This window comes from Mytilus trossulus, chromosome 12, assembly GCF_036588685.1.
Source record: "Mytilus trossulus isolate FHL-02 chromosome 12, PNRI_Mtr1.1.1.hap1, whole genome shotgun sequence".
Taxonomy (NCBI): Eukaryota; Metazoa; Mollusca; class Bivalvia; order Mytilida; family Mytilidae; genus Mytilus; species Mytilus trossulus.
Genome location: NC_086384.1, coordinates 20,415,142 through 20,529,461, shown reverse-complemented (window position 1 = coordinate 20,529,461; position 114,320 = coordinate 20,415,142). Strand labels below are relative to the sequence as shown.

General features: G+C 32.4%; 5 protein-coding genes across 5 annotated transcripts; 4 read left to right on the top strand and 1 right to left on the bottom strand.

The window, feature by feature from the left end:
* The first annotated feature begins 4,216 nt into the window (after positions 1-4,216).
* LOC134692294 (uncharacterized) lies at positions 4,217-22,219 on the top strand. The gene is made up of 9 exons (XM_063552744.1): positions 4,217-4,319; positions 5,621-6,048; positions 6,576-6,744; positions 8,546-8,766; positions 12,534-12,582; positions 15,094-15,132; positions 16,443-20,713; positions 20,783-21,130; positions 21,287-22,219. The coding sequence occupies exons 1-9, from the start codon at positions 4,217-4,219 to the stop codon at positions 21,797-21,799; spliced, it is 6,141 nt and encodes a 2,046-aa protein (XP_063408814.1). The 3' UTR covers positions 21,800-22,219.
* A 25,618-nt stretch (positions 22,220-47,837) lies between these two features.
* LOC134692293 (sulfotransferase 1B1-like) lies at positions 47,838-53,276 on the top strand. The gene is made up of 3 exons (XM_063552743.1): positions 47,838-47,934; positions 50,634-50,803; positions 52,906-53,276. The coding sequence occupies exons 1-3, from the start codon at positions 47,921-47,923 to the stop codon at positions 53,274-53,276; spliced, it is 555 nt and encodes a 184-aa protein (XP_063408813.1). The 5' UTR covers positions 47,838-47,920.
* Positions 53,277-54,180: 904 nt separating this feature from the next.
* LOC134693201 (sulfotransferase 1B1-like) lies at positions 54,181-58,203 on the top strand. The gene is made up of 3 exons (XM_063553930.1): positions 54,181-54,315; positions 55,663-55,831; positions 57,679-58,203. Exons 1-3 carry the CDS (start codon positions 54,250-54,252, stop codon positions 57,795-57,797), a joined length of 354 nt encoding a protein of 117 aa, XP_063410000.1. The 5' UTR covers positions 54,181-54,249; the 3' UTR covers positions 57,798-58,203.
* Positions 58,204-60,869: 2,666 nt separating this feature from the next.
* On the top strand, positions 60,870-91,577 carry LOC134692292 (soluble guanylate cyclase gcy-33-like). The gene is made up of 6 exons (XM_063552741.1): positions 60,870-62,066; positions 83,348-83,479; positions 84,918-85,029; positions 89,324-89,422; positions 89,737-89,828; positions 90,882-91,577. The coding sequence occupies exons 1-6, from the start codon at positions 60,870-60,872 to the stop codon at positions 91,575-91,577; spliced, it is 2,328 nt and encodes a 775-aa protein (XP_063408811.1).
* A 9,723-nt stretch (positions 91,578-101,300) lies between these two features.
* On the bottom strand, positions 101,301-106,173 carry LOC134693747 (ctenidin-3-like). The gene is made up of 3 exons (XM_063554655.1): positions 106,105-106,173; positions 103,645-104,252; positions 101,301-101,406 (listed from the first exon to the last, which is right to left on the bottom strand). The coding sequence occupies exons 2-3, from the start codon at positions 104,249-104,251 to the stop codon at positions 101,399-101,401; spliced, it is 615 nt and encodes a 204-aa protein (XP_063410725.1). The 5' UTR covers position 104,252; positions 106,105-106,173; the 3' UTR covers positions 101,301-101,398.
* Positions 106,174-114,320: the final 8,147 nt, after the last annotated feature.

Here is a 114,320-nt window from a genome sequence, read left to right as displayed (position 1 = left end):
TAAAACCTTATTTTTCTGAGTTTGTACTTTGCTTGAAATTCATGTGTGCCGTTGACTGAGGTCGTTGATAATTGTCGTAAAGAAACACTTCCAATATCTAATTTTATCTCATAATTTGACCTTTCAATGTTAATTCTGATCCACTACAGGAATATTAATTCTTTAAACTTTTCAAATATCCCAAATTTGCAGGATAGTTGTTCATTTGTAGATATCTTCTGAATTTAGAAGGTTTTGCCAAACAGGTCTAATTTGGTATCGCTCGTCGATTTAATGATTTCATAGGTCCAAATAAGAGATTTCGTTCTTCCAATTAAAACATGTCAATCTGTACTGTGGGGTTCTTATTGCTTAGTCTTTAGATTTTATGTTGTGTCTCAAGTACTATTATTTTTCTTTTTGTCTTTTCCCTTTTTAGCCAATGCGTTTTCAGTTTATTTTCGATCTATAAGTTTGAATGTCCATCTGGTATCTTTTGCCCCTCTTGTGTGTGACAAGCTTAAGCTTAGTGTATTACAATTTATTATATGATGTGTAATACAGTACTACCTGTGACTTTATCTGATAAATGCTGGCTATGTCCACCATGATGACCCTATATATATCCATCATCATAACCCCTGTTGCTTATTGAAAACACAGGGTATTGATCAAAACTAGTAAATGACAAAGGGAAATAATGACTGCATTGATGTGTTGAAATTATGATTGTCTCATGACTGTTTGCTTTCGATGATTTACCATTTAAATATTTCTATTAATTTAAGTAATATTTTACATGTTCCTTTTGGCATGTGAAGAAAAATGAATATCATGTTCTAATATAATGCAAATTTTCACAATGTTTGCGGATTGTTTTCTTATTATTGAAAAGGACTTTCTCCAATATATTTTCTAAAATTAAAATTGTTAAAACTTAGAGAGACTGATCTTCATTCAACATTGTTTAAAAAATGTTTAAGATTATCGTTTGGACTTTTTCTAAATAAAATTTAGACAATTCATTATTTTTCTATTGAATAAATATATTCAAAAGTGTATTACAGTTAAACCATAACAAGCATTAATATGCAAAGAAATATCAATTCTATACGAAATCAAAACACATTCCATATAATAGAGGTTAATCGTTTGTTTAGTCTTGTGAAAGAGACTTTATGATGGGAATTAAGGTTAGCAATTTTATCAAACAGATTATCTCTTAGTTGTTTTGTTAATTCAAAAAATGAAGGAGGAAGTGTTTTTATCGCCCCGGAAGTAGCACTTTTTACATATTATTTCCTTTCTTTGAGTTTTATATTAACTAATATTTTCTATTCCTAAAATTTGACCACTAACTCTTTACTTAGTGAGGCATTTGAGTTTGCAGTTTCCTTCAATTTTTTTTTTAATCCAGTGAATTAAAGAGTCTTATTCATTCAAGTCCAATCAGTTAATAACTTTATCTAAAAGTCAACAGTTGGGTGAAATATTCCTGGCAAATATATACCAAGAATATGTATCATGCTAGTCAAGCAGTTTCGACAATATAATACACAGATCAAAAAGTTGTTTAACTAATAGAAAATAAAAATGTCACTATCTATAAAAGAAGAATTTATGTTTTCTTTGAGACACACTTTAGCTAAAATTGAGAATGGAAATGGGAAATGTGTCAAAGAGACAACTTTGCTGTTTACTGAAAAAAATTAAACAAACTGAAGATAAAAGTTCACAATTGTTTCGAGAGAGCAAGACGATTTTTCTTTAAATAAATTCTTTAAAAATATTCACTGTATTCAGAGATAAGAACATTGTACATTATTCTTAGCATTTTATTAAGCATTTATTAACATTTTCATTTGCAAAAAAAAAATGTCTCGTCAGTGATCTTTCATGGGGATACGGCAAACATGTATATATAATATATAAGACTAAAATAAACCAAGAATAAAAATACAGTGATAAATTTCAGTCTGTAATGAATAAGAAAATATATAAACATAATAAAAAAATCGTGTTTAAACATCAAAGAAACTCAATATTTAAAAGTATTTAAAAAAACACTGTGTGCAGAAGAATTTCTGGAAAACGATTAAGCAACCTATGTCAAATAACCGTTACGTATTGCATCAAAATTTCGGCACTCTGCATCTAGGAAAAGTTACAGTTAAAAATGTCACATAGTTACCAAAGATAAAAGGATGTTTGTTATTTTAATGATAACTTTGTGATTGCAGAACCTGCTGCATTGACTGGTATGTGTGAACGTTGTTCTAAATAACGTCAGGAACGATAACTCGTGGCGTTACGTCATTCGGTATTGTGTTACTTTAATTATCACAGTAACATTTCCGTCTCTTAGTACATATTAGTTTAAGTCATAAAACTCTCATTCTTCTAGAGAAATTTCAAACCATAATGAAATAAGGAGATGTCGTAAAATTGGTAATTAATCGATTTTCGCCAAAGAAGAAATGATGGAAATGTTAGCTTGCTCACATTGCTAAGTACTTCATTTAAGATCTCCAAATTACCATTCCATTATATGAATTGCATATTCAAAGATATGTATTGTCATTAAGTTCCTAAATGAGCACGTATAATCAGATAGTTTAACCCGTGTCCGTTCAACGGCCAATCCTGCACTTCGTATATATTTCGGGTTTATACGGCTAATTGATTAGGACTACAGTCGTTTAACTTTTAAATTATGTTCTTGCTGTTTCTACTCATAATAAAGGTGCGCGTATCGTCTGGATTTTCTTTTTTTTTCATTACAGTTTCCTGGATTAGTCATTTTGATAAAAATATAAAGGCACGCAAAGTAAAGACTCCGGCTTAATTTATTTTTTAGAATGTGTATTTTATCAGGATCATTATTTTCCCTCATAATTTTCACAACTACATGTAACAGAATGATTAACCTTTTTGGACTGGTGCATTAATGTTTCTTTTATAAACAACTGTTTTCAAAATGGTAGTATACCGGGCCAAACATGCAGGAACTATTTACCACTGGACAACAAAACAACCCATCGAACCGAGCAATTAAAAACGTGTTATCTGAATCAAATTTTTTAAGTACTCTATTTATGCATGGAAGCAGCGATGATACCACCATTATCTAATGTTATAGAGTTTAAACATCAGTAGTTCGAATGATACTCGAGTGAATCGTTTATGTTATTTTCACGTGATTTTTACAAATATATGAAGGTATATTTCATTATAATTTCAATTACATTTACAAAATAAAAGATATTATTTGAATAATAATAAATTGACAGGAATTTAACGCGTCGTGTACAAAATTCAGGCGATTAATGCATGAATTATAACCTAAGATTCACGTGGAACCAACCAATTTAGGCAAGTTTCTAGTATGTGAAAATCAGACGAGATTAATGTTAAATGATGTGAGTGAAATCTCGGCCATTTGTAGGGCGAAATAAAACTATATCAATAGAATTTTATATTGCAAAACTAGGAAATATATGAGCCCCAACAGGGGAAATGGAAAAAAACCACCATTCAGATCCCAACACATATTTTGTTTTCCATATCTCTGAGTTATAATAACGTTACATTCTGTATACTATAACGTCACACGTTTTCGGTCAAATTCTGGGCGTATCGATCAACTTTGCAGCCATTTATCTCAAAAACAAGGATGGTGACATATGAGTTTCTATACGTGTATGTTTTTAGTATGCAGTCCTGGATATTATGTTAGTTTTTTGTTCCAATGAAATTACAAAGAAAACATAAATGGTGACCCTCATTTTTTATTAGATATTCCGATGTAACTCGATTCAAAGAATACGTGTGCCAAGACAAAAATGGAAATCGGGAGATATGCCATTCGGTATCGTGTTACCTTATGAGGATGTTGCAAGTTGTATAGTATGTAAAAGTGATTTTTCTGTTTGACATATTTGACTTTTTAATTTACGAACATTCGATTGTTTTGATACTTTTTATAATTGTCTTGAAGTGTTTTCTTATTTTATGCAGATTAGCCTTTTTATGAAACATCTTTATTGTTATCCTTTAAAACGTTTATGATAACATTTTTATAAACCAAATAACAAACTGTATGATTCTTAATCATATTTTCCTAGAAGATATTGCCAATAAAGAAAACGCTGTTAAAGGATGTTAAAAAATCAAGAAATGGAAGACAATCTAGAAAAGTACATGTAGTGACAACAACCAGCTTTGTTACACACAGAGCATGGAAGAAGAACCTTCAACATCAAGTGGTATAAAACGTTCTATACCGCGAGAGTTACAAGATGAAATCGATGCGATTATTTCAAAACAACCACGAGCAACAGGTATTCCTACATCATATAATAAACATATTGTGACCATACTATAAAGTTAAAGTTTTGGGTTGAAGTAAAGGTACCTTTGTCTTAGGAGTAAGCAAACATGATAATTTATTGATATAGATTGGTTTATAATGTACATTCCTGCAGTATTCAAACTTGCTCATGCAACATAAATCAAAAGAATCAATACGTTTGCATATCTAACGAAACCGTATATAGTTTACTGTCTTTGCAAATAATCCCCGTCAAAATAATCGGATATCCATGCAGTTGCAATACGTTTTTTAGATATACAGTCAAACTTCGCAGCAACACTTTGTTTCTATGAAAGGATTACGTAAACGTAATTTGTAATAACTATCAACATAACTATATATAGGATGTATATGGTAGACGTAGATTACTTAAATTGAAAGCTAAAACGACATTTCAGTAACAATGAAAGAAATATGGAAAAATCGATGTTGGAAATATTTTGCTGAAAAAAGAATCAGAGTAACATCGCTGCCCAATAAGGAAAATCACCAATGAGGAATATAAGGTCGTCTTTTTTGTCATAATTTTCCTCAAATCATCTCCGTATTTAACTACAATAGGTATCCTCATCTAGAAAATTGTTGCTTTTACACATGAAATTTTTTTAAATGGTCATTGTGGAGAGTTGTCTCATTGGCAATAATCATACCACATCTTATTTTATAAAATCTATGATTTAGACTAAAACATAAAATATTATTCGTTTTTTTTTTTGAAAAACATTATAAAAAGAAGCGGAATATTATGATAAAATGTGGGTTTGTTATCAAACATTGTCAAAATATACTCAAAAGCATTTTTTTAGTATTATTGAGTTGCATTTAAAAGAAATCAAACTCATGCGTTTAAAGAGCGCAGTGAGTTTTATAGTAATACCTTCAAATTATCATATAATTTAAAACTGAAACGTACATTGAGGTTTTTTTATGAAGAAAATTCACAGTTTAATCATTATATCATAGTATCAGCAAGTACTATATCTGACCTCTTTAACTTTTTATTCAATAACGCTCTATCATGTTTATATAGATATAAACTCGCGAGATCCCGGAATTCAATCATTTGAACGATTTTAATTTGAACAACATCCCCGACGGATGACAGTACCAATCATTTGCCAAAGACGCAAGGAAAATGCAGTTATTCTGCAGGAAACAATGCTTATTCAACGACAATTATATATAAACTATAAAACTCAATCACTGTCCTTAATTGTCATGCTCTCTTTATTTTACAAAAAATAAAAACAATTCTTTTTTTTTCAACAGCAGCAAAAGCAGCAGATTTAGACGAGAATCAGAAAAGATGGTTGGTTGTTGGAATATGCCTACACAGCGTAATATCCCAAGCCTTGAGGAGTTATGTTGTTCCAATTTTAACAAAACTTTGTTATAAGTTATCTGTGTATCATAGACTCGAAACACAAACATTTCCAGCACATTTACAAAAACATCCACCACTAAACAAGACATTCCTGAATTACGAAGGAGTCAACAACAACAAAGTAAAATATGGTTATAATAAACAAAGGTACGACTACAAGATCAAGAATGTTGTGGATTTGTCCAAACTATTCCTACAAACACACATGGCACATTACACGGGATTTGATGACACATGTGACTCCTCAGCTTTGCTGGGATTGATCATCAACATTGACCAGTTCGATCCAGTCGTTAAATTTGTTGCCGATGATGTAAGTTAATTATCTGTCTAAATATTTACCTTTAAATTGGTAAATACAAGTTCAATAATGTTAATGTTTGCTCTTTGACCGGTGGATTATGCCAAAAAAGGGATGGGTCTAACATTTTACATCGATACATTTCTAAATGGTATACAAAAGTCATATGCTTTAAAACGGTTTTCTTTATAATAAACCCCATGCTATATTTTTTCCATCGGTCTATCTTTTGCAAGTAAATGTGTCATGATAATTCAAGAAGCATTCATATACTTATGACAAGTAAAGGTATACCTACATTTTTTAAAGATTAAACTGTAAAAAGTATCAGTATACCTGTATACATATCTAATTACTTTCAGCAATTAGTATTTTTTCAACATAATGATAATGAACATTTGAAAGAATACCGATATAAAATTACCCTCATAGAGCAACCCTTCTCAGCTTTTGATTTTGCTATTATTTTTTGGATTTTACTTTTGCAGACATGATCTGCCACTTATATTTTGATGTATTTCGATATTTTCTCATGACAGGTACGACGAAATATACGAAATTCTTGGGCTCATTGTGACTTTACTGAATGGGATGCTATCAAGTATTTTAATTCATTCCAACTGATGAAAAACCTAATCAAGGACCTTAAACTGAGTCTCAATGAAGAAACACATATCCTCGGAGAAATAGAAAAATGGGAGATGAATGGTAATGTTTACATACGTATTTTTTTATTATTTTTTTTTAATTTGCTGAACATATTTATAGGCCCAATAACTTATTTTGATAACATATTATCAATAAATCTAATATTCTATATTGTTAATAAATACTAGAAAAAAGATCTATCACATTTCATGAACAGTTTATTTTATTTTGATATTCATCCTTCAACATAGTCTAAACCGCAACATCAATGTTCGGTGTATATTGTCCATCAGTTGTTTAACCATGTCTTTATCATTCAAGATTACCTTCTTGTACTATATATACCTTTCAAAACGTTAAACTAGAAGACCATTTTCATATAATAGTTATCAAAGGTACCAAGATTATAATTTAGTACGCCAGAAGCGGGTTTTGTCTACATAAGACTCATCAGTGACGCTCAAATCTAAATATTCATAAAACCAAACAAGTACAAAGTTGAAGAGCATTGAGGATTCAAAATACTAAAAAGTTGTGCCAAATACGACTAAGGTAATCTATGCCTGGGATAAGAAAATCATTAGTTCAAATTTTGTACACAGGAAATAACCGTGTTTTGACTCCGGAATTTATATTTTTTTGACAGGTTACCTTCTCTATGGTTGATTATCCTGGTACTCTGACAAGCAAGAGTAATGTAAATAAGTAAATGCAAGACTTTTATCTGTACAATGTTGAGGGAAATTCTACTGTTTAATGCTTTTTATACATGAATGAATCATTAGAAAGCAGTTAAGTTTCCCCCTTAATTGCACAGTTTATATATTTGATTTTACCTATTTTGGTTCCTCGTAATTGACCGAGTACAAGGAGTTTCTTAACACAAAGTAAGTAACCTGTTGAAAAAATATACATTCTGGAGTCGAAATTCGAGAATATGAAAATATACTATTTTAACTGTTAAATTATTAGTATCAATATATGTCAAATTTCCCGACATATAGCCGATGTTCATAGATTTACTAAGGGGTTATAAACTCATCATAGATACCAGGACTAAATTTAGTATATACGCAAGACGCTCGTTTCGTCTACAAAAGACTCATCAGGGACGCTCGAATCCAAAAAAGTTAAAAAGGCCAAATAAAGTACGAAGTTGAAGAGCATTGAGGACCAAAATTTCTAAAAGTTTTGCCAAATACAGCTAATGTAATCTATGTCTGAGGTAGAAAAGCCTAAGTATTTCAACAACAAAAAACCATAACAGTTTTACAGTGTCGGCAGGCCAATTAAACTAGAAAACTTAGACTGCAGATATATTCAGGTAATAGCATAACTCCAAACAATTTAAATCCTAAAGATATGAAACACATACTTATTTAATACCAGACATAATGGAGCATGATCTACTTATCCTTCCGGAGCATCTGAGATCAACCTTAGTTTTTGGTGGAGTTTGTGTTGTTTATGCTTTAGTTTTCTATGTTGTGTCAAGTGTACTATTGTTTGTCTGCGTGTCTTTTTCATTTTGGTTGTCGCTTGTTGTTGTTGGTTTCCTTCATGTGTTATGTGTTGTGTACATTAATAAGGCTACTAGGTTTCTCATTGAATTATTTAACATTTGAAATTTCTGGGCCTTCAAATTGTAAATTTTTTTTTTTGGGGGGGGGGGGATTTGATTTTTTGTTGACGGCCGTACAGTGACATATAGTTGTTAATTTCTCTGTCATTTGGTTTATTGTGAAGAGTTGTGTCATTTGCAATCATACCTCATTTTCTCTTATTTTAGCATTATCTTTTTTTCATAACTGTAAAAGGATTCATCCATTAATATCAAAATTTACGTTTTTGTTTTGTTTAGGTCGACGTTTTCTTAGTGGAACAACTTATGGTCTTGAATTAGTTAACGAGTTTCGTCAACAAACACGTGCGCTTGCTGATTATTCACAACTGGTAACAACAGAAACAGATAGCAATTTTATAGGGATGCAGAAGGCACTGAAAAAAGTTGAAATTCTCCTCCTCCATAACATAGACCAGTTAAAGAAAGATATAGAGAAACGATTGTTTGAAATAGATAAAGTAAGTAAGACTGCAGATATATTTGGAAAGTCTCCATCATATCTATTAACTAGTAGAAGATTTTGGCTTTAGTTAGATTTATAAGTGCATATTTACATGATTTAGAAAATATCAAATAACCAAATCTTTCAAAGGCCCATTTTCTCGGAAGACAAAATAGGAAAGACATATATGCATCAAAGCTTAATTGGTCTATTTAACATTGAAAAGACCAGCGGCAATTGCTTTACTTCTGCAGAAAAAAAAAGACATGTATTAAAAAACGAAATATAAAAATGCACGAAGTAGTGTTACTTTGGAAAAACAACATCATATATGTAGAACACTAAAGTGCGATGGTACTCTAAAGTGCGGTGGTCACGCTCAAGTGCGATGGTCTACGATAAAGCACGATGGTGTCTCACGCTAAAGTGCGATGGTTGTTTGTTCGCTAAAGTACGTTGGTATATTACGCTAAAGTGCGATGGTCCAAAGGGTAAGATTCGAGGGCTTAACACATCGAGGTTAAAAAAGTTTGGCAAAAGCTAGTGTAATAAGGTATAATATATGTGATAGGCTTTATAATTATCCGGTAGGCTTAAGTGATTGTATCTAAAATAATCAAGTTCGACCAATTAATATTTGCTCTAAAGGTACTTATTTATGTGTAGCAAAATTAGCCAGGAGTTTTGGGATAAACTCATCAATGACAATGAAGTGTCCAGTTGTTCGTCATATATCATACACTCGGTTCTTTTGTTTATGCGTTTGGTGACACTGATAGGTGATTAGAATTTAATAATAATTATAATGGCAATCATCCTTATCACACACATCTTCCATAGATGACTGTCCATATGCAAATTAAAATATAAGCTACGCTCGATCAGTTGAAATAAGATTGGTAATACCATGATCAAAATTCCGTATATATGCCAGACGCACGTTTCGTCTACAAAGACTCAACAGTCCCGCTCGAAAATGTTAAAAAGACCACATAAAGTACGAAGTTTGAGGACCAAAAGTCCCTAATTATAGTTTCGCCAAATACAGCTAAGGTAATCTATTTCTGAGGTAGAAAAGCCTTAGTATTTCGAAAATTCAACATTTTGTAAACAGTTAATTTATAATTATTATGAACATACCAATGATAACTCATATCAACACGGAGGTGCTGACTACTGGGCTGGTGATACCTTCGGGGAATTAACTCTCCACCAGCAGTGGCATAAACCCAGTGGTTGTAAATAAACTCATCATGTTGAAAATGTTAAAAAAGCCAAATAAAGTACGAAGTGGAAGAGCATTAAAGACCAAAATTTCTAACAGTTTTACCAAATACAGCTAAGGTACGCTATTCCTGAAGAAGAAAATCCTAAGTATTCAAAAAATTCAAAATGTTGTTAACAGTTAGTTTATAAATATGAACATACCAATAATAACGCATGTCAACACAGAAGTGCTGACTACTGTGCTGGTGATACCCCGGGGAAATAAATCTCTAACAGCGGTGGCATCGACCCAGTGGTTGTAAATAAACTCATCATAGATACCAGTATTGAAATTTCGTATGTACGCCAGACGTGCGTTTCGTCTACAAAGACTCATCAATGACGCTCGAATTGTTAAAAAGGCAAAATAAAGTACGAAGTGGAAAAGCATTGAGAACCAAAATTTCTTAAAGTTTTGCCAAATACAGCTGAGGTAATCTATGCCCGTGGTAAAAAAAGCTTAGTATTTCAAAAATTCTAAGTTTTGTTAGCTGATAATATTATTATGGACATATAAATGATAAATCATTTCAAATGGTGTTTGCTTTTGGAGTATTCCATTCCCTAATGTCTGTTTGTATATTAATCATATAACACACTATTTGTATAAGTTGTTACTGTATTTCATTACATCAAGACAAATGATAATCAAACCAACGTTGTCATACATCACAATAGTTATCAAAGGTACCAAGGATATATTTTTGTACGCAAGACACGAGTTTCGTCTACATACGACTCATCAGTGACGCTCAAATCAAAATATTTATAAAGCCAAACAAGTACAAAGTTGAAGAGCATTGAGGATCCTAAATTCCAAAAAGTTGTGCCAAATGCAACTAAGGTAATCTATGCCTGGGATAAGAAAATCCTTAGTTTTTAGGAAATTCAAAGTTTGGTTAACAGGAAATTTATAAAAATGACCACATTATTGATATTCATGTCAACACAGAAGTGTTGACTAATTGTCAGGTGATACCCCTCGGGGACGAAACGTCCACCAGCAGTGACATCGACCCAGTGGTGTAAATAGTTATCAAAGGTACAAATATTAAAACTAAGTACGACAAACACGCGTTTCGTCAACATAAGACTCATCAGTGACGCTCAAATCAAAATATTTATAAAGCTAATCAAGTACAAAGTTGAAGAGCATTGAGGATCCAAAACTCCAAAAAGTTGTGCCAAATACCGCTAAGGTGATCTATGGCTGGGATAAGAAAATCCTTATAGTTTTTTTTTCGAAAATTCAAAGTTTTGTAAACAGGAAATTTATAAAAATGACCACATTATTGATATTCATGTCAACACAGAAGTGTTGACTACTGGTCTTGTGATACCCTCGGGGACGAAACGTAGTCCACCAGCAGTGACATCGACCCAGTGGTGTAAATAGTTATCAAAGATACCAAGATTATAACTTAGTACGACAGACGCGCGTTTCGTCTACATAAGACTCAACAGTGACGCTCAAATCAAAATATTTATTAAGCTTAACAAGTACAAAGTTGAAGAGCATTGAGGATCCAAAACTCCAAAAAGTTGTGCCAAATACCGCTAAGGTAATCTATGCCTTGGATAAGAAAATGCTTATAGTTTTTTTTTCGAAAATTCAAAGTTTTGCAAACAGGAAATTTATAAAAATGACCACATTATTGATATTCATGTCAACACAGAAGTGTTGACTACTGGTCGTGTGATACCCTCGGGGACGAAACGTCGTCCACCAGCAGTGACATCGACCCAGTGGTGTAAAAAGTTATCAAAGGTACCAAGATTATAACTTAGTACGACAGACGCGCGTTTCGTCTACATAAGACTCATCAGTGACACTCAAATCAAAATATTTATAAAGCCAAACAAGTACAGACTTTGGTCAGGAATATTATTTTAAAAATCATCGGTAGTATTGATAAAATATCTTTAAAAGCACAAACATGACTTTTGTCTCGCCTTGATAGAGTCAAAAAGCGAGACATAGGTATGCTGTTTCCGGCGTCGGCGACGGCGACGGCGTAAACAATGTATTAGTTTGTGATTAGCTCAGTTTTATGGGGAACCACTAGTGGTATGTCAAGGATAACTGGTATGCAGATGAAGTACCATTGCCACATCTCATTGCCATGGCGATTATTTGGCTCCGCCCCCTCAGTCATGGTCTATTGACTTTGAATGGTTTGCTTACTTTACATGTATTACTTTGTGATTAGGTCAGTTTATGGAGATCACTTGTGGTACATCAATGATAATTGGTATGCAGATGTGTTGGCATTGTCACATCTCATTGCCATGGAGATTATTTGGCTCCACCCCCTCAGTCATGGTCTATTGACTTCGATTGGTTTGCTTACATTACATGTATTAGTTTGTGAATCGGTCAATTTATGGGGATCCACTTGTGGTAGGTCATTGATATTTGGTTTGCAATTGTATTAGCATTAATTGGCACAATTCATTGCCAAAATTACAAAAAGGCGAGACACATCTCTGTGATAACAGTTTATTGTACATTTTCAGGTGCTGGTTGATCAAGATACAACGTTGAAAAATCACGATACACAATTAGGTAGGTAAGATTACTACTAGCAATAAAAAGTAAGGAGATTGTATCTTCATTGTATCCATTAGATTTCAAATGAAAAGTGAACGAAAGCAGTTATATGCATCCGTACTTCCATCAATTTTGAGAAGAACCCAAACCGTATAGTCAGCTATTTAAAAAAAAACTCTAAATTAAAATTTGTGAAACAATTCAACAGACCACTAACGAGTTAATTCTCTCATCTGGAAAGTTTAACAAATATGTAGTATATAATAACAAATACAGGGAATAAATTGTTTCCAAGCATTATTTAAATTCTAGCGTTCTACTGATCGTCTTTATACAGAATAAACTAGAAAAAGTGTGTTCGTATGTACTTAGTCACATTCTCTAATGCCAGCAGTGCCAATGTTCTACTTTAAGAGTCTAATATGCCGCATAATTCATGCATGATAGCATTTCATCACAGATGTATTGAGAAACGCTGGGTTTCGCATCTGTAATAAACACAAAATTTACCAATTCATATTGCTCTCCTGGGGTAACAAGTGGTTATTGTCAGTTGTGCCCCGATTTCAAATGATGTCATGTTGCTGCGTCCTTAACGATAATGGCGAACACTGACGGTGTTTGTATTGAAAATAATGAGAATGGTGCTAAAATGGCAACTAGTGAACAATATAAAACAACTTTTATATTTATATTTAGACCAAGTTATGTTTTTGTGTATTCCAAAATTATCAAAAATAAGTAGTAATGTAACAATATAGTAAGCAGTAAGTGAGTAAGTGAAAAGACAAATAATTGAAAATGTGAATAATGTTTTTAGATTTTACCTGTTGTGCACATTTTTGAAATATTTATAATTGAACATTTTTCTGCAGAACCTGTTTTTGTAATAAAAAAATACTAAACCTCGGGATGATATATGAGTCTTGGGGAATACCAGGGCTGATATTGAAAAGGCATGTTATTATTTATAAATATTTACTCGACTGCTCGTTTAACATGGGAAGGACAATGCCCCTAAGAGCACGAATAATGTTCACTAAAATAAAATTATTCGAAGATAATGCAAACCTACTTGGACATGGTCTTTTGAAAATACTAGTAATAAATGTGTAACTAATAACGATACTATTTTCTTTTAACAAATTTGTATAATCGTTTTGTGTTTGGTTCTTTTGTTCAAACATTGTTGCCACTTTAACTAGCTTTAAAACAAGGTTTAATCCTCTTTTTTCTACATAAGAACATGCCTATACCAAGTCAGAAATATGATAGTTTGTTCCATTTGTTAAATGTGTTAAGCTTTTGGTTTTGCCATTCGATTAGGGACTTTCCATTTTAAATTTCCTTGGTATTTTGTGATTTTTTTGTGTGTGTGCATCATACAATGCTCATGATTTTAAGCCATAGTACTAGCCGATCATTGAGTTACCTGAAGTTTTTAAATAAATAAAAAAAAAGAATGCATCACATATTTCATTATTCAACCGAATCCAACAGCTGACTTTAATCATTAAATCAAACTTATTTGAATGTAATACTTGACACAAATTATAATCCTAATACAAATTAAAAAAAAAACACAAAATACTTTTCAATTGTTACAATTCGAAGTAATCCTTTTTTTTGTCTCATCCGTTTACACTATTTCTCGCGACATGCTTTATGTGGTTATAATTACATTAGATGTGTGTTTCATTATAATACTTTATTTTGATTGGCTAACGGCACATCACTTGTTATTCCGTAAGCAATTGCATCACTCAATAAAACTTTTCATTCATGATAGCACGTGGTCCCAAAATAAAGTGCACAGGTGAATAATATACAAAATTTATAAAATTCGTGTTCTCATGATCAAAGCTAAAAAAGTAATTATAAGTATTGAATGCTTCTTTTTGTAACTTTATAGGGTTGTAAAAGCGTTGACCGTGCGCACATTTTTAGTATGAAGCGCTTCCGTCAACGCTTTTACACCCCAATAAATTTACAAAAAGGAGCATTCAATTCTTAAGTGGCTTAAAAATTAATTCAAAAAGAATTAAATACTTTCAAAAATAGATCCAACTATTTGAGTTATTGGTATGCTCATCCATCTATTGTAGAGGACATTATGTTTGCTGCTGCTTGCGCTCACAGCCCTGTGCCAGTTTAAAGTATTTGCAATGTACTATACCGTGAATGTTTTTTTCAAATAAGGTTCAAACTTAGAAAACACGTTCATTGTGCAGTTATCCTTTTGAATAATTTCAAAAACTAAGGGTTTTTCACCAATTTAATGTTTCAATTGAAAATATCAATGTATGACATGGTTTCTAAATGATACTTTCAACAATAAAATACACGTTAATTTGTGAATTCTATTCTTGAAAATTATCATTTAGAAACATTGTCAAACATTGACACATACAATTATTGATAGCACTTACCTTGTATTGCTGGTGTTTTAAGCACATTTCGAAATAAGAACTTCTGTAATGACATTTTAGTAGACTGTTATTGATATTAACCCTTTATTACTTTCAGAGATACTTAGAGAAAATATTAGCCAGTCCGCAAGCCATGGTAAGCCTTGATTTATATATAATAATTTATTGATGAATTTCACCAATGCATACAATTCCGATCAAAGGAATTCCATGATATTACATACATATCACACTGCTTAACCAGGATTGCGTGATAACCTGAACTCAAGCTACACATTCATTTGAGAAATTATTACAAGTAATGTGTGTGATATTGGAATGTTTAACCCACACACATACAAAAACCCAACAACAAACACACAAAAACAATGGACAATTTTTTTTTTATATATATTAAGATATTTGTGTGACCATCAGGACCTTCAGGTTCCTGATTATACAATTAGAATCAGGCAACGAAATTGGTTCATCAAATGTTCTTCTACAATATTTATTATGTCAACTGAGTAACTGAACTATTTTATAATTTCCGTCCTCACAAGCAGCTGTGAAAGGAGTTCCCCCATACCATCAAATCACCAAACATAAAAAAAAGTTTTTTAGGTAATGGAAGCTTGACTTTAACCAAACATATGAATAGATTTATCTGAATACATGTATCAAAAGAGTGCCATCCACAAGAAAAAAAATGCTTTAATATCAATGTTTTGTTACATTCAAATGAAACCATTTTATTTCATTTTTCTGTGTGATTTGTACATTTTCATTTACATTTTTTGCATGTGATTTCCTATCAATTAATCATCATTATTGCAATACAAACATGTTTTTCCTTAATACAAGTAATCGGAATTTATCAATTCGAAACCCAATCAATGATATACGTGGTAAATGAAACAAATATATCGTACAAAACAACATGACAATTAGGTCCGAGACCAACATTGTCGTCCCTAGAATTTCGTTGTTTACACATATAGTCCCTAGTGTTGACAGTGTGTTACTTGCCATTAATTTTTATACCCCTTCCAAATTTATTTCTCCATGTTTAATGCCTCAAATTGAAAGTAAGGGGGGGGGGGAATAATTACACTGTAAAAAAATTTGGGTCCAGAATTTTAAAGGAAAGTAGTGATTTGGTCCAGCTAAAAAAGGTTTAAAATTAGCACTTCGAAAGCTGTCAAAAGATTTCAAGACGCCCTAAACCTAAAATTGTCCATATTTTGAGTTAGAGACGATGAAGTTTTCTATAATTTTGATTTAATTTGTCCCAAAAGTAGTTCAACACACTGTAAAAGTTTCTTTGAGAAGGCGCAGGTGGGATTTTTTTTTTTTTTTTCATTTATGTTCTAAAAGAAATGCACTACGAAATAATTGTGTTCTCGGACCAATTAGGTCTTTTATGACAATTTTGAATACGTATCTTTATTCACTTTTGTTTTTCAGATTTCCACTTTGTTGAGATGGAATTTTGGAAAAAGCAAGAACTAGTGTTCGTTGAAACGCCTGCTGTTATAAAGGTTTTAAAGTGTCTTGAATCAGAACATACTGTTTTAATAGTAGGTGAACCTGGCATCGGGAAGAGCATGTTGATGCATCATGTCGCTTTAAAAATACATTCAACAACAAGTTATTGTATAGTATCATGTTTAGGAATTCAGGATATATTTAAGCATTATAATATGGACAAAAGGCAGATGTTTGTTATAGACGATATTTGTGGACGATTTACATCTAGTTTGTCGGACATTGAATACTTGATGAAAAATGAAGATACGTTTAAACGGATACTGGGAAAGGGGAAAACGAAAATTGTAGCAACATGCCGTTTAGATATTCATTTGGAGGACACGTTTAGTGAATCATGTACTCTTTTCCAAACAAATATCTTCAACTTATCTGATGAATATTCAAAAGATGACAAGTTAAAGATATGCATGAAGTATTTATCAAAAACGAGTTGTGAGTTGTTGGAAGATCAAAATGTAGAGTTTACACCTTTAATGTGTTATCTATACTCAAAAAATGAAGAATTCAATTTAACAGAATTTTTACATTGTCCTTACGTTACATACCAAAGAGAATGGGAAAAGTTTAAAGTAATGAATCCACACAAATATTGCTCCCTTTTTTTATGTGTAATTCACAATGGCATTATTAAGAAGTCATTGTTTGACACCTTTAATGAAAGTAATAACAAAAATAAAGATGTCTTGGACATTATTTATGAAATTTGCAGAGTGAATCGAGGGACATCTAGAAGTAAAATGGAATCAACTGTCGACAGCATGATTGGAACTTTCTTTGTGAAAACAAAAACTGAATACAGGGTAATACATGACAAAATGTTTGACTTTTTATGTTCTTATTTTGGGTCGAAGGATACGCTGGTCAGATGTATATTGCGTTATGCAAACATCCAAGTTTTCAATGAAAGAACACAACTAGAATCAATCAATGAAAAATATGACAAATTTACGATATTAATATTAAAGAGTAATGAACAGGAATACTTTGAGAGAATACAAAATGATTTACAACATGGAAAAATAAATCAATGTTTTTGCAATTCACAAATGAAACATGAAAAATATAGAGCTAAATTTCTCAAAGTATTACAAACAATAGACGACAACTTTCTTTTTGAACAAATGTTTTCGAGAAAATGTTTGCAATATACTTCCAAACTTAAAGAAAATGTTGATGCTGAACCAAATATAGAAGTCGATGTAGATTCTTCAGATGCTGATGATAATTGTGAGATGTCAGAACCTTTAATAACATCATGCTCTCGGGGATATCATGATATTGTTCAATTTTTTATGACCAAATATGTTGATCTTAAGAACTATTATTCATTTATAACACCTTTGACAGCTGCTTGTCGGGGAGGAAATGAGAATATAGTCCAGTTACTTATTGACAAAGGATGTGATGTTACCCAGGCTGATTGTACGAATCATACACCTTTGACATATGCTTGTTGGGGAGGAAATGATACAATAGTTCAGTTACTTATTGACCACGGATGTGATGTTACCCAGGCTGGTGGTATGCGGCAAACACCTTTGATAGCTGCTTGTGAGGGAGGAAATGATAAAATAGTTCAGTTACTTATTGACAAAGGATGTGATGTTACCCAGACTAATGTTATGGGGAAAACACCTTTGACAGCTGCTTGTGAGGGAGGAAAAGAGAAAATAGTCCAGTTACTTATTGACAATGGATGTGATGTTAACCTGGTTGATGATATGGGAGAAACACCTATGACAGCTGCGTGTTTTGGAAAAAATGAGAAGATAGTTCAGTTACTTATTGACAAAGGATGTGATGTTACCCAGGCTGATGGTATGGGGGGAAAAACACCTTTGACAGCTGCTTGTATGGGAGGAAATGATAAAATAGTTCAGTTACTTATTTACAAAGGATGTGATGTTACCCAGGCTGATGGTATGGGGGGAAAAACACCTTTGACAGCTGCTTGTAAGGGAGGACATGATAAAATAGTTCAGTTACTTATTGACAAAGGTTGTGATGTTAACCAGATTGATGGTAGGGGGTCAACACCTTTGACAGCTGCTTGTGATAACGGAAATGATAGAATAGTACAGTTATTTATTGACGAAGGATGTGATGTTACCCAGGATGATGGTCAGGACAGAACACCTTTGACAGCTGCTTGTGAGGGAGGAAATTATAAAATAGTTCAGTTACTTATTGACAAAGGATGTGATGTTACCCAGGCTGATGGTATGGGGGGAACACCTTTGAGAGCTGCTTGTATGGGAGAAAATGATAAAATAGTTCAGTTACTTATTGACAAAGGATGTGATGTTACCCAGGCTGATGGTATGGGGGGAACACCTTTGACAGCTGCTTGTATGGGAGAAAATGATAAAATAGTTCAGTTACTTATTTCCAAAGGATGTGATGTTACCCAGGCTGATGGTATGAGGGGAAACACACCTTTGACAGCTGCTTGTATGGGAGGAAATGATAAAATAGTTCAGTTACTTATTTACAAAGGATGTGATGTTACCCAGGCTGATGGTATGGGGGGAACACCTTTGACAGCTGCTTGTGAGGGAGGAAATGATAAAATAGTTCAGTTACTTATTGACAAAGGTTGTGATGTTACCCAGACTAATGGTAGAATGGGAACACCTTTGACAGCTGCTTGTGAGGGAGGAAATGATAAAATAGTTCAGTTACTTATTGACAAAGGATGTGATGTTACCCAGGCTGATAGTAGGGGGGAAACACCTTTGACAGCTGCTTGTGAGGGAGGAAATGATAAAATAGTTCAGTTACTTATTGACAAAGGATGTGATGTTACCCAGACTAATGGTAGAGGGGGAACACCTTTGACAGCTGCTTGTAAGGGAGGACATGATACAATAGTTCAGTTACTTATTAACAAAGGATGTGATGTTACCCAGGCTGATAGTAAGGGGGAAACACCTTTGACAGCTGCTTGTGAGAGAAGAAATGATAAAATAGTTCAGTTACTTATTGACAAAGGATGTGATGTTACCCAGACTAATGGTAGAGGGGGAACACCTTTGACAGCTGCTTGTAAAGGAGGAATTTATAAAATAGTTCAGTTACTTATTAACAAAGGATGTGATGTTACCCAGGCTGATAGTAGGGGGGAAACACCTTTGACAGCTGCTTGTGAGGGAGGAAATGATAAAATAGTTCAGTTACTTATTGACAAAGGATGTGATGTTACCCAGACTAATGGTAGAGGGGGAACACCTTTGACAGCTGCTTGTAAGGGAGGAAATGATAAAATAGTTCAGTTACTTATTGACAAAGGATGTGATGTTACCCAGGCTGAAAGTAGGGGGGAAACACTTTTGACAGCTGCTTGTCAGGGAGGAAATGATAAAATAGTTCAGTTACTTATTGACAAAGGATGTGATGTTACCCAGACTAATGGTAGAGGGGGAACACCTTTGACAGCTGCTTGTGAGGGACGACATGATAAAATAGTTCAGTTACTTATTAACAAAGGATGTGATGTTACCCAGGCTGATAGTAGGTGGAGGACACCTTTGACAGCTGCTTGTGAGGGAGGAAAAGGTAAAATAGTTCAGTTACTTATTGACAAAGGTTGTGATGTTAACCAGGCTGATGGTGGGGGGTCAACACCTTTGACAGCTGCTTGTGAGGACGGAAATGATAGAATAGTACAGTTACTTATTGACGAAGGATGTGATGTTACCCAGGATGATGGTATGGAGAGAACACCTTTGACAGTTGCTTGTTTGGGAGGAAATGATAAAATAGTTCAGTTACTTATTGACAAAGGATGTGATGTTGCCCAGACTAATGGTAGATGGGGAACACCTTTGACAGCTGCTTGTAATGGAGGACATGATAAAATAGTTCAGTTACTTATTAACAAAGGATGTGATGTTACCCAGGCTGATAGTATGGGGGAAACACCTTTGACAGCTGCTTGTGAGGGAGGAAATGATAAAATAGTTCAGTTTCTTATTGACAAAGGATGTGATGTTACCCAGACTAATGGTAGAGGGGGAACACCTTTGACAGCTGCTTGTAAGGGAGGACATGATAAAATAGTTCATTTACTTATTAACAAAGGATGTGATGTTACCCAGGCTGATAGTAGGGGGGAAACACCTTTGACAGCTGCTTGTGAGGGAGGAAATGATAAAATAGTTCAGTTACTTATTAACAAAGGATGTGATGTTACCCAGGCTGATAGTAGGGGGGAACACCTTTGACAGCTGCTTGTGAGGGAGAAAAAGATAAAATAGTTCGAGTTACTTATTGACAAAGGATGTGATGTTACCCAGACTTATGGTATGTTGATAACACCTTTGACAGCTGCTTGTGAGGGAGGAAATGATACAATAGTTCAGTTACTTATTGACAAAGGATGTGATGTTCACCGGGCTGATGTTAAGGGGTCAACACCTTTGACAGTGGCTTGTGAGGAAGGAAATGATACAATAGTTCAGTTACTTATTGACAAAGGATGTGATGTTAACCGGGCCGATGGTATGGGGTCAACACCTTTGACAGCTGCTTGTAAGGGTGGAAATGATAAAATAGTTCAGTTACTTATTAACAAAGGATGTGATGTTACCCAGGCTGATAGTAGGGGGGGACACCTTTGACAGCTGCTTGTAAGGGAGGAAATGATAAAATAGTTCATTAACTTATTAACAAAGGATGTGATGTTACCCAGACTAATGGTATGGGGAACACCTTTGACAGCTGCTTGTAAGGGAGAACATGATACAATAGTGCAGTAACTTTTTGACGAAGGATGTAATGTTACCCAGGCCATTGAAACGAATGATACACCTTTGACAGCTGCTTGTCTGCGAGGAAAAGAGAAAATAGTCCAGTTCCTTATTTACAAAGGATGTGATGTAACCCAGGCTGATGGTATGGGACAGACACCTATGACAGCTGCTTGTTGGAGAGGAAATGAGAAGATAGTACAGTTACTTATTGAAAAGGGATGTGATGTTAACCAAACTTGTGTTGCGGAATGTACACAAATGACAGTTGCTTGTATGGGAGGAAATGAGAAGATTGTACAGTTACTTATTGACAAAAGATGTGATTTTACCCAGGCTGATGGTATGGGACAGACACCTATTACAGCAGCTTGTCGGGGAGGCAATACGAAAGTATTACAAGTACTAATTGACAAAGGATGTGATTTTTACCAAATTGATAATATGGGACATACACCTTTAACAGCTGCTTGTGTGGAAAGTAGAAACAACTTAGTACAATTACTTATACAAAAAAGGATGTGATATCAACCAGGTAAATGGTAATGGAGATACACCATTGAAAGTAGCTTGTAAAGGAGGAAATAAAAAGTTTGTACAGTTTCTTCTCAACAAAGGATGTGATGTGGTAGAGGACCATTTAATGGCTGCTTATAACAGAGGAAATGATAAAATAGTACAGTTACTTAAAGATCGTGTACATGTTGAGGATATGATCAAACAATCCTGACAGCTGAAGACATGAAAAGAAATTGCTATAACGACAAAGGAAGTAATGCTAACCAGGCTAATGAAGAGGATGAATCATTTCTACAAATAAGAAGATAACGCAGATTAATGAAAAGCTTATATTATAAAAACTTAAAAGTAACCAAATACACAACAAAAATACCAAAGGTAAAACTTTCAAATTCTATTGAACTGTAACATAACACTGTGTAAAGTATATCTAATAAAAAGTTAACTTACTTTTTTACTTGAGCTATTGGTTGAATCGGTGAAAATTTGACGAACACTCTCCATCCAACTCGATTCTGTTTTGTTGCGCCAGGTGTTTCTTTGTCGCTTAAATGCCTACCTTGAGCAACACGATGGGTGCCACATGTGGTCAAGATCTGCGTACCCTACCGGAGCACATGATATCACCACCCCAAGCTTTTGGTGGGGTTCGTGTTGCTTAGACTTTAGTTTTTTGTTGTGTCTTGTGTACTATTATGTTGATGTTCCCGTTTGAATGGGTTTACACTAGTAATTTTTGGGACCCGCTATTAGCCCGTTGTTTGGAGTGAGCCAAGGCTCCGTGTTTAAGACCGTCCTTTGACCTATTACGGTTAACATTTATAAGCTGTGACTTGGATGGAGAGTTGTCTCATTGGCACTCATATGACATTTTTCTATATCTGTTATTTTTTTGTTTGTCTTTTTCTTTTTAAGCCATTTCATTGTCAATTTATTTTCGATCTATGCGTTTGACTGCTCCTCTGGTATCTTTCGTTCCTCTATTGTCATGATGCTGGTTGAGTTTTGCAGTAGCCTATCCTTATACCATTTACTTTTGTTGATAACAAACTCATTATAGATACCAGGAATAAATTTTGTATATCAAAAAAATATAAATTTTGTCTTCAAAAGACTCATCAGTCGAAAAGCCTTAGTATTTCAAAAATTTAAAATTTTGTAAACAGCTAATTTATAAATATAACAATATAAATGATAATTCATGTCAGCACAAAAAGTGCTGACTACTTGGCTGGTGATACCCTCGGGGAAATAAATCTTCACCAGCAGTGTCATCGACCCAGTGGTTGTGAATAAACTCATCATAGATACCATGACTTAATGTTGTATATACGCCAGATGCTCGTTTCGTCTACAAAAGACTCATCAGTGACTCTCGAATCTAAAAAAGTTTTAAAAAAAAATTTAAAAAAAAAGGCCAAATAATTAAAGTACGAAGTTTAGAGCATTGAGGAGCAAAATTCTTAAAGTTTTGCCAAATCCAGCTGAGGTAATCTATTCCTAATTGATTTGGGTGTCAATAGGTTCATGATCAGCTATTCTCCATAGGTTTTCGTTTCTTACTTTGTTAAACCATCTCATGTTGATGATTCTTCTTAGGCATAGTTGATGCGTATTTTGATTTTAACCCAGTTTTTTTTCTGTGTTTGTTATCCGTTCAAAAGCACTGATTTTACATTTGAGTTGAAATTTTCATTTTTCAACGCATTGGATTCAAGAATGTGTAAGTGCACATGTATTGATACAAATAGAATAATACATGGCGAAATCCGTATCGTATGATGTATCACCATGATATTGGTCGAGTGTTGATACACCATGTGATACGGATTTTGTCATGTATTATTCTGTTTATCGTATATTTTAACAGAACCAGATTCATGGAATAACTGAGCAAGAAAAGGAACTTATGATTTTCCTGTATTTTTTCACCTGACTTTTTTTTAATTTTTACAGACTTCTATATTTGATGAATATCCACATCGTTACGTCCCCTATAACCTTATTACATTATCAATACACTTTTAAGACCATGTATCTAAATTATTAACAAGTAAACGATACTGTGCTATCATTTCCACTACATGTTTTAATTTAAAAAAATCCAAAAAATATTACCAAGTACCAATCAGACTGATTTATATCAAACTAGTTGAAATGATAGGTTTTTATTTTACTCGGGTCACCACTGGACATCCCATTTATGACGCCACGCCAGGTATGCGAAACGGGTTTTACTATGCGATACGGGGTATGCGATACAGGTTTAGCTATGCGATATGGGGTTTACGATACAGGTTTAGCTATGCGATATGGGGTATGCGATACAGGTTTAGCTATGCGATATGGGGTATGCGATACATGGTAGGTGATACTGACTTGGAAAATGAAACTTTATTAGATATACAAATTTGCTGTATTTTGTACTAAATATATGATAAAAGTAAAGAAATGTCTGTCATATTTGAATTGTTTTTCGTAGATGACGCTTTAAATTTTCCAATTGAATTGCGTCATATTTTCATTTTATAGCCAACACATTATTGAAGGCCGTATGACTGCCTATCGTTGCTTTCGCCCGCTTCATTTGAACTTTTTTTTGTCTCATTGACAATTATACCAAATCTTTTTTTATACATGTTATATAATAGACCATACGACAAAATGTGACAACAGGGATGCAACATGACAAGTCCATTTGAATTTGATATAGAATAAATGACTATTTGGAGGCTGAAAAAAGGCGAAATATATTCTACATTCGCATCTATCTTGGATTTACTTACCATCCAAACATATTGAATAAAGTGCTAAATAATTGAACCTTATCAGAAAGGATTGAAATGTTTCATTTTAAAGTTTGTAAGAGAGCTTTCATATGTGCATTGGAGCAATATTATAAAAAAAAATACATTTGAATAGGAAACTCTATAACTATGTTGGGGGGTAAAAATAAACTGATAGGTACAACACACCTACACAATATAAGTTAGAACATATATTTCACATTATTACGTACTGTGCATATGTTTTTTTTCATACATTGTCAAACAACAATTGTTAAGGTGTACACATGTATTAATATACACCACATAAAATCATCACAAACCAATTAAAACCAAAATCAACCAGTATTTTATTGTGCTATTTTTTTTTATTATCACAAATTCAGAGTGAGGCATTGAATATTGTAGTTTTTGTTTTGCGTCACTGCACGTCGTTTGTCTTAAAAGTACAGGAACATAGCATTACAAGTAATAAATTGAATGTACCAAATGAAGGTTGTGTGTTTGTGCCTCCCGTTACTGTCTCGTATTGAGTGTTTATGTCGCAGTTTGTTCGTATTCGTTATCCTGTGTCATTTTAATTTTGTTCGACGTCCTATACAATAGACGTTGTTTATAGAAAGAAACTATGTTAACTTGTTGATTGAATTTTTTTAGGAGCAGTTTTAAGATCAAAAGTTGGAAATGCTTATATTCTTATATGAACAAGGTCTGAAACACATTTATCGGACTTTGATAACGATTAATTTCCAGTGATTGTCTGGTAGAAATGCACAGCAAAATTACTGTTTAATCGGATTAAGAGCTAAAAGTGCATCAGCCTTCATTTTCTAGATCACCGGTTATAACCTACATGTTTATACTCCTATTCTATGTATGATAAATCAAAAAAAAATAAACCCAAATAACAAAAACATTTCCACTAACGTTATAGTCGGACTGGTTCATATGCAAGACCTGCTGGATAGTTGTTGCATGTATAAAGTCATGAATCTGATGTTCATTAGTTGTCTTTTGGTCATATGGTTCTCCTGTTTTATGTAGATTAGACCATTGGTTTTTCCTTTTAAATGTTAAACCAGTAATTTTCAGGGCCCTTTATATAGCTTGCTGTTCGTTGTGAGGCAATGCTCCGTGTTGGAGACCGTTCTTTGACCATGAAACCCTAACTGACATTGATGTCTTGAAATGAAATAAAATGAATGCGGCGATATTTGTCTTAAAATTTCGACAATTTCAGGTTATATTATACGTCTAGTAACCAACATTTTCCTCTATAAACAAGAGTTTAGACACCGTATTCATGGTGTTAAAAACTGTACGTTTACTTATATTGGTTAACATTTACAATTTGTGACTTGGATGAAGATATGTCTCATTGGCACTCACATCCCATTTACTTTTATCTATTGTTACAACTTATTTTAATGTTTTAGTGAACTTCAATGCCGTCCTTTATATGGCCTTACAATGTATTGATTAGAGCGCAATTGAGGAAATCTTAAAACTTTCGCAGACAAAAGGCGCGTCTAGTGTACTAAATTAAACCAGATTTAGAACTTATTTTAATTTTATGTAATTGTCATGCATTTGATCAAGATTTGGAAAACGGATGGGTTGAGTTTAAAAGAAATTAAAATCCTAAATGAGCGCAACATAAGTGGTTGTATTGTCCATCTTACTGATTGTTGTTATTTAAAGTTAGGAATATTTTGTAGTTTTTACAATTTAGTTGAATGTCTATTGTTAAAATTTTATGCTACATTTTATATTTTACTCTTGAGAAGGTTTTCAGTTTGTTTTCTGTCTCACTAACGTAGAATATCACTGTTGTTTTTTTATGTACAAAATGATATATATGTGCAGCCAATCTAATACTAAATTGACTTTCAAATTGTCATTTGTTAACCCTTTTGACAAACGTATAATTGTGAATATATACTAATATAAAAAAGAAGATATGGTATGATTGCCAATGATACAACTATCCACAAAAGACCAAAATGACACAAGTTATAGCTAGGTCACCGTACGGTCGTAAGGCAAGTATCACGGTCAAAAGTTTCATTTCGTTTCACGAGATGTTGCCAGGAAAATTAATCCTGACCCCAGAAAAGTAAAACTGACCTGTTTGATATTGTTTATTGGCACTTTTGATAAATAATAATTCTTGAACTGACTAAGTAAGTCATCTTTTAGTAAATGTTAAATAGTATTAAGTCATGTTCTGTGGATGAAAATCAGAGGCGTCGGCTGCTAAAATATAAACTCACATTAAACTTCAAAAACATGTCCATAGTAAATGGTTGTCTCTCGCACTATTATTTTCTGTGTTTAGTGGACCGTGAAAAACTCATCAAAACTCAAATTTTGCATAAATTAGAATGATCATATCATTGGGAACATGTGTACTAAGTTTTAATTTGATTCGAATTCAACTTCATTAAAAACTTTATTAACCTAAATATTAAACTTGAAGCAGGACAAACAGACGGGGGGACTAAAAAATGGACGAACAAACAAACGGAAACAAACTAACGCATGGACGATCGCACGAACGCAGTGACCGAAACACGAAATTCTCCTAAGTGGAGATAAAGACTAGTTCCTTTAATCTTTAAATCAAAAAGCAACGGCTAAAAAGTTAGGTAACATAAATTATATTTCAACTGTCAAAAAAATAAATAATTCAATGACAAATATCAAGAAAATAGGGCATAATTGATAAACCGATAAATTATATATTTTGTCCCATGTTAGTTGAAAAAAGTGTTATTTATGCCATCTATACAAAGATATTGATAATAAATTGTTCACATTTTATCACAGAGAGAAAGAAAATTATAAATCAAAATTTTAAACGAAAGCCACATATTTTATTATTTATTGTATTTATGTCTACAAATATGACAGATATCTAATAAATTCGTCTTAGTTCTTACGAATAATAACTAGCGGTAGTGTCCTCCAAAATAAATTAAATTTGTTGTTGTTGTTTATATTGTTAATTGCATATTTATATTTATGTTACTTTTTGAAATATAATGTATTACATGTCTTCTATGTGCCCAGTACCTGGTGACGAGATTACAATAATGTATATGGTTGATCGTGACCTATATAATAAAGTAACTGTGACACTCCTGTCATTTGCAGAAAAATATATGCTTACATGATAATAAATAGGGTAATATCATATGAACAAGAATTTTTGAAAAGTAACCACCGATTAAAGTTCATGATATTTTAGTTCTTTTAATTAAAATTAATTTTAATTAATCAGACTGGAACAATATTTAAGGATATGAAGAAAAGGTTAGTTGTACTTTCATTCATCATCAGGTTTATGTCTTTAAAAGTCTATGGTTTTATTCTAACTAAAGTTGAATTTGATAAGATACGAGTATAAATATATTTGAATAAACATATATTTTAGATAGGTTGAAGTTATCCTTAAATTAAAATTACAGCTACACAATGTTATTGTTTTTTATTGTCGTTGTTACATCAACTGACAGTCAGCAGGGTTTAAGAACATCAGTTGTTCGACCTGTTAGTCTAATGCGTTTTGTTAAAATAAACTTTTTCTCTCTTTTGGTCCTATTGTAATGTTGTGTGTGCTGTATTTAGACCCTTACAACGAATGTTTTTGTACATGCACACGTATAAAAATTGCGGTTTTTATCCAAGGCATTCATGGGTTGGACGTTGTTTTCAATTTAGACATAGTCTATATTTTTTGGTTTGGGCTTGTATTACATTTCCTTAGGGTTTATATAATTAATTGATCCTATTTCGACTCTTCTAAAGCACAAGTCTGTCCTAAATTGATATAATCTTTATATAGTCTTTAAAGAACCGTAACTATGTCTAACTTCACCGAAGCTTCATTAATTGTCTAAATCCGTATATGATTTACACATGTTTTGCACCTTTCGGTTTGCGTAATTCCACATTTTCCGCAAGTTTATTGTTTATTGTAAAGTATCAAATTGATATTTAAGATCCATTTTGTGATATCTGGTGATCCGTTTATTTGGTAATCGCCAATTGAAGTCAGCAGGGTTAAAACCATCCGTTGTTCGACCTGCTAGTCAAATGCATTCTGTTGAAATATACTTTTCCACATTTCGGTTCTTTGGAAAATGTTGCTTGTGTTGTTTTTTATGACCCCTCTACCAAAATTAGTTTTTTTGGCAAGGACACGCAAATAAATTGCGATTACATCCAACGCAATCACAAGTTTAAACTTTGTTTTTAATTTAGATTTATATAACTATGTTTTAATATAAGTGCGTAATACATAATATTTACAGTACTTTTAAGACGACCAGACGGAGACCTAGAACTAGCCATAGATCCATTCATTGAGTATGAAGACTCAACATATTTTGCATGGGAAAATCCTGCAAAACAGTTCCAAGGTATACAGAATTTTGATTCCAGGGAGAATGATATCTTATTATGTACAACACCTAAAACGTGCAAGTCTAATTTCAATTGTCATATCAAATATGTGAAATGTGAGTTTGCATACACATATAAACCCTTCTATGACGATAATTTGCTATTCATTTGTTTTATATATACACTTTACTAGTCTTTCATTACCAAACTTGTAAATATATAGAAAACGATGTGGTGTGAATGCCTTTGAAACAACACTCCACAAAAGACCAAATGCCACAGGCATTGCAACATATAGTACCCATACGGACACCCATAAGCAGAAATATCGTTACCGTATAGTCAGCTATGAAACATCCCAAAACAACAATTAAACCGAGAAAACAAACGGTCTTCAAAAATTGATGTTCAAAATCATTTCGAAAAACTTATATGATAAACAGCAACAAACATCCATATTTACTTTTTATCATGGTACAATCTACGGTTTATCGTTTCAGAAATGAACATGTGATTGCTATTCACCATTATTCTTCCAGGTACACATTGGGTTCAAGAGATTATAACTATGCTAGTTGCCCATACGACAGAATATAACAGGATGGACGCGACAGTGAAAATACATTTAGACTTTATGACTGACTTTAGATTGTTGGAGTCCGAAACACGGAGGAGAATTCTTCATGCACACCTGCCTTGGAGCTTTTTATCATCAAAACGTAAAGAAAAAAAGGCTAAAGTTGTGTATGTAAACAGAAATCCAAAGGATAGACACGCTTCCCAGTACAATTAGTTGCAACAGATGAATGGTGTTAGATTTTACATGGAAGCAGTATTATGAAGATATGGTTATTAATGGTAACCTGTTTTCTTTTTAATAATGTACTTTTGGTATGTGTCGGGACCAACATGTGAAGCATGATCTGCTTACCCTTCCGGGGCACTTTAGATCATCCCTAGTTTTTGGTGGGTTCGTGTTGCTTATTCTTTAGTTTTCTATGATGTGTCGTGTGTACTATTGTTGCCTGTTTGTCTTTTTCATTTTTAGCCATAGCGTTGTCATTTTTGTTTTGTTTTGTGAGTTTGACTGTTCTTTTTGGTATAGTATATATACACCTGATCAATTGAAGGTTCGTGATTTAGGACATGTACATAAAGATAGGAGTGAGGTCAATAATGCGTGTGAGCTCTCATCCCTCTCAAAAAATGGGGCATTGGCATCCATAAACCCTTGTTTGAAAAAAAAGATGCTTATCATGTTCTAAAATTTATTCGTGCAGTTTCTTCAAATAAGCTTAGGTAATTGAAAATAACAATTAATTCCAAACTTATATCGAATATGGATATATAAAAAAGGCGATTTATGAAAATACGAATATGTATAAATGTGATGCCGTACTTAAAATAAATAAAATTGAATTCTGGAACCTAATCGGATATTCTGGTGATCGTGATGCACGGTAAAATGAAAAATTTCAAGTACTGAAACATTCCTGCCCTTTTCGCCAACCCATATCATAAGACAAGCGCATTTCTCGTCGCCTTGTTTCTTTTTTAACGGCCCTTGGAACATAAATTCGCAATGCTTTCCAAAGAGCTTGTATATTTACAAAATATACTTACTTAGTTTGACTATATTAAATGTTAATTTGTCACAATATGGTTTAATACGATTCATACTTGTTTTTATTATCTATTAAGTTTAGATAAACGTATTCGGGAATTTTGTGTTACATATTAGGCACAAAGTACTTACAGTTTACAAGTGGTTAGAATTTAAGTAGATTTCTAGTGTCCTTTCCTAACCATTAAACATTAATTATATAAAGCTGAGAAAATATGTCATGATTGCCGATGAAGCTACCATCAGATACAAAATTAATTGAAAAGCTAACAACTGAAGGTCATCGTACGTGTTTCAAAAATGCGCCTAACAGTACCGGATATCATGCCATGAAAGGCCCCAACTTGACAAATGTAAAACAATTGAAAAGAGAAACTTTCAAATCGATCTAAGTACATATTGTAAAACAACAGCAACATGCTTTCTTTTAGATTAAAGAAAGCAATTAACTTACTTATTACTTTTGTTTACAAAATTCAAAATTGGAGTGAGCAGGACTTCGAATTTTCACAAAATGTTCTAAAAGTGGGGGAGCATTTGAAATATAACAAGCAATTATGTTAATAATGTAGTTCTCCATACAAACCATGGGCGTATGAAACTGTGTTAATTAGTCCTTCTTATTGATGTATATGTACAATTCCATTTAAAACCTAAATAAATAACAATCAATTAATAAAATAAAGAAAGACGAATAAATAAACTGTTAAATAAACAACTACAAATTATCGAGTTGTTTCTTATCTGATGTAATAGGGAGAAAAGTAATTTTACGACGGAGAGATCTTGAACTTGTACAGATTATTATGAAGATGTGCGACGACGCTTCATATCTTGACTTGCATCTAGAAATTGACAATGTGGGTCGGTTGAAAACAAAACTTTACGACAAAAGAGATGATTTCAGCTTTCCAAATGTGAACTTTCCATTTCTAAGTAGCAACATTCCAGCAGCACCTGCTTCCCTTTATGTATGTAACCTACCGAATTAGCCTATTTACCGGATTTGATATCACATACATTGTAAGCAACACGACGGATGCCACATGTGGAGCAAGATCAAATTCTGCTTACCCTTCCGGAACGCCTGAGATCACCCCTAGGTTTTGGTGGGGTTCGTGTTGTTTACTCTTTGGTTTTCTATGTTGCGTCATGTGTACTATTGTTTGTCTGTTTGTCTTTTTCATTTTTAGCCATGGCGTTGTTAGTTTGTTTCAGATTTATGCGTTTGACTGTCCCGTTGGTATCTTTCGTTCCTCTTTTAAGGGAAAACGCCCAAGCGCAAGGAAAGATAACTTCCGAGATCATTTGCGATAAAAGATATATTTCTACTACGTTATTGTCATTTTAATTTTTTTCACTATCAATTAAATAAAGTGTAGCTTGCTGCTCTGTACAAAAGGTGAGAAAGATACCATAAGGAAATACAAACTAATATATAGAACATAAACTGACAACGCCATGGCTAAAAAATAAGGCGACAAACACAAAAAAAAAGTACACTTAATAAAAGAAGATGTGGTATAATTGCCAAATGAACCAACTGTCCACAAGAGACCAAAATGACACAGAAATTAAAACAACAATTATCTTATGATTTAAACACGTTACATGTAAATTGTTTATTACACTTTTGGTATGATATTTCCTCAATATTTAGCAAACCACGTTCATGCTGCACAAAATAAATTTGGCACAATTAAAATAAATATTTAGGAGATTCACTTGTAGTTGAAAGTGGTTGTGGAGTAGTCGCCCCTAAAGCTTAAATAATACAAATATCGATAAACGTACACAATTTATTATCACGAAAGTTATGTTCTTTGTTTTAAAGGTGTAAAACATGTTAAAATAAGATACAAAAGTTGTTGCTAGAACATTCATATTCTATCCCACTTGTTGGAGCCGTTACTGTATGCTATCTTCTCTTGACAAAGTAACTGTCCAAGTGTTCAAATACTTTGAAATCACATTAAATAAAAGCGAGAATTTCATTACTCTATTGTTTCTTTTTTTATTTCACCTTTTTTATTACTTGTTTTTACTAGTCTAGCCTTTTCAATCCCTGTACATCACCACCTAAATATGGTGTTACATGTGGTAGATGATAATTATATTTTGTCTGTACAATGTCAGGAATATGAATTGCGTACTATTCGTTTCATTAGTTCGTAAAGTCAACCGTTTGCTTTTTGTTATTACCCTTTTTTTATTTACCTAGGACAATGTTGGAGTTCGTTATTTTTATAAAAACATTTATCGGTACTTTTTGTATCTCTAACAAAATGTAAAATTCAAATAAAATAATAAACCATAAAGTGGAATGAAGTCTCATAGTAAAATTAAAATAGGTTGTATTTGTGAGAAGCCAGAGAGTGTTAAAATCGTCAGACCGCCAAAAAAGGGAACCATTTTGACTGAATTAATGAAATTATCACGCTCGTATTGCCCTAGCTTTTGAAATAGTTTAGAGATTTCCTGAGTTTGGATATATTTTTTGCAGCATTTCAGTTTTTGTTTAAGGGGCATTAGATACCAACTTTATACCCGTCTAATATATTTAAACACTCAAATTTGATTTACATTTTTCAAGATATATATTAAATCAAAGAGAGAGAATTGTATATAAAGCCTACTACAAGCTACGCAAGGACTTTCTGTCACTAAATCCAAGTTTTAAAAAACTGTCTTCATGTATTTGATCATACAATTAAACCTATTATTTTGTATTAGTCAGAAATAAGGGGATATTTTAACCCTTTCAAAACTAAATATAAATCTAAGACTACAAATGTAGGTCAGGCTTATCCTAAACTTCTTTCAGAAAGGCGACACTTTTAAAAATTTTGTCAACTTTTGCTTGGCGTTGGCAAAAGGGCTACATATTTTGCCACTCTTTCTGAATTAGGTAGATTCCGTCTGCATTTTGACATTGCAAAGTCTATGATCAGATACTGTCACAGACTTGAAAATTTGGGTTCATCTTTTCTAAAGGAGGCATATTTTGAGTCAAAATTACTGCAGGAGTAAAAAATCCATCATGGTAAGATCCTTAAACTTCTTTCTAAAGAATAAAAGCGGTTGGCAGTCTAGCTTCTGCAAGCAATAATTATTATAGCTTTGAATTTCTATACACAAAAAAATCTGTACCAGTACTATGAGGATCAGTGGAGACTCTAAATGCACAACTGTGCCAATGGAAAGCTCTGTAACTGTTATAGCACTCTCAAGACAAATTTTGATCTTGACGAATACCTTATTTTATTATGATCCCCTGAGCGGAGAGGAAATTTTACCCGATTGAGTATGTCGTCACAAAGACTCAGAATTGACAAAGGTAGATGGCAAGATATTTCTCGACAAAACAGAGTTTGTCTCAGGTACACCTCTAAACGGAGTATGTCTCAGGTGCACCTCTAAACGGAGTATGTCTCAGGTGCACCTCTAAACGGGGTATGTCTCAGGTGCACCTCTAAACAGAGCCTATGTCTCAGGTGCAAAAAAAAATGTTTTTCATCATCAATTTCATTTGAGGTGCACCTGAGACATACTCTGTTAAGAGGTGCGCCACCTATAAACATAGTATGTCTTAGGTGCACCTCAAATAAAATTGATGATGAAAAACATTTTTTTTATTTTCAATGCACATCATCTTTAACTAGGAGAAACTGCATGTACTACATGATTAACTCACTCTGTCCTAACTTTAAGCATTTGATTTCTAGCCAAAAACTAATTTCGCTACTTAATGTTGATATCTTAGTATCTGTCTGTGATTTGAAGATGAAGGCAAAATATAAATCTAGCTTCTCTGCATCAGGCACGATGATGGTATGGTGGTTACCTATAGACTTGCAAATAATAATAATGTACCTTCTTGTATTTATTTAATGATTGACAATCAGATTTATTCCAATATATATTAAACATCAGTATTTTTCTATTTAGTACTATGTATACTTCGGCATGTCACTTAGCATCGTTCCTTAATTGGTACCTTTTGCAGTCGGGTCACCTTACAAAATATGTATCAACCCCTCTTCATCAGGCACGAGGAGGACATACCAGTTTTGTGCATCTGCTCATAATATTAGCATAATCAAATTGTCTATTTGCATACATGTATACCAAGGGAGTCTATCTCCCACCTTGCCATGCAGTAACGTCACTTTTTGCATTTAAGTTACATATTCAATACATTGCCAATTTATGTAGAGAACTTTAAAATTTCATGTTGGGGTATGTCTGAGAAGGAGATACACCACTATATATATTTATGTGTGTGTAATTCATTCATGTTTAAACTGCTTTTCCTTTTTAGTTTACCTTGCCCTATAGGGGGTCCGTCGTCCGTCGTCGTCGTCCGCTAACATATACAGAAATCTTCTCCTCTGAAACAACTGGGCCAAATTTAACCAAGCATGGCCACAATCATCATTGGGGTATCTTATTTAAAAAATGTGTTCAATGACCCGGCGGGCCAACCAAGATGGCCGACATGCATAAAAACAGAACATAGAGGTAAAATGTAGATGTTGGTTTATATCGCTGAAACCAAAGCATTTAGACAAAATCTGACGTTGGGTAAAATTGTTCACCAGGGCGAAATCTATCTGCCCTAAAATTTTCAGACAAATCAGACAATCCATTAATGGGTTGCAATTGCTGCCCCTGAATTGGTAATTGTCAGGAAATTTTGCAGTTTTGGGTTATTATCTTGAATATTATTATAGATAGAAATAAACTGTAAGCAGCAATAATGTTCAGCAAAGTAAGATCTACAAATAAGTCAACATGACCAAAATGGTCAATTAAAGAGTTATATAGTCATTTATTTGTAAATTTTTGTAATCTTTTACAAAAATCTTTTCTTACAAAACTGTTGTGACAAATTAACCAAATTTGGCCACAATCATCATTAGGATATCTAGATTTAAAAATGTGTCCGGTGACCCCGCCTACCAACCAACATGGCCGACATGACTGAAAATAGAACATAGGGTTAAAATGCAAGTTCTGTCTTAATATTTTTTGAAACACTATAAATATAGAAAATCTGAAAGAAGCAAAAATGTTCAGAATAATGAGCTCTACGTCAAAACTGTGAGACAAATTCTTATAGCAGTTATTGCCCATAAATAATGACATGTTTTTAACCATTTTATTTCAGTTTTGCCTAACACCATGAAAATTTTGATATTGAAAGAGAAACATTTTTTTTCCGTAATGACTTATTTGATTTTAACAGACACATAAACACTATAAAACACAAATGAATCGGCAATGCATCACTGAACTAGTATATATTTGTTTAGTGGCCAGCTGAAGGATGCCTCCGAGTGCGGGAATTTCTCGTTACATTGAAGACCTGTTGGTGACCTTCTGATGTTGTTTTTTCTATGGTCTCGTTGTTGTCTCTGATACATTCCCCATTTCCATTCTCAATTTTAAGATCTATTAAAAAAATGTTCGATATACAGTTCGTAGACTGGTCACTTTTCATAGGAATGATTGCCCTTAAATGAGATTTTTCTTACCCTCTTTTGTATTTTGAGCAAAAACTAAAGAAGATAGAGAGAAACTAAACAGACTAAAAGATCAGTTAAACAAGATCAACAAAATAGAGATTTTTGTCATGAAGTCTATTCTCGTCTACAAAGTTGGAGAGTGACTGTCCTTTGTTTAATATGCACATATACATGTACATAAATCAAGGTGAGCGACGTTTACTCTTTAGAGCCTCTAGTTTTTTTTTGTATGTATACTTGTTATTTGTTGTTGTTGTCTTATTAATATCTTCTATTGTATTATGCTCTTTGTGAGCCCATTATTGGAAATAAAACATCTTCTTCTGTACAATGTATATACCATGTATACTAAAACATAATTCATTTGGATCCTCAATGCTCATCAACTTTTTACTTGTTTGGCTTTATAAATATTTTGGTATGAGCATCACTGATGAGTCTTATGTAGACGAAACGCGCGTCTGACGTACTAAATTGTAATCCTGGTACCTTTGATAACTAACTACAATCAGAACTACAAAGATTCTATTGCAGACAATGCACTATGTCTGGGTTCGTTAAAGAGTATCAACCTGTGTATTCTTGACTGGACGCCATCTCATTAACTATAATAGACAAGACCCGTGAAAATTGTTGATGGACATGTGACGCCGTTAAAATTACTGATTGATTGAATAATTTAATTGCTGTTCAACAACACTTTCAGGGCAGCAATCTTTTTGCGACAATTACTGTTTTTCAAAATGTATCAATTGCGCCAATATTCGAAACTCATTTGCGCCAATTTACCTGTACACATATCTATCATAAATGTTAGTGATGAAAAAGTATTCTTATTTTGGTTTAAAAAGTATCAAATGTTCGGAGATATTTCATCATGAAGATGAGCATCTCGAGAAAAATGACTCGAATTGCAATAGACAGTCCATGTACCGAGAGGGAAAAAACATATTGTCTTGCTGAAAATTTAAAATACAATATTTGCCAAAAGAGAATAAAAAAGAAGCTTTTAATGATTATGTTTTAGCCACATATGTTGATGACACAGTGCTCTGTTCTCATAAATTGGGAAATATAGCCATTCAGCAGCAGCCTAAAGAAAGTATCTCTTAGAAAAGGAAACATTAATTTGTCGTGTAAACTGTCGGTTCCAAGTCACAATAAAGAAGGAGTGAATTAATTGTTCTTCTAGTTGGTGCAATCGTATGTTTTTCTATTTTTATTGGTGCAAATGATATTATGTAATTTTAAAACAGGTGGCGCAAACGTAGAATTGGAGAAAAAAGTTATGGTGCAAAAGGACGCATATTTGGCGCAAACGGATCCCACTTTAAGCACTGTTGTGCTATTTTGTGGCGGTCAGAGTGCCCGGAAAGAACAACCGACCATCGACAGGAAAAATGAAAATCCTTGTCAATTAAGATTGGAGTCGAGCGCACAGGATAGTGAATATACAGTAGATGGACAACATAGACCACTCGGCCACCAAGGCCCTTATTTTAATAATGAATAGAAACAGACAGGTAAAGAAAACATACATATAGTAATGGTAACCATAGTAATTAGCACGTGTAAAAGTTTAAAGAATTTTTTCTTCTTTCTGTTTGATTTTATTTCTTAGATTTTGTAAATTATTACCCATAACCTATTTAAGACTGCTTTTTGGTGGGTCGAATCAATCAACGAAATCGGTCCTTCTGAAACTGCTGAAGTTGTGCTGCTAAAATTTGTGAGTGCCAGTTTTGTAGAAATTTGTTCAAACAGTTTGTACTAACCTACTATTTAGCAATGTTGTGAAAAGTCAGTCTGTACCGACCAGATATTATTATAACCACAAGGATATTTTTGAATCAAGATTTTTTTTTATGAAATCAAACTATTCAGACATATATTAATTATTCTGTGAATATTATAAAAAGATAAACTTATATATAATGTGTTAACAAGCGGACAAACTTGTTCTTCAACCCTCTTAAATTATAAACTGCATATACGAGGATGATGATCATGTATTCTTATTATCGGCCTACAGAGTCAGGAGAAAATCAAGATAGACGGTTTAAAACGAGATATTGTAGGTTTAAGTGTAATAATTATTTTATTTTTTTCTTCACTTGATCATTGCTGAATTATAAAATAGTTCAAAAAACATCAAATAATCAGATAATCACTGCACGGATTATAACTATTTGAGCTTGTAACTTGTCGTGTTTTGTTTGTTGTGTGGAATTGCTGTGTGAACTACTTGTGACTTTGCAGTTGTAATGTATGCGATAAATTTGTGTCTGACCAACACACTGAATGATAACCTCTGACTGGTTGATGATTCTGACGTATGATAACCTCTAACTGGTTGACTGGGAAAATACAGACAATTTGAAATATAGAACTTTATTCGTTGATGGTCGCTTTGCAATTGACCACAAAACTAAAGTCATGCGACTTTGTTTGCAAAGACAAGACAAAAGACAAAATATTTTATTTCCTCAGACACGAACGTGTACAAGAGGTCAAAACATAATAAAGTATACATATAAATCGACAGCAGAGTAGTGTACGATAATAGCACGTGATTTTCATGACATTGAGACGTATATACATTTTATATATTACCTATTGAGTTTAAAGGATTACATATGTACAAAATTCTTTCTTATTTATCAGTGATTGTGAGTACATAAATATATATAAATGTATAAAAATTGCATCTACAAAAAATAAGTAATCTTTCTAAGGAAGGTACATTTGTACATACTTTCCTATACACCTTTATGTTGCAAAATGAGAGTAAACCGATCAATTTTTCCCTTGAGGGATATTGTAGGTAATAATTAGGTACAAGATTTTGTCTAAGAAGTGATATACTAGGATGTGAACAAACACACAAATAGTGATATTCGTCGCCAATATTTTGATTACATAGATGACATATCCTATTTTCTTTTAAAATATTTTTCCATCTTCCCGTTTCAATTGGAAATTTAAGATTTGAGCATCTAAATTTAGCCATATACAATCTATCAGTATTTCCCAATCGAAGTAGATAGGGTTCTAATTCAAATATACTTTTGAATTTACCATAGAATTCTCCTCTAGAAGAATTGTTAATTACAGAAAACCATTGTTGTATAAACTGATCAACAAGTTTTTGTTTGACAAGAGATTTCAATATATCTCTATTCATAGGTATTTGATCATTCCATATAAAAGTAAGACCACATTCATCAAAAATGGATTTAATGTACGTAACCCATTTAAAATGTGTGGGTTTACTCTGGTGAAGTTTTATCATAAGTCTATATAATGTATTAGATAATTTATTCTCACTTGAGAGCATATCATTCCAAAACATAACCATACGTAGCTTAATAGTAATATCAATGGGATAACGACCCAGTTCCCCGTAAACCATAAAATTTTGCGTACTTTTCCTCACGTGCAGAATATTTTTACAAAACTGCAAGTGCATCCGTTCCAATCCCTGCTTATTTTCAAATCCCCATACTTCACTAGAGTAAATCATTATAGGTAAGATAAGACAATCAAAAAGCTTAAGCTGTATATCTACGGGTATTGCAATATTTCTTATCTTTCTATATAGTGCATACAATGCTTTATTGGACTGTTCCAATAATTTCTTTCTAGCTGAACAAAAAGAGCCGTTATAATTAAATACAATACCCAGATAAGTATATGAGTCTAATACATCAATATTTTTACCATAGATTTCAAAATATGCTTTAACCTTGAATTTCTTTTTGCTGAAAATTACAATTTTTGTTTTACTTGTATTAACTGTGAGTTTCCACTCATTACAATATTGCTCAAAAACTTTCAATGCATGTTGCAGATCCTCCTCTGACTCAGATAAAATAACTGTGTCATCTGCATATAATATTATAAATATTTTTACATAACATAATAAGGTTTCTTTGCATTTATCAGATATATTTTCAAGGTCTTTAACATCATTATCTAGTAAAAATTTCTCCAGATCATTCAAAAAGAGAGAAAACAGAAAGGGAGATAAATTCTCCCCTTGTTTCACTCCTATATTACAACTAAAAAATGCAGAAATATCCTTTCCCATTCTAATACATGTCTGGATATTCTGATACATATTATGTATAACTCTCAATATTTTGCCTTGAATATTATATTGTAGCATCTTTTGCCAAAGTCCAGCTCTCCAAACTGTATCAAATGCACTTTTGAAATCAATGAACGAGCAAAATAATTTTTTACCAAATGAAAAATATAGAGAAATAAGTGAATGTAAAATAAAAATATTATCCATAGTAGAAAACCCTTTTCTGAACCCAGCCTGTGCTCCTGTAATTAAGCCTATTTCATCTGACAATTTATTCAATCTGTTGTTGAGCACAGCAGTGAATGTTTTACTTAGACATGAATTGAGAGTAATACCTCTGTAAGAATTCGGGTCAGATTTGGAACCCTTGTTCTTGAAAATTGGAACCATTATTCCTTTGGTCCAACATTCTGGTATAATACCTGTATCTAACACAATGTTAAATAACATTACATACACATTAATCATATCATCTAATGTACATTTAATATATTCATTTAATATATTATCATATCCAGCAGATTTATTATTCTTTAATTTTTTTACAGCACATTTTATTTCTTCTACTGTTATTGGAGAATTTAACAATTCTTCTATATCTGGTGGTAAATTATTAACATCAATATCTATATCAATTTCATCATGTACATTATTTTCATTCATGGATTTAAAATAATCATGTAATGTTTCTACAGATATTTCAGATTTCTGATCTTTATTTTTAACAAATTTATTCAAAATTTTCCAAAACTCTTTCCCTTGTTTTTTTGATGTATTTCTCAATTTTTGTTCAAAGTCAAATTGATAGTTTTTGTATGCTTGGTTTGTAACCATCTTGTATGATTTACTTGTCTCTAGTAGTTGTTTGCGTGTTACTTCATTTTTATGAATGTTATAACGTTTTCGGGCTTTATGAAATTTTTTTCTCGAAGTGAGACATTTATTTGTGTACCAGGGTTTTGAGTTCGGTTTCTTTCTTGATTTGTAGTGCGGTTTTGAAAGTGTCGCCTTTGCAGTATTTTGGAAAAGCTCATTTATTTCTCCGGTGATGTTGTCTATGTCTTGTTGAGTGCATGTATCACGTGTGTGTATGTTTTCAAGGTCATTCATTATATTGGTCAGCTGATCTTGACTATTGTGAAATGTATTTACAAATTCGTTTCTGTTATTGTCGTTCCACTTGATTGAAGGTGAGTTTTGTGATGTATCATGTGTAATTTCATCATGTGGTAATACTGATTTAAAAACAATGTGTATTGCATTGTGAACATCAGAAAAAAGTGGTACAAAATCAAGTATCTCAAATTCATATACTAAAGAAAATAATTTGGATGATAAAAGCAAATAATCAATAACACTGATATCTTTACAAGTAGTACGTCCAATACCTATATCAGAACCAAGTCTGGAGTTAGCTATATAAACATTGAGTTTTTTACACATATCCAACAGTTTATGACCATAATTATTAATATTGCAATGACACTCTGACATTCGAGATAACGGTATATTTTGAAGCTTCAATTGTTCATAATCTAACATGTATGACAAAATTTCATCATCACTTTCTAACTCAAAAATACCAATCAATGACTCATCAGGAACAATAAAATCATCTCGTGTTCCCGTTTTTGCATTAAAATCTCCAATAAGAGAGACATATGAATCAAATTTATCAGCAAATGTCATTAATTCAATTTCAATTTCTTCAAATGCATCAGTATTTGCATATTTAGAATTTTCCGGTGGTATATGAACAGCACCAAATAAAACATCTTTTTCACAGTTTAGTAGACATTTTTGGAATTTAAACCACTGTACATATTGACTTTCACTTTCAATAAAACTGATGAACTGTTTCAAAATATTTTTGTATATAATTACAATTCCACCTGACTTTTTAGTTGCACCCTTTCTATTCTTTGTTACATATGAAAAACCATCAGGAAGATCAATTATATCTAAATCATCTAATTTAGTTTCAACAAAAACTAATACATCATATGTTTGAAATATGTTTGAAAATTCAGTAAATTTTAGTTTAGACTGTAAACCACATACATTAAGATAATAAACATTCAGTCCAGATAAGTGTTTATTTTGATTCAATACAATATTGTTTCGTTTCCTTTGTCCTCTTGTACGCCTGTCCTAGTGTCCTGTGGTGTTCTGTGGTGGTATAGACTCTATAGGATTCATCGGCATGGTCCTGTTGTTGTTCCCAGGTACAGACATCGGAGTGTGTTGGTCAGATGGTGGCTGTTGAGGTCCATGATCAGATGGTGGTTGTCGGGGTCCTTGTTGATGTTGTTGGTTTATCTGAGGCACACATTGACGTGGATCGAAACGCCTTTTATTGATAAACAATTTATCCTCTACCAATACTGCTTCATGTCCCTTTTCACGAGCATCTTTCAGAATTGGTATAAGTTCACGCCTCCTTTCTATTATTTCTACTGGAAATTGTTCATGAACATAATATTGGGGTTTTTGTTTAAGTTCTTTTTTTGCTGCTTCCAAAACTCTATTTCTGTCTTTTCTCCTTTCAAACTTTGCAAGTATATTGCGTGGACCTCTGTCCTGTCTGGGCCTAAGCCTGTGCACAACATGAAAATTTATATCTTTACTTTCAAGTCCCAGTTCTGTTTTAATAAAGTTTTTTACTGTTTCTTCTGTGTTTTCTGTTGGATCATGATCATCATAAATGCCTTTAAATATAAGATTGTCTCTCATAGACCTTTTTTGCTGATCAATGATTTTTTCCTGTAGTTTATAATTTTCATCAGTTAATGTTATATTTTGTGTTTCAATTTCTTGTAGTTTTGAATGTAGACCACCAAGACCCTTGTCTAATGACACAATATTTGATGTTTGTGCTTTTAAATCAGTTTTGATGCCACAAATTTCACTGTCCAGCTTATTACAATGTTCTTCCATATCTACTAGCCTTGATAGTATATCTTCCAAAATGTCAAGTTTTTGCAATTTTTCTCTAACTTCATGCATAAACATTACTAAATCAGGATGAGGTGGAGTTGATATAGGGTGCATCATAGGGATTGGCACTGACGGTGTCTGATGTCCCATCTGAGCTGGTGTTGTATGTGGGGCTTGTAAGTGATATGGGGTGAATGCATAGCCATTGTCTGCTCCATAAAGAATTTGTCTAGATGTGGAAATTACATTACTAGATAGCGGAGTATCATTTAAGTTCGGTGTTGAATATTGATTATTACATGCTTGCATTAGTGTTGGAGGTAAGGAGTACTGTTTTGAACCTGAGTCGTTCAGGTCGGCCATCTTGTTTGGTTTGTTTGGGGACGGAGTATCTGTTGTTTTTCGTTTATTATGATTCATACCAGATAAAGTTCTTCATAATATAGTTGGATCATTAGTTCGATCAATGTTTCACACAAAATAACTGATCATTGTGTTACAACACCACTTATAACTTCTTTATATTACTTTTAGTCTCTACACAATATTTCACAACTCCTACCCCTGCCGCCATCTTTATTATTTTTTTTATTATTATTTATCACAGAACGTGCTATTGCAATATTGTAATCAGTTTAAAACATGTATACAAGAAACTATTAACACTTCTCTACTGTGCCGTCAAAAGCATAAGTGCAGGTGAGGCACAAGAAAGTTTATTTCTTAATTTAACAAACAATTAACTGATTGAGACCCCTTGATGGTCCTCATGCCTCATTACATCATAATTATATATCGCTTGGGTTTTATACCGAATAAGCGCTAATTGAAAAGACTCTAGGATTAATTGTTCCTTACATAAGAAGTCTAGTCAGAGACTATGTAAAGCTGTGACTTTATCTATTATTTATCAAAAGTCTTATTTCCTTCTTTGTGAAAATCTATTTGACACTTACATGGCTTATTTTTCACTTATAACACAAAAAGCTTTGTAAACGAAAATCGCTACATTTTAATAAATTTGAGACATTTATTTCTTTTTCCAATTTTTACTTAAATAATTGAATTTATTTATTTATTTCATATAAAATTTAATAAGATAAATGTAACCGGGAAACTGGCTACTGATCTGAAGTTGATAACGAGCTGCAACCGGTCGGTTGCAGATGTTGGCGATGCCAACATCGACGATGACTAGGATCTAGTCACTTTACTGAGAATACTCGCTTTAACTCCACTTGTAGAATTAGATACAAGTCCTATGCAGTAGTTAACAATTTAATTATTCAGAATGGAATACATGTAGTTTTACAAAATTTTACAAATTGATGTACTTTTACACATTGACAAATTGAGCGGATGTTGTCAGTACAAATGCTCGATTCTCACTGAAGTTTAGAACTTCAGAAAACATATTTAAATCAAAAATTTACATGGTGACAATTTCATAATAGAAACGAGATAACTGAATGACAATGAAATAATACGATAAGAATTAACAAAAGATTATAACAAAAATTTGTCGATTGAGCTTTAGGCTAAATAGCGCCGTAATTGAAATGACTAAAGGATTAATGATTATTTACGTAAGAAAACGTAAGAACTATGTAAAGCTGTGACTTTATCTATTATTTACAAAAAGAATTGTCTTGAAACAAATTTCTGACTTTGTGAAAATATACTTGACACTTAGGCCGTGTTCACACCTAACGTCGAGTAGGGTAAACATGTTTACAATTAGTTTAGTGTGGTGTATACTGGTTTCACAATACATTTGTTCACATCTATAGACCTTGTTTAGCTACCTGTACATAAGATATGTTCCCACTTGTAAACTATATGTCATTTAAATGTTTATTAGTATACGTAGAACTGAATAAAAAAAAAAATGATAATTTTTCTAGCGGTAAGAGAACAACCATTTGACTTCAAAAGGGGGGTGGGGTGGGAATGGAAATATTCCGATCCCCAATTTTGATAAAAAAAAAAAAAATACAGATGATAAAAAAAATATCCTGAATCAAGGTTTCCCCCATACATTATAGTGTTAAATATCGAAAACAATTTATTTGATCACCAGCATCGAAAAAAAGGAATAAAAACGTACGCGCGAAAAAAAAATCTAACTGAGATAAAAATAAATAACCCTTCCCTTTTGTAAGTTAAGTGGTTGCTACTTTATGAAAGCCATTTTTGTAATTTGCAGTAGTTTGAATATACTAGAGATGTCTCAATTACGCATTTGAAAACGTTAGCTGCAGCGTGCTTACAGCCGAAAAAAAGGATTGAGATATTAGGGATCACTACATTTTTATCTTTTCTGTTTGTTTCAAATGGTATTTCTTCTCCAAGGAGTATTTGGTAAAACAATAGGGTAACGTTTTTTGTTGTTTTTTAAGTGTTATTTAACGGATCTGAGATACTAGACAAACATATCGTTTACCCCACACTTTTTTTAGTCATACATTTATGCGTGAATCGTTGTTTGAGTAAAGACCAGTGGCGAATATTTCTGTGTACGTAAAGTCGATTCGGGAAGACCTTTTCAAATGAATTAGGCAGCAACTATTTACTTAATTTGTTTGGGGTAGAGGGGCTATTGATTTTTTTTTAGGACAAATGTTGGTGACAAGTCGAAATCAATTTTAGCAGCATTATATATAGTAGCAGCTGAGGGTGAAACAAACAATTTTTTTTCAAGGCCAAAAACTGGAAACATTTTTTGTTTCCAAAACAAAATCCATAGCTCACCCCACCCCACCCCCTTGCCTTTATGTTTTATACTCAACTATAATAGCCCCCCCCCCCCCCCACCCCCGAAAATCAATTGGTTGCTGCCTTATGGGTTCGGCAATGGTGCTGCTTTGAGTCTTGATCAGGGATTAATAAAGTACGTTTTAACAAAAAAAATCTGTAAAATTTAGACAACAATTTCTGTAAAGAACTATACTAAATAATTATCAAAAATATCAATTTTATTCAAAAATAGTTTCCTCCTTAAATATATACACGGTAAAACTAATGTCCTAAATGCCTAGTTTTGTGTATTCTTAACCTACACAAGGCCTACATTTACTATCGACTGTGTGTAGATAAAACATGATTTAAACTACATGTACACATTGAGTTTTATCAATGGGAACGCAATTGTGTTTAGTTTACAAATGTACGTGTGAGTTACAATAACACAACACCGAATTTAGGTCAATGTGAACACGGCCTTATTGTAGTGGGGTATTAGACCTTTTCAATATCTCTCGATACCTACAGTTGAGAACGACTACGACAGGTAAAATGTGAGGGGTCGTCTCAAAAAGGGAGATCATTATTGATTTTATTGCTTTCATTGACAATGATACAACTTTCCTACAGAGTCCAAATGACATGGATTTTTTAATTTATCTAAGTCACATTTCATGTTTTAAGACGTTGAGCTTCTAGCTGTCCTGTTAGAATTTGGAAAAAAGAAAAGAACATAGCATGTTTTATTTTAGTGAATATTTAATCAGAAATAAAGTCAGGAACCTCTGGTCTTGTATGATTTTTATTTTTAGTTTCTTGTGTACAAATTGGAGTTAAGTATGTCGTTCATTATCACTGAACTAGTATATATATTTGTTTAGGAGCTAGCTGAAGGACACCCCCGGGTGCGGGAATTTCTCGCTGAATTTAAGACCAGTTGTTGACCTTTTACTGTTGTCTGCTCTATGGTCGGGTTGTTGTCTCTTTGGCACATTTTTCTTTTTTATTCTATAACCGAAACTTTATACCGGAATTTAACATAGAGAAAAAATATTGACCCAATGAAAACAAAACAAAATATAGCAATGGCAGTGTATTAAAAAAAATCAACACAATTTTATCAACTTCTTGTAAGAACCAAAAGGTCATTTTCAGGAACGGGGGAAGGACACTACGACGAAGGGACAAGGTATGTTGTTTCCTTGTCCAAAAAGAGTTTGAAATGCTTTAAACAAACTCTGTAGTATAAACCAATAACTTAAAATATAAATTTAATTCCATACGCAACTATTTACCAAAAAAAAAATGCATTTCTTATATGTTGTAACATTGAAACGAGAAGTCATATTTTTTTTTAAATTCATCAAGGAAAAACATCAACTCTAAGATATCTTGAAGCGGAGAAGTCCATCGATGAAAATTAGATGTGACATTTTCCTTCCACTTTAACAATCAGTATGTGATTTTCGCTCCAGAAATTGAATATGTAAATCAACTAAGGTAAAGATCGGTGAAAAAAAACACCAAGTTGGTCGTGTTCACAAGTGTGATACGGACGGACGGACGGACAGTCTTGAAAGTAATTTGTTTTACAAATTTTGAAATATTTCATAAAACCTATTACACCAACAAATTGATCGTTACTAGAATGCGGCAAATATTTGGTGAAAAATCACATAATCATTAAATTGAAGAGATGCATAATGATTGCAGTATAATTTTTTTATCAATTTAACATGAAATTATTTCTAAATACATACAAAATAAGAAGATTATATGATAGAGATATATATTTATTTATTTATTTGGTTAATATATATTCAGAAGCTATATAGTTAACTCAGTATATAACCGCCAATCCAATATGTAACGCAATGAGAATCGTGATGTTTTTTTGTCTTTGAGACGACCCATCAATTTTACCTGTAAACTGTAGGTGTCATTAGTCGGTGTCGAGAGATATTGAAAAGGTTTAATGTTAACGGTGTAGAATCGACTAACTGACAGAACACGATGGACGCAAAATCGTAAGTAGATAAACATTTGCAGTATAATCATAGTTGTAAATTATATCAATATATGTTAGACATGTCAGATAGAATGATTTTTGTCTCGCCTTGACCATGTTGACGGAGTCAAAAAGCGAGATATAGGTATGCTGTTTCCGGTCTCGGCGTCGGCGTTGGCGGCAGCGTCCACAATGTATTAGTTTGTGATTATGTCTAGTTTATGGTGAACCACTAGTGGTAGGTCTATGATATTTGGTATCAGTTGTATAAGCGTTGGCATATCTCATTTCCAATGATGATTATTGGACCCCTCAGTTATGGTCTATTGACTTTGATATTTTTGCTTAGTTTACATGTATTAGTTTATGATTAGGTCATTTTAAGGAGGAACTTTTAAGGAGGAACCATAAGTGGCAGACCAATGCTAATTGGTATGCACTTGTATAAGCATTAGAACATCTCATTTCCATGGAGAATATAAGGCCCCGCCACCTCAGTCATGGTCTACTGACTTTAAAACATTTTCTTAGTTTACATGTAATAGACCCTGTTCACACTAGCATTTTTTTTGTCGATCTAATTTGAATCGATCTAAAAAAAAACAGTTAGCGTTCACATTATCTTTAATCATAACGATCTCTATCGGTCTAATCTGAACCACTGCGTTCACACTACAATTAAAAACGCAATCGGTCTAACCTTTTTGCCCGTAAAACTGTAAACACTGTGTATAAATAGAACTGATTTATCAAATTCATGTGTTGATGCACTGATACACTCACTTGGGGAAAAATAGATAAAGTTATTTTTTTTCTTGAATCACAAGTTAAAATGATACTGGTGTGATTACAGTTTTCTTTAAATTTTGAAAAAAAATAACTGTAGCAACGAAGTTACAACACGAAGCCGGAAATACTGCGGTTCCTGCAAAGAAAAAAATCAACAGAAGAAAAGACACAGATTTCGCAAATATATGCTACGGCGAAGACAACATGTTTTCAGTTTATTTTAAAGGTCTTTCAACAGAGAAATATGGATTAAACAACGAACCTTTGAGATAGTTTTGCCGCTATACATGCGCATACGTTATTTTCGATTTAATCGTACTAGTTTAAACCGATCTATGCGTTCACATCTAAAGTAAGATCTGTTTACTTTAGATCAATTCAAACTAAACTACCTCATTTGGTGTTTTAGTTTAGACCGATTGAAGATCGATTCAATACGTTCACATTAGCCCTTAAATCGATTTAAAGTGAACCGGTCTAGTTTAAATCGATAAAAATGTCCTAGTGTGAACGGCCGGGGTCTTAGTTTGTGATTAGATCAGTTTAAGATGAACCGCTTAGGTTAAGTCAAGTCAATTATATTTGGTATGCAAAAAAAAATGCATTTGCAAGTCTCGTTTCCATGGGGATTGTATAAGCCCTATACACCCTCACCATGGTTCATTGACTTTGAAACTTTTACATAGTTAACAAGTTAATGTTTGTGTTTGGGTTTGTTTAAAGGGGACGACTTATATTATGATACGTAAATAGTTTTTGGTATGAATTTGCATTAGCATTGGTACACCTCATTTCCATGGAGATTGTTCAGCCATGCATGTTCCTTCATTCATGGTTCATTGACTTTGAATATTTGCATAACTTACATGCTAAAGTATTTTAATTCAACATTTGCACTATTACAATTACAAAAAGGCGAGACATATCTATGTATTAACAGTTTATTATAATTATATCATGTACATAGCAAACTTGAATTTAAATATGTGCTTGCCTCCTAACGGATACGGAAAAATAGAAATATAATTGATACACATGTACATGATGTACCGGTAAGATATCTTTTGATGCCAGTTAATCAGTATAAATATTAGGAGATAACTGTATTGTATTTTAATCTTGGCCTTCGTTAAACATAGATTTTACTGTCTCGAATTGAGTTTACATAGCGACGCGTAGCGGAGCAAGGTAAACAGATATTTGCGACAGTAAAGACCAAGTATGAAATACAATACAGTTATCTCCATTATAATGATTATGCCACATATTAAAATAAATTCCATATAATAAATATTTTGGCTTAAAAATACAATAAATGAGAAAGTCAGTGAAACTGTTGCATTGTATTTGGTATCTAAACAATGTGACGTCATATATATATAATCCCGTGTCGAACATAGACATCTTTATACTTTTCGTACGCTTCTGAATGGTTTCAAAATTGACAAAAAGAAAATTTTGATGCACACAATGTGACTTTCTTGTTTATTAAATAATACATACAAAAAAAAAATCTAATTCAAAATGGTGGCTTTCTTAGTTACGGGCTGGTAGACCGTGGATTCAAAATATTTGTCAACGTCCAATGAAAATTATCGTATTATTAATGAATTGCATTAAAATATTTATTTATTCGAGAAAGCAACCAATGCCACAATAATACCAATAAGATAACCATTCACCGTAGAACAAACAGTTCAGTTCAAATGAGAGAGACAAACTAGATGTGGGATACACAGTTATGGGACAGCAGCCCAAAATTGCAACAATGTTACAGTATAGAATAAATTACAGTCTTCAGCACTTCGAATTCTGTGTTGATATGAATTATCATATATATTTATGAATATTCATGTTCATAAATTAACAGTTTACAAAACTTTGAATTGTTAGAATGTGAATTCATTAAAGTGGAACTTTATTTTTTAGTCTAAAAACAGAAGAACCAAGAAAAGCCTACCCCTACATTACATACAAGGGCAGTACATTTCCACCAAAGCCACCGATACTCGAGAAAGGTCCAGAAAAACATTTTGCAGACATAACAAATTATAATACAAGAGACAATGATATTCTGCTTTGCTCTTCTCAGAAATCGGGTAAATAAATCGCTGTTATTATTTAAATAATTACTAGAGACGGTACTGTACAGCTACTTGTTTGATTTTCCCGAAGCAGGAGGTCGCTTGCTCTGTCGATGCATCATGTCTTGATTTTCCCGAAGCAGGAGATCGCTTGCTCTGTCGATGCATCATGTCTTGATTCTCCCGAAGCAGGAGATCGCTTGCTCTGTCGATGCATCATGTCATGATTTTTCCGAAGCAGGAGTCCTGGAGTTCGCTTGCTCTGTCGATGCATCATGTCATGATTTTCCCGAAGCAGGAGATCGCTTGCTCTGTCGATGCATCATGTCTTGATTCTCCCGAAGCAGGAGATCGCTTGCTCTGTCGATGCATCATGTCTTGATTTTCCCGAAGCAGGAGATCGCTTGCTCTGTCGATGCATCATGTCTTGATTATCCTGAAGCAGGAGATCGCTTGCTCTGTCGATGCATCATGCCTTGATTCTCCTGAGACAGGAGATCGCTTGCTCTGTCGATGAATCATGCCTTGATTCTCCTGAAGCAGGAGATCGCTTGCTCTGTCGATGCATGAAAACTTGATTTTCCCGAAGCAGGAGATCACTTGCCTTGTCGATGCATCATGTCTTGATTTTCCCGAATCAGGAGATCGCTTGCTCTGTCGATGCATCATATCTTGATTTTCCCGAAGCAGGAGATCGCTTGCTTTGTCGATGCATCATATAAAAAAGAAGATGATTGCCTATGAGACAACTATACACAAAAGACCAAAATGACACAAACATTAACAATTATAGGTCACCGTACGGCCTTCAACAATGAGCAAAGCCCATATCGCATATAGTCAGCTATTAAAGACCCCGATAAGACAATGTAAAACAATTCAAACGAGAAAACTAACGGCCTTATTTATGTAAAAAAAATGAACGAAAAACAAATATGTAACATATAAACAAACGACAACCACTGAATTACAGGCTCCTGACTTGGGACAGGCACATACATGAATAATGTGGCGGGGTTAAATATGTTAGCGGGATCCCAACCCTCCCCCTAACCTGGGACAACTGGTATAACAGTACAACATAAGAACGAACTATAAAAATCAGTTGAAAAAGGCTTAACTCATCAGATAGACAAGAAATAAAAATGGACGTGGCCGAGTACTTATACATCTTGACACAAAAAGACACAATGAACAGATCTGAGAGTACTCGCAGTTATCTGACAGCTACATTTTGTAGTTCAAAGCCATTAACAACTAATAAAAAATCATGTCTTGATTTCACTTTGATTTAAGTTCGTATCATTTCAATTGTTCTTTCTACGATGTTTTTCTGCTTAGATGCACGTTTGTACAATCAAAGTTTTCAATTAAAAGAAATATTTGACAAGGTTTTAAGATCGTGATAACCGGCAGTAAAGAAATTGACCAAAACATTGATGGACTTTGCAAAAGAACCTATCCTGTATTTCTAAACTTTCTGGTGGACTGTAAAGTGATCTGACCTAGATTTACGAGTTTTGGACAGCGGTATACTACTGTCGCCTTTATCTAGTAGAATGTGTTTTTGAAAACAAGATAAACAAAAGCACACAGCAAATATTGAAGCGAAAATTACATCTGCAAATTCAGACACAAATGACCAGAAATATAACAAAACGAGATCAAACGAGATCCCTGACAAACCGAGAAATTAATATGCCGAATTGATCATGCCAGTTTCGATCAAATCAAAATATTTGTGTACGTAAAATATGCCTTTTTTCTTTTGATTTAGTTTTTCCTTCAAATTCTGTGGTATCATTACCTGAGAAAAAATATTCGGATACTTTCCACATTTCCACATGTCGAAGGTTTGTTTTGTAAAGAAACGTTTGGTCTCATGAATATTCATACCGTTTACATCTAATTTTTCAAGCAGAATCATATACATATGTACATATACGTTACTACAGTAATGGACATCTCATATGTCTTTTAAGGCAGGAATCTAATATTTTTATGCTGTTTTTATCTGATGTATAATATATAATGTATAATGTTAAATTGTGACACGTTTATAAACTAATTACTTACTTACTTACTCTAATATAATACATAGATATTTTTATTTCAAGGAACCCATTGGGTACATGAGATAATATCCATGCTTTTGACACAGAAAACAGAATATAACTCCCATGGACCAATGTGGGAATTAAATCTAGAATATCTAAGACAACCAGAAGAGGTTGAGAAACTTGTTGGTCCCCGAATTTTTACCACGCACCTGCCATTTAGTATGTTACCTAGGAAACATATAGAAAACAGAAATAAGATTGTTTATCTGAATAGAAACCTGAAAGACAGATCTGTATCGTTGTATCATTTTCTTCAAGGAAAAATAGGAGTTCCAGTTTGGACTTGGGCAGAATATTTTGAGCAAACTGTTTTACACGGCAAGTATTTTGTAGGATTAAGATGTACATGTACATGTACATACATGTAATATAACTAAACATGATTTTCGCCTCTCACATTTATCGCTTTTCCTTTAGTGTCTCAATTTTTTTGCGTTTTCCTAGGCTGTAAATAATAATCTTTGCACAACAACTCCTACATATTTATTTTTTTTTCTTTCAAATTTTGCATTTCAAATACATAGTTATTCTTGTATAGCAACATTATAGTTTCCACAGAAGAAAACGAAAAGTCTATTGTTAATTATCGATTCTCTTCTGTTAAATACAAGTTGTCTCCCTTTGCCACTTGTAAATGATTCTTAAGCAAACACACATCGTTGCTGCTATTAATGCAAAGCCGGATAAGTTGAAAAGGATTTATACGGATTTTAAACAACTTTTATTGAAGAAATTAACTATTAACATCAAACATTTTAGCAAAACCAGTTTTTATATGTAATAAACAGATTTGAAAAACTTGCAGATTATACACAGTGGTCACAGATAAATTTGCTATTTCCGCTTGATCTTTTTCAGCAATGAAATAAATTCCACGTAAGGGAAATATCTCGTAAAATGAATCTCTAATTGGAGAGTCGATCACGGAATTTGAATCTGTCAGACAAAATTAATAGTCGATCGTAGCTCAATTGTTTCCTTCAAAAAACAACCCGAGATTACTGTCTATGAGGACCGCTTATATCAATAACTACAATAAGCAAAATATGTATAGAAAAGCAATGTAAAGTCTTTGAATGGATTGGAGAAATATTTGTTGGAAAATGTTGTATGAAATGAGTAGAGGTAATATCACTGAATATGTGGTCGATAACAAAATATACTAATAGATGGAAGCGATGTAGTACTAATGACACAAAACAAAAAACAACATGAATTAAGCAAAGTTTAATTTACAAAGAAAACTAGAACCTAATTTTATAATGTCCTCTAGCTAAAATTTACGTGTTCAATTTATTTTTAGACTCTGTCTATACCGGGTGGTTTAACTTTACAAAGGAGATGACAGAAGCAGTGAAGAATAGTTCTGGTCATATATTTCCGTTAATGTACGAAGACTTATTATTGGTAAGTTATGTGACTGTTACAAAAAAGCTTTATTTTTGTGAAGCCCAGGTGGTCATGTGGTCTAGCGGGACGGCTACAGTGCAGACAATTTGGTGTAACGATATCTCAGGAGCATGGGTTCAAATCACGGCGAGGGAAGAACATGCACCAAATCGCCTGCACTACAGCCGTCCCGCTAGACAACACGACCACCTGGGCTCTACATAATAAAGCTTTCAGTGGCCGTGTGTTCACTTTCTTCGTCAGTTTTAATCTAATGGCGTACTACAGTTTATGATATATGAGGCATGGAGATGTTTTTATTACAGATCAGCTCATTTAAAGGATCCTACAAATTAATGTAAGAAACAGTCACAGAAAATAATTATATTTATAATTACGTCTGAGTCAGTGACAACTCTTCAACAGATTTATCCATCGGATCGCCATCAATGATTATGAAACATGGCTGTGTACATAATGTATATACAACTCGTCTAAACATCAACTCAAAAATGTTAAATCTGTAAATTTGCGAAAGCAAATTTTTGGTTCTTCCCTCGCCGGGATTCGAACCCATGCAATATATATATATCATAGGTTTGAACGTAGTTTTCAATTAAGACTCGTTTATATATACTAGTATATATACGTAAGAAATCGATTTAATGCCGCAGGGCATCTGTTCCGGAAAACATATTTTTATATTAGTTTTGGTCTCTTTTTGTCATATTTTTTCTCACATATTATAAAACTTAAATATCATACATTTTTATGACCACGCAACAAAGTTTTCGGTGCCATATAGTTTTACCCATGTCCGTAATTCCAAAATTCCGTAATTCCGTCATTCCGTCATTTCGTCATTCGGCAGCGAACCATTTTACAGAGTTTTTTCTTAACGCCTTCAGATATTGCGCTGATTTTTGGTATGTGAGTTAACCATGATGAGTTACAGATCAAGTGTAAGTTTCGTTCCGCTGCACTAATTTTTGCCGAAATTACAGGCTTTAGACTTTAAGAAATTATTGAAATCACAGTTCTACGGATTTTTTTTTTATACGCCTCCAGATTATGTCAGAGCTGATTTTTTAAATGTCAGACTACCATCATGTTTGTGTCCACATGACTTTGTGTTTATATTGAAATTGCAGATTTTTTCAACTTTTTGGGACGGGGCCATTGGTGTCGCTTTGACACATATAGTTCTTTTATGTTTTAAGCACTCTGGTTTAAGATAAATCAAGAAAATAGCTTTGGACTCGCAAGATTTAATAAGTGTTATTTAAATAAAATGTTTATAATTGTCCAAATATTGTTTATTTAAAAAGGAATAATAATATTAACATTGATGTATTGTATTTTCAGGAAACGAAGAAAAATATAACTAATTTGGCCAAATTTTTAGAAGTTCCATATACGGAAAACTTTATCAACGAAGTTATAGAAAGGTGTAGTTTCAAAAATCTTAAGGGCAATAAAAGAGATGTCTCTGAAGTAATTCAGCCAGACAAGAAATCTACACTTTTCCGGAAAGGTATGTGCAAAATGTGGTACGAATGAGTATAGCTTTTATGCAATTCGAATTATCAAATCATGATATCCCCCCTGCCCTTCAAAACAATCAAAAAGTGGTAATCAAAAGGTTAAAATATGCAATATAACAACACACAAAACTTTAAGCCATAATTACATTCATTTCTACTCTTTAATTTCATGTTGCTTGAATATTAGAAGTCCCTTAGATTTATTTAAAAAAAACCTAGAATTGATATACACTAAAAAAAATTAAAATGAATAAGATGCATTCGGGTTTTTTTTATATTCCTTTGAATTAAGCAACCTATATTGTTATTTTAGCATATTATAAATTGAATTATTTCATTTCATTTAATTTCTATTGATATTGATATTGTTTTGTTTTTTTAATTGTTTTTAAAAAAACCAAACAACATAAGTTCAATTTCAATTGATAGGTGTACGTTGTTCACTGCTTCAAAGTCAAACATGATTTGTAAAGATTGATTGATTAGTTTGTAGTACTATACAGGATAATCTTACATTGGATAGAACAAATTTGCGAAAACGATACATATCAGATTACATGCTTAACGAATACATTTATAATACACTGTGTTTCTATGATTGTATTCCTTTAAAAGCTGGATACAATACCTTAAACAATATTGTGTCCATATAAATGTTTCATTTTTAAATCTCTGTTTACCTTGAAATTGATGGACAACTGAAACCTATGTTTTTTTAGCAACTTTGATGAGTTCACTTTTTCTTATTATGAACGTCTCACTGCATGTATAAAACGCCCCTAGCAACAGTTGTATGTTTTTCCCTAAGTGTCGATCAAAATACATCTGTGCATTGACGACCGGAGCTACAAGGTATTATCGCTATTTTACGAAAATTTCCTTTGATCTTACTGACTGATAATTTTCTTTCTCAACGAAGTGTAGTGATATGAAAACGGAGTGGAGTGATATGAAAAATATGGCTAGAAACTAAGGGGGCACGAGGCGTTGCTAATGAAATTAACAACGTCGTCATGGGTAAAATAGCGATAAATAGATTATCATTGGTCATCTCAACTCGATTGTTTTTCTCACTGTTGTCGTCCCGGCTCAAGCGAGAAAACCAATCTCGTTGAGATGATCAACAATAATCTTTAAGAATCAACAAATTATAGATTATATCCTGCAAAGAAATATTCAAACATATACTGTCATAAATTGCCGAGAACCGCATTGTGAAATACGTAAGCAATACAAAAAATTTAATAACAACGGGCGCATTCAGATGCCTGATATCTTGGCAGTAAATACCATATGATTAGGGTACATATGAACTGCAGGATAATTTAAATAAACAAAATGCGTGAAAAAGAGGAAATAAAGTAGCACAGATGTTTAAGTCAAATTTACAAAACTCGGTGTTATACTATTACTTTAACTGTTTTGAGCGTATGTTTTTGACGGGTTCTCTTCCATTTACCAAATTTCTTGTGTACAATTTGGAAATTAGTATGGAGTTCATTATCACTGAATAAGTATATATTTGTTTAGGGGCCATCTGAAGGACGCCTCCGGGTGCGGGAATTTCTCGCTACATTGAAGACCTGTTGGTGACCTTCTGCTGTAGTTTTTTTATTTGGTCGGGTTGTTGTCTCTTTGACACATTCCCCATTTCCATTCTCAATTTTAAGCTTCGGACAATCAACAAACAATATGCTGAAATGTTTCAAATTTGTTTTAATTTCCAACGTAGGGCACTAAACTGATAAAAGAATAGAATTATAAGTCTAAGTACTGAAACACAATAAGTTAATCATCACACGGTAATGATATTTGTAAATATAATTGTATATTGCAGGAGTTATAGGCGATTGGAAAAACTGGTTCACGGTTTCACAGAACCAGCAGCTTGATGAACTTTACCACAAGGAAATGAAAGATGTTGATGCAAAATTCAAATATGAATATTCACAGTAGACTGCAAATTCTTCTTTTAATTGAAGTGAAAAGAATATATTTTTTAAATCGGAAATTTCTATTGAAACTTTTTACTCAAAGCACTGAACACTAGTAATATAGTTTTTTCTAATAAGTAATGGCTGTCTCCGATTAGAAATATTTTTAAGTGTTGTAGATTTTTTTTGATAGCCACTTATGTATGCACATTTTTTCAAGGTACAGCTTTCCTTAAGAAATGTACCTCGAAATTTAGCCACACTGTTTATTTCAGTATCATAATCTATGACAAACGAGCGAGACGAGCCAATTTTGAAATTATAACTTTTCCTCACCTTAGCAGCACCATTCCAACTTCACTCTCGTATTGAGTAAACATTCTCAACTCATACTTAGTCTTTGTAAAACTTCATTGGGGTTCTGGTTTTTTTTTTCTTTCAAAAAAATCATTGGAAAAAAGACGAAAGATACCAAAGGAACATTCAAACTCGAAAATAATCTGACAACGTTATGGCAAAAAAATAATGACCAACAGACAAACAATAGTACTAAAACACAACATAGAGAACCGAAGACTGAACAAAACGAACCTCACCAAAAACTGGGGGTGATATCAAAGTAAGCATTTTTCTTCATCACAATCAACTTAGATGTTTGCTATTTTCATTTCCTTGTCTCTTACCTAAACAATTTTAGTCCAATTTTATTTTTCCACAATTAAACTTAGGATTCTCTATATTTAACTTCATATTTTAAAAAGACTGTCGTATCGGCAAAAAGAGTACAAGAAAGAAAATAAAATGAAGAATTTCGAAGGCGATGAACTTGAAATGAATTTGATTAAAATATTGGTGGGCAAATGATTAAATGAATTGCGTAAGAAAAAGCCAGAAGATTTATAATACTATGCAGAAGTTTAAAATGTGAGGAAAGAAATTCTTCCCATATAAAATCCGTCCGGAGAAAATCATGTGTATATTACACAAGATTTTCAACATCTGCATGTAGACTATTAGTTCTAAGGGATAGTCTCTTCCCTTTTGTAAATAGTTTTTGATCTATCTTTATATGAAATAATTTTCAGCTGCACACATATTTTTATTATTATTATTGATAATTTAATTAATATTTAGACATTGAGATTGTTTGAAAAATAAAACAATTTTCTAATTGTAAAATATTCAGACTAACATGTTTAACCCCGCCACATTATTTATGTATGTGCCTGTCCCAAGTCAGGAGCCTGTAATTCATTGGTTGTCGTTTGTTTATGTGTTACATATTTGTTTTTCGTTCATTTTTTTTACATAAATAAGGCCGTTAGTTTTCTCGTTTGAATTGTTTTAAGTTGTCTTATCGGGGCCTTTTATAGCTGACTATGCGGTATGGGCTTTGCTCATTGTTGAAGGCCGTACGGTGACCTATAGTTGTTAATGTTTGTGTCATTTTGGTCTTTTGTGGATAGTTGTCTCATTGGCAATCATACCACATCTTCTTTTTTATATAATATTTGAATTTTTGAATGTTATTGACAGTTGGCAATAAGTTACATTTGTTATAGCCACGATCCGATCACCTGTTTCTGGTTTGTGACATCGCCAAATGATATTTGTCAGTAAATATGTACTTCTCATGAGCTACACGACGGTTTGTGGAACAAAAATAGCCAACCCTTTCAAAGCACATGCATTAATCTTCAGCTTTTTGGAGCTCTATCTTTGCTTTGTAAAATTATTTGTGGATTTTTCTGTTTGTCTGTGCCTTTTTGTTTAAAGCAAGATTTCTTGCAATTATTATGTTTTTATTACTCCCCTGGTGTCTCGTGCATTAATTCATTGCGGTTTTTTTTTTTACCTGAGATGCTTTTATTGATCTTTGATTATTCTATACAAACTTCATTAAGCATGCTCATTACAAAAAAGTATTCACACTTTTTGGACTTCAATTACATGAATGTCCTCCTTACACAAATACTGCTTTAACAGAGTTATCGAAATGAACGACTGAAATCGTCACAACATACGTTTTACGGTAACCACCGAGAATTGCTTGACTTATACTGTTATTCGATGTCTATATTAACAAGTGACATGTTTTCGCGGTCTTTGATCTTTATATTAGATATAAGTATATTTGTGTGTATTTATACCGCTTTTTCCTATCTCAATCGCGACATTTAGACTGTGTGTTTTCAAGGTTGGAGATGCTTGCTCTTCTAACACATCTGTTGTCGTTTTGTTTTTAGTTGATGCGATTTCATCATTTTTTAGGGGTGTTTTACCTTGATCTTGTCTGGCAATCGATATATATAGAATAATAGGTAGTTTTGCCTAATATTTTCACTGATACAGCCAGTACGCTGATACTCGAAAATATTAATCAGTAAGATCAAAGGGGAATTATACGAATTACCGATAAAGGAGATTTATCATCGGTAATTATAAATACGGTTACCTTGATTTATCTTGGTTTTCTAAATATCTGTTACCCAATTAATATATTTATCTGAAAGTTCTGCTCTAATTGATATTCTGTTATTATTACAAAAATGAATAATTAGTATAAAAATATTAAAAATAAAATGCAGATTAAGTCACTAAAACCATCAAACATGCTAGCATTCACATAGAATCCTATAGATATAAACATTGATTGGTTACCTGGGAAATCAGTATGAATGACTGAAAGGTGTATAAATCATTTACAGGCTTACCAATGATAATGTCATGCTGCTGTCATAGGTATATAGCGGAAAAACATTGCTGATGCTAATTGAAAGATGATTGAGTTTCTTCAGGAATTTAATGTTGTCCTGATTTAAGTTAATTAAAGGATCTTAAATAGGTTTTCTAAATAAATTGAGAATTCTTGTTATTTGGGTCCATTCGTCCACAAAACGGAAGCATTTTTCTATTTAGAAAATGTCAATTGTGGTGAAAATTGAGAGGACAAAAACCTACTTAAGTTGCTTTAATAACTAGAAAACAGAATTGTCTATCAAGGTGATATAATTAAAAGGACCACGCCAAATATACCAAGCTGGATACGTGTGGAAGTTGCGTTTTTAAGACCGCTAAACGTTTAAAACATACGATGTTAAAAACATCAAAGAAGAATTCGATCGCACCTCTTGTAACAAGGAAACCGGATGTAGAAAAGGCAATAAAACATCCATCGTTTTTCGGACAAGCCGTTAAACTGCATTTGTTTAAAGTCTATGTTATATGTACCTTATCAGTGATAGTCATTCTTGGAATATCAACTTTTATCATATCAATGAATATTCGAAATTACACCTCTGCTGACGGAAGTCTAGAAATAATTAAGATAACAAAAGAAGACATTGATACATTTCTTGATCTTCTATTAGGAGTAACTGCAAAATGTGTACTTAAAATCGTGATTGACAACTCCTCAATTGTTTACGATATGAATGCCATTGCTATTTCAAACTTCAATGATATGTGTAACTCAACAGTTATTCCGTCAAAATTCCGGAATTTATGCAACGCCACTGTTTTTGAGATGTGCACCAACGACACGTCTTATCAAATGGAACTTATGATCGAAAGCGCCCTTATTCTCCTTCAGAATAATTTAGAACGTATCCATTTTGAAAATCCTTCTCAATTTGTATATTTCTACAGTCTTGTAAAGTCCGGGACTTTTTGTATTCTTGAAACATATCATTGTGCATCTTCTATATCAACTATCAGTGATGCTCAGCACGTGAGATACTTTTACATGAAAAATAATGCCTTACATGACGTTAAGGATTTTAACTTATTGAAAAATTTTGATAACAAAGCTATTACAAAAATTGAGAATGAAACATGTCAACAATTTATTCACAACGAAACCTTATTTTCTGAGCACTTACTTGTGTTAAACAACATACTTGTTGATATCCGATCAGCTTTAGATAAACTACGAAATGAAATTGATACAAATACACGTTCAAAGGAGTCATTCTATATAGGACAAATTGTATCAGTTATAATTATGTGCATTTTTACCGCCGCCATGTTAATTGCTGTTGTTCAAACATCAAAGATAATGAATAAATGTATGGTAACATTTGCAGAGGAATATCAAATCAAAACGGAAGAGTTAGATAAAGAAAAACAGGTTGCAGAAGATCTTCTGTTCAAAATGATACCAAAATCTGTTGTTTCACATCTCCGTAGTAAAAATGGTCATGTTTTTGCAGAAACTTTTGATTCCGTGTCAATTTTCTTCAGTGACGTCGTTGGTTTCACAGAAATAGCTGCTTCAAGTAGCCCCATGCAGGTATAGTTTTTCCTATTATATTTTGTTATTTTCATGTTTTTTCAACAAAAAGTCTATTATTTATCTTTGAAAAAGGTAGGTCAAATGTTTAATTTACTCTTTCAAATGATGGTAACCTAGTGTTTATGAAAATAGATTAAAGTGTTTATGGATATTTGATAAATCTTTCCAGTAAATAGGTATTCAAACTCCAAACGATTTCATTTAATATTTTTGATTAAAGCTCATTTAGAGCACCAAGTTTAGAATAAAAATATATATCCTTACAAGCGCTTAATCATAAAAGACAGTTGACGGATACCAAAGGGATGCTTTTACCCATTAGGAGATGACATATTTACAAACCAATAGCAACACAAATATTCAAAACAAAAAAGCAAACAAACAAACAACAGCATATATTTTGTTGTTGATTCGGGTCACATGAATATAATAAATATCAAGAATATTCAAACACTTCCAAAATTGTATGTATATATTCAAAAGAAATTGTGTGTCATCTTTGAATTAGATTTTAAATTACGACCTTGATGCTTGTCATTTTTCCCCACTCGAAATTAAATAAAAAATAAATGGTGAAAATTGGTAAAAATTAAACATTTAAACCTAATAAATTTTTTGATTTCTTCTTAGATTTGAGAGCATTGAATTAAAATGTCACCATCTGATAGACCTTTTCTATTATTATGAATTGTTATTTGTTGTTCATTCTCTTCGTGAAGGAGAAATAACTTTGACATCAGAGGAGATTTGTGATGTCTGGTGAATTATGATAGTTATAAATCTATTTGTATTTCCAAATATTTTCTTTCAATCATAACATTTTTTTTTTATCAATAACAACGTTTCACATTAAAAGCGTGTGTTTGTTTGTTTTTGATGCGTTTTGTTATTTGATTTTGCCATGTGATTATGGACTTTCCGTATTGATTTTCCTCTGAGTTCAGTATTTTTGTGATTTTACTTTTTACTATAATAATTGAACTGCGATCGGTATAATACAAAAATAAGCTAAGTAAAGCTAATTAGACACACTAAAAGTGGATTGTATTCATAAATATTCCCAATTACTGGTACTATAATTTATAATGAACAGTTTGTGACATAATTTGATATTTATGACAATGAAAAGGATACGTGTTGCGCCTGTTGCTACATTTCCTCTGTCAATGACATCGCATTACCTCGATCTTATGTTATTGGTGTTTTTTTATTCGGTCCCGATTTTGTTCCAACTAAAAGACATTTAGGAAAATACAAGTTTATTCATTGAAATAACCTGCCCGAACTTGAAGTATTCAGCCTGGTCATATACGAACATTGCATGCGATATGAGCTTAAAATGCATAGCATAAACTTTGTGTGATCTACAAATGTCTTAGTTTATCGTGAGTGTATAATAAAGGCAACAGTAGTATACCGCTGTTCAAAACTCATAAATCCATGGACAAAAAACAAAATCGGGGTAACAAACTAAAACCGAGGGAAACGCATTAAATATAAGAGGAGAACAATGACACAACACCGAAAAGCAACACACACAGAAACGGACCAAGCATCAGACAAAACACCACGAGAATAACAAATATAACATGAAAACCAAATACATGAATTTGGGATAAACAAGTACCGTGTCACGTCTTATCTTAATATCTCAAAAATAAGAGAAAACAAACGATACAACATTAAAATGCAAAATTTAAGTTTATCGTGAGTGTATCTCGCAACAAGTATAGTTCATGCGGTTACCTTAAATATATTTCCCTTTTCGTGTATGCCAAACGTATTTTGCGAGTTATTTTAAACATCTGTAAATTACAACTGTTGTTTTTTGTATATGAGTTCAGTAAGTGATTCGTTCTTCGTTTGGTATGTTTGTACTGAATTATGAGTAATAAGCTCCGTAAGCAATGATTAGTGTATGGGACATTCAAACTCATAAGTCGAAAATTTAGTGAGAACTAAAAAAGAAAAATAGCACCAGAAAAAAACAATAGTACACTACACACAACATAGAAAACTAAAGCCTGAGCAACAACTCTTGCAGGTAAAGTTGACCTTTTGATTTTGCTTTCAAATATTCGACTTTGAGCGTTTCTGACGAAGGTAAATCAAGAAATGTTTTTCGGACGCATGGCATTTATAGCGTGCACACAGAGGAATAACGCTCTTGTCTTAAAGTTGAGATATATTGATACATTTACTTACCTCGCAGTGGCGGATCCAGAAATTTTCATAAGTGGGGGCCCACTTACTGACCTAAGAGGGAGCCCGCTACGGTCACGCTTCAGTGATTCCTTATATAAGCAACCATTTTTTTTCCCAAAAAGGGGGGGCGGGCCCCCTGCCCCCCTAAATCCGCCTCTGCCTCGGGTGTAAAGAATCATCTCGGAATACTCGTTTGTAAAAATACAATAACAGATCTAAGATTTCTTGTGAAATTTGAGGGAAATTCGATTATCAATACACCAGTGGCATTTCTAAAAGTGTTGTAATTTGTTTTGAATCATATCAGGTGGCTTATAACTAAACAAGACATAATTATTCTTGGTTTTATTAAGAATTTTAGTTTCCTTGTGAAATCTGATTCTCATTTAACAATATTAATTGTAAAACAACGTTACCAACAGAAGAGATTTGAGATGCCTTTTTTACATGATTATTTTTAAATTATCCAAATTGACACGTTTTGTTCAATTGACGAAATAATCATTTGTTCTAATTATAGAAAAGATTTAAGGTTTTTCATGATATATATTTCAAAATACAATTAATATCTATTAAATGTGTTACATATACTATACTAAAGTCATTGCCAAGAATATTTGTTCGTCAAGAATATTTGTCTCTCCCATGTAATGCTCCAATGATAATGACATTGTGTTATTTTAATGTTATGTAACTCAATTTTGCGTTTTTCAATTCACCAGGCTTCATCTTAGTAAATCAAGTTCACACAGTTAGACAATCTGTGTCTGTTTCTCCGTTGTTATAATTTCTACGGATATACATATTAACCCTGTAATAATAACAAATAAGATTTTAGATGAAAAGGTAAAATATGAATACTTTTGGACTCTTGAATTCGAAATTCAAAAGATCTAATAGATAAAACAAATAACTGTCAAAGTTCTCCATATAATATTAGTTTTTAAGACATCAACTCTATAATTTTCGAAGTTTTAAATTGTCTTTACAATTTTGCAATGCGAAGAAAAACGTCTTACATGTAGAGAAATAAAGCATCAAATTACCCTCACAGAAATCAACGCGACTAGATATATGCTCTTTTGATCTCCACAGTAATGAGTTTTTTTGTAATATTCACATTGTTTAATCTTATTACGTCACGAGACTGTGCAAGTTATATCATGAAAACAAACGACGAAGAAGGAATATGGCTAAATAAAGGAAACAGTAATATACCGCTGTTCGAAATTCATAAATCGATTAAGAAAAAAACAAATCCGGGTTACAAACTAAAACTGAGAGAAACACATCAAATATAACAACAACACAACATAAAATCAACATAAAAATGTAACAAACACAGAAACGAACAAAAATATAACAATGGCAATTTTCTTGACTTGGTACAGGAAATTTCAATAAATTTTTTTTTTTATGTTGAACCTGGTTTTGTGGCATGCCAAACCTCCCTCGTTTATGGCAATGTTACATATAACATGAAAATGACAATATTACATGAAAGGTTTACAATACAAATAAATGGGAGAACATATAGGACAGTGAAACACACGAATCATAGCTAACAAAAGGTGCCAGGTTTAAAATGTAATACTCCAGACGCGCGCCTCGTCCATACATGGCCAAACCGAATATTTTTCCTTCTTTTATTAGCTAACAGCAACAAAAGACAACCTACAAATTAGAAGCGCCTAAATTGGAAATATGTAGTTACTGCGTGCGAAAGAGTTAAACGGACGCGTTGCGAGTGCTAAATCATCTCCGAACCAAAGACAGTAGTGTTGGTGAGTTTAACTGACGCGTTGCGAGTGTTAAATCGTCTCCGAACCTAAGACAGTAGTGTTGGTGAGTTTAACTGACGCGTTGCGAGTGCTAAATCATCTCCGAACCTAAGACAGTAGTGTTGGTGAGTTGAACTGACGCGTTGCGAGTGCTAAATCATCTCCGAACCTAAGACAGTAGTGTTGGTGAGTTGAACTGACGCGTTGCGAGTGCTAAATCATCTCTGAACCTAAGACAGTAGTGTTGGTGAGTTTAACTGACGCGGTGTGAGTGCTAAATCATCTCTGAACCTAAGACAGTAGTGTTGGTGAGTTTAACTGACGCGTTGCGAGTGCTAAATCATCTCCGAACCTAAGACAGTAGTGTTGGTGAGTTTAACTGACGCGTTGCGAGTGCTAAATCATCTCCGAACCTAAGACAGTAGTGTTGGTGAGTTTAACTGACGCGTTGCGAGTGCTAAATCATCTCCAAACCTAAGACAGTAGTGTTGGTGAGTTTAACTGACGCGTTGCGAGTGCTACATCATCACCGAACCTAAGACAGTAGTGTTTGTGAGTTTAATAACTGACGCGTTGCGAGTGCTAAATCATCTCTTAACCAAAGACAAAAGTGATGATGCGTTATACTGGCGCGTTGTGTATATTAATTCCCCCCAAAAATATTGTTTGGTTATTTGTAACATATTTTTTACTAATACAATTGCCGAGGTAATTTACTTATCAAGTATATTTGTTTCTCCCTTGGTCATAGAAATGTATTTCACCTCTGATGACGACATTGTATTATTTTTAAGTTTTGCATTTCTAATTCGCTATTTTTCATCGTGGCAAATCAAGTTCCCTCAGTGAGACAATCTTTGTCCGTTTCTCTGTTGAAATTAATAGTCAGTTCCTAATTTCTTTGAATATAGATATAAGAAGATGTGCTATGAGTGCCAGTGAGACAATTTTTCATCCGATTTACAATTTGTAAAAATAAAATCGTATTAGGTTCAACACAGAGCCTTAGCTTACACCGAACACCCAACAAGATATAAAGGGTCCTAAAAATGACTAGTGTAAAACTATTCAATCGGGAAAATCAACGTTTTAATCTGTAAAAATAAGGAGAAACAAGAAACACTTATGAAACATATCAACAAACGACAGCTACTGAAGATCAGGTTCCTGACTTATGACAGGTGCGAACAATTGCAGCAGTTTTAAACTTTTTATAGTATCATCCATACCATTACCCGAAACAATAGTTAAACATGTGTTTTGTCATTTGATTTTGCCATGTGATTAGGGACTTTCCGATTGAATTTTCCTCGGAGTTCATATTTTTGTGATTTAATGTTTTTTTAATATAAGGGTGACGGACTTAAGTACTATTTTCTAATTTTATCATTATAATTTCAAATTGTGTTATTATAATGTTGCAATGCGACATGGTACGTCTTGATAGAGAAATATGTAGAGAAAATGCTTTCCACAGTATAGATTGTATTCTGTTTCGTTGACATGGTTTAATCTTATTATGTCTTAACACTGTGTTTATACTTAGGAATAAAGAATTCTTTACATATGATACAAACACAATGGAAAAAAATTACAGATGTGAAATCAAACGGCCTGAATTGCTACAAAAGGAATAAGGGATCAGACTAACAGCAACCAATGCCAACCACTAAATTAAAGGTTTTTTAAATGGAAATATGTATAAACGGAAAGGGACGAATTAAACTGTCGCGTTGTGAGCGCTTACTCTCCTCCTATCATACGACAGTAGTATGAAAACATAAGAACGCATTTCAAACATTAATACAAAACTAATGTACTCATTTTAAAGGACAACAAACCTTAAAAAACAACAAGAATAGAAAAACACACAAAGTGCTGATCTAAGATTATTAGCAATTACGGATAGCTAGTTAGAAACTAATATCAATCACGTTCTGTAAGAAAACCTTGTTCACTTTCGTATAGTAATAGTATACCTTTATCTAAATATATGCTGTTATTTAACGTTGAAGTATTGATTTGGGTATTCAATAATATAGCATAGTTACACTGTTCATTAGGAAAATCTTTTAAACAGCCGAATTAAATATTTTCTTACAAATTCTATTACCAAGCAAAGTTAATAACCAGAAATGCATTGATTTCCTTTTGAAAAATTTCTTTTAATCGTCGTTTTATATTAGAGCCTATTGATATTATCAAATTAACTTGAATAGTTTCAATGTTGATTAAGCAAGGCATTAGTAGAACGTGTAATTTAGGATAAATCAGTATCACGTGTATTGTCATGTGTCTTAGATAAAAATTGTCTGCACTTTTTGTCCTAATTTTTTTTTAAATCTGTATAATTATGTAATTTTTAGTGGCTGTTACATGTACAATAACATTAGGCATTCGTATCTTAATGCAATAGTTCTGTGTTGAAATTTTGCTGCCGAATCAAAAATCAAAAAACATCTTAAAAGAATTATACCCATATACGTGTCCACCTTCCTAAAAATCACTTAGATTGGCAATTGCATAATCTTAACAAGGTACAGCACTTTATGATGCATGTTATGATTTGCAACATTTTACAGTACACAACATCTATGAATGTAACTTTATCAAGCGTGACTTCGAAATGTCTGCATCAGCTCATGAATATAACAGTCTTCCTAGTACTACTGTGCTGTTTGCTCAATACAAACCCGTTGCATAATTTAACATACCATTTTAAAACAATTATTAAACATTTAGTTTTTGATGGACATAGAAAACAAACTCATCAATACGTGTACCAGCTTCACATTATGTACGCCAGACTACAAAAACTAATCGTTTACGCTCGAATAAACAAGTAAGCACATTTTCGAGTTTTGCATAGCCGTAGTCCTATAAATTATCGTTACGAATGTTTAGTTAAAAAACTGTAAATTTCATATAAAATATATAAGTTTAAATGAATAGATAGTATTACAAATTCACTAAAAGAAGAAGAAATTAGACTACAAAAGAGCAATTGTAACATGTTATCTGAATATCATTAATATAAATAGTTTATCTGTTTTTCATGTAATATGTAGATTAAACTTTCATTTAAAGTGTAGTATACATACTAGTATTATCAAATCATGTTACTTACTAAAATTCGACTGACAAGGAGAACAAATTGAGACATTTGTAAGCGTGAAACGTGAAAGTCAAAATTTGGTGTCGTGAAAACGGGAATTGAGGTCTAGCGGGACCCCGGAAATGACAGAAAATGAGAATTGCTTACGTACACAGTGTAAGCGGGATACGGGAATCTGACAAAACAGTAAGCGGGATCCGGGATTGGAACCCTTAAATCATGATACAATGACAACCTAATCGATATAAGTTGTGTGCTAATCAACAAGCAGTTATGGTTTATTTGAACATACTTTAAGGAAATATGTTCACGCATCTTAATTTTTATTTTTTGGAAGAATAAATGATTTAGGCAAATAGATGGCTTTTGACAATCGTTACCATCATTATGTGTTTTTCATTTAAATTGAAGTACTAGTATATAAGATATGTGCATAAAATCGTAACCGCATATCTACATCGATTGAAACCTTATGTGAAAGAAAACGTCCTACTAGAATTATTATTTTTTTTATATTTGTAAATTAGTGTCGCTCGCCCTACTAATATGGTTATTAGTTAGAGCTTTTTTCATTTAAAACTAAAACAGGGGCGAAATCTACCAGAGGGACAGTCACACTAATAAATTGAAAATAAACTGACAAAGCCATTGCTAAAAATGAAAAAGACAAACAGACAGATAATAGTACACATACCACAACATAGAAAAAATTAAGGCTAAGCAACACGAACCCCACAAAAAAAAACTTTGGTGATCTCAAGTTCTCCGGAAGGGAAATCAGATCCTAATTCACATGTGGCACCCGTCGTGTTGACTTTGTTAGTACAGACCCGGTATGTAGTCTAATTCGATAGGTCACATTCGTAAATAGGGAAGGGGATTGTAGTTACGACGTTAGGAACGTAAAAGTCGACAGCACGATATAATAAAGAAATGTCAGACGAAATACCAGAATGTCACAGTGGTGATTAAGAGCTATACATTCATGAAGTAAAGACTACAGTATGTCGGGGGGAAAATAAATAACAAATTTCAATGAACTACAGATTGAGTAATATAGAACCTGCTACAATCCAATTGACTCTATGTACTCAATTTTGATATCACCGAATGCGCTCCATCACTGCAATTATACTTACATGGCGGGTGCAATGAATGGAGCGGCACCTTTAGGACATGGTTGTATTATTCCCAGTTTTGGCGGGGGTCATTTTACTCTTTTTCATAGTTTTTTGTAGATTGCTGTTTTTTCTTTTCTGCAAAGGCATTGTCCTTTTTTCTTCAACTTATAATTTGTTTGTCCAATTTGTACCTTTTGCTTCATTGTGTTTATGTGAAAATCGAGAGCAAATATCTTCGTCTTATGGGATCAATAAAAATCTATCTTTCCGGCATAGCATTTGCATATTAAGATAATTTTGAAAGCATGGCAATTTTGAAAGCATGGCAATTTTTGATTTTTGATCGATACTAGTGCATGTGTGAATTTTGTTTTATTTTCTTTTAATGAAAAATAGCACGAAGGATTTATCTTTTAATTGCTAGAAAATAAGCCTTCAATTTGTTTCTTTTTTATTTGGTAAACTGTCAGAATGCGTGATAAAGAAATATCAATTTTCTCTATATATATTTAAACCCATCTTCATATAAAACTTACACTTCCTTTATTGGAGTAATAATCAATGATGTATTGAAATCTTACTTATGGTAATATTGATATAATTTCAACAAGACAGTTCAATATCAAACTATATGGTATATATATCTATCTATAAGTATGTTTATACCTTTGATGTGAAGAAAGTTCGTCTTAGAACATTGACAAATGTATCCTGTTTACATAACATTCATATGTAAAGTATGAATAAAATGATATTCAGACATAATGTTAAAAAAAATACAAAATGAACTTTGTGCACTTTATTTTGATACTTTGTTTTATTTTGTGTTGAACAAATAGTTTGGTGACACGAAAAATTTACCTATTTTTCCATAATAGCCAGATTTTGTCATGACGTTTTGAAATGTTGGGATTCCCATGGATCTTTTTATATTAGTTTTTTAGAATGTGTACAGGAAATTGAATACTTAAGTACTTTGAACATAAGGAAATTATGTATTATCTTGTTTTAATTATGAGCGTTATACCTTTTTATGTAACTATTGGAAGCCAATGATATTGATAAATCAACTGTTTAAATTTGTAGACACATGTTGATTTCCAGTTGAAACTATTCAAAGGAAAGGAAGTGGAGTTAAATAGCGCATCCAAGCTTACCCTTGAACATGCCTGTAAGGCCCGGTGTTTTTGTCGTGTTTGGGGGGAAATCCCTGTTTCTGGCTTTATCAGTGGTCTACTCAATAAGATGTCTATTGGTGTATTATTAGGTTTTTTTGTTGTATTTCGTATTTTATATCGGTCCACAATATTCCGTCTGACAACCTATCAGACAAATGATGCTAATAGATATATTTAAAATTGAGAATGGAAATGGGGAATGTGTCAAAGAGACAACAACCCGACCAAATAAAAAAACAACAGCAGAAGGTCACCATCAGGTCTTCAATGTAGCGAGAAATACCCGCACCCGGAGGCGTCCTTCAGCTGGCCCCTAAACAAATATATACTAGTTCAGTGATAATTTGTTTTTTAAAAACACATCTCATGTAAGGGTCGTTATTAAGACAATTCTATAAATTTATCAGTTTTCAGTCTTTGTTTAATCATCACTGCAATGGCTTTCCTTTCATGATTCCAAATAAAGAGTGGCGTAATGCGGCGATAATCGTTGCGAAGTAGCATCGTGACTGATCTCAACAAATGCAAGGTGATCAGTTTTTATATGAAAATATATACATATAATTGCAGCAGTAGTATACCACTGTTAAAAAGTCATAGATCGTTTAACAGAAAACAAATCCAGATCACAAACTAAAACCAAGGGAAACACATTAACAATAAGAGGAATATAACGGAACAACAGAAACACTGAATTGCAACAAAAACAAAAACCAATACAACATACATAGAAAGGAACTATATATTTGATAACAACTGCCATATTCCTTATTTGATACAGGTGTTTTAATGAATTCTTTAATTTCGTGAAAATAAAAGATAATCTAGATATCAGTGTTCTGGAAAATAAGGCAGTAATATCCCGCATAAAGATTGTTTTATTAATTCTACATAGAAATATTATAGACACCACTGCATCTAGTAACCAAATTCTATCAAACAAAAACATGGTTTATGGCCTCCGACTGTTTTTTTTTATTTTGATCGGATTGTCAATTCTGTGACAAATTACTAATATCCATTCTCAATTTTATTAAACACAAAGCTTTTTTTATAATGGCTATCCTTTGGTTTTTTTTTTACCATGCTCGGTTTTGTATGAAGTTATGATCAATGAAATTTATCTTTACAGACATATGAAATTTGTAGCACGAAATTTGCTTTCCCTCATTTGAAACAAACGTTTTATAAGTTGAATTTGAAGTTAATATCGTGTTCCTTTATTCATTCATGATGAGTTATTAGCAATAATACATTGTCACATTTAGTTATTATGTCTCTTTGGGTTGCTCAGGCATATTTCGACAATAGATCAGAACTATTAACTGTCACAAATGAGGAGTTGACCGACATGTAGCTATACAACAAGGTTTTACTCTCTATTTTTCTTGAAATTATCTGTAACATTGGCATGATTGGTTGACAGAGGAGTGTTTAATTTGTTAGTCTTAGATGTTTTTCCCCTTCTTAAATTACCGTTTTTTCTATCTTTTTTTAAAAATCTTTCTTAATTCATTGCTTTCAATAACTTCAATTATACGTTTGCTTCCATTGAAATGTATCAGCTCATCTGGATACGTCTCCACTTGATGTGAAATCATTAATTACAATATATAATGTGTTACCTTTGAAATGTTTCAGTTCATCTATTTAGTATAATTCTTTTAATTCTTGTTCGGCTATATCGATAATGTACCGTCATAAGTTGATTTAGTTTTGTGTATAATTGTAATGCATTTTTACCATTGAACTTGCAATAAAGGACATAACGATGCAATTAAGTCTCTCTTATTTCCCCACTGACATTTAGAAATTGACAATGTAAGTCACTTGGTTGAGAACAAAATATACGACATAATACATAATTTCAGCTTTAGTATTGAGATTTTTTTTTATATCTTTGTAACATATCAAAAGCGACTGCATATGGAATTAACATCTCCAAGTTCAAACGATTTTCAAGATGCACTATCAAGGTGTCATAGATAATGATGAGTTGCCGCTTACCAAACACTTATTGAATCACAAACCCGTTCGAGTATAGGAGAAGTCATCCCTTTGTTAATCTATGGACGGCATCATGATTTGATTGGTCCTAGCCGAATATCTATGTCACAGATAACTGTTAAAACTTGTCAATCATCGTAGCCACGATTCCTTCCCATTTTCCTGATAATGAAATCATCGATAAAGATAGATCAACCGGAATCATCGAATGTGTAATTATATTATCAGCACGACTAGTGCAACATGGTTGTTCTCCTTAACATAAACCGTTCCAACAAGAGTTATAAGGGAAACATAACTGAAATCGACACAAACTGGAACTCGTTGACTAATGTGTGGCATCAGTGTTTCAAAAATAAATCGAATTCAATTTTAGTAATTCTATTGGTTGTAAATAAACTCATCACAGATACCAGGATTAAGTTTTGTATTTACGCCAGATGCGCGATTCGTCTACATTAAAAAAACTCAACAGTGACGCTCGAGTCCCATAAAGTCATGAGGCAAAATAAAGTACGAAGTTTAAGAGCATTGAGAACCAAAATTCTTACAAGTTTTGCCAAATACAGATGAGGAAATCTATTCATTAGGTAGAAAAGCACTAGATTTTCCAAAGGCAAAAGATTTGTTAACAGTTTATTTATATAAGCTTTCATTGTGTACAAATATTTATTATGAAGCACTTCCGCGTGCCTCCCTAAATGTGCTTTAGTCAACCTTGTATATCCTAATGAAATTACTTAACGAAATACTTGGTTTTAATTAAAGAGTCATATTTCCCGATGCTCCCAGTCTCATTTATCATTTTGCGTTCGTTAGGTTGGGTCATATACTAGTATCTTATATGAATTTATTTATCAAAAAAGACTGAATTCATAAAAATTAAACCAATATTAAAAAAATTGTATAATTGATTAATAATTGTGAATCATAAATGACAATTAACTAGCTAATTAACAAATGAACAATGTTAAAATCTTGTTCATCTTTAAAATCACGTAATTTTATCATTATTGTTAGTATAATCGTATTAATGATCCTGTGCAATTTGCTGAATGTGATTGTGGCTGATTATTTGATTTTGATGTAAAAGTCATGCTTTAAAGGTAAATTTGATTATTCCTAGAATTTATACTTGACTCTGCAAAAACATCCGTGACTTATTAAAAGAGCTCCGGAAATTTTATTTGCATGTTAAACTAAGATGAAAAACACGTTACTCAAAATAGCAAAGAACGGATATTTCGTGCAATATTGTCAATAATAAAGTTTACTAAAATGCACTCATGTTAACATAGTTCTGAAAAATCATTTTTAGAAAATGCATTTAAGGATATTTATATAACCAGTTGTATCTAAACTGTTATTGTCTCAGAAAGATGAATTAAAATGATAATGTTTTACACTTTCTTGTTCGTAATAACTTATCAAAATATGTACGAAAGGAAAAATCATACATATTTGCTAATTTTCCTTTTGATCCTGCATCATAAGCGTTGTTTAGAATAAAGGACGAGAATGTAATACTTAGAAATGTAAACAATCACGTGACTCAAAAAATACAACGACAATACGTTTCCATGAACATCTGCGAAAATTTCTCATAAAATGCACGATATGCAATTCCTACAACGGAAGAGCTACAGTAATGTTTTATTAACTGCTGGATGTTATTTCATATTCTAATCCACATCCTTCAGACGCATGCGTTTGGTGTGTTTCATCACTTGATTTTGCCATTTGATTAGGAACTTTCCGCTTTGAATTTTCCTCGGAGTTCAGTATTTTTTTTATTTTACTGTATACATGTACCCTTTATATTTTATCTTTTCATTATAATTTTTACACAAGATAAATATATATCAGTCAAAATGTTGATAGCATTTGAGGCAGATCATAAGTAAATATTTTTTGAGACAGAATTTTCTTATACTTAACCAAAATGAAGATTTTACTATGCTCTTTTCAAAAATATAGTAAAAAGTATGGGTCACCGTGCTATTTTCAAGCTATGAGTAATTGAAAATTGCATAAATTTGGTTAGAGTGCACATGGAAAAACACATGTGTGTGCATAAATAATAATCTATGAGATAGAATTTTGAAATAAATTGTGAAAAGATCGTTTATGTAATATATTTTAAGAAAAAAAAAGAAAAAATAGTGTCACCGAACTTGTTTTCTTGCTACAAGTAAAAAGAATAAATGTCCTATCATTCCAGTATAAAAACAATACTAAAAGAGTTATCTTCCCTTAAATGGACCATTTTTTTTAAATGATTCTCAAAGCAAAAAAATGATATTTGTTTAAATATTTTGGATTATACAATAAATTACCAAGTTTTCTTTATATCATTAAACAGTCTAACCTTTAAATTGCAAATCTGTCTCCAAATTTGCAGATCTAGGCAAATAACTAGACCGATGTTTTACTGTGATTGTACAATCCAAGATGGCGGTATACCATGTATCTCCCTTAAACAAAAATACAAAAGAAAATCAGTTTTAGCATACATGGAGTAAGTATATGATTAAAATAATCTTTGTAATGCATAAATCGGAATAGAAATATTAATGGAATCACCCAATGCTTCTTTTAACAAAATTGATAAGTATGAGTTCAAACCCCAAACACAGAGAAATCAACTTGATAATTTAAATTTGTTTTATTTCATATATATACTCTGATCGTTATTGACTGTTCAGTTGATGCCCTGAATACAATTAACCTCTGTTAATTTCGTTTTAATCATCTCAGTGTGTAATTTGTGTTCTAATGAAGTATGATTTATCTCTAAGTGCATATTTATACATGTTTATAAACTTATTATATATTGTTTTATAATCTGAATACGTAATATAAAAATCTCGGTACTTTCTTTTTGTAGTTCTCAGTTTGTATTTTATTTTGAAAAAATGACTTAAACAGAGTTTTTATGAGAACGATATTTCATAAATTTGCATTACCGACGCGGTAAAAAATCATATTTTGAAAGATCAAAGATTTCAGATTCATTAAGATCAACATTATTGCAGATACTAACTATAAATATGAATTAAGTGGTAACATGCTTGTTCTGTTCATTTCAACAACATTGTCTCATTTGAAAGTGCTAAACACTGTTATCATTTTAAATTAAGGACTTTTATCATTTTAAATTAAGGACTGTTTTCATTTTAGATTAAGAAATCATCATCATTATGCAATGTTCTTATTCTATCTCCGGATTTGACTGTATTTAAGAACATCTTTCGGATTATTTATTAGCTCCTCGGCATTTGTATTTGGTATTAGAATTTTTGATATTTTGGCCTAAAGCAGCACTGAAGAGACATTGATTTTGTCAAAATGAACAACTGTTGCAGAACAATTTGTACCATGTATGTTATTTTCTGGAGAAAGTAGCCACAGTTATTGGATTTTAACTTTATATTTTATTTTGTAAAGGCACTATATCATACCCGTAGCCAGGAGGGGTACGGGTGTTAGTCCGACACTCTCCTTGAAAACAAATAAGTACTGTGAAAGTCAATGTTCTGTTCAAATTGTGGCTGTTGAAGTTGAGTTCGTGAGTCCAAATAACCCCCCTTGGCAATTCCTGGCTACGAGCTTTATATCATCATTACGTTGTCATATTTAACATATTTGATAACCCTTTGTCACTCCATAGATCAACCGCAATTTTTCCGTCATTTTTCGTTTTCATGCCATAGAATTCTCAGTTCGTGTTTGACTAATGATTCAAAATATATTGAAGTCCGAAACGGTCATCTTACAATTATCTGAAACGTCTGACTAAATAAAAACTAAGTAATGTTCAGTCTTTGAATTAAATCGAGTAAATTGAATTAGGTATCGTCCACGGTGGCAGTAAGTTAAAAACTCCTAGTAACTATTCAGCAGAGGGTGATTTTGGAAATAAATGTGGCAGCTTATATAGGGAATCACTGAAGCGTGACTGGAGCGGCCCCCTCTTAGGTCAATCAGTGGGCCCCCACTTATGAAAATTCCTGGATCCGCCACTAGATTCAGTCAATACGTATGTTGTTGATTCATCCACAAACTAGGCAGACAATGATTGATTGCTGAATAGCAAATTGTCCAAACAAAACTGAATTAACCGCAGTAGATATTTGACGAGCACTAGCGAAATAATTTTGAGCAATCTCAAAAATAAACGCTATATATAGATATAGGAAGATGTGGTGTGAGTGCCAATGAGACAACTCTCCATCCAAATAACAATTAAGAAAAATTAAGTAAAGGTAAACCGTTATAGGTCAATGTACGGCCTTCAACACGAGCCAGGACTGACACCGAATAAATGCTATACATACATCGCATTTTAGTCCCATTTTTATGTACAAAATAAACTCGAAATGTATTTCAACTAAACAAACAATTCGTGTTTGATTAACTGTAAAATAGTGCTTTAGTTTTATATGAAAACGTTTTCTTCCATTGAGACATTTATGTATTTCCTTTGACAATGTTTTTTTCAATTAAACAGCATCTTTTTTAATGGATTTCTTTAATAAAAATTCATGTGAATGATATATTGCATACTATATTACGTTTCCTTGTCCTGACAAATAGTGCGTTAATATAAGAACATATCAAGGACAGGTTTACATGATAAATGGGTTGGAAAGTTCATTAACAGCGGGTTTTAGAATAAACCAGATTGAACATCGGTAAATTAATGTTGCCTTAATTAATGATTACAGTCCATTAATCGTTAATTAAACATCAAACATTCGTCCTGCTGAATGTTTAGTACGATAATCAACGTAAAATACCTTATAACCTCCGTGTAAGGCAAATGATGCAAATGTATAAAAGAGGCGAGGCTTTTGAACTATTCAAGTGAATTAATGCTCATTAGATGAAGTTTATGTAAGGTGTGCTATGTTTTACATAAGTTTTAACATTCTAGCTTGTTCAAGACAAATAACGTTTGGTATATTTATTCTTGTATGTGGTATCAGCTAGCGGGTGCGATAATCCGTCAAATGCCATTTTCCGTTATTTTTTTTTATATTTTATAATGAATGGAACCGGTTTAGTTTAAATTTTGCTTGTATCTTATAAAATGAAATGTATGAGAAACAATTTCTAAAAGGCTTTTTCCAATGTATGTTTCAACTGCTTGATGGACAGTATTCTTGGACAGATACTATAATATTTTGTAGGTTCCAAAGATTACAGGATTACAAAATATATTGATAACGCTCAAAAGAAAAATGAGGTCAAAGTATAATACATAAACAATGAAATGACGATTTTAGCATTTTTTTAAACTTGAAATGAATAGGCCATATTATATTATATAAACACATTAAAATATTTTTTTAAGTATTTTAACAAACAACTATTAGTAAAATATAAATATAAATTGAAAGTCGCTTTTTAAAAATATTTCGTTATACATTAAACATAGTATATAATGCTTCAATTCTAATAAACTTTGGATATTTAGTAAATTATGAAGCTAAGTACTGTTTTCTATAAATAACTTCAGAATCATGTCGACGAAGGAAAAGACCGTGATATTCAACACCAACAAATTTTATCATACAATCAGGTTCTTTCTGGTCAATGTATATTTTGTGAACGCCATCTCGATGAAAAAACGTATATTTGATGTATTTACATTTGATCATTATAAAGTTATCAAAGCTACCAGGATTATAATTTAATACGCCAGACGCGCGTTTCGTCTACAAACGACTCATCAGGGATGCTCAGTTTTTAAATAGTTATAAAGCAAAACAAGTACAAAGTTAAAGAGCATTGATAACCCAAAATTCCCCAGAGTTGTGCCAGTTACAGGTTAGGCAATCGATGCCTGGAATAAGAAAATCCTTCGTTTTTCTAAAAATGCAAAGTTTTGTAAACAGGAAATTTATGAAAATGACTATATAATTGATATTCATATCAACACGAATGTGCTGACTACTGGGCTGGTGATATCCTCGGGGACGAAATGTTTACCAGCAGTGTTATCAAACCAGTAGTGTAAATAGATATAAAAAGTATCAGGATTATAAGTTAATACGCCAGACGTGAGTTTCGTCTACAAAACATCTCAGATCTAAATAGTTATAAGTCCAAACAAGTACAAAGTTGAAGAGCATTGAGAACCCAAAATTTCAAAAACTTGCCTCGTATCTGTTGAGATAGCTTGATAAATAAAATGGTCTCTTAAGTCTTATTAAAAAAAAATTCAATGTTTCATTGAAACGCAATGGTTATTAATAACTAAAGCAGTACGGTGACCTATAGTTGTTAATGTTTGTGTCATTTTTGGCCTTTTGTTGATAGTTGTCTCATTGGTAATCATACCACATCTTCTTTTTTATAATTTCGTTTTATAATATCAAGTAAGCATTTTATGTGTTGAAATGACCGACACAGTTTTATACTTGGGAAGAATAGTAAATGGAAGAGGAATGTATGCATCTAATTTACATTTAATGTCATAACTACTTTTTTATCGTGCCTTTATTTTGAGCTATACATCGTTAATGTAACATTACTAAAATAGTACTATCAAACATCAAATGATTCATAGATGCTTTAGACTGTAAAAGCAATTTGATCTTTTGGTTTTGGGGATATAGTTATGGGTGTTCCTTGATATTTCATTGTTCAGTTTTGTTTAAATTTAAGAACATTACACGTATTTAAAAGGAGATGCAATAATAATCTTCAGTGTATACTAACTTCATCTGATTCCCAGTAATATATAAGAGTAGCGTTACACGGCGGTGCTCATTTCTCAAATATCACTTTCCTTTTTTGCAATGTATACCACTTCTTATTCGTTTTTCTTCTTTTGTCTAGTCTTCACTATTTTGTTCTTTCCAGATAATTACACATTTAAAGAATAAATAATCGAAGAATTTAAATATATAAAAATATTCAACGAGTGACCGGGCATCACATTTATTCACGAATCCGTGAAGTGCATTGGTTAATTATCAGTGTTTTTCTGTCACGAAGTATCTTTGAATTCATATACAACTATACATCAATATCTCTTAACGGTAGTTTGTATTGCAAAAATATAGATCCTGGTATCTATAATTAGCTTATTTATAGACTGGTTTCGAATGTTTACATTTTAGCGTTCCCGGTGAAGGCTTATTAACAAATAAACTCATCATATATACCAGAACTAAATTTAATATATACGCCAGACGCGCGTTTCGTCTACAAAAGACTTATTAGTGACGCTCGAATCCAACATTTAAAAAAAAAGCGAAAATAAGGTACGAAGTTGAAGAGCATTGAGATCCAAAATTCCAAAAAGTGTTGTCAAATACAGCTCAGTTAATCTATGCCTGAGGCAGTAAATACTCCATTTCGGCTCAGTAATTTTTAAGCCTTTTAACTGATATTTTCAAGGTTGTTACAAACACGGTGAAACATGACTTCCTTGTATGAATCGTGATGAATTTATCTTTAATATGTCTGACATGCAATGAAAGTGCACCATGTTTTTTTTAATGAAGCAATATAAGCCATGCAAATAGAAAGACATTTGCCAATTAATTTATTTTTACATACAAAATTTGTTCTATAAAAATAGCACTGATCTTCAATATTTAATGGTAGTAATGACTATATGTATACCGGTCTTACTAGTTTTTTTTAATATTAAAATTAAAAAGAGGAAGAAGTTAAAGAACCGTAATGACACGAATCCTTTATCTTGAGAAAACTTGAAACGTAAGTTGATGAAACATGAGGTCTTTAAAATACGTAATGACAGTTTAGTACATAAGAGTCTGTGTGTACTTTATCATTTGTTTATAGTCTGTTTAAATTGAACAAAATAAAAACTAGAGGCTCTAAAGAGCCTGTGTCGCTCACCTTGGTGTATGTGAATATTAAACAAAGGAAGCAGATGGATTCATGACAAAATTGTGTTTTGGTGATGGTGATGTGTTTGTACATCTTACTTTACTTAACAGTCTTGCTGCTTACAATTATCTCTATCTATAATGAACTTGGCCCAGTAGTTTCAGTGGAATATGTAAAAATTTACAAAATTTATAAAAATTGTTTAAAATTTACTATAAAGGGCAATAACTCCTGAAGGGGTCAACTGATCATTTTGGACATGTTGACTTATTTGTAAATCTTACTTTGCTGAACATTTTTTCTGTTAACAGTTTATCTCTATCTATAATAATATTCAAGATAATAACCAAAAACAGCAAAATTTCCTTAAAATTACCAATTCAGGGGCAGCAACCCAACAACGGGTTGTTCGATTCGTCTGAAAATTTTAGGGCAGATAGATCTTGACCTTATAAACAATTTTACCCCATGTCAGATTTGCTCTAAATGCTTTGGTTTTTGAGTTATAAGCCAAAAACTGCATTTTACCCCTATCTTCTATTTTTAGCCGTAGCGGCCATCTTGGATGGTTTACTGGGTCACGCCACACATTTTTTAAACTAGATACCCCAATGATGATTGTGACCAAGTTTAGTTTAATTTGGCCCAGTAGTTTCAGAGGAGAAGATTTTTCTAAAAGCTAACGACGACGGACGACGACGACGGACGCAGGACGACGACGGACGCCGGACGCCAAGTGATGGGAAAAGCTCACTTGGCCCTTTGGGCCAGGTGAGCTAAAAATAGGTAAAGAATAAAAACCCAATGACGCATCAAACCATACACGAGTCTTTCTTTTCATTTTGAAGAGGGGTATTATAATTGCTAAGGAGAATTATGTCCAATAAAAATTAACGAACGACATTATTGACCATTGATAGGTAGGAAAGAATGGTTAATTCCTTGTAAAAATTAAATAATTTTATATATGTCAAATTAAGATTAACAGTATGATATGCATGTATGTTTGCACCTGTCCTAAGTCAGGAATCTGATGTACAGTAGTTGTCGTTTGTTTATGTATTTTATTCGTGTTTCTCGTTGTTTTTTATATAGATTAGACCGTTGGTTTTCCCTTTCGAATGGTTTTACACTAGTAATTTTGGGATCCTTTAAAACTTGTTGTTCGGTGTGAGCCGAGGCTCAGTGTTGAAGGCCGTACATTGACATATAATGGGTTTTTTCATAATTGTTGTTTTGGATGGAGAATTGTCTCATTGGCACTAACACCACATTTTCCTATATCTATATAGATATGACTGTTTGTATAAATGTCTTATGAAGACCAAACGTTACTAATTAAAAGCTTGGTACTTTGTTCGGCTTTTATGTTGTATGAGCGTCACTGATGATTCAATTAAAGACAAAACGTGCGTCTGGCGTATTAATTTATAATCCTGATACCTTTGATACCAGGATTAGATTACTTAAGCCGTATTTGGCACAACTTTTTTTGGATTTTATGTCATTTATGATCTTCAACTTTGTATTTTATATTTGCTTTATAACTTTTTTGATCGTAGTTTCACTGATGAGTCTACTGTAGACGAAACGTGCGTCTGGTGTATTAAATTTTACTCCTTGTACCTTTGATAACTATTTACATTTAAACAAACAAATTGTTTATAATCTTGTTTAATGTTACTTTGATAAATAAACTCATCATAGATACCAGGACTAAATTTAGTATATACGCAAGACGCGAGTTTCGTCTACAAAAGACTCATCAGTGACGCTCGAATAAAAAAAAGTTGAAAAGGCCAAATGAAGTACGAAGTTGAAGAGCATTAAGGACCAAAATTCCTGTAAGCTTTGACAAAAACAGCTAAGGTAATCTATGCCTGAGGTAGAAAAGCCTTAGTATTTCAAAAAATTCAAAAATTTGTAAACAGTAAATTTATAAATATAACCATTACATTTTAAAATAGCAAGGATAATCAAGACACATACTTGTACATTACAGGTTGTTGAATTTTTAAACAGCATGTATTCCATGTTTGATGAACGTATAGATGTTTATGACGTGTATAAAGTAGAAACCATTGGTGATGCATATATGGTAGCCAGTGGGGTTCCGAATAGAAATGGTTTGAAGGTAAGGGAATATACAAACGTTTATATGTTTTCGTATAGATATGCATAAAGGTAATTGATTATAGAAATATTCAGATGTATTTGGTTATAAATAGAATAGAAAAAACACTGGTTGATTAACTAAAGGTATAGAAAACCCATATTTCTTTTTATAACATGGCGTTTGCAATGTATAATATAACTGAAGACATTTTTATTTTTATTTTCATATGATTACAAATGTTAACCTTGGACCTTGTGGAGAGGGCTTACATAGGCTATGCCTGTTGCCCAATCCAATTCAATTTATTTGAATAAAATATTGTTTAAACTAAACTAAACCTTGGACTTTTATGAAGTTTGTATTTTTAAATAGCTTAGTTAACTGATTAAATAACCTAAAAAAAATCCTAATTTTTTTTCACATTTTCAAAAAAAGCTTTTGTGATTTACCTTGAAATTTAATTGTCATTAAACCCCCCGGATTGCATTCGGTTGTATGGCGTATGCATATATAATCACAGATATCGGCACAGTGTATACATGGAATAAGAAAGTAGTTTCTATCGACGCCTTAGAAAGGAATACTGAAATTGCATTTAGTTGATTAATACATTACATTCTTTTTCAAAATTCAAATTTAACAAAAATTATCATCATCTGGTGTTGACCAAAATAAGGACAACAATAGCATACCGCTGTTCAATAGTCATAGCTCGTTAAATGGAAAACAAATACGAGTCATAAACAAAAACCGTGAAAAACACATCATCTATAAGAGGAAAGAATGGAACATCAGAAACACTGAACTGCAACATAAAACAAATGCCAAAATACATAGAAACAAACTATTTGATAACAACTGCCATATTCCTGACTTGGTACAGGACATTTTAAGAAAACATTGTTGAGGGAACCTGGTTTGAACACTAGCCACACTAGAATACGGTCACGTGGTGAATATTTGTCGATATATGATTTTTTTAATAATTTGATAATTAAGCAATTTCGATTGTTTATTCGATTAAAAAGCTTTGTTATGATTAAGAATAGAATAACTTATCTAAGAATTCAAATGGAAAAAATATATTCAACGAGTGACCGAACAACACATTAATTCACGAATGCGCGCACGAATTATCAGTTTTATTCGGTCACGAGGTGAATATTTTTCGATATTAGAATTCTTTGATTAGTTATTCTTTTTATTACATTTAATTTAGCAAATGGCTTTTTTTTTATGAAATTATAGTTGAAAATGTAAGGAACTATATCTTTTTCTACGCATTCACAATTTGTTTTGATCTGACGTTATCGACATCTTGACGTACAACGCCTATTGTTGAATGACGTCAGACAAGTGAAATAACCAATTAAAATTATCGGTTTTTATTTCACTACGAAATCAATGTAATTCATTGCAATCAATGTAATAATACTTATTATTGGTTTTATAACAGCACGCAGAGGAGATTGCGACGATGGGCATAGATCTGGTGGCATCAATAAAACAGCTTAAGATTCCACACAAAAAGGAAGAGCATATTGAAATACGCGTAGGAATACATACAGGTATTATTTGAATTTGAAATTGATTATTGTTATGGTAAATGTTTTGTTTCGATTTAATAACTTGCCGAGTAATATAATGCCTATATATATAAAATTTTTTTGAAAAAAATACAAAGTTGTCGAACAACTTGAAATAATCGTTTGAAAATAAAAATACATGCTCCTGGTAGTTGTGTTGCGGAATGCGATACGCTTCAGAATGAAAGTGCGTGCACACTGTTATTTTTTGGAAACTGGAAAACGAAAGTATAAGCTAAAGCAATGAGAAAAAAATTAACCAAATTAAAATAAATTTCATTTTATTTTCATTTAATTTTTTTTACGAAGACTTTTGATTATGATAAAATTGAGAATGGAAATGGGGAATGTGTCAAAGAGACAACAACCCGACCAAAATAAAAAAAAACACAACAGCAGAAGGTCACCAACAGGTCTTCAATGTAGCGAGAAATTCCCGCACCCGGAGGCGTCCTTCAGCTGGCCCCTAAACAAATATACAGACTTTATATAAAAAATAAACATGTACTGTCGGTCATCATTGAATTGGCAACTCTTGGTTTAATAACTTCCTTGTGAACAGCAACTCTCTATCTAGGAGATCATGATAGGAAATTCAAGACCTGAAAATCTGAATAATTCGTAGATATATACTTCGTATGCAGGGGCTGATGGAATGTTGCGACATAAAAATGTAAAGTTCACAATTGGGAATCTGAAATCATATCTTGTGTCGTAAAATTTTGTTTTCATCCTACCATTATAGTCAATTTTTAGATGTTAGTAAGGATATGAGGGAGAATTAACTGTATCTGTTTGTATCCTTTATCCTATTTCGATGGGGTTAATGAGTTCAAAAAAAGTGACCAAATTTTGAATTATTTAGTAAGAGAACTTCATCTGTATAGCGAAAAGAATGGTTAAAGGATATTGCTTACTTCTTTTGTTTCTTTATAAGAGCTTCCTGTATGAAGTCAGCCTTATCAGAATAAATTTACAAGTCGGAAAAAAGAGCGGCGCAATTGGTTTCAAAGGAAATTTCGATAGTTTGTTAAAAAAAACATCCCCTAAATAGAACCAATAATATGTCAATCAAGAAATCAAGCATCATGATAATGTCAGTTACAGAACATATTGTAAAAAAAAGGTCGCATGAAGAATAAAACATTAGTATTGGATGTCTATATATCAAATGACTGCTATAAGACCTGACCCGTCAAAATTTCAAAATTAATCCAATGGAAATTCAACAGTATACAGTTTTATAATTGAAATTGTTATTAAACACTTACTGAAGTCGCATGTATTTACACAAATTCAAGTAGAAATCAATATGCTAAGAGCAATATTAGTCAGATAATCTGTTGTTTTGTAAAAATAATCCCATATTCAACAAAGTAGCAACAGACTTATACATTTTATTATGCGTTCAAACAAATATCTCCATGTTTCTATATAGATTTAAATTGAGATGAAAGACAGATAAAAAGTATCTTCAATAATCAATACAAACATTTGATCTAATACATTACTTCATTAAGGTATTATGTAAGCAGTGCATTAGAGTCAATTGGTAATCCTTTATATGACTAAAAACAAATGAACTTCAACTGCACTCGAAGTATGTTTACTTATACGGTTTTATCGCTCTTATAATTACAGATCAAGCGTCAAATCTGGCGCAAATATTTGATGATGATACACTGTGTTCTGTCAATGTTTACAGTAGAAATTTCTTTATTTAGAGCTTTCCATAAACACAATATAAAAAAGGAGATATAGAATGATTGCCAATTTATGTACAAAATATGAACAAAAACAAATATGTAACACATAAACAAACGATGCTTATATCAGATTCAGTATTATCTTGTTGTTGTAGATAAGATAAAATATTTATGTACAAGAGTTGATATTGAGTATATGTATTTTAATGACAGTCCCTCGAATATATAAACAAAAATGCAAAACGGAACAGACAGTGATTTACAACCGCCATTCACTTGTGATGAAACATGTTATTAGTTACACAATGTGCAACTGTCCTCATACGTGAATTAACTGACCCGATAAATTCTGTTTTTAGAACAGTTGCACACTGTTTAACAAATTAATTCTGATTTTGTTATGTTAGACATTTATAAATCTAAAACAGTAAATGAAGGAAAATATTGATACTGTAAAAAACAAAAAAACAAAATACTAGGTTACTGGTTTAAGAGAGAAAATTCTAACTGACGTAATAAAATAATAGTTCTGAAATTTATTAGAACAATATAAACCAATCAAATTACGAGAAATTACCCTAAATTGGTATAATTATCTTCATCACACCAGTTTCTTGGATGTCACTCTTGTTTTTGCTATGAACCATTTCATTATTTTTCCCTGAGAATGACTGATATATATGTTAAAATAAAGAAACAAAAAAAAAATATTTTTCTATAGTTTTAATTAAAGCTCTTTGAGTTATTTTTTTATTTTAATTAGTGTGTTCCACTGTTGGCAGAGCCAACATAACATTTAAATAAAAACGTTTACTGGATATAAAAATGGTAAACATATACTAAATATTGACAATCGGTACTACGGGATAAGCTTCCAAGCGACACTTTTTTCTCGAAATTAGTTTACATGTTCAAAAGAGAACTAACACTTTTGCATGCTCCGCTTTCTAAGCAAGATTTATAATACTTCTAATTGATCAATGCGTCTGTGAATCCATCCTCCGTCCGCGTCCGTCTAGCATCATGCAACATTCCAGGTCGCTCGTTCAATTGTTATTGATGTAATCTTATCGACAACATCTTGACACCACATCTTACGGTATGACATCAAATGAGTTAAATTATCGAGTTTATTTATACATGTATGTAAAAATCATCGCTGTAGATCAGCGTAATACATTGCAATCAATGAAATACATTGCAATCAATGTAATAAAATTATAATTTATTTATGTTAAACAAAGATTAACAATGATACAGCAATGTTTATTACTACAGGTACTACATTTCAAAGGAATCAGGAAATAACTTTCGACATGACGTTGTCGGTTCTCTTGAGTTGTTGATGAGCCCTTGGTAACTTCCTTTTCTTTTGTGTGTGTAAATAGTGTAAATAAGTCATATCTCTTTTATTCTAACACATTTGAAGACTTTTTAATACGATTATTTAAAAATTAAATCGCTGCGATGTCTAAATAGTCTTGATATATTTTATCCTGTTGGGATTTTATTAATCTCTCTGATGTAAAAGTATCGTTTCTTTTACATCTTTTTTTTTAATATTCGAAAAGTTAAATCTCTTCTTTTTTAAGTATATTGGCACTACTTGATCAAGAGCAATGGTGAATAGGAAGTTGATTGAAAAATAGAAATATATTTTACAGCACCACTAAGTAAGGTCTATGTCGTGTAGAAACATTTTCAAAGATATCAGACTTATAGAAGTATACACCAGAAGCGATTTCATCTACAGAAGACACACCAGTAATATCATTTTATATATGACTTCTTATTCATTATAAGATTTTTTTTAAATCACATGAAGACCGATGCAAACGTGTGATTATCCCTGTTTGAATATAAAACAAACACAAGCAAACATAAGTAAAAATGTTTTTGTATCCCTGCTGAAATTAACTGTTATCGATACATAAAACAGAGAAAAAAACAGAGCTTATCCTGACATCAAAAGATATTGCAAAGATTTAAATGTCCATAATACACCATTTCGCTCTTTGTCCGATAATACTGGATATCACATAGGTTCCCGTAAAATGTTGACACAATAGAAAAGTGATTGTTGTATGACGTCAATAGTCTTAGCGGGACAGATTATCGGGTACGCCGAGAATCTTTAAGGTGTATAGCGATCTTCAAATGGCACTTGAATTTCTATACCTTCACTTGGGTACACTATTCCTATCCTCGTTTATTTTTAAAGGCATTAGATACAAATGAAACTCTCTACTTTTTTTAGAATCTTGTTTCATCCCTTTTAATGATTCTATATTTAGATTTTCTGTGTAGTCCCATTCGTCATTGATTTTTGTCAATGTTATGGTCTGTTTTTTTTTTTAATGTAAGTCTTTGATTACGATAGCAGGATAACTCTCCCCTCTTTTCACAAAAAAAAACAACTTGGTTTTCTCTTTTATGATCAACACAGAAACTAGGTAATCTGGTTGAGCCATGAGGTTTTATTTCATGTTATGAAAACAACGCAGATACAAAAATTAAACTTTGGAAAATTTTCAGTGTATGATAAATCTGTTATTAATTTTCATAATCAGGTCCATGTGTTGCTGGTGTTGTTGGAATCAAGATGCCGAGATATTGTTTATTTGGGGATACAGTTAATACAGCCTCCAGAATGGAGAGCAATAGTTTACGTATGTTTATAATAGTATAATGTGCACAAATGTTTTATAACGACGAAATAATTGTATTTTTCATATAGTGAATTGAAGTTGGGTTTTTAACGACCTTAACTTCCTATGAGGGTCTTCTATTTTCGGTATAGGGAAAAATTTTAACTTTGATGAAAATTTGAATTCTACGTAATTATCAAAATCATCATCAAATGAAAATAACATTATAGATATTTTACCTTCAAATGTGTAATCTTCTTCCTTTATTTTTTTCGAAATAAATATTATCCTTTAGATAGATTTACTGGATCTTGTAACAACATTTCTGTTTTCAGCACTGAAGATACATATCAGTAAAGAAACACGAGATATATTAGAAGCAACGAGTAACTATGAAATAACATCCCGTGGTGAGATTATTATTAAGGTAAAACCAAGGGTCAAACGATATATGTATATATTATTAGGATTTTTGATACCAAATCTAAGAAAAACTAGTCTACCGCGAGCAAAATATCATAACTGGATAGGTGTACAATAAAGTAAATTGATTCGTTTTAAAATGTAGTTTTAATCTTTTCAATGATATGATTGCCAATGTGACTATCATCTACCTGTTAGAAATCGCAGGACGTAAATAAAATGAGTGTTTGTTCAATGAATTTTTCCCACTCTGCCGTCTAGTTACTTTCAAAATGCCCGCCGTGAAAAATCATGAACAAATGCAGAAAAACAACGTCCTGAATTTTGCTAAAACCATTAACGTAAATTCAATTATGGCAGTTTGCAAACAGCTACAACAAATTAACCACAGGCTTGTTCAGTGGTCAAAAACTTATATTTGAATAGCAAAACAACATTTAAACAGACAAAGAGACAATGAGGTAGGGCTTTAGATGCGTTTCAATGAGTTACAGTAAATCACCTGTTCACGTACGATATTGAATCCCGGCTCATTAAGCTCCTTTTTTGAAAGAAAGAGAAATTACCAATGAGACAACTATCATCCACAAACGAAAAAATAACGTGACACAAATCGTATCCTCTATAAAAAGCCCTGGCAAAATGATACGTTTAAAAGTTCTAATTTATAGAACTAACAGTCTTAATGATTTTAAAAAAATTGACAAAAAAAACCTACTACTATTACTTGAACTATAACATGACTTGTTTCGTACAAACATATAATTTGTGGCAGACGTCCTGATTTTAGCACCCCCTTCCCTGAATTTGAGACATTGTTTAAACTTCACAACAGAGGAATGTTCACTTGAAGCAGAATTGTTCGGCATACATCAAACGATGAGGAAATCAACTTACTAAAAAAGAAAACAAAACATTTAGCACTGGAGATGAGATTATTTACTACGCATCTACAACATGAATAAACATATCAAAGAATAGTATACGAAAAGCACCGACGCAGTTCTTGGGTTTATATTGATCTCTGGACATTAGTATACTCATCTGAATATTTCAGGGGAAAGGAGCTATGGTAACTTATTGGTTAGACGGTAGAAAAGATATGTCGGCTGCAAACGATACAATGGTGTGCTTGTGGCAGCCAAAGAAAAAAACTAAGAAAAAGAAACAAAACTCTGCTGATGATCTCAATAAAAATAGTAACAATAAAACAAATCAGGAAAAAACTGAAGCAAACACGTCATTGCACGGAAATAAAACCGAATGCATTGACAATGTTACAGATGGAAAAACAAATTCATCAGCTATTACTACTCCGATCATTGGTCTAATAGTTAATAAATCGGAAATTATGCAGAACGAAACCAATATAATTGGTGAAAATCCAACAGAATTATCGAATTCAAATGATACAAGTGCAGATCATCAGATGGCAAAATATGAAAATTGTGATAAGAACGACGACAAACTCAACGAAACTACGTATAAAAGCTTAGAAAATATGAAAACGGACTTTAAGAATATTTCTAGAGAACACACAACCAATTCATCGATAAATCTACAAAACACTGACATTGGAGTTATTGAAAATAATGTAAGATCTGATGCTTTAACTACTATTCCTTCCGTTATAGAAACACTCTCGCGTGATACATCATTAGACAATGAAGGTTTAAATGAATCGTATGATTTACGGAAAAACGAAACAATAATAGAAATATCTTCTTTAAATCTTAGCGAATTTAGTTCGTAATAGAAAAGAAAATTTATTATTGCTGATGATCGTTTACTTTTTAAAAAAAAAACTAATGAATACGGGCATGTTTATATAGATTAGACCGTTGGTTTTCCCGTTTGAATGGTTTTACACTAGTAATTTTGGGGCCCTTTATAGCTTGTTGTTCGGTGTGAGCCAAGGCTCCGTGTTGAAGACCGTACTTTGACCTATAATGGTTTACTTTTTAAATTGTTATTTGGATGGAGAGTTGTCTCATTGGCACTCACACCAAATCTTCCTATATCTATGTTATAAAAAAGCATTCAGTTATAAAACAGCGTGTTTAGTTTTTTTGTGTTAGTTTGTTTGTTGATTGGTTTTGTTGTCAGGAGCCTTTTACATCTAACCATTCTGTGTCTTTAAAAAGCCGTTCGATAACCTCTATTTATCAACTACATTATTCTTATTTAGATACTGGATAGTTATCTATTGGATACTCATACCATATCTTCTAATGTTTCAACAAAAAACAAAAGCGACTACTACAGTGTTATGCGTGTTACCCGACACACTATGAAACCAGAAAAATATGTCGAATTAAGAAGGGTTTTGGAATACTCATGTTTTTTTTGCAATGATAGGGATATTTTGGGACCATGAAAATGTGTCGGTTAATGCACGATGTTGGATTAGGCAGGTTACACTGTATAATGTTTTAAAATGAAATCATGAAAATGTAGGTTACAATTGGTTTACACAGATCAAACTTCAGTTTATTAGCTTTGCACATATATAATTACTATTATTATATTACTACCGTAAAAAACAGCATGTTTCATGTAAGCTTTTTTTCTTTCTTTTTAATGAAATTGGAATGGCTTGTTGCATCACTCCATAAAGAATCATCGGACAGTTAGCTTTATAAAATAATGCTTCTTCGTTGATTCCATAAATCTTAACGAATATATATTGATTTGAAAGAAGTTAAAAAAAAATATTAGGAAATGTGATTAAAATTTAGGAAAGTTCAAACTTACTTAAAAAAAACAATAACTGCAATATACGACTGTCCTTCATGCACAAACACTCTCTAATAACACTAATAAATTTGCTGATGATCGTTTACTTTCAAAAAAAAAACTAATAAATACGGGCATGTTATAAAAAAGCATTCAGTTATAAAACAGCTTGTTTAGTTTTTTGTGTTAGTTTGTTTGTTAATTGGTTTTGTTGTCAGGAGCCTTTTACATCTAACCATTCTGTGTCATTAAAAGCCGTTCGATAACCTCTATTTATCAACCACATTATTCTTATTTAGATACTGGATAGTTATCTCGTGGATAATCATACCATATCTTCTAATGTTTCAACAAAAAAACAGAAGCGACTACTACAGTGTTATGCGTGTTACCCGACACACTATGAAACCAGAAAAATATGTCGAATGAAGCAGTGTGTCGGAATACTCATGTTTTTTTCTGCAATGATAGTGATATTTTGGGACCATGAAAATGTGTCGGTTAATGCACGATGTTGGATTAGGCAGGTTACACTGTATAATGTTTTAAAATGAAATCATGAAAATGTAGGTTACAATTGGTTTACACAGATCAAACTTCAGTTTATTAGCTTTGCACATATATAATTACTATTATTATATTACTACCGTAAAAAACAGCATGTTTTATGTAAGTTTTTTTTTCTTTCTTTTAAATGAAATTGGAATGGCTTGTTGCATCACTTCTTAAAGAATCATCGGACAGTTAGCTTTATAACATAATGCTTCTTCGTTGATTCCATAAATCTTAACGAATATATATTGATTTGAAAGAAGTTAAAAAAAAATATTAGGAAATGTGATTAAAATTTAGGTGTTCAAACTTACTTAAAAAAACCAATAACTGCAATATACGACTGTCCTTCATGCACAAACACTCTCTAATAACACTAATAAATCTGCAAATTTTTGAAGGGCTTTTTATGTCCAACGTTTGATACTTTCTACATCATTTGGTCTATTATCGAAAGTTGACGATTCAAATAATTAAACAAAGGAGAGTAACTCAATGTGATTCGAAAGTATTGTATAGACATATCGCATACAAAACTAAACAAAAGTTAGACAAATGTGTTTAAAATATTAATTCTATGGAGAAAATGCATATATTATTTTCAATATAAATACATTCTGATATCAACAAATGTATCCGAGAAATGTCAAAAATGTCGAACAACCTTTTAGAAATTACTTGTAAAAGTCTCTATTCTACATACGGAAATGTTGTACCACTCAGGAATATGACAGTTGTTACTATTCGTTTGGTGTGATTGGGGTTATGATTTGGCATTTGAATAGGGTCTTTCTGTTTTGAATTTTTCTAAGAGTTTGGTATTTTTAGGCTTTTACTTTTAATTATTTATTCTTGGTTCGTTCTGTTGCTCACAGATCCAATGTTATTTGTGTTAAGCACTTACACAGATTCTTGTGCATCTATTAGGTCCTATTTTTTTGCCCAAAATCTGTAGAACTGGAAATCTATTTTAAATGTTTAAGTACCTGTATTTTACAGTACTTGATTTGTACTTCAAGTTTTAGTACTACAATGTTTTGCTTCCGCTTAGCAGTTTAAAAGTTTGTCTATTTAAAATCTCTTTTAAACATAGAATATTGTGATCATTATGCAAAGGTACTATGTCTGTACTAAACTAAATAGTTATAGAAATTTACTTTTAATATTTAGTGCTTGGTATAAAGAACAAATTTTCGGTACAGAAGATCTGTAAAATACATGTAACTGTAACTAATTATTACAATATATTTTAAGTAATAAACTTGCTCTTAATATCAAAAATAACTTTCCAGTACTATATATGTTTAGTACAGAAATAGTACCTATGCATAAATAGCAGTGAACAAACGAAAGACGAAGCTACCAAAGGGATTGCCAGACTGACAACGCCATGATATAACTAGAGACTCGCTCACCTTGGCCTATTTGCATATCAAACAAAGAACACAGATGGATCCATGAAAATATTGTGTTTGGGTGATGGTGATGTGCTTGTAGGTCTTACTTTACTGAACATTCTCGCTGCTTACAGTTATCTCTATCTAATATTCCTCAGGGGTTTAAATGTCCACTTTGGGGATTTGACTTATTTGTAGATCTCACTTTGCTGTACATTATTGCTGTTAACAGTTTATCCCTATATATAATCATATTCAAAATAATAACACAAAACGGCAAAATTTTCAAAAAATTACCAATTCAGGGGCAGCAACCCAAGAACGGGTTGTCTGATTCATCTGCAAATTTCAAGTCAGATAAACCCCAACCTGATTGACATTTTTTCAGATTTGTTCTAAATTCTTTGGTTAGAGAAATATAAGCCAAAAACTACATTTTACCCCCAAATTTTAGTTTTAGTTTTAGACATGTCGGCCATCTGAGATGGTTGGCCGGGTCATCGGACACAATTTTTAAAACTAGATACATCAATGATAATTGTGGCCTAGTTTGGTAAACTTTGGCCCATTTTTTCAGAGCAGATGATTTTTGTAAAAGTAAACGACGACTGACGACGAACAACGTAAGGACAAAATCACGGCGCTCGTTTTCTTGTTAGAATTGGTTCACATATGTCATACCGTATTCATTGGTATCAAACTATATATGGCTGAGTGTTTTTATAGTAGCAGGTCGTACAAGCAGGTCGTACAGTGTCCTCTAAGAGTGTACAGTTTCGTCCATTAATCTTCAGATGAAATTTGTATGCTTGCAAACATACCGTGTCGTCTTGATTTCTCACTAGAAATAGTGTTTGCCCTAATATGATTTAATGTCAAACATAGATTGAAGCAAATAAAATGTATGATCATTTTATTACATCAATTTAGTACCGTGTTTAAATATCCCAAAGTCATGCTGGTACGCATCAAATGACACCTGTGAAATACGATGGACCTAAATAAGTTCTTCTCGTAGCATTTTAGTTTATGTTTTTATACAAACCTATTTGTAACGTTATGGTTTTTCGCGAGATTTGCATTTGCATTTTATTTTATGATATATCTTGCATGAGGTTTTCCTATTGTTAATGGTAATATATTATACCACGCGCTGTGATTGATTTATCTTAAGGAAGTGTTATAATGTTTATGGAACTCCCATTGGGAAATTACATTTTTGACGTACATATATATCTGATTTTCATACAGGAATTATTTCGTCTCGGTTATCCGAATTCACGATAAAAGATATGCACTTTTTCAATCATAAATGAAAATATTTGTAAACCAGTTATTAATCATGATTTTGCATTTTCCTTTTGAAATGATGAATGACACAAATTTATCTGTGATACACATATATAATTTCAGCGCTGAATAAATGTTAACTCTAAACCTCAATAGTTCATAGTTTGTTTTACTGTTTTCTGTTCATCAATTGTACTAAAAATTTATTTACGCAAATGAAGATTGTTCTGTTTTCATTGTTTACGAAGATAATTCTTTAGTCTTTAAACCCTATACCGTGGACAGCCAAAATTCGAATACAAACAAAACAGTAAACCATTATAGGTCAAAGTACGGTCTGCAACAGGAAGCCGTGGCTTACATATTCAGACTTCACGTCGAGGAATATTACTTCAATCATATTTAAGAAAAAGTAATAATTTTATAAATTATTTAGACTTCAGCGTTCAGAATAGATTAAGGACAGGAGACAAATCATTGCTATATTTTGATTCCGACAATAAAGAGTGGTTGTATGACTTATTTTAGAATTTTTAACTTCAGATTTTTATTTACCATCCCTGTCTTGTGTTACGTAATATATTTCACATTCAAACATAATACTCGGAGGACAAATCTGATCAGAAATTTAAAATAAATCAAAGTTCAATGACAATGACTAGTCGATATCAAAATAAGCGATTGGTCAAAATGAGAAGTTACAAAATGACAGATCTGTAATTCTAATAATTATTTTTCGTAAAACATCACTTTTGTTAGAAGTTTTAAAGTTATAAAACCCGGATACATAGCATAATCATGTCTTTAAATACTGCAAACAATGTCATTGTTATCAATTCAGATTAAACGGCGTTTAAGTGAACCATTCGTTTGATGTGTTCTAGCTTTTGAATTTGCCAATTTATAAGGGACTTTCCGTTTTGAATTAAGTTCTGTAATTTTTTACTTTATTTTTTAGTTTCCTTCTTTTGAAGAATTAACAATATTTCCAAAAATTCAGTTGTATTTGATACTAACGACATACAGCGTAACATCGTTCCTTACGGCATGAGAACAATTCCAATCATTTTATAAATTTTCAGGATTTATTATAACATGAGAAACACGACGGGTGCCACATGTGGAACAGGATCTACTTACCCTTTCAGAGCACTTGAGATCACCCATACGTAGTTTTTGGTGGGGTTCATGTTGCCTCTTCTTTAGTTTTCTATGTTGTGTCATGTGTACTATTGTTTGTCTGTTTGTCTCTTTTTTTCGTTTTACTCCATGGATTTGTCATTTTACTTTCTATTTATGAGTTTGACTGTCCCTCTGGTATCTTACGTCCATCTTTTAAAACATTTTGTCTTTGAAGCTTCTATACTTTGTATGGAGTAAATATTTGTTTTGTCATCGGGTACTTTACAATATTTATTACATGGTGACGACCCCAATAATTTACATATTTGATTTGATTTAAGATCAAGCTAAAATGATGTCGAAGTTCCAATCAGTTGATTCGCAGTAAGATAACTACATACAGTGAAAATCGTTAAAATATTGAAAACAACACGTTATTAATTTCTTGCTTCCGACGCGCATTTCTAGATTTAGCTTCATCAGGAACGCTCAAAGCCAAACATTTGAAATCCGAAGATGTATAAGTACCGAAACCGTTAAAGAGCTGTATGTTAAATTTTTAAAAAATTTATTTCAATTGCAGAAATACCTATCTAAAGATTTTGTACATGTTTTAGATTTTTTGTAACAAGACAGTCCACTTACACTTAGTAAACAGTAAAACTTAGGCCGTGTTCACACCAAACGCGGTGTACAGTAAACATGTTTACATTTGGTTTAATGAACTGTACACTAGTTTCACATAAGATTTGTCCACATCTATACACCTTGTTTAGTTACCTGTACATAAGATTTGTTCACACTTGTAAACTATATGTCATTTAAATGTTCATTACGAAGAAACCGAATTCAAACTTTCAAACAACTTTTCTAGCAGTAAGGGAACGACCATTTGACTTTAAAAAAAAAGGGGGATGGATTTTTCCACAATTGGGTCATACAGATGATTAGAATGAAAAAATATTCTGAATCCAAAGTTTCCCCATACATAATAGTGTTAAATATTGAATTGCTATCATCGAAATAAATATCAACTTTCGCGCGAGAAAAAATTCGCACTCAGACCCCCCCCCCCTTTGTTTTTAAAGTAAAGTGGTTGCTCCTTTAAGAAAGTAATTCTGGATGATTTACAGTAGTTTAAAGATGTCTCGACTACGCATTAAATAAAAGGCTGCATCAGCTTGCTTATATAAACAGAGAAAAAGAATTGCGATTTTAAGGATCAGTACATTTCTATCTTTTCTGTTTGTTTCAAATGATATTGTTCTACAAGTCTTTCTTTGGCAAAAGAAGAGGGTGATATATTTTTTTTATTTCTAATTGTATTTTAACGGATCAGAGATTCTACACAAACAAACAAGTAACCTCACCCTTTTTCAGTAATGCATTAATGAGTGAATCGTTGTTTGAAAAAATACCAGTGGCAAATATTTCTGTCAAGTGTGTACGTCCAGTCGATATGGGAAGCACAGGTACTTGTTTCTGTCAATATATGGTTTACTATCCATACCAGTACAAAAACACATTTTGTACTGGTATGGATAGTAAACCATATATTGACAGAAACAAGTGCCTGTGATGGGAAGACCTTTTCTAATAAATTATGTGTTCGGCAAAGATGATGGATGAGTCTTGATAAGGGGCTAATAAGGCTACGTAAAGTGTTTTATAACAAATAAATATATCAAGTTTAGACAAATATTTCTGTAAAGAACTTTATTAATAAGTGTTATAAGTATCAATTTTATATAAAAATCGTTTCTTTTTTTACGTATAAATGGAAAAATTACAGTTCGGAATGCCTAGTTTTGTGTACACTGAACCTACACAAGGCCTACATCGACTATCGACTGCATGTAGGCAAAACATGATTTAAACTACATGTAAACATTGAGTGTTATCAATGGGAACGTAATTATGTTTAGTTTATGTGTGAGTTACACTTACATAACACCGAGTTTAGGTCAATGTGAACACGGTCTTAGCTGAGTATAACTTATTTAACATTTTCTTTTTCATTTGAAATATTTTACACAAAGTATCTGGCGCAGCAAAATCGTCTTTTCGTGAATTTACATCGAAAGTATAAAAAAAACAATATATAAACACAATCATAGGAGTAAACAAATGTTCAAACATTTGTTGAAAGAAGCCATGAGCGCTGAGTATTATTCTATGATTGTTCTTTGAATACGTTTATACGAACAAAATGACAATACCTTTCAACTGAAATATGATTCAAAGTGTAAATGTGATGTGTAAAAATAGTCTTTTTATCTTATATAATTGCTGAAAATAATACAAAGTAAAAACAAGTCCTTTTCTAAACTGGTTCTAACTACGCATTTGGCAAATACTTCCTGAATGATAAATTATAAATACCACATTTTACTGGTTATTTGTTAAAAAAAACACACTTCCTGATTGAAAAATGCGTCAGATCAAAATAGCAGGAAAATCTGAGATTAGGAAGAATGAGTGTTCCTTGGTGCCTAGTTTTTCTGGCTAATGCAGAAATCATACTTCAAAAAAGGTATGTATAGAAAGAAACTAACACACATATATATATATATATATGATTTGTGTAGATTTGAAGGCATGACAGTACTATTAGTGCTGGATTGACACAGAGTAATATTAAGAATGAAAATGAGGATTGTGACAAAGGGACAACAACTCGCCAAAACAGCAAACAAACTGAAGAAGACCACCAATGGGTCATCAACACGGCGAATAAATCCAACATAAGGAGATGGACCATTATAATCAAAGACAGTCTAGTTGTTGAAATTTAATTTATCCGTTGGTTTAACACATTATTCCTTTGAATTTGTTACTTAACGAAATGCGCGACAAATGGAAAGATTTCAACGATAAATATTATCCAATTGAAGAATGCGGAAGATAATAATAAATAATATTTGTCAACAGGGACAAGAAGGTTTTGAGATAGTATTCAAATTTACCAGAACTATTATTCAATACACCAGACGCGCGTTTCTTCTACATAATGCCGGTGTCACACATTGGCGTATAGACCGACGTGACTCTGACGTACAACCCGAACGCTAATTAATCGTTAGACGCGCCCTACATAAGTTTGAAGTACGTCGAAATGTTAAATTATACGCTTGGTGAACGGACGCTTTAACTCAAAGAATTTTTATGCAGCATTACATGTTTCAACCAGCTCTAGCGTTTGTCAAGCGTATACCTGTTTGCTACATGCACGTAATACATACTTGACATGCGCATTCGAAAACGCTACAGATAAGTTTGAGACACGTTTATGGCACGTTTTGTAATCAAAGACAGTCTAGTTGTTGATACTTGTACATCTTCGGATTTCAAATATTTGGCTTTGAGCGTTCCTGATGAAGGTAAATCCAGAAAAGCGCTTCGGACGCAATAAATTATAAAACGTGTTGTTTTCCATTTTGTACATCTCAAGATCGTTCGACTTTTACTCAGATTTTAATTTACATATAGAAGTGTCATTAAGGAATATGACAGTTGTTTGCATTCGTTTGATGTGTTTGGTCTTTTGATTTTGCCATTTGTTAAGACGCTTTCCGATTTGAATTTTCCTGTCTGGTCATGTTGGTATTTTTGTTATATTACTTTTTTGTAATAAATCATGTCAGTACAAGTTCTGACCGGTGTTCTGGTGCTAACACCGGGACTGATAATTTATCAGCAGGATGTTTAAATAGTTTGAGTATCAATTACAAGAAGACGCCAGACTGAACTCCGATAGCAGTAATAGATGACGGAATTTGGAAGTCGATAGGGTAATACAATATGAATATTATCAAGATATCTGTTTTCTTCGACTTCCTATATTTGTTTAACGAATATTTCAGAATAATTCATGACAATCCAATTCGATTTTTTGTGTTTTAACGCTACCTTTACATGAGCAACACGACGGCTGCCACATGTGAAGCAGGATCTGCTTAACCTTTTAAAGCACCTGAGATCACCCCTAGTTCTTAGTGGGGTTCGTTTTTTCGATGTTGCGTCATGTGTACTATTGTTTGTCTGTTTGTCATTTCCAATTTTCAGAGTAAATGAGATTTTGAACGTTTATTTTAAGACATTGACATTCCCTCTCAACAGAAATGTGTCTTTAGTTATGGCGGTGCTTCACTTTATGGAGCAACCGTATATCTTCAATGGGCGGGGAATGGAGTTTTACCTGAGTCAGAATTTTGATTTTTAGTTTTTCGACGCTATCAAACAAATCTTGTATAACAATTTGATACAATTAAGTATGGGGAAAATCTAGGTTTAGAATATTTTTGTGTACAAAAAAAAATACCCTTTCCCCCTTGAAGTTAAATGGTCGCTCCCTTCTGATAACAAAATGTCAACACAAAATGAATGCAACGATTATATATTATAACAGAAATGTAAAATTAAATCATTCGTTGTCCGTTTTGGGTAATATCAGTCTGTTTTGGGTAAGAATCAGCTTTCAATATCCTGAAAGAAAATGAAAAAATAGTAGGTTATCATTGTATTAATTGTGTTTATTGCAGAATGCCGTATGGTGACATATAGTTGTTAACCTCGATATACTAGTATGTCATTTGGTGTCTGATAAAAAGTTGCCACATTGCTACTTGTGTATTTTAATTTTTATTATTTTGTTGGATTGTCATTGCTTTGTCTTTAATTTTATATGTCATGTCTTGTGTACTGTAATTTGTATTTTTATCTTTTAATGGTTTAGTCACATGTGATGTTGTCAGTTTAGTCTCAATCTATTTGTGATTGACTGTCCCTCTAGTATCTGTTGCCCCTCTTTTATTTGGGCGAACTTTTCAATCATAGGATACTTCGCGGTTTTGTTCGGATGTAACTGTGAAATAATAAGTTAAATACAAAATCGATTTCTTTAGACATCAAGTTTCTGTCACTGTATCAGTCAGAACTACACATTTTCCAGAAGAAAAAAGAATATTTTTTAAATACGAAGTTTTATAAACATGGATTAAACCCGCAATTTGTTTCCGGAAACAGTCTAACTATTTGTATAATAGGTAACAATTGCAGTTTTTAATGGAAACGCATTTTTTAATTATTTGTTTTAAGTCCTCAATCCGGATATTTTTGCTATAGAAATTAGAAGAAACAAGTCATCTTATTTTAAAGAAAATAACCTTTGCAGGGTTTGTTACTCATGCTGTGTGGATTCAGTAGAATGTGTCCCCGTGTCTGTAGTGTATGCCTTTATATTTTTACAGTTAGGGGTTTTTTGCTTGTGAGAGAGCTTTCTACTTATTCTATTGGCCTTGTGCGGATAGTTGTTTCATTGGCAATAATACCACATCTTCTTTTTTATAAGTTGTGCAAAAATTTCACGTTTATTTTGTTGAATACTGACGACATCAATTTCTTAAACTAATGAAACATTGTTTGTAACGTTCAATTTGATTGAATAACATCACCAATGCTCATGGCATTCACAGTTGCTGTATGGAAATTAACACACAACTATTTTCAATCATTTCATTAGAAAGGAGATAACACTATTGTATTAAAGCTCCGATTGCATCAATTGGTAATTTGACGGTCGCAAATATCCGTTTACTGGTTCAGATAAGGCTTCTTCAGTAAACTTATATGTGACCATCAATCAATAATTGATGCAGTCGGAGCTTAAAATATAATATGGTTATCTCCTAAATTTACAATTTTCCTCTAAATTATTCTTGTTGCCCATTATGATCCATTATGATTTATAGTAAGACGAAATGCAGGAAGATATTTGAGAATATCATGTCAACATATCTGAAGTAATCAAACAGACAAAAGAAATCAAGCCTGTGTATGAGCAATTACAACAATTATCTATTCTACTGCAGCATCGTTTATATTATTGAATTTTAAACCTGATTCTTTTTGTTATCTATTAATCATGTGTTTCTTTGTCTAATATTTTCTCCTATTTATTTGTATTGTAGTCCTGTAATATTATGTTGTCATTTCAATGTTATATATTACTTGGCCATTAAAGTGCGAGGTTTGGCATGCCACAAAACCAGGTTCAACCCACCATTTGTATTCCCCTTTAAAAATGTCCTGTACCAAGTCAGGAAGATGGCCATTGTTATATTATTATTCGTTTCTGTGTGTGTTGCATTTTAATGTTGTGTCGTTTGTTTTCTCTTATTTTTGAGATATTAAGATAAGACGTGGCACGGTACTTGTTTATCCCAAATTCATGTATTTGGTTTAGATGTTATATGTGTTATTCTCGTGGGATTTTGTCTGATGCTTGGTCCGTTTCTGTGTGTGTTGCGTTTCGGTGTTGTGTCATTGTTCTCTTATATTTAATGCATTTCGGTGTTGTGTCCTTGTTCTCTTATATTTAATGCGTTTCCCTCGGTTTAAGTTTGTGACCCCGATTTTGTTTTTTGTCTATGGATTTATGAGTTTTGAACAGCGGTATACTATAGTTGCCTTTATTTATAACGTTCATTGTGTGTCACCAACTCACAATGATGCAATGAAAATGTAAACGCAAGCGCATACAACATATGACATATTTTAAATGTTTGAATTCGCGTTGGTTTCTGTCAGTTGCACTCATTGAAGATATCAATATATTGTATTTTAGGCTCCGATTTACGGCATCAATTGGTGATTTAAAACCGTTGGAGATTGAAATACAATACAGTCACTTAGTATTTCCTAAATATTGACTTTTAATATTACCTTTGCCCTTTCCGTATTTATAACCACCGGAACCACCATAACCACCATATCCTCCGCGACCTCCGCCAAAACCTCCTCCGAGACCTCCTCCGAGACCACCACCGAGTCCTTGTCCGTATCCACCATATCCTCCATAACCACCGAGACCTCCTCCAAAACCTCCTCCGAGACCTCCTCCGAGACCTCCTCCGAGACCACCTCCAAGACCTCCTCCATAACCACCATATCCTCCATATCCACCAAACCCGCCTCCAAGTCCACCTCCGTAACCACCATACCCTCCCCCTCTGACAACAAAGACTTGTCCATATCCTACGTATCTTCCTCTTCCGTAACCACCACCGTATCCTCCTAACCCACCTCCTAAACCGCCTCCGAATCCTCCTAAACCACCTCCGACTCCTCCTAAACTGCCTCCGAATCCTCCTAAACCACCACCGAATCCTCCTAAACCACCACCGTATCCACCATATCCTCCATATCCACCTCCACCGTATCCACGTCTGCCGCCTCCATATCCGCCTCCGTATCCGCCTCCGTATCCCCCTTTCGAGAGTGCGCTCACAGAGCTACAGATGGCAATCAAAACGCAAATAGCGATCTTCATTCTGTCGTAGACAAAACAAATATTTAAATTATGTGTTCAGGTAAAAATGATGAAAAGGATCTGTATATTTTCCTTGTACTAAAGTTAAATTATGCGTGTGCCATTTGGTTAAAACTGTGTTATACAAACCCTGCCGACTTTCGTTTGTTTATGCGTTTTCTAATTAGTACATCTTGTTAAAAAAATATCTTCCGAGTAAAAGGCATAGGCCTGATGAATCTCCTTTTTATTGGAAGGTATCATAAATTCATGCATTAGTACCCAAATCTTGAAAATTCAATCATTTGTGCTAATGTGTATAGTTGTTTTTGTTGTTAATGTCTAAAGTACACTTGACCGCATTGTGTTTGGTTTTTATATTTTAATAAAATGTTGTATTTGATGATGAAGCCTAACATGTGCAAAGGTTGAGACTAGACACGACTGTGGTGACTTACATTTAAAACAACAAAAACCAACATCTGAACAGTGACGTTTTATGTTATATATTTGATAGATTTTTCATATAAGTGATATTAAAATATTATCTTTAGCAATTTATAATTATTTTAAACGGACAGTAGACATTTGCAAGTATTTCAAAAGTTTCAAAAATCTTTTATCATGTGCGGTTCAAATTTTAGGCCAACATTTGCCCTTACCGTACATGCTCCGCTGATCGTGAATAAGATTAAATTGATCGTTAACTTAATTAGAGTTATAGTGAAATGTTTTATTTTGTCTGAGAACAAGCCTATAAACGTTTAAAATATGTACATGAATACTTTTTTTTCTACATTAAACAAACAGTTTTATAGCTGTGGTTGTAAGTTTTATCATATTATTAGGACAATACATATTAATTTTACAGTTTTTATATTATTTTACTCATAAATAACGGTTTCAGTCTCCAATTTCTTATTCTCTTTATTCTATCTGGATAATGTAAAAATAACGTCGAAGTAAGCAAAATATACCATCACAGATTAATATATAACAAATGTAGTTTATTTTATCAATGTATATCACTATCAAAGTTATGGGCCAAAAATAGGCAACAGTAGTATAGCGTAGTTGATAGTCATAAATCGATTGAGAGAAAACAAATCCGGGTAACAAACTAAATCCGAAAGGAAACACATCAACTATGAGAGTAAAACAACAAAACAACAGAAAGACTGAAGTGCAACAAAAAAGGACAATCCATCACACATAAACAAACTGTAAGATAACAACTGAATTGAAAACGTCATTTGTTCAGTAATGTGGTTTATCTATGAAACAGCTTAATAAATCAATTTATTGAAATTTTCTTTCAAGCCCTTTTATTTGTTCGACAACTCCTATTTTTATAATACAATGAAATTTATGGCAACCCGTGAAACAATTACTCATAGACATAGAATAGAGAACATATATTTGAACCATAACAGGTCATCGTAAGAACTTTGACAAAATGAAAAGACATTCAATGGACCTTACATTTAGCTTTAAAAAGTCCTGGCATGGCCTAAAAATGTTAATCAATTAAATGGAAGATAAAATAGTTAATCTAAGTCACTAAAAAATAGAATATATCAAATTTACTCAATTAACCTGTGTTTTATACCATGGCCATAAATGAAGGTAATTTGAATCTATCGGATATTTCCCTAATTGTGAATAAGAAAATTAATTTGGATAAACCTTTTTCAATTGTAGCATATTTATAATGCACGAACTCTCCTATAGTCTACTCTGAGCAGTCAAAGAACAAAACACAACTTTCCTCTCTTTTAAAAATTCGAAGAAATTTTGAAATAAGAGAATAACTTCGGTTGTAGAGAGTAGACTGTAGAGTCAAATAAAAACTGAGAGAAAATATTAAGACTTACTTGTTCAGGTTCGGTGCAGTGGTCCAGTGTTGTGCTGAAAGTTTGATTTCAGAAGCTTTATATATTGCGCATTTAGTAATAAAACAAGATGCATTATACTGAATATCTATATATCACCACAAATCAATCAAGATTAATTGTGCATTTTATACTGAAAATTGTTTATAATAAGGAACAATAGATCAAAATTTGTTTAAGTAAAAAATAAACATTTTAATTTGATAAATGATAAAAAGTTGTATATTGACAAATATTGGTCTTTTTGAAATTTTAGTGTAAACAATGTCGTTGAATAAATAAGCAAATTGCATTTTTAATTGGCCAGCTGTATTTCTTGTCACATATTTGTGAAGCATTGGAGATGATATTTTTAAGAGAAGGGAAATCTAAAACATTTTTGTGCAATGTAAAAATGAATTTAAAAAAAAAGGAAAAAAGTAAACTCCATCAAACTAATTAACTTAAAGCAGGACTGACACGACTTTATTACGTTCCGTTTATATAGTTAAGGATATGAACAAGTACAATATGAATAGTTTGATTTATTTCAAAGTGACATCTACCCATTAATACAATTAAATCTTTAATACTATGAATGTTGCCTAAATTTTAATATAATTGTACGTTTGTAAATATTGTCATGTTTGTTCTGGTAACAATCCAATATTTGGATTTTACACCAATTTTGATTTGAGTTGTTTGGATTTGATTAATTACAATTGAACAAAAGATACATTGTATATGTGCAATTTTTATACTTTCATAAATTTAACAAGTGAATGGTAAAAAGTGAATTGTATAGAATATAGGAAAATTAATTTCGCTCACATATTCGAGTTTGGAAACCTAATTTATATAACTGTTACTACATGTATGTTGAAACAAACACTATATGAAATATATTTGATAGAATTGTATAATAATTTATATGTAGTTCTGCATTTGTAATCTAAATATCGACAATTTTCTTAGTCAAACTACACTATGTTTTTTGGTAAAAAAACAATTTAATATTTGCATATTGTATTATTTAATTGCCTTGCAACAATAAACATTCATATTAAATACAAAAAATAACATAAACGTGTGTTGATTTAAAAAAAAAGATTTTTTTTTTTTTCTGAATCAGAAATATGCTGACCTACTTATACCGAAGTATATTTAACGGGTCCCTTTATTATATCAGGCATATGTCTATGGATAATGCTGTCTTTTTCTACATACATTTGACCATATGACTTCTGAACTACTACAGGTAACGCATAGACACCCAACATAAATTGAACCAATCCTTCCTTTCTTGGTCTAGATATCTGCATATAAGTTGTGTTTAATACAACTTTCAAAATGCCACGTGTGCTGACAAAATGTTGTTTTACTTTACCTAAACTTAGAGGGTCGAGCGTTAACATGTTTAACACACAATGTGTGGCCTTGTTCTAAGTAAGGAGCATGCAATACAATTGTTGTTGTTTGTTGCGGTATATAATATTTGTTTTTCGTTCGTACACTCATCGCGCCATTAACTTTCCCATTTGGATTGTTTTGCATTTTTATGACGGACTATACTGTATGGGTTTTGCTCTGTGTTAAGGGTCGTACGGTTACCTACGGTTATTAACTTCTAAATCATTTTGTCTCTGGGGGAGAGTTAAAACTGGTAGTCATGACACATCTTTTTGTTTTTTATAATATCAACTTAAGAAAGAAAACAGTTTTAAAGCTAGTGCCTTCAATCGTGTGACAAACAATTTATAAGTTGTTTATTAAATGTTTATTTAGATAAATGTCACTGCGGTACTTTAAAAGGCGCCTTGCCATGGTAAAAAAACCAGACACTTGGATATATTTTTTTACTTTTTTTTAAAGGAGAGGGAATATATTTAGTTTACAGTCAACATTCAAGAATACAGTATACCGCCTGTATTGTGTTTTTTTCAATTATACTTTAATGTTAATTTACTAATATTGTAACATAACAGAACTTGAGACTACAATGAAATATTGCTATCGGTCATACACCTATGGATATCAGGGGTTTGAAAGTCAGCGTTATACAACATTATGTGGGTTTCTTGATTGGCAAAGGTGTGATCGTTAAAGGTTACTACACTCGATCATTTTTGTTTTTATGTTGTCATGTGAATAAACCATATATCATAATGTTCGTTAGTGAGTTCACTTCCTCTTATGAAAAGGTACAAGTTTGTAATATTTTTAATCGCATATCGCATAGATACCTTATCGCAGCTTCCTTCAACATTAGACGTACATATATATGTTAGTACTTATATTTAGTTATCTTCATTTTAAAATAAACACATTTCTAAATGCTTATTATAATCTACATATCCATCATGGACACCCGATATCACCCTTGTTTTTTTTTTATTTAGGTCGTGTTGCCCATTATAAGGTTTTTGTGCAGTAATGTGAAGACTGTTTTTTTGTTTTTTCTTCGATTTTCTTTGTAGTCTTGGGATTACTTATATGTTTATTCTTAATGAACGTTCGACGCACAAAAACGTCATATTTAACAAATCAAGTGATTGAGAACAGTTTATCCTGATGTTTGAGCCTCTTGTATACCGAGAACTTCTAATTCATTAATGAAAATTTCATAAACATTAATCGATTTATATTGTCATTATTTTAAAATTTAAATAGATCATTTTGTTCCATTTTGCAGCCTTGATGTAGGAGAGGGTCTTTTAATGATATATACTATTTATATGCAGCCAGGTTTTGGTATAAATATATATTGTTTAATTGTTATGTTTCAATGATGATTCATATTTGTTTTTATGTTTTCTTTTTATCAATTTGCATATAAATGACCTCCATAAGTTTACATTTAACTTCTGAATTTAATTAAACATTGTGCATGGTTCTACCTCATGTTAAAATGGTGGATCATGTGTTTCCCCAGACAGATGAATGTGTTTTTCGAGATTTGTCGGCTCAACGTGCTAAGATAAGTACAGCGTTCAAAAGAATCAGTATTATTAAAATAATATATTTTCACACTATATGTGCTTTTCATTAATCTAACTAACATGTAGTTTATATCATTCATTTATGCTATCAGGTAAAAATGTATATTAAATGTCAATATGAAAATTAGGAGCTGTGGTATAATTGACAGTGAGACAACTATTGTATTCTAAAATAAATTTGATTTTCTCATTTACTGTTTTATAATTACATTCAATTTCAGATGAGAACGAGTGTGTAAATAGAACGTATAACTGTCAAAAACTTTGCATAAATACTCGTGCGTCGTTCTCTTGTTCTTGACAGCCTTGTTTTTTTTAATTATTATTAAATGGCGACATCATGACATGCACAGGTAATCGAAATTGAAATTTAATAAAATATTTGAAATTTGTAAATAAAGCAACATCAGTTTATCGATGTTCAAATATCATAAATCGCTTTTGAAGACAAATCCAGTTAACTAATGGAATTACTAAAACTTATACGAATTTAAGGTTAACGTCGTTTGGACAGTAGCACGAATTTGACGCACATTGTAATTCGAATTAGAATTGACGTTAGGATGGAAAACGTTTCGAAAGCAACTTAAACTAGTTCGAATTAGTTAATGCGAATCGAATTCGATTACGTGTGAACTCAGCATCACATTAATAAAAACGTCACAATAGGCCACTTTCGGGTTCATCCATCACCGGATAAAAACTCGTTAATTATACGCGCCTTTGTAGCGTCATTTACCAGATAGATGGGCTTGCATGTATCCCTGCACTATAAACGTTCTTCAAGCGTCTTAGTGATCGTTATTTTCCAGGATAAACTCAAAATAAAGTTTGTTCAGTATGTACTTAAATCACAATTCTTCAATGACAGCGGTACAGATTATCAATAATGAAAATTGAATTTGCCGAATAATTCATGCAATATAGCTTTACAGTTTTCAACCACTCGCCAAACATTAAAACGGAAGTCAAGACGCACCTAAACGCACGAGTGACGTTCACCAAAAAAAGTTTATGACGGAAATGCATTGAACTCGAAAGATGTATATTGGAAAGAAGGCGTATTTGGTTAAATTACAGATGATAGTTTTTCTGGTATTAATGAATAAATTCTGTAAAAAACATGTCGTTAATGTTTTAAGGCTCAGAAATATGACTTCTGTCACACGCTTCTATAGTGTCGATTCAAGTCAAAATATAGTATCGAAAAGGGTTATTTGTTTATAAACATGTAAGCTATTGACATGTGTATATGCTTTACAATGTATATGTATACACAATACCTCTTCAGTTGCTGGTAGACACGTCTGTTTCATGTGTTTATAATATTATCCTTAGCATAACAACGTTCTTGGTACGAGATTTGTATTACTGTTATGTGGACAATATAAATACCACAATAACAATAATAGACGTTGAGTATCACATTATATCTTAAACCTCATTAAAGAGTATTTGGAGTTATCATACCTTCAGCCCTGGTTGTAACATAAATAAACTCTACAATTCTGACTTATGTTGAAGGATAGTATTTTAATCTTCATCTTTTATTACGTTGGCGAGGTAAAGGATGTATGATATTGAAATTAAACCAATCGTCAATATGTGAGGAACAATCGGTATGATTTTGTTACAAGATAGTTAATTACTAGGTCACGATTGTACGTCGAGGAAAAACAGAGAACGGGACAAACAAAAGGCAAATACATGACTAAAAAAACCCTAGCTACATTGATTGTTTTTGCTTCATGTTTTTCAGATGTAAATGATCTTGAATATTGAAAACAAAACTGTCAACAACTATACACAATTACCCTAGGATCTTTTAATTGTTCTTCTGAAACTGGTTTTCTACTGAACGAAGACTAGAAGACTTGCATAGGTTATTATCTTTATACTAGATCGAAATGTCAAAACTACCGTTATATATTCCAAAAGTATATCATTTTTATAAGGATACGAACATGACGAAACTGTATTCACATTTTGAAACAAATTCGTTGAAAAATGTGTAATAGAAAAACCATTATAGGTCAAAGAACGGTCTTTAACACGAACCCTTGGCTGACATCGAAAAGTACGCTATACAGAGCCCCAAAAAAATGACTACTGTATCGAGTCCCTATCATGTACATGTATGTATATTTATAGGTTTCATAACGAGTTAGAATGGGATATTGCTTCAGGTCGATTCGATTAATTCAATTTCAATATAATACTTAACGATTCTGGTGCGAGTTAATCATTACTATTTGAATTCAATAACGATCGAGAGTTGATATCAATCTATATCCAATTTTCACAAGTTGTGAAGTAAAGACAACAGTCGTATACCGCTGTTAGTAAGTCATAGTCGAATGAGAAAAACCAAATCCGGGTTTGAAACTGAAAGAAACACAACAAATATAAGAGGAAAGCAACAAAACAACAGAACTACTGAAGTGCAACAAAAAACCAAACGACAGTGCAACACACAGAAACGAACTATCAGATAACAATTGCAATTTTCCAAACTTGGTACAGGACATTTAAGAAAAAAAGATGGGTAGCACCTGGTTTTGTGGCTAGCCAAACCATCCGCTTTCATGGTAATGTCAAATAAAACATTACAATGACACTATTACATGACAGGACTACAATACAAATAAACGAAAAAATAATCAGGATAGGAGATACACAAATTAACAATACCATGGATCATTACGACATGCCTATAGTTATTTAAAGTACCATGCTTATAATTTAGTACGCCAGATGCATGTTTCGTCTACTTAAGACTGACGACTGACCGTTGTACTGATGTCGAAATGCAAACAAAGATGAAGAACATTGATGACCCAAAATTCCAAAAAGCTGTGCAAAGAACGGCTAAGGTTATCTGTCTTGGATAGGAAATTCCTTATAGTTTTTAGTAAGTCATATTTTTGCAAACAGCATGCAAATTTATAAAAATGATCATATAATTGATATGCATGTCAACACAGAATAAAACCGAAAACGTTTACAACCATAATCAGCACACAATAATAGCATAGTCAAACCACGCATTGTATGATCGACACACAAATGTGACGTCACAGGCAAATATCTAAACAAAATTAAACACATTTTTGTGGTCAACACTCGCAATGTGTAAACTAAAAATTCATGTTGCTCAATCATTATTTTTATATCTATATTGTTTCATTAATTCCAATATTGCTGTCTATATTTGATTTACATATTGTAATTCCTGCTGTATTACAAAGACCAAATGATGTAGATGTCAGCAACATCAGGTTACCATACGTCTCTTAACCATGAGCAAAACAATACTGTAAAGCAATTTATGAAAGAACAAAATAAAGTTAAGAAATACAATAAACAAAAAGGAATAATGGAGTCCGCAACCAACGACAAACACTCGACCATAGGTTCCCGAACTACTCATACCATAACATTTGAACTGTAATATTATATGCAAATTCACATGGGTTATTGCTTCATATGAGCCTACCCATAAGATAACATTTCAATTGCTATAACATAGGCAAATTTACATGGGTTTTTGCATCATATGCGCCTATCTGTTTCAGATATGTATAGTATCGAATTTCGGATAATAAAGCACTTTTCTTGAGTTAAACAGAAAGAGAAACCCAATGTGTGCATCATGTACCGCTCGTGATTGTGCCTTCAGTTCTATCGATTCAACACTTTTTTGTTACTCATTGCAAACTTGTCTCAATAATCTTACCATACTGATTGGCCCTTTATATGAAACATAAACCCTAAAATATCATATCAAATTAAATTAATTGTCCAATTCGTATTTTATTTTAGGTCAAATTCAGGCTTGCGAATTGGATATTACAATCGCTGTATCATTTACAATTTCGAAAGTACCAGTGTAATGTGTAGCCCGTCGATGCACTGGATATTTAAAAATTACCTGTGAAAATAGAACTTCGCGAAAAAACAGAAAAAAAGAACTCAAGCAGGAAAACTGCGCACAATTATAACGGTGGTTTTCCCTTTTTTAATTACTTTTTTATTGACATTTATAATGCTGAATAAAGGGTACTCCAATATTTCAATATATATAAACAAACACATATATCAACATGTTTAGAATAGGCAACAGTGCAATAACTATAACATGAAGAGAACTTGACTTTGATTTTGTAATGAAATATGATTTGATTTATACCAGTGTTTCTGTTTAAATAAGTCGTAATACTAAATTAGTATATATCAATACAGTACTACACAACATTATCATTGTTTACAATTGGTTATCAATTTAACAAGTTCTCAAACACTTCCTGATTGATAGACTATATAAAATAAATTTGAAAATTTCTGGCATTAGATCCAATATTAGAATGGCTATGCCTTGGTTGCTTGTATTTATGATTGTTGCAGAAATCATAAGTAGCATAAGGTATGTATAAAAATCAGCCCTAATACATGACGTACATAATATAATTTGGAAAGTAGAAATTCAGAGTTAGTCGGCTGTAATGCTTGTGCAATGTATAGGCATATATTTGCCATTCGTATTAAAGAGAGTGATACCACACACCATGTATTTGCCTGTTCAAAGTCAGGAGCCTGTAATTCAGTGGTGTCGTTTGTTGATGTTTTACATATTTGTTTTTCATCAACTATTGTACATAAATAAGGCTGCTAATTTTAAGGTTGAAATTGCTTTATATATCAATTTGGGACCTTTTATAGCTGACTAAGCGGTACTCTCATTGTTGAAGGACATACGTTAATCTGGGCTGGTTTTCTATGATAAAAATTGACGAAATTTGAATAAAAAATCACTTGTAGAGCAATAAATTATGTTTTGAACACTATTTTGTATTACGAAAATTAAGGAGTTGTGGTAGGACTGGCAATTAGACAAATAACATGGAAGAAGTCAATTACCTATTATAATATTTCTATTTCATGATATTATATCTTTGATTTATATTTCTTGTTATAAGCATAGAACATCTTCAAATACCTAAAATACTCACATTGTTTTTTTAGACAAATAATGCATACACAAAGTTATTTGGTGCTCCAATATGTATATCAAAAAATATATTTCGCATTTACGCAAAAACAAAATTATTTAACATTGGTATGAATATTTCAATGTTACAGCATTGCAGAAGCTGGATATTGCTATCGGTCGTATGCTTGTAGTTATTATGGGTATAGCAGTCAACGTTATACATCCAAATG

Coding starts and splice junctions, on each gene's coding strand:
- LOC134692294 (XM_063552744.1), top strand. CDS start 4,217: ATGGAAGAAGAACCTTCAACATCAAGTGGTATAAAACGTTCTATACCG. Junction 4,320..5,620: donor AAAACAACCACGAGCAACAG/GTATTCCTACAT, acceptor TTTTTTCAACAG/CAGCAAAAGCAGCAGATTTA. Junction 12,583..15,093: donor AAATCACGATACACAATTAG/GTAGGTAAGATT, acceptor TATTACTTTCAG/AGATACTTAGAGAAAATATT.
- LOC134692293 (XM_063552743.1), top strand. Junction 50,804..52,905: donor TTGCTCTTCTCAGAAATCGG/GTAAATAAATCG, acceptor TTTTATTTCAAG/GAACCCATTGGGTACATGAG.
- LOC134693201 (XM_063553930.1), top strand. CDS start 54,250: ATGACAGAAGCAGTGAAGAATAGTTCTGGTCATATATTTCCGTTAATG. Junction 54,316..55,662: donor TGTACGAAGACTTATTATTG/GTAAGTTATGTG, acceptor TTGTATTTTCAG/GAAACGAAGAAAAATATAAC. Junction 55,832..57,678: donor ATCTACACTTTTCCGGAAAG/GTATGTGCAAAA, acceptor TGTATATTGCAG/GAGTTATAGGCGATTGGAAA.
- LOC134692292 (XM_063552741.1), top strand. CDS start 60,870: ATGTTAAAAACATCAAAGAAGAATTCGATCGCACCTCTTGTAACAAGG. Junction 83,480..84,917: donor CGAATAGAAATGGTTTGAAG/GTAAGGGAATAT, acceptor GTTTTATAACAG/CACGCAGAGGAGATTGCGAC. Junction 89,829..90,881: donor GTGGTGAGATTATTATTAAG/GTAAAACCAAGG, acceptor TGAATATTTCAG/GGGAAAGGAGCTATGGTAAC.
- LOC134693747 (XM_063554655.1), bottom strand. CDS start 104,251: ATGAAGATCGCTATTTGCGTTTTGATTGCCATCTGTAGCTCTGTGAGC.